At 45.9% G+C, this 128,395-nt stretch overlaps 5 protein-coding genes and 1 long non-coding RNA gene across 6 annotated transcripts in view; 4 read left to right on the forward strand and 2 right to left on the reverse strand.

Moving 5' to 3' along the window:
* Window positions 1-42,360: 42,360 nt before the first annotated feature.
* On the forward strand, window positions 42,361-44,774 carry LOC144123406 (uncharacterized). The gene is made up of 3 exons (XR_013313084.1): window positions 42,361-42,600; window positions 43,057-43,174; window positions 43,885-44,774. It is a non-coding gene; the product is annotated as an uncharacterized LOC144123406 (long non-coding RNA).
* An 8,799-nt stretch (window positions 44,775-53,573) lies between these two features.
* On the reverse strand, window positions 53,574-83,956 carry schlank (ceramide synthase schlank). Its single transcript, XM_077658489.1, has 9 exons — window positions 83,746-83,956; window positions 73,392-73,622; window positions 71,424-71,481; window positions 70,339-70,389; window positions 69,535-69,627; window positions 67,235-67,363; window positions 63,920-64,026; window positions 61,395-61,551; window positions 53,574-57,622 (listed from the first exon to the last, which is right to left on the reverse strand). Exons 1-9 carry the CDS (start codon window positions 83,928-83,930, stop codon window positions 57,509-57,511), a joined length of 1,125 nt encoding a protein of 374 aa, XP_077514615.1. The 5' UTR covers window positions 83,931-83,956; the 3' UTR covers window positions 53,574-57,508.
* Window positions 83,950-98,686, forward strand: RpL27 (ribosomal protein L27). Its single transcript, XM_077658490.1, has 5 exons — window positions 83,950-84,085; window positions 84,454-84,537; window positions 85,517-85,686; window positions 88,016-88,126; window positions 98,601-98,686. The coding sequence occupies exons 2-5, from the start codon at window positions 84,457-84,459 to the stop codon at window positions 98,647-98,649; spliced, it is 411 nt and encodes a 136-aa protein (XP_077514616.1). The 5' UTR covers window positions 83,950-84,085; window positions 84,454-84,456; the 3' UTR covers window positions 98,650-98,686.
* Window positions 98,687-98,745: 59 nt separating this feature from the next.
* On the reverse strand, window positions 98,746-113,971 carry DCTN2-p50 (dynactin subunit 2). The gene is given in 14 exon segments (XM_077658488.1): window positions 98,746-98,968; window positions 101,955-102,046; window positions 102,869-102,881; window positions 102,883-102,972; window positions 105,566-105,715; window positions 106,341-106,379; window positions 106,614-106,679; window positions 107,629-107,743; window positions 109,398-109,558; window positions 110,937-111,029; window positions 111,519-111,586; window positions 113,136-113,226; window positions 113,563-113,637; window positions 113,815-113,971. Coding segments are annotated over 14 exon segments (1,176 nt in total). The 5' UTR covers window positions 113,851-113,971; the 3' UTR covers window positions 98,746-98,881.
* A 188-nt stretch (window positions 113,972-114,159) lies between these two features.
* Window positions 114,160-121,463, forward strand: LOC144125262 (serine/threonine-protein kinase 16). The gene is made up of 7 exons (XM_077658491.1): window positions 114,160-114,561; window positions 114,636-114,870; window positions 115,163-115,305; window positions 117,236-117,356; window positions 118,171-118,266; window positions 119,439-119,563; window positions 120,860-121,463. The coding sequence occupies exons 1-7, from the start codon at window positions 114,452-114,454 to the stop codon at window positions 120,984-120,986; spliced, it is 957 nt and encodes a 318-aa protein (XP_077514617.1). The 5' UTR covers window positions 114,160-114,451; the 3' UTR covers window positions 120,987-121,463.
* Window positions 121,464-125,894: 4,431 nt separating this feature from the next.
* The window catches only part of LOC144125263 (methyltransferase-like protein 25B), a 13,083-nt gene continuing 10,582 nt past the window's right edge, over window positions 125,895-128,395 (forward strand). The window contains exons 1-5 of the mRNA XM_077658492.1: window positions 125,895-126,047; window positions 126,139-126,251; window positions 126,481-126,605; window positions 126,931-127,046; window positions 127,952-128,116. Of these exons, the coding sequence (XP_077514618.1) occupies window positions 125,937-126,047; window positions 126,139-126,251; window positions 126,481-126,605; window positions 126,931-127,046; window positions 127,952-128,116 (630 nt within the window). The 5' untranslated portion in view covers window positions 125,895-125,936. The remainder of the gene's footprint in view (window positions 126,048-126,138; window positions 126,252-126,480; window positions 126,606-126,930; window positions 127,047-127,951; window positions 128,117-128,395) is intronic.

Genomic DNA, 128,395 nt, shown 5'->3' on the forward strand with positions numbered 1-128,395 from the left:
TCTTGTTCCGTGTTGCTCACTAATGCAGTTTTGATGTGGACGCCGCTTCCTAATCTCGAAGGCGAGCTTCGTCAGATGTCAGGAACTCTCGAAAGCCCCTCCTGCTCTTTCTACAAAGTTATCAGGGATAACAGTTTTAATGCAATAAGCGAGCTCACCAGATTGTTCCATTAGGCCTTTGGCAAGATGATCGCGAATCAGGTGGCTAATGTAATTCGTTGCTGGGAACAAAAGGAAAGCGAAAAATGCTACACGCGTAAGTTACATGAATATTTAAATAAATAGCAGGAGGTTAACAAGGATTTTCGTTTTGTAACTTCGGCCGACAGGCAAACAGCTTTTTCCCTCCTTTATGTCTCAACAAAAGCTGCTTCTAATTCAACAACCTCAAATTTCAACCTGCAGATAGGAGGGTGCCATTCATTCACCCATTTCACCATCGAGAGAGCAAACGGCTCATTTTCGTGATTCATATCATAAAGAAAATTGCGTGATTCATTCATAAAGAAAAATTCAAGTAGTAGCAGGCGAGATTGTCGCCCTGCTGCAAATTATTACTCGTATACTGGTGCATTCTCGGTACGAAAGATATGACTGTTAATTACCACCATTTGTTGTTCAACCAGTGTTCATCATCAATTCTTTTCCCGAACGGTATTCATGAATTATTCATTCCAGCTTTTCACACTTAATACTTCGTAGACGCTGGGAAAACGAAAGGGGATGCAGGTTGCTCGGTAAGCCATTTAAACGGCCCCCACAGTATATGGAATGCTTGTGAGACGTGTCACTCTTCCGGGGCTTTAAAGAGTAATCTGTACGAGCAACTCTCACCGGCGAAAGGACAACGCCTCGGCCATTGCCATCGTGTGACATAGTAGCCTACCCCAGCTTTCGAGCCACTGAGAGTGTGGTGATGGGAGGCCTGCGCCAGATGTCACAAGGGGAGCGATGTGTTCGGGAGACTGTTCCATTGGTTCACATTATCCTGAACACATGCTACTTGTGGTTACGCTTTAGGTATGGGGACAACATTTATCTGCGATAGAGGCGAATTCGATAAAGTGGGCGAGAAGTAAGCAATTTTTTTAATGCTTCTATAAAACTGCTGCCTTTCTGCTAAGCGGTTTCAACAACAGAAAGGCGAGTGAGTGTGCGTCCCGGAGGAGAACTAGGAAGAATAGCATTCGCGTCTATGACGTTAACATATGTAAAAGATTTAAACAAGTGCATATAGTTTCTTCGCTTCCCACATAAATTCTCGCGCCATTTGTTCCTTTTGTGGACAAAATTTTTGAACAACTTATTATAAATAGCACTTATAAACCTTCTGACAAAGTTTATACGTTATCACCTAGGTCGTCAAATTTTTGTTGAGGTCTTTCACATACTTTTCTTGACTATCGTTCTGGGACCACGTATTAGCCTTCACCTTTTGGCTTTCGAGAAATTATTTACTATATGCAACCGAAGGTAATATCTTTGGTAAAAAGTATATATACGTTCCTCAGAAAACAACACAAAAAATATATGAAAAGCGTTATCATCAGGGAAACTTAGGAAATAAGGGACTACTCTGTTTTCTATGCCACGCGCATCCCTAGTGCAACTATATAAACAGCGTACGCAATCAAAAAAAAATAAGCTGGAATCGGTACCATCACTTTCTGTTAAGCAGCTTACTACGGTTTCGCTAACTCTGGCTACGAACTTCACGTGCTGTTAGACTATTTGCGCGAGCATAAGCTCTGCACTTTACGAGCAAATCGTTTATCTCCTTCTCTAAATAAGCTATCTGTCGTATTTAAGATAGTTTAAGCCTTCGGCTAGCAGGTCAAAAAAACAAGTTAATAATGAACGCTTTTTTTTAAGCATAGCCGTAAGTTTACTTAAAGTGCCATAGAAAATAAACCGGAAAATCGTGATCAAATAATTTCGACAATGATGAATGGGCGGTGCCCTAATTGGAAACCGGCCTTCTGCGGTAACGAATACAAATAATTTTTCGTTCTTTTGCTATATTATCCTGAAATTAAAACGATATTTTCATCATATAGTTTTATTTGTGCTTCATGCAGAAAAATATCCACAGCACGCATCGCTCCTGCACGCTAAAATTTAATTAAGATTCTGAACAATGCGTTTCGCTAAAAAATAAATCAGTAAACAAGTAAAGAAAAAGCACGAAAGTTTGCGCTTACTTGTGCACGAGAGATAATTGAAGTCAGCTGAGCCATGAAGTACAGCCGTTCAGCACAAACGTGTGTTGCTCCTAGTTTTTGCGGGCTCATTTTCGTCACATCGAGTGGTAAAAGTTTCCTTCATGGTTGCTCACTTCCTGCTCTAGAACTCACGTTTACATGACTGTCAAACTTAACTGTCAAATGCAGTCGTTTAACGAATTACGTTATTTACAATGTCTCACATTTTGCAAACAGAAATTTCACTGATTACAACAACAGATAAATCTAGTTGTTTTCTGAAGAACGTTTCAGCGAGACTTCTATTATTCAAGAATGTGATGGATTACTGCATGTTCCAATTTGGGTGATTTTATTAGTCAATTAAAGCCTCGAAAAATCTTGCCGTCAGTTTCATCGTCAAGATTGCGTAACCATGAAAGGCACTGCAATAAAGGCGTATCATATTCTAGGACGCCTCATAGATAGCAGTGACTGCACTCGGGTTAATGGCCAGGACCTCTGGCTCCTCCATGGTTCACCTGAATTTTCTCAGAATGGAAGGTAAAAGTGTTTCCTACTTAACACACGAAGGGTGTCCTTGTATTGCTAAACTATATCTGGCGTCAGCCGTTAGCGGGTTTTTGTAGATGCAAATTGGACATAATCATCTGTAAGAGTCTGGTAACTATTTAAATACTTCGCGCGGCATGGCGACAAATACTAGGTAATGTGACCTTGCTATGTGATGACGTCATTTCACGCGGATGGCAACCGCGAGATTCCAGGGGCTTCGGCATTAAATGTAATCGATGACCTTCCACGTTCTTTACAACTCTTTCCATGATCCTCCCGCAAGCATGAATTCAATAAATTGAGATGATTGGTTGCTGTTGGACCCGCCGCGGTGGCTCAGTGGTTAGGGCGCTCGACTACTGATCCGGAGTTCCCGGTTTCGAACCCGACCGCGGCGGCTGCGTTTTTATGGCGGAAAAACGCTAGGGCGCCCGTGTGCTGTGCGATATCAGTGCACGTTAAAGATCCCCAGGTGGTTGAAATTATTACGGAGCCCTCCGCTACGGCACCTCTTCTTCCTTTCTTCTTTCACTCCCTCCTTTATCCCTTCCTTGACGGCGCGGTTGAGGTGTCCAGCGATATATGAGACAGATACTGCGCCATTTCCTTTCCCCCCAAAACCTATTATTATTATTATTATTATTATTATTATTATTATTATTATTATTATTATTATTATTATTATTATTATTATTATTATTATTATTATTATTATTATTATTATTATTATTATTATTATTATTATTATTATTATTGGTTGCTGTTGGTCGATGTACGACCAGGCTACGTCAACCCATCGTATGGTGCCCGGTACAAGTTGGCTAGCACCCGTTTTTCCTTTCACAAAAACGACCGCTCTGGAAGAGCGCACATAGCCATACGCTCAAATTTATTGGAGCGCATTCGATGTCTTTCGCGTCCTCCTTGTACCCACAGCCTAAAGCGATGTCGTGACGACATGATGTCCTGATGCGAACTGCAATGGCATCAGAAAAAAAGATCAACTCGTACTTAATGAAAGAGATGCTTGAGGGTGGTAAAGGGGCCTAATAAGCTTAAAGAGCATTCCAAAAATATATTTTCAATCTTTTTCTCCGGCTGGGGCGCCGTAAACTCTGAGCATTAACCATAGCGACCTTAGTATACCCTTAATCTTTAAATCTGGGAAAGGTAAGAAGTCTTGTACTCACGTTTCCAGTCCTTTTTGTCTTTAGGGGTGCTGTAGATGCTCCGCTAACGGCTGAGAACCAAACCTCGCGGCCTGGTTGCTTCTGGCAAAAACGGCTCCGCCACCGCAAGCCCGAGGACATGTTAAAAGCACGTCTGAAGCATCACGACACCCTAGCGGTTGGCTGATCTTTGCCGCTTCCCACTCTCTTCCTTTCTTGCATGGCCATATCCAGCCGGACTGACATAGTATTGACATAGTAAAGCAAAGCAAAAAAAAACAACTTTGCTTTGCGTTTTGTTTTTTGACTATATGACATTTTTACCGCCGGCGGCGCACTCTATGATCCCATGATATGCGTTACGCTTTATGCAAAAAATTATTCACGCGCTCACGCGACCAGAGTGCTCTCAAACTACGTTGACTACACGTGCAGCAGTTTCTGAGTTGTTGCTGTAACGGCTGTCCACTTTTCAGGCGCTTTATCTCAAAAGTTCGTCGCTGTCTTTTAACTGAGCGCAGCCCGGAGCGGCCCTCATCCTCATCCTCGACCTGGCTGAGTTTAATATTTTATAGGCCAAAGTTGGCCCAGTAAAGACTTTGCTGCACGCAAAGCTGCCTTTTTTTCCGGAACTGTCGTCCCACCACTGGTGATATCTAATTTTTCTAGGCGGTGTGCAATTGCCAGATGTATACTGTTTCGCGAGGCTTACCATCCGTTCATCGTTCTCTTTCAGCCACGAGAGATTTATCCCCGTTGGCTCCATTGTTTCCCACCCTGTTAAGCAGTTCGAAGTTGTCTTTCCTGCCACAACTCATCTTCAGAAAAATGTAACTGATCACGGGGAGTGGATTTTTGAAAAGAAGTAAATATAATTGAACTGCGTTGAACACTCGTACTCTAGAAAAGAAAATTAGCAAGTAAAGCGAAAAAAACTACTTTTTTAATAATAATCAATCGCTCTTTATCGCGTCATGCACAAGTACGGCTCCATAATTTCCTCCATGAGCTTTCTTTCTAGATTTGTGGAAACGAGCACATGCCTTGAGACGTGGGCCTATTCTTCTAAATATTCCATTCCGCTTTAGCCGTTTCTGTTCAAAGACCATAAGTGCCATAGGCGACATGCTGGCGCCTGCAATATCGTTTTCATCCCAGAATGTTTAAAGAACATTCCTGACGATTTAGCGACTTAATGCACTAATGCAATCCGTGCAGCCTGGAAACATTGTAATTGGCAAAGTACGGCACGTGAGTGCCGTATACGTGTGAATGTTTGCGTCCCGGCGTTGAATGTGGGCTGTGAAGAATGCACTATAGTGCAGTGCTCTGGATTAATTGAGACTACCTGGGGTTCTTCAGCATGCACTGATATCGCACGGCGCAACAGCGCGCCTGAATTTAATTTATTCACATTAGACTCAGCAGACTACGCTTGGCGGGGAAGACCATGAACTTTCACGGGACAGCATTCATTCCCGAGAGATTATGAACGCAAAAATCAAGGAATTGTATAATTAAAAGGTTTCGACTATTCTCTTATGCGCCGCAGATCTCGCCGTAACTAAGGAAGCAAATTAGGAAAGCACTTTCGTTTTTCTTTGAAATTCGGTTGGACGTCTGTCTTTTAAACCCAATAAGATTCTTGGCCGCGAGAACATTTATTTCTATGAGCATGTCCATTCGGAACTGATATAAAATGATCGATAAGTGTAGCCAAGCTATGCTCTGCGTTTTTGCTTACAGGTGATGAAAGGGTCACTGACTTGCCAAAGACTTCCCGTACCCAGAGGAAGGCAGGTCCTAAGCAGATTGAGGCTCCCCTCTCAATCTTTGTTCACTTTGTTTTTTTATTGTCAAGAATCCCACCTTCCTGCCCACTCTCTACAATGGATACCGTAATATCCGGTACACAGCCCGCTCTGGGTGCATAGCCCGCAGGGCTCAATTTTTGCTGAAAAGAAAATTATTTACTAGATTCTCTATGCCCGGCACATTGCTCGCAAAAGAAGGGTGCACAGGCAGCGCATAAAATTGTGTGCGCATGCACAGCTCAAGTATAAAAAAAAAACTTGTGACAGAATAAATGTGGAGAATTTCATGCCATATTCGGCGATATTAGAAAAAGAATATGCTGTACTCTCATCTTATAGGTAGTCGTCCGCAAAGCGCAAAAATTCCGCTTTTAAGCATATATAGCCCGTGGAGCGTATACTGGAAAATATGGCAATTTCTGTTACGTCGTCTTGGCTGAGTGCTGGCGTACCAACTTTCCGCTTGTCAGCGGCAATCGTTTATCACACGCACAAAAAAAGAAGCGCATAACTGTGTCTAAATAAAATAAATTTCTGAAAATACAAATGACGATGCACGCTAACCGTCATCCCTTCACGTAACAGTGCAGGTCTTCAACGGCAACTGACGCATAACTTCCTGAAAACAAAACAGGATTATGGCAAAACTTGAACCAATAGTACCTGCTAACACAGATGTCTCGAGGGCTAAGTTGGTGGCAAGTTCGCCCTGTATACTTGAATCTTTCTGTTCACTCCCGCTTCGCTTTCCTTGTCTTCCAGTTCTCCGAGTTTCGTTATGACGTCGTTTGAATTCCAGAGCTCGAGGAATGTCACCAGAAGGATCGGTGGACCGTGAAAAATGTGCTTAGCGATGTTTCGGCAACGCCCGAAGCCAAAAACCTTGGGCAGCTAAAGAAAGGACTTTGCAAATACGCGGTCTCCGTCGCGTTGGCAGGATTCCGTCCCAGCTTTTGTTCAACGTTTCACGACTTTTGCTTTCCTTCCACGGGGTAAATATGGAGCCTGCCCGACGCAGACTTTAGGGAGGCGTGCCGTACTCGTGAAGCCGAAGGGAAAATATATTATACGCCGGCGCGGCCCAATGGTGCCATCCGGCGAACATCAACGCGAATGTTTTGGTCCGCTCGAAGCGGCGCATTTTTGATGAGACAAGCTGAAATCGCTCCCTTTTCGGCATTCTTTCGGATGGGGAAGTTTTCCCGCGCAGGCATTTGGGACGTGAATATCCTGCGGTTGAATAACGAAGCTTTCACTTCGGCATTGCTAGGCACAATTTGTATATTACATCAGAGCGATTCCCGGAGTTTTTTTCTTGTGTGTGTGTGTGTGTGTGGGGGGGGGGGGGGGGGGGGGGGAGGGGGAGGGGGGGTACTGTTTTGATTCTTTGATGTCTACAGCTTATAGACTGCTCTGTACCGTTTTGAATAGGGGAGAAGGAAAATTAATCAAGCAATTAATTCGGGCAATGTAGCACTGCAATTTGTTCAATCCAGTGCTTGCAGCTCTCCAGTAGCTGGCACAACGCATCCTCCAGCCTCATCCTTCCGAGAAGAAGTCCGATGGTTACGTTGTCACCCACATTATCAGCCGCAACGCCAAGCAGCCTTTCTGCACAGTGGAACGTCTGCGCTGCCTGTCTGCCTCGTATTAGTGATGGAGGACTGAAGACGTGTGTTACTCAGGACAAAGCGTTCGGCAGCCCTCAAAGTGTGCAGGCTACAGCTGCGGCGACCAGTGGCTTTCAGCGCGTTTGTCATTGTTTGTCGTGCTAGATACAGACCACATTGCTCTACTTCTTATTCTTGTACCCCCCCCCCCTCAGCCCTCTCCCTCAGTGCAGGGTAGCCAACCGGAACATTCTACTGGTTAACCTCCCTGCCTTTCCTCTGCCACTTCTCTCCCCCCTCCTCCTCTCCCCCTCTCTCTCTCTCTCTCATTCAGCGCTTTGTACCAGGGGCTCTGGAGGAGAGAGAAGTAAATTTATCGCCAATATCTTCAGCCTAGCCACGTACCTCTAGTTAACCCGGTCCTGCAACAAGTAAATTATAAAGCACATATTCAGAAACAATTACGGCATGGTATTACTTTCAACTCGTAGTGAGAACTGAAAGCCCTTAATTTATTTTTTTTCCTGGCATGTCAAAATGCATGTCGAAAGAAACGTGCTAGATGAATCGACCAAAAGTTGTAAAGGTCCAGAACGCAAAAATACCTCGTACTCAATCCAGAATTTCTAATGATCAAAAGAACCATAGGTCCTGTCCTCCTTCCAGGCACTTGTCCAAGGAGAGGACCAAGGCACCCCTTCTCCCCACCCCCCCCCCCCCTTAAATCAAGTTCAAAACCGCGCCGCCCCCTTGTTCTCTTGGCAGTGCTCAACCAGCCGCCAACCCCCCCCCCCCCTCCCCCAATCCACCAGCACAAAAATTACCTTCGGCCCCTCCCGAAAAAAATTCCTGGCTTTGTGCCTGCCTCCAGCCGAAGACGTTGAACCTTTCTGCACCTTCTTTATCGATTTCTTTATAACTGAAGGACAGATATCATTTTTCTCTACATCACCTGACCTGCAATTCCATCAAAACAATTAGAGCGATCAGAAAAATCAGCCGATGAACAAAGCATTTACCAACAAAAATTTCCGATAAATAATTTATACGGCTCTCAACGTTTCCTTAAAACGTAATTATGTCCGCTGCACGCTGTTCAGAAAGCGTCACGTTGTCGATCGGAGGTTACAGGCATGGTTGCAGAAAACACTACGCAGGTCAACCATGGGCGTTTCCTCCAGAGCAAGAACATAGGGCTCCTGCACAGAAAAAAACAAGCGAGTGTTAGAAACCTGAAAATTTTAGGTACAGGGTTTGTCAAAAGTTCCCACGCCACATGATCTGCTTTTGAGCCATATAGTCGGACAGTTACGACACCACCAAGCTCAAAAGATCTGTACAAGATAAAAGAAGTATCGTTCTAGCCTCTGAGAACCTTGATAGCTTTATTGGCATCTTAAGTGCCCGAATGTACCGTTGAAAAGCAGACCCTGTGGCCTGTTAACTTTTCACAAACCCTGTACATATGCAACTATGTGGATGTTTATTTGCTTTAGTTTTAAAGAGCGCTCTGCGCCCGCACTCTTTTCGAAAGGTGCTGAGAAACTATATACTTTTCTGAGGAGAAAAGTTGCTCAACAGAGTTGAAAACGGATAATACAGCCTTTTTTTTCTTTTTCGAGATGAAATCGCCAAAGTAAGTTATGTGGGAATGGCACTTATTATACTTTTATTTTTGTACCTAACAGCTCTACATGAATGAAAACTCCAAAACCTTAAGTGGCAGTGACTAGTCGCTCTTTAATGAAAGATCTGCAGATCAAAAAAACTGCACATTTTTAAGAATTTATCACAGCGAATATGTCAAAAGAGAAGTGCTAAATGAATCAGGAGATCGAGTCCTTTTTGTTCAGGACCCGAACATATCGCGCACTCAAGAAAGAACTCCTCCTGATAAGGAGGACAATAGACTCTGTCCTCCAAGAAACGGCCTTACACCTTCTTATGCCTTCTTTATTGATTTCTTTATCCGAGCGACATACACCCCTTCTCTCCACGTCGATTTTAAACAATTCTTTCAATAAAATTCAATGAAAAGAAGGTTCGGCTTTTCTTCTTTCACTGCCTATAAAAAAAAGGGGAACACTTCTTTTTTTTTGTCCGACTTATTTCCTTCTGCTTCCCTAAGGCACCTGATTAGGCTAAAGCCTTAGAAACATTCATAGACATATAAAGCTCTTTATAATTCAGATCGAGGTGCATCGTCTAAAGCATGAGGGTCCTCTTTGTGCGAAAAAGGAAAATAAAATTCATTCTCCAAAAACATTCTTGGTGGTCCCGGAACTTATAAAGCTTAACCCTTTAATGGCTAAATTATTAAATGTACTATGCAATAAATTAATTGCGGTTACATAAAGCAAACGAGAGATTGTCATTCGATCACTCGTCACCCCAACGCAAGAATTTTTGAGCTAGCATCAATACCAACCAAGATATAGACGATTAAAACTTACACTCCTCCTCTCCCACCTCAACTCGTACACGCGGGGCATCAGAAAAAAAAAGAAAGAAAACAGGTCTGGGACTGGGCCCCGCCTATGAACACGCCATCCGCTGACGTTGGGTTTGCAACTTCCGGTTGTCGCACCTGGCGCCCCAGCAGCAGCATCGGCAGCGTCTCCGCGGTCTCTCTTCCCCTTTCTACTAGCAACAGTAAAAATTGCGAAATCGATATGTCGCCGATTCGCAACAACTAGCATTTGGTTCTTTTTGTCCAGGCAGTCCTAGTCCTGTGAAATGCTAAATCGATAGCCTCAAACCAACTCGAATGCCCAGGATCAGCAAAAACATTTTTTTGTCCAATCAACGTCTTCCTATTTTTTCCGCGGAATTCGCCAAAAAATTGAGAGACAAGTAGTTCATGGACGCTGGCTTGACGTCGCATATTGGCGCCCCTTTTTTTCCTCACGCAATGGCACTAACATGTTGACATCACGTTCTATACGCAAGTTCCATGTAGTAATGGGTACATGACGTGCAAACCATACGTAGGGAAGTTTTTTTTTTTTTGCTTTAAGGGAAAGATTTGTTGACTTTGCCCGGACAGTGCTTCACTCAAGGGCAAACTAAAAAGCATACAGTGACGAAAAAATATTTTTCCCGTGCTTAAAAGTGTATACAGTGTTGGTTTGGCTTTGTGTTTGAGAATAACATGTTATAAGATATTAAAATCGTCTCAAGCAATCATTTATTTATAGAGCAGTGGAAAAAACATCTCCTTCGGTAGGTCATCGTGCGTAGTGTTGTTTGTTTGTTTGTTTGTTTGTTTGTTTGTTTGTTTGTTTGTTTGTTTGTTTGTTTGTTTGTTTGTTTGTTTGTTTGTTTGTTTGTTTGTTTGTTTGTTTGTTTGTTTGTTTGTTTGTTTACAGATATTGCAATCTACAAAAGAAATTTTAAAAGCATGGAAATAAAACATATCGGAACGTAAATGGGGGCAACCAGACAAAATGAAGACAAAGAACAGTGCTCCAGGTGATGGAGGTGGAAACTTTATTGCACACAGGGACAACACTGTAAGAATGACCTTCGGCTCCGAACCCTCCCCGGCTGGCGAGCAAGGAAGAAGACAATAGAGCGATTTAACATAGCGTAGACGTATACCGGTTTACAGGGCGCCGGCTGCTAAGGCGCAGTGGCCCAACCTGGCCGCACCCTTGCCACCGCGCATGCGCAAGAAGGGTCCGGTAAACGGGCATACGTCTACGCTACTACGTCTCTGGTATGCTAAATCTCTCTAATAACAGTCGACTTCTTCCTCCAGCTTGCCTTCCCGACTCCTTGGTCGGGCTTTGGGCGCCTTCTGCAAGCCACGGCCTTTCCTCCAAACGTTTCAGCAAGTACCAGGAGCCTTACTACATTCTCAAGCAAACATCACTAATAAATTATCTCATCCAACCCCTCGCGCCGTCCACTGATCACCGTTGCCAAGGGTGTGAAATCGTTCACACCGACCGCCTCACGCCCGACTATGACCCCCCCATCATCACGTCCCCGTAGGAAGGATGGCGCCTTCTCGCCCGGGAGTAGTTGTAAGACAGGCCTTCGGCTCCAGACCCTCCACGGCTGCCTAAGTTTGCCTTTACTATATGTTTATCTTACGTCCTACTTGCGGGTCACGTTCATTTTGTTGGCCAGAAGAATTCGTAAAAAAAAAAGCATTAGACATTCTCTTTCTTTCATTCTTCCCTCACATTCATGGCCACTTTTTGGACCATACACTTACCGCTGTACACATCCATCGTTCCATGACCTTTCCGCGACGCACGTTTGATTTATAGCTTGCAGGCACGTAATGGTGGGCTTCAAGGCACCTATATTGGTTCCCAGCAGACACATTCGGGTACTAAAATTTATTGCACTGCCTTAGCTTGCAAAAGACACAGTGTCGTCCGTCATCGCTAGAGTTAAAGGAATATGCAATTACTGATATCTGCCGAGTGTATGATACGCAGCGTGACTTCCATTGCGCACGGCTTTTTTATTTGTGTGTGTGTGCGTGTGTGTGGGGGGGGGGGGAGGGGGTCTACGTTACATGTTCTGCACTGCCCACTTTTCAGTGTGAAGTTTTGTGCGCGAAGCGGAGTCTGCGTGTTCACTTTATTTCGATACTATACGTTCTTTCACATGTTGTGCAGAGTTCCCAAGAAGCATTTTTTTTTAAGAAACACGAATCATCATGATGTTTTCCAATAGTTCTGACTGCTGGACGAGACAATGGCGCTTTTTTTACGTCCCTGGACCTACACCCATTGAGACCCGACCTCCGCTGATGACAAAGCATGTCCTTTTGCTTTGTGTTCATTGCTGCCGGCTCACTCTCATTCACTCCAATATAGCGAGGAACGAGGACCTGCTGAAGTAAATAGATACACGTGAAAGAAAAACTTCCATTTACATTGGCCCCAGCGTTTTCCTCTCAGCCTAATGTGAACTCTTCTCTGCCTTCTGTACTTCTGCTGTAAAATGCAGACTGAAACGTGACCGAAACCACGGTTGCAAAGCGTTCTTCGTCACATTTTTAATGAAACAAAAAAAACAAGGAAGTTATTGTCAGATAATTGTTTCGTTTTGCCCCAACAAAAGTAGGAAAGACAAAAGCCTCAGAAGAAATCTCTCCACCTCGGGGCGCTGTCGTCTTTTTGTTTTTCCTGGCTGCGGAGGTTCGCATTCCTCGTCATTCAACCTGCTCCCTCTGGAGGGAAAGGTCGGAAACTCCTGTAGGAAATAGTGCGCGGGTTTTTTTGAGCGCTCAGATCGCTTTCGATGCGTCAGGCCTTCCGCTCCAATCAAGCGCCGTCCACGACCGGCGTTCCCAGGCAGGTGGCACTGTGACACAGGCGCGCACAGAAGCTTCCCAGTCATTTGCTCTTTGAGTTTTCTCTTCCCCCCTCCCCCCTCCACGTGATGTCAACTTATGATCGCATCACTGTGGCAAGTGTCTCCATTTCCGTTGCTTTCCTAGCCCGTTATGGCCGCGCCGAGCATGGTCGCTTCGGCGATAACACATGCAGAACCCGCATGATACACGCGCATTCGCTGAACACGAAACTGCTCTACGATGTGGCGGGCCCAATTGCCTTCTGGAGTCTTTTACTGTCAACAAATCAGAAATACGACCTCTTCGAAGTTGGGACAGCTATGTTCGTATGCATAGACGGCGCTTTATCTGTTCAGAATTAGAAGCAAATTAGCATTATATTAGCATTTTTTTCTGGGAGATCCAAATTCTTAGCAACGAATAACTACTTTCACCTAACCGAATAGATAGCGCTTGGTATCCTCTTCATTTTCGTATTGGTTCGCGTTGTGTCTAGGCATTTTATTGTCAATTTTTTTTTCTTTACTGTAGAGAATAGAGTGCATTGCTACTGCTCAAATTCTCGACGTCGTGGAAAAGGCGAAAAGTTAAATTCTTCAATGGAAAATGCTTAGCGCATATCACAATCATATCACAACTTTGAGACCAGACCATTCCAGTTCGTTTGTCAAAGGTCGCCCAGGTAGGTACTCCGTAATTTCGGAATAAGCACCGAGTATACCGAGTGACAGTGACAAATACCTCGTTGTGGTGTTGGTAAATGGAATGAAGAGCAAGGCGGACATTATGTGTGTGGTACATCTCAATAATTACACCATTAATTAGCTAAAAGTAACTGAAACATTTTTTTGTTGTTTTTGACTTTAGGGTACAAGATTATATTGCGAAATTGCAGGTCGTCAACGTCGAAGATAAGACTAGTTTATATATCTTCTTAATAGGCACTGTAATTCGAAGTGTTTAAAGCTCGTTGAGTTTGCTTTCGCGCGTTGCACATTATATAAAATGGTAGCGCTGCGCGTATTGTATTCACCGACGTTACGCTAACTGCGTCTACGTTATGAAATACTAAATAGCGTCTATATTTGCTGCAGTTACTCTCGGCTCTGTGGCCAAGCTAATTTTGCCTACATCGCGCCAAAACACGCGCGCTTTCGACATGTTTGCAGGCAAAGCAACACCTCCAGTGCACGTCACACATCGAAATTGCCAAAATCTGGGGGGCCACAGCGCCTTGGGCAACTTCGTTTTCGAAACTCGAAAATCTGACACGGATATCGCTTACAGTAGGCTACCTGTGTCTCTAAATAAGTAAGGCGGCTGACAGTAACAGTGAGAAAGTTAACTACTCAATATTAATTAATCTGCCTATACTAGCTCGTACCTCTTAGCTGTATTCCAATGCGCTACACCACTGACAATGCTACGTCGAAAAGAGGGCTCAAAAAGCCTACTTTTAACTCAAGAAGCCTACATTTAAAAATTCCAGAACTACTTAGGTGAAACACCCGGTAAATTAGCGCGCTGCGATAGTCAGTGGAACAAGTGCGCTCACTTTTATAAAACTATACTTCATAATGTTATGGGACAACACAGCACTCTTCCGCTACAGCGAGGCTTCGATCGGTCTGCGATCCCTTGACCGCTTCCTGCACATGCCTGGCACTACCTCCGTTCGCAAACGAAATATTACTAGTGAAAAAAACTCACAAAAAACGGCACAACGTCATAACAGCACAGCGGAGCATGGCAACGTAATATCACATGGAAAAGCACACAGGGCGCGGTTCAGGTGTCCAACGATATATGAGACAGATACTGCGCCATTTCCTTTCCCCAAAAAACAATTATTATTATTATTATTATTATTATTATTATTATTATTATTATTATTATTATTATTATTATTATTATTATTATTATTATTACTTATTATTATTATTATTATTATTATTATTATTATTATTATTATTATTATTATTATTATTATTATTATTATTATTATTATTATTATTATTATTATTATTATTATTATTATTATTATTATTATTATTATTATTATTATTATGTAATCATACATAATCAGCATGGTTTCATAAAAGGTCGTTCTACTACAACTAACCTTGTGACTTTTATGACGTATACATCAGCTGAAGTCCTTCAGAGGAGTCAGGTAGACGCTGTGTACTGTGATTTGAGCAAAGCTTTCGACGTTGTTACTCACTCATTACTTCTTCAAAAGCTTCTGCTGCTTGAGATCGACGTTTCAATTGTAGCCCTCTTACGCAACTATCTTCTTGATCGGTCCTGCTTTGTCAGTGTAAATGGACAGACCTCATTTGTTTACACTCCAACCAGCGGAGTTCCTCAGGGCTCGGTATTAGGCCCGCTTCTGTTCTCTGTTTTTATCAATGACGTTTCCTCCGTGGTCAAAAACTCCTCGTTTCTCCTTTATGCGGACGATATAAAAATGTTCAAGGCAATACATACTCTTCATGATTGCTTGTCATTGCAATCGGACATATCCGCCTTCTCTGATTGGTGCTTGAAGAATGGGCTCACTCTCAATTCATCTAAAACCAAGGTTGTCTCATTTACGCGTAAAACGCACAGTCTTCTCTACTCTTATTCTGTGAATGGTAGGCCGCTGCCCAGGGTTGATGAAATTAATGACCTCGGCGTACTTTTCGACCGTAGCCTCAGCTTCTCCTCTCATACAAAACGCATTGCTCTACGGGCTATGCGTACACTCGGCTTCATCTGCAGGCTTTCGAGAGAGTTTCGATCCCAACTCCCTTTCTTAAAGCTCTACCTCTCCATATGCTTGCCGCTTTTGGAATATGCGTCTGTTGTTTGGAGCGGCACTTGCCAGTCGAACTATGAAAAAATCGACAGAGTTCAGATAAAGTTTTTACGCATATTTCAACATCGGTTTTCTTGCAAAACTTCTAGCTCTCATCCCAGACGGAGTAACTCACTGCAGCTTCCTTCTCTTAGCTGCCGTCGCGTGAGGGCAGATATAATTTTCTTGCATAAACTTCTTCATGGTCACATTCTATGCCCTCAGCTCCTAGCGCGTATCCTTTTGCGTGTACCGCGAAAGAGCATAAGGGATTTCAGACCATTTCAAGTTTCTGCGCTCCTGCACTCCCTCTCCCCTCTGGACAGAATGCAAAAGTTGTTTAATTCTCTTTGTCCTCACCTTGATATATTCGAAAATTCTCTCCCTTCCTTTATATTGAATGTCCGTGACGTTCCACTTTGAGCACTCTTTTTCTCATACATAACTTCCCCTTTCATGCATTTTGTCTTTACTACACTTGTGCGTTTGCACCGGTATTATATTGTTTTTTTTCTCTCCTTAATTGTACATCACGTGTACTTGTTTTCATTAATATTATTTCTTTAATACTGTGTACTCACGCCTGATTGTCTGTAACGCGTTCACTAATTACATTTCTTATTGTGTATGATTGTATTTCTAGCTTGTATTTCAGAGATCTCTTATTCGTTCATATTAGTATTGGCTTTTTTCTTGTTTGTATTTTGATATATGCTGTACTTGGCTGTTATCGGTCGTTCTTGTGTTCATTCTCTTTGTTTATTGTTTTATTAGTTATTTATATGTCTGTTGCCTGTTCTAGCTGTTTTCATTTACCGCTGTTCTCGCTGTTTCCTTGTTCTCGCTTTTTTGTTTCATGCTTGCTGTCGCGCCTAGTTTATGTGTCTTTTTTTTCTATCGCCTTGACTGCTGCATTACCTCCCCTGAGTGTCTTCCTTTGTAGTGAAATAAATGTACATTTTGTGCGTGTGAATGGTGTACCAGCACCAAGACCTTTGGGTTGTTCCTGGGCACCGAAAAAATAAAGATTGATTGATTGATTGATTGATTAAGAGCAGAACTCTGACAAAGCAGCACAGAGTAAAACGATGCAGATCTAGCTACGGGAGGAGTATACGAGCGTGTATTAGACCAGCGTAGCGAACAAAACTAACGATTAAATCTTGATAAGAAAGGAAAAAAATAGTTAGCTAGATTTAGGAACCAGTGTACACTCGTATCCCACCGCGGCGGCTCCGTTTTTATGGAGGAAAAACGCTAAGGCGCCCGTGTGCTGTTCGATGTCAGTGCACGTTAAAGATCCCCAGGTGGTCGAAATTATTCCGGAGCCCTCCACTACGGCACCTATCTCTTCTTTTCTTCTTTCACTCCCTCCTTTATCCCTTCCCTTACAGCGCGGTTCAGGTGTCCGCCGAGATGTGAGACAGATGCTGCGCCATTTCCTTTCCCCAAAAACCACTTTATTATTATTATTATTATTATTATTATTATTATTATTATTATTATTATTATTATTATTATTATTATTATTATTATTTTACACTCATAAGCGATCGTTTCGCACTGCTGCTCACTGTCTTGGGCAGTGCGCTGCGCGCCTGTCGCAAGATGACCAGAATTGCTCTCAGCTGATATTGCGTGTACAGTGGATGTCAGTCCTTGTGCGCTTTCAGAGTGATTCTGTTTCACAGAAAGTGTGAACTGCACATCGCTCCCGGCCCCGCCGCTGTGGCTCAGTGGTTATGGCGCTCGACTACTGATCCGGAGTTCCCGGGTTCGAACCCGACCGCGGCGGCTGCTTTTTTATGGAGGAAAAACGCTAAGGCGCCCGTGTGCTGTGCGATGTCAGTGCACGTTAATGATCCCCAGGTGGTCGAAATTATTCCGGAGCCCTCCACTACGGCACCTATTCTTCTTTCACTCCCTCCTTTATCCCTTCCCTTACGGCGCGGTTCAGGTGTCCAACGATATATGAGACAGATACTGCGCCATTTCCTTTCCCCAAAAAACAATTATTATTATTACTATCGCTCCCGAGAATGGTCATCAGGTGTTCTGACGCTGTTCCATTAGGGTGCGCCAAATTTTCTGCATTTTTCTCAAGGTGCCAGATCATTTGAAAAAGTTTAGTTTTGGAGTTTTTTTTTTTTCAGTACCCCGGCAGCACCGCAACCGAGGAAAATTGTAATCTTGATCCCGCCGCACTGGCTCAGTTGTTAAGGCGCTCGGCTATGAATGAATGGATGAACTTTATTGCCGTCATCATGGGAGAAAGTGACTAGGAATGCGTTAGGATCTGACAGTAAGGCAGATGTTCACAACTTTTGTAACGGGGTGGTCTCCAGTCAAGCCGCCAAATTACTAAGGGGCGCTCGGCTACTGATCCCGAATACCCGGGTTCGAACCCGACCGCGGCGGCCGCGTTTCGATGGAGCTGAAACGCAAAAGGCGCCCGTGTGCTGTGTGATCTCAGTGCGCGTTAAAGTTCCCCATGTGTTCGAAATTATTCCGGAGCCCTCCACTACGGCACCTCTTTCTTCTTTTCTTCTCTTAGACCCTCCGTTATCCCTTCCCTTACGGCGCGGTTCAGGTGTCCAACGATATGCGAGACAGATACTGCGCCATTTCCTTTCCCCAAAAACCAATTTTCATTTTCATTTTCATCCCAATAAGGCCGTACGTGAAGCAGATATCGATCAATATCTCCACTCAAACTATATTGTAACAGCACTGCAGCAATTGCTCCGCATTAACCGAACCTTGAATCATCTAAGGTTCGGGGCGTGGACTCTTCAGCGAGACAGCATTCCTTTCCCAATAGTGCAAGCTTAGAGAAAAACTTTGGGTTTCATTGCAAGACCATAAAAACTTCTTTGCATTGAATTCCTATCCTCATTTGTATCGTAAGTCTTGAATAGAAGCCAGTCGCTTCGTCATCGTGCAGTGGTGTGCATATGGAACTCATATGCCCTGAGTATACTCTCCCTTGGTGAGCTCTCGCCGTTGCCTTTGCCGAGACCGACGGAAATGCAAACGTCGGGTGCAAGAAGCGGAATTCGGCCTAAGCTATATGCTATGAGAAATCTGTAACAGTGTGTTCCAGGTTTGAAGAAATTTTTGGTGTAGAAAGACAACTGTAAATCTGAGTAAATTTACATTCACCTAGGCTATCCAAATAGGCGTTTTCTTCTGGAAGCCACACATAGGTAACAAAAAATCACGTGACATATATTTTCATGCAAACTCAAAGCTTGGCTCACAAAGCGCGCCGTAGGCAGAAACGCGCAAAAGCATCCTAAAGTACAATGCCATTTGTCTGACTTCCTGTCCTTTCTGTACAATAACGCGCGTTTACACCATTGAGCCCCGGTGCCCAACTACAAAGCCTGTTAGTTCTAACCAAACTCGAAAATCGAGCACTAGTGTCAATTGTCATCTGACAAGTTGCCATTGGTACTGGTGGAAAATATTTTTATTGGTGAGGTTAAGAGGGACCTCGCGGTCTGGAAGAGGAGCCCTTAGTCGAGGGCCCCAACGGCTGTTGAGGTCGCCGCAACCCGGGCGACTATGCAGTATGCTTATTCTTTGGGTGCATCTGCTCGATTTTAAGCCGCTAAATGATGAAAAGGTGTACGCCGCTGCTCTCACAAATTTTGCTCCACTGAACCTCCTTGTAGCTCACATTTACCCTTTTTTTCCACGTTTATTTTTTGTCTCACTCCGGTTTGTATCATTATGCGCCACAACGCTTAGAGGGAGAGAAACACAACTTTTTGATGTCAGGAAGGGAGGGAGGGGAGGCCGGCTAAAAGAACATGCTTGCAAATTCATACCGGGGAAGGAAATGCGGGTGGGCAGAAAGAGAGAGGAAGTTATGTTGTAATTATGTCATAATATTCTTTGTTCTGTGTTAGAGAGTTGAGAGTATGAGTTGTGTTACAAAATAAAATGCATGAGATGTTAGGTTAGTTCCAAGGCGCTTTGTTTTTACAGAATCGAGGGAAAAAGCTAACTGAATCGGTGAGCTATAACGTGCCGCTGTATTAAGGACATGCAAGTCATCTGCGTAACCGTGGCGTCAGTATACCGGCTTGACAAGCGGCTCATGATTACAATTACAAGCGCCACCATCGTCTAGGAGAGCAAGATGGTGAATTTACAATTGGTGTCGTAATCCCATTGCCGTGTCTGCACTTTGGGGTTCGTCCGTTCGTACACGCGCCTAAGGCCACCATTACTGCCCAAGTCCTAGCTAACCTGGAAACCAGAGGTTAACCCAGCTCCTATGAAAGCTCCTGTGAGAAGGAGGAACTGTATACGTGGGCATGGTATCACAGCATTAAATGCATTTCGGCACCAGCTATAATCCGACGTTAGCGCGGACGTTACTGATTTTTTTTTTATCACTGAGTGTCACAACTGCGACAAACAGCAAAATCATGATGTAGTTTTTTTAATCTTCGCACAACCTTCTTTTTTTACCACCCGCATTACATGGTTATTTTCTGAAGACTTGTGAGCTAGGTGTAGTATCTAGATTAGTAAGTGAGCAATACATGACTGAATCTCCTCTCCCTTCTGGCTTTTATAATGACGGCACGAATACCACAATCTACCGCGATGATGGCGGAAAAAACGCAAAGGACCTCATTGAAGGCGCTTTAAGCGAGGAACAACGTGAGCGTGGTCTGAAGACATTAATCGATCTTGTTATAAGAAACTGGAGAATGTATAAATCTGCCATTAGTGCTCCTTGTCAGGACAAAAGATATGAGTTCCTTGTATTTTCTGTCTCGCTAGAGCTCTCTTTTTTTTTTCGTCATTTTACGTTCATGTTTTTTTTTTTCTCTGCGAGTGTCGTGAGGAAGTTCTCTGGGCGGCAGGTTCTTACTTTCCATTCAAACATTCACCGCCGGACTAGGACAGGAGTAACAGTAAACTCTAGAAACGAAAATTGAACGGAGCGAACAATACGGAATCGGAGGAGCTCGTGTCCACGTACTGGAGACAATTTCCTGCTCCCATACTATCGATCCCTCAGCCCCGTTCCGATCCAGGCGGGACATATATTAGTGTCGACAGCACACGGCAAGCTGGTGGAGGATCTTATTTTTGTTTTTGTTTGTTTATTTTTTGTCTGGAAGCGAATTTTGTCTGGAAGCGCGCACGGCTGGTCGTGTCAATATTACATGGAGCTCGTGACGATCTTCCCCTCATGAATGCGTCCCCCTTCCATGTTTTCTGTCTACTTTTCTGTCCAAACAATTCATTCTTGCAGAATAATCTTGCAAGTTGTTTTGTTTTGTTTCCTGACCTATGTAAAGCAGTTCTAGAGAGACCATTTTGTATCCCACCATGTCAATAACTTTCTATTTTTACCATGTAACTCGTGATGTTGGAAAGTTGAAGGTCCATTAATAATAATAATAATAATAATAATAATAATAATAATATTAATAATAATAATTGGTTTTTTGAGGAAAGGAAATGGCACAGTATCTGTCTCATATATCGTTGGACACCTGAACCGCGCCGTAAGGGAAGGGATAAAGGAGGGAGTGAAAGAAGAAAGGAAGAGAGAGGTGCCGTAGTGGAGGGCTCCGGAATAATTTCGGCCACCTGGGGATCTTTAAAGTGCACTGACATCGCACAGCACACGGGCGCCTTAGCGTCTTTCCTCCATAAAAACGCAGCCGCCGCGGTAGGGTTCGAACCCTGGAACTCCGGATCAGTAGTCGAGCGCATTTCTCCGTTGTTCCCGTCCCAGCTTTACCGACATTTCTGCGACCCACGTTTGATTTATAGCTAGCAGACACGCAATGGTTGATTTTATGGCACCCTTTATCGATTACCAACAGGCCACAATTAGGTACTAAAATTCATTGCACTTCCTTTTTTTGCTTACAGATGGTATATTGTCGTCTGTCAACCTTAAATCTAAAAGGAAAAAAAAGAACATGCTATATTCACACTACTCTCGTGTAGGATACATAGGTGACGTGTCTTGCTTAGCACACTACATTTTTTGCCTGTATGTATCTTTGGAATTCGTTACTAGTTGTGATAAGCGGTTTGCATAAAATGTAAATATTTTGTACGAGAATACTTTGCGTTCATTTCAGTTTCCCCTTTATTTCGAGGTCGTTCAATTATTTTTACTTTTTTCTACTTTTTTTGTACAGTGGTTTGAGTTTGTAATAACAGACGAAATGTCGGCTTCAGACTAAAACGTCACAAATTAATGGGGGCAAATAACTAGATGATATCATCTTTTCCGGCGGTTCTGACCGCCGGACGACTCGCTAGCACTTCCCTTACCTCCATACCACACCGTCCTCAGGGGACCATTTCGCAAGGGACACCCGGGCTCTCTCAGAAATGATCCTCGACTATCAGCCGATTTGGCGGCTCGCTCTTCTGTCGCACATTTAAGCCCGATCTTCGCTGATGACAAAAGAACGTCATTTTGATCTGCGTTCTTTACGAGTGCTTGCACCAATACATCCACAAGACGGTTCGCTTTGGAACCGGGTCGCTTCTTCGTGGTTCGCCGCGCGCGACTGGCCGTTTCGCCGCATGACGTCAGCCGGCGTGACGTCACGCGACGAAGCGAGCCAGTTGCAAAGCGAAACAGCTCCCGCAGTCTGAAACACATCCAAAAAGAAAAACTGCCATTACTTGGGACTTGACCGCTTTCTCTAAGTCTACTGGGAATTCTTATGTGTTTTCCTTCATACTTATACGGTAAGAAGAGTAAAAAGAATGAAAAGCGAATTAAACAGACAAATCTCTGACCGCGGTCGCCTTCCTCTCCTGATTCCTGGCTGCGCCGGGTCGCACTTGTCCTCGGCCAACTTGCGCCCTCTGGAGGAGAAGACGAGGGAACTCCTACAAATAAGCACAGGAGTTTTCGCGCGCTGAGGTCGCTCTCTGTGCCCCGCGCTATCTATCCACTCGGAGACAATCAAGCCTTGTCCAAAGCCGTTTTCCCCAAGCGGCTGGCCCAGCGACGGTAGCTGCCCGCTCATCTGCTGTTTGAGCCTTTTCTTCCCTCCGACGGGATGTCGACCATAAAAAGTTTTTACGATCGCATCACCGCGGCTAGGGCCGCCAGTTCCGTTGCTTTTCTAGACGTTTATCTCAGCGCCGAGTGTTGTTGCGTCGGCGGGAACGCATGCAGGACCCGCATAACACAAGCGCATTCGCGAAGGACAAATCTGATCGACGATGGGGCGAGCACGATCACGTGCTTCTGTCCTTGAACATCAAGCAATCGTAAATACGACCTCTTTGACACTGATACCTCCATCTGTGTATGTACACTGCTCTTTATCAGTTAACATCGAAAAGCTGATTCAGGTTTACACATTTTTGTTAGAAGTTCGAATTTGTGGGAGTATATATTGTTTATATCAGATCAAGTAAGTAACCTTTTCAGACTCCTGTATTTTCGCATTGGCTCCCTTTACATTCAGCCAATTTGTGGAAAATTTCTTTTTATTCTTAACTGTTAAATCATTTAACAGAGTGTTTCAAGCAAGCCGTCTATAGACTAAAGCGAATTTTTGCTGCGTAAACTATCGGCGCCCTGTAAAGTGCTCACATTTGAGCTCTTCCAGGAAGATATGTACCCCAGCACATTGGCATTACTACATTTAGGGCAGAATTACACATTCATGAAGCTGCGCTAGTATGTAAAGCCGCAGCCCGTCTCGAGGGGAGCGCGCGCTTTTAAAGACGCGCGCGCCCCCCTCGAGACCGGCCGTGGTAAAGCGTACGTTCATTTTTTTTTTCTAATTCTACTATCTACTAACACCCACTTCCTTGCAGCCCTATGGAAGCTACAGACCTTCTCACGTCACGAATCCATTCCCGAATGCGTATGCCTCCCTCACTTCCCACTCTTTCGAACCCTTTTAGAAAACTTAGTATGCGAAAACTTACGATAACTGGACGTGCAGCGTCATCTAGGCTGCGAGTTGTAAACTACACGTACCCCTAAAATCGTTGCTGCAGCTCCGCCGTGGGAGACAGCAGACACTATTTTGCATGAACCGAAGCACTGGCAGTCATCTGCGATGCTCCAGGTTTTTACCGGTCCTTCCAAATGAAACATGTGAAATTTTGCCCTGATGATGGCTAAACACTAAGTAGAATATATATATATATATATATATATATATATATATATATATATATATATATATATATATATATATATATATATATATATATATATATATATATATATATATATATATATATATATATATATATATATTAAACGACGCAGCTTTTATTCAGTTGCTTACTGGAATATACACAAGTACAGAACTTTAATTTATGGGCACTGCTCTTCAATGAAAAACGTCTTGAAAATATGTCATATGTAATAAACCTCGTTTTCTTAGCAAGCATATAAAAGCCTACCTACGCCACAACAAATGCCACTTGCGCAATCGGTCGGGAAAGTAACTGGACCACGAGAGTGATTTTAAAGCTTTATAGCAGGGCAGCTTAACACTGCAGTCAGAAGACTGCTGGAGCGGCAGGCGTGATCTGCAGCTCTTAGCCTCTTTTATACCTGGTTTCAGAAAATGATTTTTTTTTTTTTGCCATCTCCCCGCCGCGGTGGCTCAGTGGTTAGGGCGCTCGACTACTGATCCGGAGTTCCCGGGTTCGAACCCGACCGCGGCGGCTGCGTTTTTATGGAGGAAAAACGCTAAGGCGCCCGTGTGCTGTGCGACGTCAGTGCACGTTAAAGATCCCCAGGTGGTCGAAATTATTCCGGAGCCCTCCACTACGGCACCTCTTCCTTCCTTTCTGCTTTCACTCCCTCCTTTATCCCTTCCCTTACGGCGCGGTTCAGGTGTCCAACGATATATGAGACAGATACTGCGCCATTTCCTTTCCCTCAAAAGCCAATTATTATTATTATTATTATTATTTTTGCCATCTTGCGTTGTCCATTTACTTATTCTGCCGAAAGCTCATATCGCTATTCTGTAATTAAGGAGGAGACTTTCATACTTACATTATATTCCGCAGCAGAAGAACGTCTCCTCTGCACGCTTCAAACTTTCAAATCGACGACACCAAGGGCTATTTTGATAGAGTGTAGTTGTTAGCACCTTTTTATTACTATCCTCTTCGTTTGCGCTGACTGTGAAGTAAGCTCACACAATGTTTTCCCGTTAGCTTTAGTCGTGTTATCGTGTCGTGTTAGTCGTGTTATCTCATTTTTGGCACGGGTTCTTTCCTTTTCCCAACCAGGCAGACGTTGGTCGAATGCTTTTTTTTAACACCTAATCCTGCCTACGTCCTGTGATAGCCTTCAGCACCCGATGAAATAAATGCACTGAAAAGACCTTTAGTATGAAAACAATAGTAGTATTTTCTTGTGGAAATTGATTTGTTTTTTGGGTAAAGGAAAAGGCGAAGTATCTGTCTCACATATCGGCGGAGACCTGAACCGCGCCGTAAGGGAAGAGATAAAGGAGGGACTAAGAGAAGAAAGGAAGAGGTGCTGTAGTGGAGGGCTCCGGAATAATTTCGACCACCTGGTGATCTTTAACCTGCACTGTGGTCACACAGCACACGGGCACCTTAGCGTTTTGCCTCCATCGAAACACGGTGCAAATTCCGTTTTGAGTTTTAACAGGTATTTTCTCGTGAGAACTGGTGGGTCAGTATACAAGTGCTCTAGCATAATGTAACTGCGTAAGAACTTTTTCCCGTGAAAGTTACGCCCACGATGCCGAGATGCAGCCGTGTGACCTTCCGCTTACTGAATCAGGGTGAAGCTGTTTTGTAATAAAGCAGAAAGTTGTGCAAGTCAGTGAATGTTCATCACTGATAGAACGCTACTGCGCTAAAAAGACAAAGAAACCACGAAACAACAGGACTGCGCATGTCTTGTTCTTTTCGAGGTGTCTTTCTCTTTTTCAGCGCAGCAACGTTCTTCCAGTGAAGTTGTTTTGCTTGACTATAATTGGAACTATTGCTGTTTTTCTTTATGTTTTAAAGATACGATTAATATTGGACATTATGAGTAGTAGATGCGAAGTCGGAGTGATATAAAAAAATCATGTTCTTTATGAACATAGAAATCAAACCAAAACTATCTAGACTGCTGAAGAGGAGGAGAGCAAAACATTTAGTGACCAAAGAAAAGGTGTTGACTGAGCTGACGGTTGGAGTCATCAGTCCAGGACCTCAGTGACCTTGGCCGACGAGCGTACCAAATGGACGAGCGCTCAATGGCTGTCCAAGGTGGCTCTGGTCAGTTGCACCTCCCACTGCTCGGCTGACGTGTCCGGTGTCTGTAAATGTTGCGGGTTAGCATGGCATCCTACTAAGAAGTATTGGTCCGTTGACTCATTCTGAATATTTATTTCTGTTAAAACAAATACAGCGGCCTGGTCGTTTTTATGCCTTATAATTATGCAAAACTCTTCCCAATTCCGCCGAATGCTGCGCATGCTGACATGCAGTGCAGAACAATAAAGCCATCCTCGCGTTTCATATAAGAGGGTGTCGTAAATCATGAAAATCTATACTAAACCAGCGAATCCAGATCAGAAGCTTCTATAAGGTGAATAGCAGGTTCGCCTTGTTTTTGTTGTTGTTGTTGTTTCTTTTCCAACAAAAGTTCTTCCATTTCAAACCCACAGAAACTTCACGCCTTTTTTTCTTAGCCGCCACTCGAACCGCACAGAAAAGCTCTCATTTCCCCTTAGTCAGCAAGTGAGGAATCTCGTCACCGTGGCTAATTAACGAAGTAAGTACGAGCAGTGACCCAAGTGCTACTTGGAGCGACCGGAGTAAACTTCATCATGACGGTGCGGAATCCTTACCACTCCATGGTGGTCTGTGGAATGCAGCAAGGTCACTTGGACGAAAGAAAGAAATTTGATGCCCACCGGTAAGGTTCGGTGTCACTGCCATAATATCTTCGCCTGCGTATTAGTTACGTTCATTGAACGGCTGTATTGATCAAACTGCTTTAGTTTATCTGCAGCTCCTGAATAGTCAAGGTTTGAGAACATGAAGTCCGAGAGCTGCTACTTGTGTGCTTAGTGCTGATTCCACTTCATCATTAGCAATTAACCTCCCTAAAAAACTGTCGTGTTTTTAGAAAGTGATCTGACACTTAGCTGATCGTGCTGTACAAGAATTTTCAATTCTTTTATTTGAGTCTTCAAAACAAACGGCTCATTCACCTTGGTGGTAATCAGTTGCGTCCCCTTTGTTTTTAATCGCCTCAAAGATGTCCTGCCTTTCTTTGATGGCCACAAACTGCGCAAAGAAAGAATTGGCCTCTGTTTGAGGAACAGAACCCGGATGGCATGCCCTGCACCTCCGTCTTTCCCTCTTTGGTAGCACCGCATCGGTCAAGCTATGCATTTATACCCTGTGTGGTAGCTCAACTCAGTCAATAATAAGGTCATTACCAGTAATATCTTCAAAGCAGTGTGCCCATGTTTGGTCAAACATCTCAAGCTACAACCACCCATTCGCAACACACGTCTTCACTTGGCCGTTAACTTCAACAATAGAGGGAAAAAAGATCAGAACATTTTCCTCACCCCAAGAGACAATGAAGGCGTTAGTGCTCGAGCATTGCGCGCTGCAAACGTTCCTTGAAACTTACGTCCTTTCACTAGAGTCACGACAATGAAGGCGCCTGGTGTACCCCTCTTCTTTTTGCTATGTTATTAATTATGATGCATTCTTCATTACTTACGCACAAATAATATAGCAGGTGCCGATGTTTGTACAGAGAACGGACGTAAACACCTGCTGCAGCACACGTTTTTAAACAGCACTCTTTCAAGTTCCCAAACTATCCTAACGAAAAAAGGCAATCTAGCATTAGCTTCCTTATCAGAAGTTAATCTGACTGTATCACGTCCATTCATGGCAACATGAGCTCGTTTTCTTCCGCACGTAGTTGCTCGCTGATGACAATTTGCTTTCAAGGTCTGAAATCAAATGGTATGCACTTAATAAAAATTGAATTATTCAATGGGTTTCCCCGATGCTGACACACTTAAAAATCGTATCATATCTGCGTTTCGCTAACGACGAACAGTTCGTGCACCGTACTGAAAAGTACACAAGCGGGAACAGAACTTCACTGAACTAAAAGCGCACGTAAGTGTCCTGAAAAGTGACCGAATACTGTTGCTTAGGAGGAGTGTGTAAGCGTAGAGAAAGATCTGCGGGTAGCGGCCAGAAAGAAGCAAGTCAAACAGGATCAGCCTCCCTATAGCTTCACATTTGGTCACTTACCTTGAGTGCACTCGCAACCAGGCCGCGAAAGCGCAGATAACGTAAAGAGTGGCGAGACTAGCAAGCCCAGTGCTGGCACTCTTTGCACGCGGTTACTGGAACGCACGTACTCCGTCGAAAGCAAAGTCGTGTATCCCGGCAGCAAACAACAGCATCGGGAAAGTGCTTCGCTACTCGCGGTGTCCCGCAAGACCTTATAGCGCTCATTCGCATACCCGATGCTGTTGTCTCCACGGCGCCCGTTCGTTTGACTTCCTAGAGGAGCAACAGCCGTCTCGCATTAACACGGGGATGGCTTCTCTTCTCAGGTGTTTGATTGTCGACGGTAGAGAATCCAGCTTCTGGACAGAGTTCCTGGGGATGCAGCGACCGCAGTGCGCTATGGGTGCTCCAGACATTTATGATGCGATCTTGTGCAGTTTTATATTACTTGTAGATGCAATTACAATGACCCTGAATGTTCCAAACTGAGGCCTATTAATAGCTTTAGAACCATGGTGGAAGTTACAACACAAGGTGTTTAGAAACCAATAGCATTCTGAACCAAAGAACCAAGAAGCACCTTAAGGCAGTCCACCCTAGGCAACCCGTTTACACTTTGCTGCATTATTTTTTGAAGGAATCGTAGAAAAACTAATAACCTCTTCTTTATATCAGTTCAGGTCCTCACATTCCAAAGTCACTCCCTAAGGATTTGTTAGCGTCGCTGAAATTTAAGAAATCTATACGTCGCGAATTCACGACAATAGGCATTTGGTCCACTTAGGGAAATTATGGCCCGAGTTGTGTGGAAAACCAGATCCAATGCCTTTATTCCTAACGAATGCCGTGTAAACAGTCGTTATTGCTTTCTAGAGGTGCACATTGCTTTCATAGCAACGATAATCTACCTGGCCATATAAGTGCGGTCCTATTCTTCCTGTTAGTAGGCAATGGAACGTTTAGAAGAGCGACGTTCTGATGCTACAAAATGTAGTGCCACTATGAAACGGGCATATTGGATAACGTACGTTGAAAAAAATTGCGTGATTCATGGACATAATGTACCAAACGCTATATCAAATCGAGCCTTACCGTACGCTCGCGTTAGGCACGCTATTTCCCGAATTAAATGCGCGTGTCTTTTGAGTACGCTAATAATAATAATAATAATTAGTTTTTGGGGAAGGAAATGGCGCAGTATCTGTCTCATATATCGCTGGACACCTGAACCGCGCCGTAAGGGAAGGGATAAGGGAGGGAGTTAAAGAAGAAAGGAAGAAAGGGGTGCCGTAGTGGAGGGCTCCGGAATAATTTCGGCCACCTGGGCATCTTTAACGTGCACTGACATCGCACAGCACACGGGCGCCTTAGCGTTTTGCCTCCATAAAAACGCAGCCGCCGCGGTCGGGTTCGCACCCGGGAACTCCGGATCAGTAGTCGAGCGCAGTAACAACTGAGCCACCGCGTCGGGTAGGAGTGGTTAGAAGAAAACATATTGCAGCTAAATACAGATGACTACATAAATCCTATTTAAGCCAATTAAGAAAACAGTCGAAAAAGAAATTCATTTACAACAGCTCTGCGATTAAACGAGTAAGAAAACAGAAGTTTCTGGGCGTCTGACTTTAGGAAGAACTTTAGGAACTTTAGGAAGGGCCGTCTCGCTACGGGGGAATTCGTCGTTATTACTGCGTTTTCCAATGCGCTCACTAGCCATAAATGGGGCACCGCGGGCTGTCGCTTCATCTCATCCCGCCTGTAACAAAACGCATGAGCGATACATCTGTTTTATTTTTTGACGTCTCGTTCGGAAGACATCTCAAGGAGCAAACACTGCCTGACGAAACAGTCTGAGGCGCTCGCTCTTGACGGGGGCTAATAAAAGCGACCTTGTCGGCACCAGTGCGGTTAGCTGCGGTTCTGTAATGGCTCCAACGCAAGAAAATCCTAAACGTCAACAGTTCTCGGGAAACGGGCTCGCATAGGGCAACGGCACCGATAGAACGGATGCACCACTTCTTCAAAGGTAATGGTCGGTTTGACTCATACCGCTGACCGGATTCCGGGAAACGCTTGGTGGTATCAACGGTCTTCGGGAGAAGGTGTTTGCATTTGTTTTCCTTTCTCTAGGGGAGAAAATTTGTTAACACGGTGGCAGATGTTGGGCGTGACACGTAACCAAGCGGGCTAATAATTTTGTGTTCCCTTCTCGGAATGCCGGATTTATGCGAATTTGATGTTCCTTTTGTACAATATATCTTAGGTAGAGGGTTATCAACCTTACTGCAATCAGAGGGCATGCCATGCGGTTTGCAAACCAATCATGTGGCGAATTTACCAGGATTTGGGGATGCATAACGTGAGCTGGGCTCCTTGGTCGTTCAAATCGGCCCCAGAGCCTAGAAAATTGTTCTGAGCTAGGTTTTTGAATGCAGTTAAATGCGTCAACGTGCAGTTTTCTTTGTAGAACGCTGTGTGTGCATGAAGTTTGCAGCAGAGTTATTCTGGGCCGCGATATAACCGCACTGCCTGTTTGTTCAGTGTTTCAGTTTGGCAGAGACACCGTAGTTTGTGCCGCCACTCGACAGCAAAACTGACCGGCTGCACCGCACGCAAGAACATGACTTGCAGCCTTTCACATCATCTGATTGCTGTCCCCTACTCATACGGGAAACACACAAACTTTCAACTTGCTGTAGCCCGCGAGCTGCTTAGGCTTCACCTACACTGTTTAAGCCGAAAGGCTAAGCGTCTTAGCTGCCTTATTTGCGCGACAAAATGGTCGAGCAAACACTGTCAAATGCTCGCAGCACAAATGGCAGACCCAGCGAGAATGTTTTATATTTTTGATTCATGTTTTGATTGTAGCAACGTAGCGCTACTTGGAATGCTCACAACCTGGAATCTAAGTTCGGAACAACGCGATGTGCAGCGGTTCCGCTAGAGTAACATGTCACTTTTTGTAAACAGAGGCGACAATTTAAGCTAGCTAAGCGAAAAGACACGTAGCAAATTAACCCTCCAAAAACGGCACCATGGCTGTCGGCAACCTCACGCAGGGCTCCTGGGTTCACCCGCTTGCCAAAATTCTGCACGCTTTCATTGGCTCGTACGCTTTAAGCTCTTCCTCTGTCACAAAATTCAATCCGCGCACAAGATAGGCCTCGATATCGGTTAATGCAACGCGCTGCAGCAAACCTATAGTACGTCGCACACCGTGCCGGCGCCTCGGCAGTCGTGCAGGTTCGTTGTTTTCAAGTGGAACCTTTTCAGCGTGTCCGCCCTTTTTCTGTTTCGCGCAGTTCACAGATCACAAGGAGTTAATTGCTTCGGCTGGCTGAGGCGGCCGCACACACCACCGTAAACAAAGCGAATGCCGCGCCAACACCTAGAGGCCGTTGCAGTGCATCTAGTCAATAAACAAACTGTAGTGCACCAGAAAGCGAGGACACAGAAATGCAGGCCTTCGAGGTATTCATCCCCCGTTCCTTTGTCCTCGTCTCCAGCTGCGCACCGCAGTTTGTTCATCAAGCTTCTTGAAAGGGGAAACCTGCTTGCTACCAGTCGGAGCATAATTTGCACTCTGTAAGGACGCTACCACATTGAAGTGGCGCTTTGTCTGTCGCAGACGGCGACAGTGTGACAACAGACAGACTTTACTGCGTTCGAGTGCGAGGCAACATGCGAACCGTGGCAGAAAGCCAAGCGGTCTCCAGCTTGCAGCCGAACATTCGGAAATGAGGGGCGCAGTTTGGAGCACGCATGAGCGATTGGCCCGTGGTGGAAACGCCTCAGTCGCCGCTGCAATGAAACAAAAGAAAAAAGTTTGTTTTTGTGTAAGGTGAAAGCCAACGTTTCTACACTGCAGATACAGATACAAGCAAGTCCATTTTAATGCTTTTCGCGCTCGAAGCTGCTGTCAAGAAATTAGCATCGGGAAGCCAAAATAAAACCCGACCACGGAGGCTGCGTTTTTATGGAGGAAAAACGCTAAGGCGCCCGTGTGCTGTGCGATGTCAGTGCACGTTAAAGATCCCCAGGTGGTCGAAATTATTCCGGAGCCCTCCACTACGGCACCTATTCTTCCTTTCTTTCACTCCCTCCTTTATCCCTTCCCTTACGGCGCTGTTCAGGTGTCCAAAGATATATGAGACAGATACTGCGCCATTTCCTTTCCCCAAAAAACCAATTATTATTATTATTAGCCAAAATAAAAAAAGGATAAGAGAGAGAAAGAGAGGGAGAGAGAAACTTTTGTAGTATTCGACGAGCGGTGACAAAGCATTGCCTTCGTTTATTATCACTTCCTGGGGCCGCCGTATTTCGATGGAGGAAGAATAACAACGCTGCGGCGTCCCTAATAGGAATCATAGCCCACATCAAGCTTTTGGGACGCTAACCTCTGCATATATATATATATATATATATATATATATATATATATATATATATATATATATATATATATATATATATATATATATATATATATATATATATATATATATATATATATATATATATATATATATATATATATATATATATATATATATATATATATATATATATATATATATATATATATATATATATATATATATATATATATATATATATATATATATATATATATATATATATATATATATATATATATATATAAACCAGTTTCGAAGGTAGCTCTGAAATTGATAGTAATGTTTATGCGGTCCGTTTCTTTCCACGCCAACCGGTGGCTGGGGTGGCTTGTAAATGTTCCAAAGAAAAACACATACAGAAAACATTTTGAAAACCCTCTCCCCGAGGGGGGTTCTCGGCCTTAGCGCTTGATGCTTTCCCTTTCCCTGCCGCACCCGCGCGTCGCCTCTCAAAGGATGAAGCGTTTTTTTTTTTTTAGCTAATTGGCGGGGCCACTGACCCACTGGCTCGCCGCAGGAATGTCCGCGACGCTTCGGTGCCATCGAGAATGCCGAAAAAAAGAAGAAAAAAGGGGGCCCGTCGCGGAATGCGAGGGGGGGGGGGGGGGGGGTCACGCGGGTAGGGGGAGCTCGGAGCTTCACTGACAGCTCTCCACGTAAACTGGAGGCCCGCAGTGACCGCAAGCTAAGGGAATAAAAAAAATGTACGCGTTGATGAAGCGCGGCCTTACAGTAACCTTCTGCTCGTGGTATGCAAATATAATCGTCACGCATGCATACCAAAAGCCAGTTTAGCGCCGGTGTAGCACGGCTTATTCTCGAAATGTGTTTTTGCTTGTTTGTGACCTATAGCACTCTGCATATCAGCTTTGAATTCGTTGTCCACTGTCAGCTCCACGACGCATTTTTGTTTCGTTGCTGTCGTTCGCAAGGTACGCTTCGCCTGTTTCTAAAATAGTTTAATTCATTGGCGCAAATGCGGACATTTTCAAACGCGGCTTCCCGCTTACTAACTCAAGTCAAGCGTCTACATGGTCACACCAAACTACCGCAGTGCCTGAAGAAGAAAATGTGGTTTATTACATTCGAGTCAAGGTGACATTACAAAACTGCGGCGAGAAACCACCTCGCAACCCGAAGAAGCCGACGAACACAGGGGGCAAAAGTTACACAAGTTGCGCCAAGGAATGTCGTGGTGTTGCCGTCCTTGCCGCCGCTGTAAAAAAATTAAGAAGGCAGCTTTCAAGCGCGCGTGGCAATTCTGACCCTAAAATTCACTATAAATCGCAGATAAAAGAGAGTTTCGCCAAATTTCTCACACTTCACAAAAAATAGAAAAGTGCAGGGTTAGTTAAGAGAGCAAAAATTCCCTGGGACACCTAATTACCTTCATCATCATCATAGTGACTATGCCAACTGCAGGACAAAGGCATCTACCCCATATATTTCCAATTAACCGTGTCCGGCGCCAACTGCGGCCGCCGTATCCCCGCAAACTTCTTAATCTCATCCTACTACGCTTGTGTTCTCTTGAATCCACTCCGTTACCCTTAAGGACCAGCGGTTATCTTGCCTTCGCATTACAAGCTCTGCCCGAGCCCATTTCTTCCTCTTGATTTCGACTAGGATGTCATTAACTCGCGCTTGTTCCCAGACCCACTCTGTCCTCTTCCTGTCTCTTAGCGCTACACTTATCATTTTACATCCCATAGCTCAAGCGTTTTCCCCGGTTTAAGCTGAACCCTTTTCGTTAGTCTCCACGTTTCTTCCCTATTGGCGAGTGCCGGTAAAATACATCTGCTACATACCCTTCACTCGAGGTATACTTGAAACTGCCATTCACGCCTAATTACTTTATTCGCTGGAAATGCGATGCCTTTACCGGAAATGACGTCACTTACCTCCAGCCAACGGGCGAACTTTACGACCGACAACACAACTTTTTTTTTTTCCCCGCTGAGGCTCTTAATGCTGTGTCATTAATAAATGATGCCAGCTAAATCACGGCAGCTGCAAGGCAATCAATGTAGACGGGCCGTTTTATCAAACTTGTTATTATAAAGCAACTCAATAAAGCCACATCTGCAGCGTGATGTGGAAATCATGGAGCCAACATCGCCTAATCGAGGACCGAAATAGAGTTCATCACCGGCAGTAACTAACTGTACATGTCTAACTCCGAGGACGTGTCAATCAACATGTAGGCTGAGTTCGAATAGCTTTGTGCGCTCACTTTATGACGGCCCGACACCAGATTTAGCTTCTGCAAACTTCACATTTTATGCTTTCACTGTGTACGCTTGGATGACAGAAATATCACGCCTCTGAAGCAAGAGCCAGCGAACGCCAGGCTATGACCTCCGGCTCCACACACGAGGACGTTGCTGGCAGGGGCGCTCAGATTTTCCGGTCACCCACTGACGGTGGATGTGATGGTAACATGAGGACCTTATAGTTCACGTGACGCACCACGTGGAGCTGTCACTCGACACACGGCCGACGAATGTAGGAAATTAGCCAGACGCTGCCATCAACAGAACCTGCAGAGCGGGGCTCGCACACACTATCAGCCACCTTCTCTCGGGTTGCACATGTCTAGCAGACATCAGAAGAGAGCACAGGAGAGCAGCAAAGGTGGAGCATTCAATATCCCCCTCTGCTGTGTACGCCTATAGTATAGGCAGCATTGTACTCTTTATGGGCACTCGCAGTTGAATCTTACGCTACTGAGCGTGCTTGCGGTCACAGCGCTCGAGCTGCATTCAAATTTTCACATGCTCCCCATACCCTACCCAAAAGCACCCCCCCCCCCCCCCCAAATATGTGAGCGAGCCAGCCATGCAAAACAAAATGCACTCATTCGTTTATTGCTGCCTTCTATATGGCCAAGGAAATATGGGTACTGTTGCCGCAGTACGCGATCACAGCGTCTTATCGTTTCAAAAAGTTGCGTAATTTATAAAACACGAAGCCAGACTTACGGGTAGACTGTTCAGCCTTCGGTGTGTTCACGCCGTTTCTCGCCAATCTCCTCCTCCGGTGGGTCTGGGCGCCGGACAAACGCGCCGACAGTGAAGATGGCGACCGCCGCCAGACTGTCCCCCATATCCACGGGCGGCAGTACAAGTTGCGTGGCGCACAATACTCCCGTCACGACGGAGAGCATCACAGTTATGCTGCGAAAGTGCTCCTCACCTAGCATAAAGGCGGCTGGACACGGCATGGAGCCGTGCAAGTAAGAAATCCGTGCGGCACACGGCAAACCACACAACCCGCCAACGAACAAGAGCAGGGAGAAGCAGACGAAGTAGACAAGAAGTTTCCAGAAGCGGTTGTGATGCACGTGGCTAAGGAGCTCTATTATACATTCATCCTTGTAGCAATAGGTGCGGCGGACCGGGTCTTCCATCTCGCGATCCAGCAACGCCATCGCGGGAACCCGGGTGTCTTGAGCTGCTTGTGTCCTCTCCAGCCTGCATGCGTTAGAAATGTTGGTTTCTTTAGAGCGAAAGATATGGTCTCAATGGCAGCGTGCAGAAAGGAAGACTGACAAGTCATAGATGTTACCGTCCCCCCCCCCCTTCCCGGTTACCAGTTTTTAAAGAGATCCAGCGACATCATTTGAGGTATTTTCACTTCGCAATATAATAATTTGAGGCAATGAATTTGAGCGCAACATGCATGTATGTAAAGTTATTGAGCACTCTTTTAGTTTTCCACGCATATTCGTTCATCGCGCGCCTCGACAACATTGAGCTAGAGTGAAGCACCACTTGGCCAGAGCCAACGCTTCTAGTAAAGTTGGGCAGAGATGCATTGAGACGCCACTTCGGGACGTCCAGGTGAGCGGGGCGCCCAGTTTGATTAAATTTTATTACAACTTGTAAAATATTGAGCACCCTCTGCAATGCAGCGCATACTTTCCAAATTAAGACTCTCGTTCGCAAATGGCATCTTCGCAGTCTTGTTCGCAAAGGAAAAGGGAGAACGCACCGCGGTGACACCGTGGTTAGGGCGCTCGGCTACTGATCCAGAGTACTCGGGCTCGAACCCGACCGCTGGGGCTGCGTTCCGATGGAGGCCAAACGCAAAGGCGCCAGTTGAGTTTCCTCTTCGGACTGCGCCAGTTGCAATCTTGTCTCGACTTCGCCAGTTGCAATCCCCTTCAGGTGGCGATGAGAGCAAACACCTTGTTGATAATCGTGGTTTCTTGATGACCCGGTGGTTCTAACTCACAAGCATTCACGTTACTCGAGGAAAGATGGTTAACTATTTATTTACAGCATAAATAAAACAAGTAGAAACGAGCAAGGAGAAAACTATTTACAGCATGGCTAAACCGTTGATCAGACGAATTCAACCCTGGTTCAACCCAGAGCGCTTACTTTTAAACCCTCTGTCTCCGCCCTTAGCGGGGACAGCAGCGGATAAGGTTACAAGCGACCCTCTTCACCAATAAATGGTTAGGGAAAGGAAAATGAGGTTTCCGTGAACTAATCACAGATTGGGGAAAGAATGTTAATTAAACAATTGTCGTGGAAAGGAAAGCCAAAACACTGCAATTCCCTCGGCCAGCCAAACACTTGGAAAGGAGAGGTTGCAATCAAACACACAAACAGCACAAACACGACTACCATTTCCCACGGCACCCACGGCACAAGTTACTTCATTCCTAACATTGTCATATTTTCTTTTTCGCACACTTGCATGCGAGACAAACATATACCGACGAGACGATCACACAAGTTGTTTACAGAAAAAAAAAATTGGCGGTGGTTTAGCTTTGGTGAAACCTGGTCACGTGACCGACCACGTGACGAACCACGTGATCAGCCATGGCGCCGCGTCGCCGGCAGCTGTACAGTGCTCATATTCTAGAGCACTGTAGCAGCTGCTCCGCACCACGTGACAGCGTGGCGGAGCCGTCACGCTGAAGACTCGAAATGCTACCGTTTTGTAGCTATCCCTACAAAAAAAAAGACAGTCGTCAAGGGAAGAATGCGCTTCATGGTCACTCGATCCTGCGTATCTCTTGCATTCCCTCAGGTATCCTCACGCAACTCCTGCATTCCTGAAGTCTCGGCAACCCCTTGACGCCGCACACATGTGGACTGCTGTACCTGCCTAAGCTTCTTCAAGACGGATTATGCCCGTGACACCCGCTGCATCCGCTACAACAAAGACATCCGCTGCAAGAAGGGGAAGCAAGGACGGGACGGGTCCCTTTGTTGGCGACGCGCTGATCACAATACAGCCGCCGCCGAGTCCTCGTCGGGCGTCCTTCTGAGTCTATGTGACTCCACAGGTGCTGCATTCCTCGCGATCACAAGACCTACCAGCGCCGTGGAAAAAGTTCATCGAACTTCACGGCGCCCGTGTGCTGTGCGATGTTAGCGCACGTTAAAGATCCCCAGGTGGTCGAAATTATTCCGGAGCCCTCCCCTACGGCACCTCTTTCTTACTTTCCTCTTTCACTCCGTCCTTTATCTCTTCCCTTACGGCGCGGTTCAGGTGTCCGCCGAGATGTTACGCAGATACTGTTCCATTTCCTTTCCCCAAAAACCAATTTTCATGGTCATGCCTCTTTATCTGTATGAAAGGTAAGTTGTTGAAATGACACAGTAGAAGAGTCCAGGAAGATTTCCAGTGAATCCAAAATTCCCACTGACCCTAGGGCGCCACGGTCGCATCCCCTCAGCACCACTGGTCAGTATATTAACCACAATAAATACTCGCTCTCTCCCCTTTCGTGTTCAGAGCAGGGGTGCGAACGCGAAAAGCAGGTCTATGCAGGTACATTGCTGGAAGAGAATGCATTTTGGACTACTACACTCCATCTCGAAAGCCGCTGGTAACCGCTGGGGCTCCAGGTCCACGCTGATCAATGGGCATGCCTTTCTCTCCTTTTCTAAAAATAAAATTGAGGGAGACTGATCTTCCGTCACGCTAACCGTTTCTGTTGGCAGAGCTGGCAGTGAGAGCAAAGCACGGGCTGTGAGCGACTGTTATTGGTTTCGAAAATTTTCCTGTTAGTAAACTTTCCTGCAATTCTGCAGGCTTGGCTCATGCGCAGTAAATTACTGGAAAAAAGGTCCACTGGACTCTTTCGATAGCTGCGGCCTCTGCCGTGCTCCTTGCGTAACTGTGGAATGCTTATTAGCGCAGAACAACCCTTGATTTATTAGCTCTACTGCGTATCTGACCTTGATATATGCTTCAGATCTTAATCTTAGGGTGACCTGCGAACTTTTTGCACAAAGTGCATCACGAAGAAGCGCAGGACGGCCACCAAAGTTTGCATAAGAATTGAATGAAAGTATGTGACCTCGTGCTGTCTTGGACCTTGAAATGAATTCTTGGGGCATGCTATTGGTTCTTCGGTCTATGGAGCCGGGGCCACCAGGCCGGCGTCTTTTTGTCGTGTACGGTGTGAAATCTACGCTTGCGTGAGGGTGATACTGCAAGTCCGTGAGCTGGCGCGGCAACCTCGATCCCTACCAAAGCAGCACACTAATTTCTGCTCAGTACGCTGTGTTTTCAGAAGCCGACACGAAAAAGGAGACACGACGCTGACGAAGCGCGGTCTATTAAAGCCCCTAAAAGAGGGGCTTTATATACGTGCTATCAAGTGTCAGCTACCAAGTACTCTTGTGTCGAATTATGCCAACACGGAGCACAGTGCAAAAGTAAACAACTTCCCAGTCTAGTTTGCTGCTTTATAGCGGCCATTGTGACCATATACGACCACCTTTGTGCAAAAAAAAAAAAAAACGACTGCCCCAACGTGGTAACGAGGCATCCCAAGTCCGGTCATGTGCATGCGTCGTTTGTTGAGGACTCCCACACACGACAGAATCGGCGCCTTTGCTCCGAGATTTAACCGGTGTGCTCATGCACCGCACATGCCGTAGCGAGTGCCCGGATCACCGATCTCTTCCCTGTGAATGTGCCTGAACTACATGCGGCTCTCTGGTTTCACGGAAGCGCTGCTGTCGCTAGCCGCGCTTCGATCCCAAAATCTAGGGGAACCAAATCCGCGACCAACTTTTGTTGCTGCGTTCGTTTTATCGACCGGCTCGAGCAGCGCTTACAATTGCGCCATTGCCCAAACGAAGTGACGTTCGGTTACGATGTAGTTACGTAAGGCTATAGCGCCCGGAGACCACCGGCCGAATTTCCAATGCACGCGGATTCCAAGGCCGCCAGTGGGTTTCGAAGCCGCTGCGGCGCGAACAGATCAGCTTCGCTGACCACTACACTAAAACAGTACGCCATCACCACAGCCGAACATTACCCCGCGTATCTCGTTATGCGCCTTGGACGTCGTCGTCTTTATTAACTTCCATCCGGGCGTAATGGAACTTGACACACCGCTATGGCATTGCCCTCTTAACCCTATAGCCTCGAACCGCAACCGGAGTGAAAACCAAAGTGCGACAGCACCTGATTCGCATTTGGCCTAAACACGCTAAATCAATTTAATCGGCAGAAAATGCCCGGGTGCTTACCTCGGAAGATCGGTGACGGTTGGAGCGGTTGGTCCTAGGAGATACACTAATGACTGATGAACCCCGTGGACGCGTGAACACATAAAAAAACATAAACGAAGGAATATCTATAAAATATCAGTAACAGACAGAGCAGCTAGGTGACACAGCCGGCCTTCAGTCGTGCGGGCAGGCAGTCGTAGTACCAGAAGACCTCGTGCAGAGCTATACGTCTCAGTGGCAGCGTGTCCTTTCTCTCGTAGTCCAAGGAGAGGGAACTGACAAGCGCAGGATGGGGCTGTTTTTTTTTCTTTTTCCTTGGAAGGGGACAGGTGCATTGGGTAAACATCAAAGCCACGCGCACAACACTCCCCTCCTGCCATTCTCCTTGAGGGAGAGAGACACTTTGATTCCTTTAAAAAGGGTCTGTGAGGATTGGCATGCCTTCAGAGAGCGTGATGGTTTACTCGGAAGATCTGTACGGAGCACCGCGCGGCTTTGAAAAATGGACGTGCGTGTTATCATCCGTTACTCTTCAATGGAGTAAGCCACTCGTTATTTTGAAAGCGTCTGTGGCTAATACCTGGTGAAAAAAAAATGGGATGCGAGTTCAATGTCCCTTAAGAAAACGCGTCATGTCACAGATGACACTAACAATCGCTCTCCTCTGAACCCGGCAGAGCCGGGTTGAGTCAAAGCCTCCTAGAATTTTTGTTCTGGGAGGCTTTTTTGTTCTTTTGTTCTAGAATTTTTGTTCTGGGAGAATTTTTGTTCTGGGTCGACGGGTCGGACCCAGTCAACTCCGCCGCAAGTGGTAGGTTTATAATAAACTCCGCGCGTCTCCAACATCTCATAAAAACGACGTCCGCAAAGTTCGCAAGCGAGCGCGATCCTGTAGCCGAACATTCCGGAGGCTCAGACCACAAAATCAACTTCGACGAAACCAGCATCCTCGGAACCGAAACAAATTACCAGAAAAGGCTCTCAAATCCTGGCACGTCCACACTACCCTGGACAACATCACCCCCACAAAAGGAAACCTGACTTCGCTCTGCAACTCAAAGAAGAAAAGTCGCCATTGACCGCCTCCCCACAGTGATGTCCGACAACGTGACTCACAGCCTTAACCCCCCTCCTGGCCCCTCCCCCACGCATTTCGCATCGCAACTTTCGTTCTTCTGACCTGCTCCTCCCCTCCATGCACGCTAGCTACTGATTTGATGGCCCCGCCGCGGTGGCTCAGTGGTTAGGGCGCTCGACTACTGATCCGGAGTTCCCGGGTTCGAACCCGACCACGGCGGCTGCGTTTTTTATGGAGGAAAAACGCTAAGGCGCCCGTGTGCTGTGCGATGTCAGTGCACGTTAAAGATCCCCAGGTGGTCGAAATTATTCCGGAGCCCTCCACTACGGCCCCTCTCTCTTCCTTTCTTCTTTCACTCCCTCCTTTACCCTTCCCTTACGGCGCGGTTCAGGTGTCCAACGATATATGAGACAGATACTGCGCCATTTCCTTTCCCCCCCAAAACCAATTATTATATTAATGAAAACATCTTCGACAGAAGTCCCTCTGGTTGGGTTCTTGAGACAGTTGAGAGAAAACTGACGCCAACCAATATTTTTAACTTTACCCAACATTTCGGGACCAACTCGGTCCCTTCTTCAGGGGTGACTATAAAGTGTGCCAGCAGCAGCAGCGGGTTGCTGCCTTCGCTCTCCCCTTGTTAGCACGTGGCGCAGTCTTCAAGGGGTAGGTTGAGTCACTAGGAAACTTTCCAATACACAGCTTCCAACGCTTCTTGAGGTCTTGGAAACAGTTGGAAAACGCTTCTTTTCGCAGGGCTGTCAGCTCCTTTGTCGTGGCGTCTTGAATGGCGTCCACGCTCCCCATCCAGCGACTTTTTAGGGCTCTCTTCACATGAGGAAACAGGAAAAAAATCGCATGGGGAGAGGTCAGCCGAGTATGGCGGATGGGGAAGTACAGTAATGCTGTGCTTGGCGAGAAATTTTGTCACCTGAGAGCAGTCTCCGGCCTTGCGTTACCGTGGAGAAGGCTCCATTGTTCAGATGCCCATAAGTCAGGGCGACGGCGTCGCAGTGCATCACGCATGTGGGAGCACGCGGATGTAAAACTTCTGATTCATCGTCTGCCGTTGTGGTACGAACTCGTGGTGTAAACACCGCTGGCATCGAAAAAAACTATCAGCATCGTCTTTTGTTTTGGTTTTCTGTCGCCGCACCTTTCTCGACGCCGGAGAGCTTGTGGACCGCCATTCGGCGCTCTGCCTTGTGGAAACCTGTTTCCCCCCTCCAATTCGACGCGGCCCATCTTCATCGTCGGCCGTCAGGACACCAGCACCGATTGGGCGAGGAGGAAAGTCTCCCTCACGGGGAAAGGAAATGGCGACGGGAGCGCCACCTCGTAGGTTACGCGGAATTCTGCGGGACCGGAGAGAGTGTCTTCGGGATCCGGCCAGCGTCATAAGCGGTGCAGCCGCAAGCTCTCGTCACCGTCCACGGGAAGGCCGTCTCACATGATACGATTGTTGCCGCAGCGCAGTGCGATTTCTGCCGGTGTGCGACAGAAATGCGCGTCGTTCTCGCCGCATGGCCACTGCGACAGACTTTCAACAAGTTGGTCGCTCTGTCGCAGCGACCTGACAGGAAATGACGGAAGGGAAACCGTCGAAATTTGGCGCCGGCATTATTTTGACTATCCTCTGGCTGTGTGCTTCGGAAAGGCGCGCCGCGAACTGCTAGCACTTAGAATGTCACGCATGTTTAATTTTGATCGACGAGATGGAGAAGCGACCACTTATGTGAAACGTTTCATTGAATGAATATCGCAAGACGAACCGCAGCGACCTGTGGCAAGACGTGCTAGATGTTTTGAAGAAAATTGATCAATCAGGTATGTACTTTTGCTGTTCTCGCATGCTTCGCACGTTTCGATTGGCAGGCGCTGTCACTGTTTAATTGGTGCACGGGCACCTTGCGTTTCGCCTGCATCGAAACGCGGCCGCCACGGCCAGTATCGAACCGGTGTCCTCGGGCGCAGGCCGAGCGCCCTAAAAGTGAACCGCCGCTGCAGGGCAGCAACTGTTGTACCGTTGCGCTGAAGCTTTCTAATATGCCAGCATGCATGTAAAAAAGCCGTGCACTATTAAATGAAGCCCTTGTGTTCGCATTACAGTCTGATGTTTGTAGCTCTGGCATGTTAAGGATGTTTTAATTGCGGCTATAGTTATGGTTTTCTAAACCCAAACAAAGAAAAATGCCTTCTCCTGAACTTTGTGTCGTTTCTTTACTACGCAGTAACTATAGAACTTCAAGTGCGGTGGCGCAGTTTGAAGGATTCGTTCCGCAGAAAATTACAGGAATTATAAAGACTGCACGCGGAGTGGGTCCAGCAGCTGGTCAGTGAAGACTCGGTGACCCTACATGGAACGCATGAAATCCATGCAAGACATCCTGGAACCACGTCGGTAAGCACCCACATACATGTACTGCCTAGTGAATAACGTATATAATATATAGTAGCCTTTTCTGAATCTAGCGATAATGCTACAACTTTGAACTTTAAACTTTAGGGTTCGAATAATAGCGGATAAATCACACGGGGCCAAAAACTGAATAACGATAACACGTCCTCCCGCTTTTTCACCCTCGCTGTCATCGAGGCACTCTTTCTGTCTCCCCCGCACGTGCACATGGTTTGGTTAAAGTGTACTAGTACACTTTAGTTTGGTGGTCGCCCCCCCCCCCCCCCCATCCCCCCCACTTGCGACGTGGCCGACATCTGGAGTTCGTTCGGGAAAGACCGCTCGCGGGCGTGTAGAGCAGAAGCGCCGTCCGTTGCCGACTGCGCGGCTCTCCCCAATGTCGCTACCAATTAAAGGCGCCTGCAGTTGGTGGCCTTTTGTCCGCTCTCACGTGCGGGCGTCTCCAAGGGCGGCCACGTTTCTGCTGCCGTCTGTTCCTGCTTTGTAGCATTTTCCCACAGCTTGTCGTTTCTTCCCGGGGAGCTGCTGTTTCTGCTTCTTTGTTTCTTTACAACATATTGCATGACCAAGACTACAACCCCATTAAATGAAACCCAGTTTCATAATTTCATTTGTGCAGCTTGAGTCACCTGCTGAGCTTGATCGTATGCTTTCATTTACTTATTGCCTCTGACAACCTGCTTTACTTGCAGTAGTCATGGGAACATGCAAGCAGCACACAGCTTTGATGAGGAGCAAGCGCTGGGGGATGATCCCCAATATGAAATGTGCCCAGCAGAGGAAGCCCCGCAAGAGCGAGCTTCACCGGCTGAACTGGAGCCTCTTGAGGCTATATTTGCCGCCCCCGATGTGCCCCATGTGCAAACAAGCACCCACACAGCACTTCACAAAGGCCACGTAAGCGTGCAGCTGAACTGGAGGCAGTAGATGGAGGCTCGATGCTGTTAGAACCGCCTTTGTGGCTCAGCAGTCTATGGACGATGTAAAACATTTTTTATTGTTGCTGCACCCAGCAATGTCAAGGGTGCCACAACAAATGCAAAGCCATCTCAGGATGGAATTGCTACACATAGTCTCAGACTATGCTAGAGGTGTGTATCCTACCAACCTTCTTGTTGCAGGTTCACAAATAATGGATTAAGATTAGAGAGCTTTAGAATAGGAGGACTCAACCGGTTGGAGTGGTAGGGAAATAGCGGTGAGCCAGTGTACATGTGCAGAACAATTACGGCCCTCGTGTAATTGTTCTGCGCGTGCACACTGGCGCTCAGCTGTTCCCCTACCCACCTATCCATTTGTGGCCTCCTGTTCTAGAACTCCCTATTTGCTTCAATGAAATATGTACTGTGATGGCTGTGTAGTCATATATTATTTACCATGTATTGTTTCTTCTCCTTTTATTACGTATGTATGGCATGTGTTTTTGGTACAATTGTTACTGTCTGTTTTTGTGGTTCATTTTTGCAGTATTTTTTTTGTCATGTTTTTTCATGCACGTGGCAATTCACCTGTACTTTTTTTTGTTCCTCTTTCATTGTAGTACCCTCCCTCCCACTGTAATTCCATTTAAGGTGCTGTGGGTACTGTGACAAATAAATTATTTATAAATTGAGCTAGTGTGCCATTATATGAAGCAGTAAGTTGTTTCTTTGTAACACGTGTGCTTGCCCGGTACGCCTCTGCTTATCTGCCTACCCACCCACAAGCAATGTACACTTAGGTACAGTAGGAAATATAATCGAGAAAAAAGAGAAGAGCTATAAACAATTTTATCATAAATATCAAGTACAAGGCTAATTATAGCTGTAGATCAGGGCGATCTTAACAGAAGTGTTTCCATGGTGAAACATTGATGAACACTGAAGGATTAATGTAATGCACATTTAAATGAATTATATACAGAGAACTTATACAGTCAAAAACGAGGATTATTTCACTATGCAGAAAATAACAGAGGCCAAAGAAGGGTACAAAACATAGGAACTGCCAGCAGATGTTCGCTGCCACGGCACAACACCACAAGAACTTGAAAAATATAAAGAAAACAAATCCCTGGTTTCTGCAGCTGTCCGGCTGTAGTTGTGTCCACATGGTGGCTGAAGGTCAAGCATACCCGATCCACCATCTCAACACATTTGACCATTGGCTGCATCTTGAGGTTCATCATCAGAAGTGACAGACATGTACACAACATCGTCACGAAGAAAGTTGTGAAGCGCACAACATGCCATCAAAACATAGTCGGCATTGCTTGGCAGAAGGTTGATGCTGCGTCGAAAGATGCGAAACCGTGACACCATAACCCCAAAAGTATTTTCCATGCACCTCCTCAAAAGCAAATGGTAAATGATAACTTCACACCTGACTATAAAATAGGCGCTGCATAATCGCCAAAATCACCTTGCTCTGCTGAGCCTGTAGTTGAAGATTCTTTTTTCTTCACTTTGACTCCTGCCAGAATAAGGCCAGAGAAAATCCGGCCGAAGCTGGAATGCTTCATCTCCCACAAACACATGGGGTGCTGCCGTCTGTGTGCCTGGCATGTGTTCTGATCCAGGGAGCCCAAGACCACCTCTTTCAAGACACTTGCCAAACCGTGACATGCTTAAAGTGCCCCCATCGCTTTGCCGGCCGTATGCGCCAACATCAACCATCACATACTTTAAGTTGCTACCGGCAACCGCCATCAACACAATGGAGTACGTTCCCTGTAATGAGAATGTATTGCAAACACAGTCAAGTCTCAATATGAAGCACTGCTACCAAGAACGACATACTTTGTAGTTGTAGTAGAGGCTGCCTGAGTGCAGAGGGGCCTGGATTTGTACGTGTTTACCGTCGACTGCTCCGACACAGTTTGGGAAGTTGTATTTTTCCTTGAAACCTCTGGCAACTTCCTCCCATTTTTCAGTTGTTGCCACCCGAAATGGAAGCTATTTAAATTATATACATTTCAAAATTAAAGCACCGAACTGCTTGTTGAGACTAACAGTGGAGATAAATGGTGAAATCTTCATTCCTGCATGCAGAACTCAGTCTTTAATTCCAAAAAAATCTAGTTTAGTTTACTTGTGCATAAAAATGTAGATACAATATATACCTTAAGGTACAAAAGCTGCAATGTTGTCCACAGCAGTCTGCATGTAAAATGAACTGTAGCGGATACTGTCAATATCCCAACACGGAACTCCAGGGCCACATCCTGCATGTATATGCCTGAAGCCGGGTATCTGAAAAAAAAAAAATAACAATTACGAGGCTTTCACTGAAGCTTATTTGCTAGATGTTTTTAATCATTGTGCTAATTAGGGCCTGAAAAGAATCTACATCTGGGAGAGCATACAATTAAAAGGATACTGGAGAAGAGCAGCAAACAAAAAGAATGACATTAATGCAAAATAATTTCAACGTACTGATATGTTTGTGTACGTACCTGAGCGTTATTGCCAGCCGTGCTCGCGACTGCAGTGGCTCACGCACAACATAAGCCTTTGTCACATGCTCCTCAAGGAGCGAGTGCAACTCCTCAAACTTTTCAGGCGTCATTCTTTAATATTTATTGAAGTACACGTGGTCGCCAGACATAAGCAAAGGCATCTGCACACAGAAATTCTAGTATGAGAACACAAGCAAGAGAGGAATAGCCACAGAATGAATTTTGACAGTATGAACTCGCCACTGTGTCGAACACTGACTCTTCCTTGCGGTTTTGCCATATCGGCCGCGTCCACCACCGCCTACGTACCGGAGCGCTCAAGAGAATCCTCTTCTTCTCCAGAAGGTAGTATTCTTCCAATAGCAAAAGCTGCTGCGGGCTGAAATCCGGTGGTAGAGCGCCCTCTCGGCCGTCTGCCAGAACCGAAACTTTGCTTGTGGCTGGTGTACTGCTCAACAGCTTTTTCTTTTCAAGGAGGTAGTACTCCTCGAGAAGCAAAATACTGTGCGCTACTGACAGGTCCATAGCGAGAGAAACGGAGGCTAGAACGGTCCCTCTAAGGTGTCACGGTTGAATACTCGGTCACCCGCGCGCAACACTTCACGCGAGATGCGCATAGTTGGGTATCTGGTAACAAAGGCGAAAAAAAATCTCGAAAACGTTTTATTGAACATAATACATCACAGCTCAATATTATTACTCATGATTGCGAAATCAACGCCTGTCACGATGTTTGACATTTATTGCAGCCGAAGAATTTTCGGCTACTGAAATGCCGCACCGACGCTAGCGCGCTAGTGTGCCGACGGCACTAAAGTCACTGGAACGGGAAAAGTACCGCAACCAGCCGCCATATTTGGTCCAGCGGCGCTTGCTGTGCACGCTTATCTCTGCCCATAAGAGCAAGTGCTACGTAATGCTCCGGATTATCTGTGTACCGGCGGCCGCGAGAAAGAAGCGAGCGGACCATTTATTGCGGGGAATGACCGCGTCACCGCAAAGAAAAAATCGGGAGCGCGCGCGCGCTGGCCGGCCGGCGCGGCGGCGAGAGAAAACGAATGCGGTACTTTTCCCGTTCCAGTGACTTCAGACGGCACTAGGGTGCCTCAAGTGCCTCAATGCCAGCCCCGCATTGAGGCACCCTAGACGGGATGCACAGACTGAAATCGTTGGCATGTGAAACGGCGGGTGCGATTACCTTCGCAACGACAGCGAGAACGGGCCGTAATTTTTCGTTCGCGTCGCACTATGTGAAACAGGCTTAAGTCGGAAGTCGTCCTTACGTAGCCTTCTATTTCCGAGGAATGCCTCGTTGATGTTGTGTAGCTAACTGGCCCACTCCGTATTAATTGCAAGTGTAATAAATAGCATACGAGTGTTAACGTTTGTCGTCCCCTCTAGCACGAACCCCTCCGCGGGTAGCGAGCGGGACGCTGCATCCGCGGAGTGGGAGTGCGGGGGCGGAAGGCTGCCCCCTCCCCCATATTAACACAGCCTCTTTGAGGATCGTATTGAAAACACCATGTTTCGTCTTCAACAATGATGCTGTCGACGAATGCAGCATCCTTCTCTACATCGGAGAGCAAATCAGCGCTCACTGATGCCCGCGTGTCCTTGTGGTCCTGTGTGAGGGAGTGCTGCACAAGACTGACATTCAGCTTTCGTTTCCCCAAGTTCTAACGCAAAATTTGGTGGCATGTTGTCTTCCTAGTCGAGAGCATCTGATAGCATGCGGATTGTAATGGTGCAGTCTTGCTGTAAGATTTCCCTGATCCCAGCCAGGTTTTCATTCCGTGAGGTTGAAGGGCGCGCCCCTGCCTTAATTTTTGTGTCGTCTTCCACCGACGTTCTTCCCGAAACGAACCTCTTGTGCCTCTCGGAAACTCGCGCCCGCGTTATCTCCCTCCAAGGTAGAGGGAGCCCCGAAGGAGTCTTTCGCAAAGCGTCCCGTGCCGGACGGATTGCTCGAGCTTGCTGTTCCGGCTCCGGAGGAGAGCATCCCAGGTTTCTTTCTCTGCGATTCCATCAATATGCCCGGGAGAATCGGGGCATTTCCAAACGAGGTGATCGTGATTAGCTGTTATGCTGCAGAACTTGGGAGGTTCCCCTCTCTCCCCGTATAGATAAGGTGGAAAGAATCGGTTGGTTTGTAATCTTCTCCAGTCCCTGCACTCCTTGGGCGTAAGAGACCGATCTGGAGGTGGGAGGTCTAGTATCATTTCTGTATTCAGCCATTATTTCCGTGTACGTGATGAAGGGGTCCTTCGACCCAGGTAAGGGTGATTCCACGGCCGCCCGGGTGTAGATATCTCGGGCGAGGCTGTAAGCCGCCTCATTGCCTGGAATCCCCTCGTGCGCCGGGACACATATGGATATCTACCCAATACCGATTGTCCAAGTATCTTTACCGCTTCTTTCGAAGCGATCTCCTTATTGAAGTTTCTTACTGCTATCTTGCTGTCGCAAAGTATGAATTTGGCAATTGGTTCTCCTGCAGGCTAACGCCAGAGCGGCCTCTGGCGTTTCGTAATCTCCATCGATTACTGCCATTACCACCGCCCCTTCAAGGTCGCGTCGCAGTACGCAATTTCACTGGAGTCTACGCCTCGTAGTCTCATAACTTTTGACTCTAGGTTCCCTGCGCTCCTTTTTGTGTGTCGGGTGCGTATTCTTTGGAATTGGAGCGATCTTCAGTCTCTCTCCAACCTGAAGACCCATTTCCGCTGCCACGTATGACCGCTCCTTCTGGTTCTCCCCTATGCTGACCAGGATCTGTCCTCCTGCCCGCGTGGAATTGAGTGTCCAGAGTTGCGCCTCCCTCACCGCTGTAGAGATTTCACGCCACGCAATATGTACCCCCGCTTCCAACAGCTTCTCAGAGGAGCGGGTGGGAATGCCGAGTGCTTTTTTATATGCCCTCCTAATCAGTGTCTAGTTTCTACCCTCTGACAGATCCAGGAACGGGGTTGCATACGCGATCCTGCTAAAATAATGAACGCGTGTGTTAGGCGCAAGAGGCAGTGCTCCCGCGAACCATTATCTTCGAGTGAGATTCTACAGAAGATACCAGTTACCTGAGCCACATAATGGGCTAACTTCTTTATGACTATATTTCCAAATCTCTTGGAGAAGGAAGCCTAGAACTGATTACAGACGCCATAGGTACCCCCAGAGTCACTAAATAAAAATTTGTAAAAATGTTTATTTAGTGACTCTAGGTACCCTGTTACCCCCCACTAGCACCTCCGCCGGCGGGTAGTCTTGGAAGGCGCCTTTCTTTCCTTTTCTGTTCCTTCGATGAGAGTATGAACATTTCAAACTTATGCGGAGAGCAGGACAGTCCTCTGGCAAGAACATATTCTTCTAGTCTCCGCTGCTATCTGAAGTCCATGCGAACACATGACCAAATAGAGATATCGTCAGCGTATATGCTGTGTTCGATCCCCTCTATTTGCCTTAGGAGAGGGGAGTGTTTTCTCAGTATAAAGTTAAACATGGGAGAGAACAGATCCCTGCGGCGTTCCTCTATTCCCCGTCGCCAAAGGTTCGGACTTGAGATCTAAGAATTTGATGGTGGTCTGTCTTAACGTACCTGAAGCATTTGACTCCTACGTTGTAGTCCTACGTTGCCCTGCGTTCTAGGTTCTCGAAAGCCTTCACGAGGTCCAGCCAGAGAATTACTCTTGTGCCGGTCTGTTCTCCCTTATCTAGGACATCCTGTATGCTGAGACCCGGCCTGTACCTGACAATTTCGTCTGGCCAGAGCCCTTCTCTTTCCATGCATTTAGTCTTTTCTGCACTACCTTCTCCATCAGCTTCCCCAAGCAGGAAGTGAGGCAGATGGGTCACATATTATTCAAGTCCAGAGTTTTGCCTGGTTCAGGATTAGTTGGGACTGCTTCCATTCCTTTGAAATTTCCCCCGTTTCCCAGATCTTGTTCATAATTTCTGTCAGGTACGTGATCGATTTGTCTTCTAGATTCTTAAGTGTGGTGCTGGATATTCCATCCGGACTCGGGGCTGAGCGCTTCTTTAGCTCGGTCAGGACCGCTCTTACCTCTGCCTCTTCGAAGGGTTCGTCCAGTTCCGCATTGGGTGCGCACGAGTACTCCGGGAGAAGCATGCCCACTTTTTTGTTGATGTACGTCTTTCTAATATGGTCCAGTAGTTCCTCGTTTGAGCCTTCAAAGTTGTGCTTCGCAATCTGAGTTACCCTAGTTTGTCGCTTCGAACGATTAGGATCTATTAGGTGGCGCAAGATTGCCCAGGTTCTCGAGAGACCCATATTCGACCCTAACTCGTCGCATAGGTCCATCCAGCCCTGTTCGCGTCACCTGCACCAGCACAAACCTTTTTAGACTCTGCGCCATTGATAGTAGTAATAATTGGTTTTTGGGGAAAGGAAATGGCACAGCACCTGTCTCATAGCGTTGGACACCTGAACCGCGCCATTGATAACGAGAGTACTTCTGGGTTACTATCACCATCAGCCCCTAGATTTGTGCAAGTGACCTAAACAACAATTAAAACCCACAAGTGTGTATATACTATCTTGTGGTCGTAGGCAAACATCACGGGGTGATACATGTATATTAATGTCAAACATTGAAATAAGAAAACATGCAAGTAAAGACTCGGGTGTTTAGTCCTTTTCAGTTCCCCCCAATGTTTTGCTCACAACTTACGCCACCTGAATTTGTGCAGAACGGAGCCACAGAGCCAGCTTTGGAACTTGTCATACTTACAATCAAATCAAAAGCATATTTGGTTGCGTGGTATTAGGAAAGTTGACTTATGCTATGGCTAGTCAGCTACAGATCTGCTGCTGCATCGCCATACAAACGTGGGAGACCTTTGATAAAATAATCAAGCTATACCAGCCAGTTGCTTTCACTATACATCTACAAACGAGTATCAAAGGCATGGCTTGCATCACCTGGTTTAAAAAGCTGATGTGGATTAGAGACCTGAGAGACTGGGTCGAGGGAGCTATGCGCACAAAAGAGGCTCCATTCAGTGAGGCTCCATTCAAAAGCTCCATTCAGTGACCCATGCTCAGATGAACTCCTAAGTGTTTACATGGAAAAATATAACGTGCAAATAAGTGCCTCAACATTCAGCAGGCTCCCAACTTGCATGATGCTTTAGGTCTCTTCAATGTTGGAAGCAGGCATAGTACGCATGCCGTAAGGTGCGTGCTGGTATAGAAGCATGGTATTAACCAAGAGGGCTTTCATCACCAAAGGTTACCACTGGAGACAAAGGATGCAGTATCCATCAGGTAACTATTTAAACAAGCAAGAAGAAATGAGCAGTAATGCAAGCAAAAGACTTCGCTACGCATTTCATACTTCTATGCAGTTATTTTTCTATCTTTGACATTGTTTGAAAACTTCATTTTTCTCTAAACAGTTTTTTCTAAACACCTACACGAGCACTGATAACGTTGCTGAATTTTCGAATAAAATTTTCCTATTCCAGACATATAGGGACATGCAATGAACTAAGCTAAGTAAAATCTATTCGAAAGTTTTGACATTACAGCTCTGTTTGCATAGGTGTAATCAAACAAGGTCATTTCTGCTTTTCCTTTTGTTTTCTGAAGATTACATTGTTATTACTAATTGCAATACATTTATCCTAGTTCACTGCAAAAGGCACAGATGCAGCTACAGAGCTAACATAAATACCAAGGTTTTTTTTTTATTTCAACATTTCAGAGGTTACTTATCACTGCTGATGCAACAAGCGATGCATTTCTTCCCAATAAAAAAAACAAACTGCACTGTTAACATTTTCAGCAATGTGATAAGGTAGCTAAAACGTAGCCGATCAGGCAAAATAAAATTTGTAATCCTGACTTGATTTAATGATTTTTATTTTATGTGGCCTCCCAACTTGAAGGACTAAAGACAAAATTTTTGCTTGCGTGTTTTCTTTCATACGATGTGTTAGACACTGGTATACGCAGCGTACCCCATGGCATTCGCCTCCCACCGCTAATGTATTACCACTAATTTATTTCTTGATTTGTCTTGGTTTCATCAACCGAACGATGGCTATGACAAGTCACTTGAGGCACAAAAAAACTGCAATATTACTGGCAGTAGTAGTAGTGGTTTATTAGAAATGAAAAAAAATATACATTTCATTTGTTGCAATTCTCGCTCTTGCAACAGGCTGGTTTAAGCGACTGTAGAGTTAAAACTACGTATCAAAGTTTATATTGCAGTTTTTCTGTGCCTCACTTGACCTAAAGTACAACTGCACGTCATAGCCATCGCTCGGTTGATGAAACCAAAACAGCATGAGAAGAAATTGAACTATAAGCGGCTGTAGGCGAATACCATGCACCCAAATCGGGTGTCTATAGTCCTTAATACTATATTTCAGGGTATTTGCCCCATTCAGTCAATAAATCTTGAATCAGCATTGTGTGCAACAATGTCAGACTATGAAAAGTTCCCAAAACACACATCATTCCTTTTGTATCCAAAGGGTGCAACTGTCACCTCTATTCATTTCTAAGGTGTTAATTTCCTCCGCCCCCATCTAAACTACTCCACCAAGCTTCCCAACACCAACAAATCAACAGCTGTACTGGCCACGGCATCCCCCCCTCAGAGAAACGGAGAGCTTAGTCTTCTATTTGCACCCTTCTCGCATGGACGAGATCGCGCTGCGCCTCTTGACCTTCCTTATTGCGCAACTGTTAGGAAGCAAAGCTCAGTAAACGGACACCGAGGACAAATCGACGACATTACCCCCTTCTAATTACAAAGGCCATACTAACCGAAAACAGCTTTTATATGCCAGAAAAGACCACAACACTAAAGGTGCAGCCATTACCGGCAGATTTCGCAAGTAAACTGCCGTGCATCGACAGTTTCGTGGATCCCAGAGGCTATAGGCTACTCAAATTCACTGTACAATCAAGAGTTTGAATCAAGTGGCGGGAAAATTTAATAATGAAATTTTCTAGGCAAGAATGATTCTCTTGCTGCCAGACAAAGGTCAGCATAGCTACACACATACACAATAGGTTTTTACCAAGAACACAAACTGGATAGAGTTATTCTCAGTATCCTTCTTAACAAAAGTCGCAGCAAACTTTGAGAGTGAGCCAGCAGGTCAGCCGTGAGCAGCATTAGAGAGGAGTTTCCCTGTCCGACGAGACAGTCCGTATGAAGAGAATATATTTTAAGTCAGTTTTAAAACATTGAACTAATTTGCCAAAAGGTTTGGAAGTCGTAATAAACCAGTTGCGGTCTTCCGCAAGTACGCCAGGAGCGCCGGGATCCAGTATGCTGGATTCAGGCGCCTTTTTGGCGGCATGCCATCTCAGGATTGTCAAGGCACTCCGACACGCCAGCCAGCCGCCGTTAAGGGAACGCCTTTATTCCAAGACGCCATCCACAGCTTGGGGGGCGTGCAGCAAATGGCGAACCCGCGGTACAAAACAAAATGCGTCTGACGCAGGAATGCTTGACCGGACCACACTTCTTGCTACAGCCAGCGCAGCTCCGCCTTTTGGCCACTTCAGTGACTCATTTGTTCAGCCCATTGGAACTGCACCGCCAGGTGACATGCACGCTCTTTTATCAGCGTATTCCCTCACAAGTCTTCTTAAAAAGGGATGGTCAATTTTGTGACCAGCCACGAAGCACCTGGCGGAGCTACGCCAGCGATGACACCACGCACGGAGCGCTTCGTGTAGCGCGACAACACGCTGTCGGGGTGCACCAAACTGACGACTGAGGTGCTGCTTCTGACGGTCCGCCACTACCGACCACCACTGCAAGCGGCAGGTGCACGCGCGTGCACGCACTCACACTCACTCACACACACACATACATACATACACACACAGACGAGGTGCACTTGCGACAGCTCCTCTTAAGATGCACACAGCACATTCTGTCGAACCTTTGTGGTCTGCATTGACTCGCCCAGCAGGCCTTCCCGCCACCTCTGGGCAGGGGCGTGGTGTGTATAACAGGCAGGGCAGAAAAGGAACTACACGCACGCATTCCCCCGCGGCGAAGAACACTCCAGTGCGCGCATCACGCTGCAGCCAGCCGCCGGGGCCGAGGTGCGGCGCGTGACGCAGTCCGGTACGGCTGCCGCCGCTCACAATGACAGCGGCAGTAGTACAAAGTAAGGTCAAACGATATAGTTGCAATGTCCTACAGGAGCTACATGCAACAAAACTGGCGTGGCCGCCCATCCGCCGGAAGCATTCGTATGCGAGAGAGCGCATACACACACACATCACAGCGTCTGTGCACGGTACACGATGCACCAAAGAACATGAAGGCAAGAAAGCAGGTAAGGAAGTACAATGTGTTGCAGCAGCAGAAATACAAAAATACTCTTTGGTTCCAATTCTCTACTACGCTAGACAAAGACAGAAGCATCGTTACTTAATGGTAAGAAAAAAAAGGCGGGGAGAAAAACACAGGACAACAGACGTAACTGCACAATACAGGGCACAACCATTCCTGCAAGCTGCTGCCACTATTAAGAACGACTCTCGTGACAGTACCCCGTGCCCGTAACTATTCCCCTCTAGGAACCCGCTTCAATGAGGGGCTCGAGGCCGTTGTAGGCCGCGGGCTCGTAGAACATGCCAGGGCACCTTTGATGACAGGCTCACATGACCAACCAGGTCAAGCATTACAGCTTCCACCCTCCCTTCCACCCAGGGCCACATGCAACTCTAAGGCTAAAACAAAACATACCAGATCTCGGATGGTGACAAACCCCTTGGAGTGCTTTGGCAGTGGCTGCAGAGCACTACACTGTACTCCCTGGGTTTCCGAAAATGTGTGCTGCCACAATAAGAGAAACTTAAAGAAACCTGCTGCAATAGGCACGTAGAAGCCCGTCTCGAGCATGCCGTCCCACCAACACTGACGGAGTGGGGAGCAACCATCATGCAAGCAGCATCCCACAAGATCCCATTAAAGGGTGTGGCCACCAAGCCCATCCGTTAAGTGTATCTGCTATTCCAAGCCCCTCTGTAACAGGTACATATGCAGGCACACTTCTCAGTGACCAGACATGCAGCCGCACACGTCGGTTCAAGTCCTGTGGCCTCAGCACCACAATGTGAGGATTTTATGCAACAGTAATTTAACTCATATCACTTTTCACACCAGCCAAATCAAAAAATGACAATGAATGCCAATTGATCTCCAATTCATTTCACTTTTCACACTAGTGAAATCAAAATGACGACAAGGAATGCCATTTGATCTCTGTACCAAGCTGTGATTTCCATTCAAGCCACTTGTGCCCATGCCACATCATGCAATCACGTGCCAGGGCTGGAAAAATTGCGATAAAGGTGTGACACTGCTTGCATGAGGGAAGCCCACCGCTCCGGCTACCGATGCTACGCAAGAAAACCTTCCTACCCACGATGCAGCAGCACTGAGGACAGAGAACGAAAGACAAAAGAGTCGGGACGGCCCACCTCTCCTGGCAGCAAGAGGGGCCGCCCCGCGGGCCTGCACACGGCTTGTCACACACTGCTCCCAGCTCCAGCCACACCGCACCATCCGCGGTGCCTGCCTCTAGGAAGGAAACAGCCACTACTCTGTGACCACTCTCCTTGGTAAGCTCCACACCCGGCATGTCCAGTGTGATACCATCTCTACGCCAGGCAGAAAAATGCCCTCACAAATGACGGGTTGTTCGCATGACGCCACATGTTGTGGTTGTATACACAAGCGAAGCACACTAACATTAAGAGAAGGTTGTTCGTATGGTAGTGCAAGGCATTTACCGCTAGGCACCAACCACAATGCACCAAAAGTCCGCAGACAGCTTGCTGCTTAATTAATCACGGCCACAAATCCAGCAAAGAGGTGGTCACACAGTGCGGTGCCCAGAGTGGTTTCGCGCGTACGGTGGCAGAGAGGCGAGCAGCCTTGCCTGCCGAGCAGCCCAACACAAGAGGGAACCCAGACAGGACATAGGAGAACCACGCTGCAAGAGCAAAGGGCCATCCTGACGCCCGGAAATAGGCAGCCTACCATGTGCACTGCTCACGCCTTGCAGGCATTCATTACTGCACAGTGTGATCGAAACGATCCAGGTACACAAAAAAACGAAGGACTGTCTACTCGATGAAGAGTGACTTGTAATTTGCTGTAGAGTCTATCACTGAGAGTATAGAAAATACCTATTTCTGGCATTCATGAGGTTCTCTCCTTTCTTATGGTCATCAGCATTATATAAAAGATTCACATCCTCACGTCCCCTGGCAAGCAGTGGCAGCTCCTGCAAGCTGCCCATAGTCCTCTGTATGCTGGAGGCAACATCTCACCCGAGTATCTACAGCTCAGCCTATTTACACCTACTAAACTGCTCAGCAACCTTACAAGCACAACCTGCAATTATCCAGATATGCACCAGCCAGGACATTAAAAAGTGTTCCTATAGTAGCTGGCCAGTCACACTGAATGTGGACCTCTAAACAGCCACAACCGACGCCAATTGCCACGTTTACATCCAGCATGAGCGAGCACAAGTGCAGCCTTTGGCTTTTGCAGCGTGGTTGCAACCAGGCAAAAGGAAGTTGCAGATCCCCCACACCGTGTGCAGACAAGAGAGAGACACATGCATGGTTCTAATTCTTATCCTGTGGCCCTGAGTCGGCACTCCTTTCGAGTATCACCTATAAACCTGCCCCTTCAAACTCAACTTTCTGCACCAAGGGTCTACAAAGAAGAGCATAAGTAAGATGCACTGATTGGGGAGGTCCAGCAGAAATGAGGGTGTGTGAAGGGGGGTACAGAGCTGCAAGTGTCAATGCATGCCGGCAGTTGTCACGGGGGATCGTGCATGGCCTTTTCTTGCTCCTTGGCTCGGCTCTAGTCGGCTTTACGGCTCTTGTGCCGCTTGAAGTCTCCGGCGTCATGGCTGTTCTGTGGTGCCTTTTCATCCTCCTGGCTGCTTGACTCGTCATCACTGCGCAAGTCCTTGACCTGCGCATGTCCCGCCAGCCCACCTCAGTAAATGTGCACCCCTAATAAAAATGCAAAATGGTGCAGGCTCACCATTTTGAGTGTGTCTTGCTCTGACCTACAAATGTCAGAGTGGAAAACTTAGCTGCATCGTGATACATCTCCAATAGAGCAGAACTTCAATGTTTTTTATATTAATGCAGGAAAAAGTCATATTAACCACGAAAATGAATTATTAAAAATCTATAAGATATTGAAGAATAAGACTCTACAAAGGCATTTTCTGGCTTCACTTCCAAAAAGGGCAGGTGAGTGCTGATTGGCACAAGGCCTCTATAAGTTTAGAGTTTGTAGACTATCCCATTTGCTCTGCACCTAGTGCAAAAGAACGCAACATACCCTTCCACCCTTGCTGCAAAACAGTGGACGGAAGGTTAGCTTCCATCTGGACATTTAGAAAGCTACCTGACCTCAATTACAAAAAAGATATGGCGACGAGAACCACACGAGACTGACTGTACAAAACACCAATAGAATGGCAGCCTGACTCGGGGCAAAAGTATGGCAAAAAAATTATTTCATGAAACTGGACAATTCGGACATCCCACTTGGTTAACGAGGGCCTCGGTTCTGGCAGACTTGATGTCATAGGTAACATAAGAGGGTTCTCGCTCAGCTCCCGCCTCCCCCGTTTGATCACGTCCAATGTGGCACTTGCTGTAATACAGGACGTACTACGTCCACCGCTGTTGGACAAGGGTGGCGCTGGTGAACACTCTTAAGGTAAGGTTACACACAACATAAATACAGCTCAGACCATTTATAACGCAACCACTTATAATGCGGGCCACATTATATGCGGCTTTTTGTGACGACCGCTTTGCTGTCCATAGAGTTACACGTATTGGCGTACCGCTTAATATGCAGCCGCGCATAACCGGAGACCGCGTATAGTGTGGTTTCTGGAAAGGCTGGCGGCCCGCGTACCGGCACAGGCTCGTGGGTACCGACGGGTGCGACGAGTGTGCTTCCGAGATTGCGCAAGAAGGGAGCAACAGGTGGGGCAGGGGAGCGTTGTCAGCAGTGTTCAAGGAAAGGCTGCCGGCGGGAGGAGAGCAAAATAAAATGTCGCAAAGCAGGCGTTTTTCCCCTCGCTCTCCAATGCGCCTCCGTTGGGCACACTGATTGGGCAAAACTTGAAAGCACTTGATGGCACGGCTAAACGAGCATGCTGGAGCGGAGGCGGGCTGTGCATTTCCGTGCAAGCTCGGCAACTACGCGCACGTGCGGCAGTATTTTTGTTGACACGCTGACAACATGGGCAAGTCTACCAGCCTCGGCTGTCATCAGTTCCGATGGTGTCTTCTCCGAAAGCCAGGAAACGGCAAGCTTTGTCTCTGGGAACCAAGCAGAGCATTGTGAGGGACGTCGAGAGCAGTTTAAAAAAGGTTGCGGTGGTAAAAAAGTATGGCGTCGCCGACACTACTGTGTCTGCCATTTGGAAGAATAGAGACAAGCTGCAGGAAGACTCCACTTCACTTGCGAGGAAGCGGATTCGTGCATCCAAGTACGAAGATGTTGATGCCGCTTTGTTTAAATGGTTTCGAGAGGTCCGAGCCCAGGGCGCTCCTGTGAGTGGCCCGATACTGCAAGCCAAAGCAGGTGCTTTGCAAACCTTTTGGGGCATGATTCTTTCAACCCATTGAACGGTTGGATTCAGCGCTTCAAGGACCAGCACAAGATAAGCTGTCGGGCTGCCTCCGGCGATAGTGCAGAAGTCGACGACTCTGCCACTGATGCCTGGCTCAACATTCATGTTGAGAGCATGCTTTCGAAGTACAGTGACCGTGACGTCTATAACGCTGACGAAGCTGGCGTCTTCTACAACCTGCTTCCGAATCGCACTCTCGCTTTGCAAGATGAGCGCTGCTCTGATCGAAAGGCGTCGAAGGAGCAAGTGACAGTCTAATTTTGCGCCAACATGGATGGCACAAACAAGCGACGCCTGTTCGTCGTGGGAAGACCAGCACAACCACGGTGCTTCAAGAAGCAGGATTGTCTACGTGTTTTGTACGCAGCCAACAAAAAGGCGTAGATGACCCAGGAGCTCTTTGCCAGTTGGTTGCAGAAATTTGATGACGACATGGTCGCCGAGAAATGGCAAGTCGTTTTAATTTTAGATAACTGTTCCGAAAGCTGACTGAAGTGTGCTTGAAATTTTTGCCGGCAAATACGACAGCTAAGAGCCAGCCACTAGACCAGGGCATGATCGTGACGGTAAAAGCGCACTACAAAAGACGCATTTGCGAACGTTTAGTGCTGAACATGCACCAAAAGGAAGCACTGAAGGTGGATTTGAGGGCTGCCATCGATATGATCATGGCATCATGGTGGCAGATAAAGGCATAAACGGTACAAAAGTGTTTCAAGAAAGCTGGTTTCGCGAGGAATTCCGGAGCCTCGGACAGTGCCGCTGCCAGTGATGATGTCAACGAAGAAGTCATCGCGGACGACGTGTGAATTGTGTGAATGAGAACAACACATTCGCAGACTTCGTCACCGAGGACGAAGATGACGGCGCTGAGTGCAAAGTAGCCGCAACAGATGAAGACATCGTGGCAGCGGTGCGTGGTTGCAATGAGACTATCCGAGGATGAGCCCGACGATGAAAATAGCGTAGTTTTTTCATTCTCTATGACGCCTTAAAATAAATTTCTTTGTTGCCTGTGATTGCAGTGTTGTGCATCTGATGCATTTTCAGGTGCACTTTGAAAGGCAGGCTGGCCATACTGAATAGGCAAATTAGTGCAAAAGCTTCGTTTTGGTTACAGTGCAGTACCTGCAGATTTTTCTGACTCCCGCAGTATGCGTTATAAGCTGTCTATGCTGAACCCCCAAAAGCAGATTGGACAGCCGCTGCTGTAGCTGTTGGTAGAGCACCGGACATGAAATTTGGAGATCGCGGGTCCGGATCCCACCGGCGGCATGTGGTTGTTTTTACTTTTGCTTTCTAACCATTTATCTCCCAGCAATAAAATATTTATGCAATTAATTTCCCATTGATCAACACCGTAAGTAAAAAGCAAAAAATTGAATAGAAACATTCCCCATGCTCTGGTTTCAGTGCCTGTTGGCTTCCTTCGTATGTATGTCATAACTAGCCTCTCATTTCCCTTTCGTTGTATGACTATAGCACAAGTGGCACTGGTGTCCAGGGATATGTAAAGACATGTTACTTGCCCCCTTTTATTATCAGTCAAGAAGGAACACTGGGATGCTTTGTTTTAAGCTGCACTACACCATTTTCTTTGTGTTCATTGCATGCGAGTTACTGAGCATACTGTCAGCACTTTTCATGTTACATCATGGAGATCGTGATCAGTTTACCAGGTTTTACATTATGGCATGTGTGTTTATGCAGGTGTACTTTTTTTCTGCTGGGTATGTGTGCATACAAGGGGGTGCTACAGATGCCCTGAGCATCTTAGAGGATGTGTTCATTCATCCGACAGCATTTGCGCACTGCACCATGTGGTGTAACTGCAAAAAATAGTTACTGCCACAGAAATTTCTCACACGAATCATTTAATGACAACACAATTTTAAAAAGAGTTCAGTTGATGCGGCACACTTTTCTTTTTGGTCCCCCGATAATTAGACATTCAGCAAATTCCAAAATTTTCTCCAGTTGCATGAAATGTGAATTAACGTGGTTTTAATGTAGCACAGACTAAGCTTCAGGCTGTGCTAGAGCAAACCTTTTCAAGAATGGGAAAGCAGGCGTGCCACTCACCCCATTGCTTGTAATAGCCTGCAGCGCCATTCGAGCAATCATCCAAGTCCAGACTATGTGCAGGAACTGCAGGGCGGTCAGCAGTGTGTTGAAGATGTAGTAGGCAGCAAACATCTCAATCACCTTCACTGCTTCAAACATGGTGTAGTAGATCACCCTGCACAGATCACACATCCACATGTTATGCTTCGAACTCCAACCCTGATAGTAACACTAAGTGCTTCAGGACGGGAAACCAAAAGGAATGCCTCCTTTAATCCTTTGACAGTGTGGTATTTCTCCAAGAATGACGCCCCCACAAGGAGGGAGCAGTTTCAGTGGCTTGGACAAAGCAAAAACGGCAGCTTGAGAACAAAAGATGGAAGAGAGATGGAAGAGCAACGCTAGGGCCTTGGTGTGCCACAGATAGTGGTGAGCAGGCCCCTGGAGGGGTAGTGGCGCACACCCTGTAAACTTGATGCCCCTTAGCATACACGGCATGAGAAGGGTTCAGCTTATGTTAAAGACAACGCAGCGAGCTATGGAAAGAAAAATGATAGGTGTAACGTTAAAAGACCGGAAGCAGGCGGAGTCGGTGAGGGAACAAACGCAAGTTAATAACATCCTAGTCTAAATCAAGAGGATGATGATGATGAAAACGTTTATTTAAAGCCACAATGACTTAGATTAAGGGAAGGCTGATCAGGTCCCTAGTCCGGGACACCGTTGGTAAAAGCCGCTGCCGTGCTCTGGCGACGAGGACTCGTTCCTCGAGGTCCGAGCTGGACAGGGCCGCCTCCCAGCCCTCCAACGTTGGCTGATTTATTATGTCAATACTATTATTTTCCTGAGAAGCCCATACCATATGGTATAAGTTTGCCTTCTGGCCACAAAATTTGCACTGTGCCGAAAGGGACTCGGGCTCAATGGCATGAAGCGTAGCTGGATTATTAAACGACATAGTTTGTAGCCTTCAAAGGTGACATTCTTCTGATTTACTAAGACCCTTAGCGGGCCTCGGAAGTGTCTGCCTTTCAAGGTGCAAATGCTGTAATATCTTTGAATACGTTGTTAAAGGAGAGGGGGAGCCTGAATCGGTAAGGGAGGACGTAGAAGGATTCCAGGGAAGAAAAGCTGGGGCCGAAGCATATGCCCACTCGTTTCCTTCAACTCCCTGGTGACCTGGTACCCATATTAGCTTCTTACGTGCAGCTGAAGTCCTACATTGACTCAGAATTTTGCACGCTAGTGGCGTGATTCTGCCACGCATATAGCTGCTTTAAGCCGCCTGGGAATCTGTAACTATGTATTTCGATACGTAGTGCATTGCGGCTAGGGCTATTGCTACTTCCTCCACAGCTTGTGTATCCCCGTTACGAACTGAAAGCCCATCCACGACCTGCATTTGGTGCACCACTGAGATTGTTGATATCCCCTCTACAGGACCCGCAGCGTCCACGAAGAAGGCTCCTTCTCTTGAATCAAGAGGGAGGAATGGGCCTGGGCAGGGCATGCAAAGCAAAGGCAAGATAACTGCTGGTTCTCAAGGGTAACGCAGTGGATTCCAAGAGAAGACAAGCGTAGCAGGGGGCAGCAGAAAGTTAGGCGGGCGGATGAGATGAAGAGGTTTGCGGGGATACGGTTGGCGCAGCTGGCAAAGGACAGGGTTAATTGGAGAGACACGGGAGAGGCATTTGCCCTGCTGTGGGTGTAGTCAGGCTGATAATGATGACGATGATGAAAAAGTTACAACAGATGGTAGAACCACCCTCGCAAGGTTTGAACAAAGAATTGAAAGCCTAGGGGTGCTTGCACTCGTTTCGCAAGTTCAGCATGCGGCACTAGCGCCGAGCGACCATGCCCCCAGCCCAGTTTGGAGCAGGAACCAGACTAAGAAAAAAAAGAAAAAAAAATCAATTTTTTACAGCATTTTGATAGCTAAGTACTACAACTGGTTCACAAGATTATCAATGCGAGAGGAAAAAATCCTGTATACAGTATCCAGTTGCCCCACAGTGTTTTTCTCATTCCCAACAAATTCAGTCCGACGCTTTCTGTGGTTTGCACCGTCTTCCACACTTCCTCAAAAGGAAATAATACTAGGCACTCTTTTCTACCCCTTCTCTTATCAGTTTTAACTGGCGCCATTTCCGCCACTCACTTCCTATGTTAAAAGCTCACATCATGCTACAGAAAGTTCTCAAGCCTCCATCCATCCCAAAAGTGCACTTGCATGCTACCAGGACAGCATGAGTCCTAAGAGCGCAGATTGAACACTGCCAATAATCCTGGTTCCTTGGCCCACAGGTGACTTTAGGCCTCCACAGGAGACTTCAGATTAAGGCCACTGAGAAAACATTCTCCATGTACAGCAGGAGAATGCAGGATATTTTGATACGACATACTATGCTGACAGCAACATTGTTTACCCTACTGAAGAAGTTGGCGCGGAAAAACGAGGACAAGCGAGACAAACAAACCCTAGAGGAAGTCCCCTGCACAGCTGTCACTAAAAAGGGGAGACTGTGCCCTACTAGTGTTCCAACCTGTATGGGTAGAGGCCAAGCCGGGACACCAGCCAACAGATGGTGAACACAGCAAAGGTGGCATCTGCAAGACGCTGCCGCTTCACGTACTTGGCCATTTTGGCCGCCTGCACAGAACAAGGCAGCGAGAGAAAGCATCAGGTGTCATGCACACTGGCAGCCTGTGTCTGCACCTTCAGCTGCTTCAATAAGTGCCTCTCAACCATGGCCCCCTAACCCACTCATCCAGAAATGCGACATGGCAGGCCATGCATAATGGGAGTAGACAACACATAGCAAGGCAGTGCTCCATTTTTGCTGGTCGTGAAGCTATGGAAGTTAGACGCAGAGGCTGCTGCAAAGGGCTCAGCTGTAGATGAGAGGGCAACAAAATGGCAATGGCACATATGAACTTGATGCCTGCTGCTGCATGGACAGTGTTTTGTGCATTCGCTAGTTATATGGAGTTTAATGGCGCAAAGGCAACTAATACCCCTGTAACACGGGCATTTCGAGGGCCCTCGAATCGATAGTCTATTGACTCAAAGGCAATCGAGCGCTGCTACACGGGCAGTTTCAATGGCGATCGAGTCAATAGCCTATCAAGTCAATGGAGCAGCGCGGAACTCCATCCAGATTTCGAGGGCCTTCGAGCGCTGCCCAAGGTTGCTAGCGTTGCTTCAAGCGGCGCCAAGCGCACTTTCGTTCACGACACATTCATGGTACAAAAGCATGAACAAACATTCGCCTAGACTTTAATGCAAGCAGTCTGTACAATAATTCTAAAATTGTATCAGACTGGTTTTAAGCGCATTAATTTGGCGTTGCGGTCTTTGCATTGTTTGCGTTGACAACATGGTGGTGCCCTGCCCGCCCGCTTCGCAGCGATAACAACTAGGTCGCTAATTCCTCAAAGCAATATCGTGTTCTAAGCTGTTGTATTTGCCTTCGATTTGCCCATTCTTACCCTCGCATAAAGATTTAAGAGACAAATAGCTTTTGTTTTTCAGATATCAAGGCGACTTCCCATGTGTTAAGCCTAACGAAGCAGCGCTCTGACGCGGTTGGACTGGCTTGGTTTTGACTCATCTTGTATTAGAGTGGCTACAGCAGTGTCTGCATCTGTCCGTCGCGTACGTGCAATTAAAAGGGTTTTAAACGACATGCGAGTATGCGTGTATTTAAGCATTTCGTATACATTTATCAAATATTTTTGTTATTTTGTAAAATCTAAAGTAGCGATTGTGGCGCCACACAAGCGTAGCGTGAGAAACGAGAACCATTTCAATAGCCATTGAGATTTTCCGTGTAGCAGCGACACAACTCCTTCGATTTCGATGGTGATTGAGAATCTCGAAGACCCTCAACTCGATCGGCATTGAAACTGGCCGTGTGACAGGGGTATAATGCTATGGTGCGCCAAACACAGGGTTAGAATGTCTTGTGTTAATGGAGACACCTATAGTTTGTTTAAAATACTGGCTTTGTGTGCATTTTCGAGTACCGGCAGGGTTCAGAGTTTTCAAAGCCTACTTTTGGGCAACTTCGGTGGGAGGTTTTAGAAGATAGTTTCTGTCAAGAGATTCAGAGATTATCATAGTTACCGTACGATCTTGTGTAAAGGCCGCACCCATGTATGAGCCGCAACTCCTGTTTTGGACTAGATAATTAAAAAAAAACTTTGAAGAAAGATTAAAAATCTTTTTTAATTTGTGTATTGCCGCATGCACCTTCAAAATTCACACCCGAATTAAAAAAAAAAAGTGCGGCCCTCAAATGAGTTTATACGGTACGTGTATAATCAAGTGATACACAGTGGTCAGAATTTTTCAAGGTACACTTATCCTGTTCCAACCTTCACTTAAGTCTTCTCGTGCACAAATATGCAATGCTCCTAAACAAAGCTTCTTTAAGCAACTATAGCATGATACAACTCAAGAAGGCAGCGGCGAATGTCCCCCAAAGGGGGCCTTGCAGCCAATGGCAGCAACCAGTTCTCACATCACATTTAATCCCCTAGCGTGAAATCACAGATGGCAGGTGCCTCCATGAGGTGGGATTGGTAATTGCGATGTCACGACAATCGGTCGACGTCATTTCGGAGTATTAGCTCTTCTTAGCTCATTCTTCAGTTTTGTGCCACCTGCGTTGGTGCCATCTGCAGCACAGACCTTGGCAGCACACTTAGATGCCGTGTACCAGTAACGATGACATGTGTTTTATGTTTTGACCGGAGCGCCGGCAGTGGCGGCTTGTCCAGTGAAATTTGAAATGTGCCAAGACAACGCTGCACCCAACTGCGCCAGTGCACGTGTTTATAACGCCAGAAAGGTGGAGTGGAAGGGACATGGCGCACAAAGTGATGCGTGTTACGTGCACTCGTGCATATGGAGACTGAAAGTGTGGGTTGCACACCACCGAGTTAGCCAAGCCCAACCAAGACAAAGAAAGCGTAAGCGTCTCATCGGTCCTTTTTCCGGGCGATCCGACGGCGTCAGCGGCAATGGGCAAAGTTACTCAGCAAAGGTACTGAAGGCCCCTGATCCAACAAAGTGCTGAAAGCCTCTAATCTAACTGAACAGACACATGTGTAACGTTGTGAGGTGCACAAAAGATCCTCGGAGGACTTGTGAACGCGGTGCGTCGAAAGTGATGCGTTGGACAGCGGAGCGCTGACGTGTCAGAAAACCGAGGTGTTGAGGAAGACAGCGCAGCGGATATCAGGTCATTCAAGCGTGGAGGTGGCAGCCGTCGGACGCTGGGTACGTGCTGCCGTGGACCTCCCTTGGATCACTGACGCAAGCCTCCTGCATTCTTTGCAAGTGTGGAGGTGGCAGCCGATGGACTGAGGGTCCGCGTTGCCGAAAGGCACTCTTCGATAGCTTGCTTTAAGCCTCTGGCATTTCGTGACACCATCGACAGGACCTGGCTAAGCTTTTCCTGCGGCTGCCAAGTTCTTCGGGCTGTTAACGGGAGACCAGCGGCGTCTCCCCATGTTCCTCTCCGCTCCTATTACCACCTGGCTCCTTCCGCCGCTTCCTTTGACACATCGCCAGTGACACGTCTCACTACATCGACCCACGTTTCCCCAGTCTGCAAGGCATTCCCACTTCACCTGGGACGGTCAGTACCTGGTGAACTCTTTCCTTTTATTCTGTAGTGTTATACGCCTGTTGGGTGCGTGTTTTTCTTGTTGGCCCCGTTTCCTTTATATTACAAATACGGCTTCATTTCGTTTTGTTTGATCTCTTCGTTCTCTTGTTCGAACTTGCACGCGATAGCGTTCCCCTTCGGAAAGTGGGGGACGCGCTACCAATCCGCGACAAATGTTCTCACCTCAAGTGGCACGTCGGCAAAGTCGTGTACAATGAGCACCAGGCTGCCTATGCGGTGCAGGTTGCAGGCCCATGACAGCGACAGCAGCACTATGGTCAGGATGTGGTGTACAAACATTTGCCAAAAGTCCTGCACGGGAGAAACACCAGACACTTTCTCAGTCACATTCAATACACCATGCCTACGATGAACGGTGTCATTCTGCACCAGTGGTGCACCTTAGGTGCACTGGCTGTTAAAGTCCGGATCATGCAAGAGCTAATTGTCCACAATTTATACAGCACCGCACCTCAAAGAGTGAAATTAATGCAGAGTACTTTCATGAAAAAATTGAAAATATTTAAGTTGAACAACTGAACAGTAAAAACCAGTTTAGGGTGTTGCCACAGAGCTGCTCAAAAGAATCACGGCACCTACCGCAAAAACCGGACTATAGGTCGGACCGGAATATAGGTCGTCCCCCTAACCAACCAATTCTAAAAATGAAAAAAATCTTCAATAGAAAAAGTACTGAAAGACATCGTTACCTTGAAACAAATGTGACTCAACATGTTGCACAATGGTGACAGTATTTATTTTCATTTAAATGCTGCTCGTATGTACACCCGGCCAATTTTTTAACAGTATCGCGCGCCCATCGACCCATATGTTTGTTTCTGGCACACAGAAGTACGGCACCGAAGATCAAAGCCCTTCCTCTTCATGAATCGCCGCACCCAGGATGGCGAGCCCTTGAATTGCGCCCTCGTGAGTCTAGAGGCACGCGCGATCTCTACCGCATTCACGCAGATGCATTCGGCAGTCACAGGCAGCGATCTTGCATGCAGCGCAACGTTTCCTTCCAATTCTGGATACGCTGTGGTCCGCCCACGAAACGATGTTCTCTTCTGGTTGCTGCAAATTGTAATACGCAGCTTCTGCCTCTGCCAGTACTGAACGCTCTTTTCGGATACTCCAATTTCGCGCCTTGCCGCCAGGCTGCTGTGAGCTTCCGCGTACTCAATCGCGTTTTTCTTGAAGGCGACGGTGAATTGCCGTCGGCTTCCGCTCATTTTGAAACAAAATGTGAAAAAGCAGCCTTTTAACAAAATGGCTTTGCAACGACGGAAACGCAAAATGGCGGTGCGACAACGTCGCCACGCCGCCCTGCTGCTGATGGCGATGGAGCATGTGATGGAGGCTGTTGACTTCAGCCGCCATTGCTGCAAGACTTCCGTAGTTTTTCCGCCAATGGCCAGTATATAAGACGGGGGTCGACTTTTCACCATGAGGATCCATAGTGCACAGAATACACAGGACACAACACTGTGCGTTATTCTGTGCGCTATGAATCCTCATGCTGAGTACCCACTAGCCCGAACCCTGACCTTTCTAAGTTTTCACCATGGTTTTTTGAAAAAAAGTTCGAAGTATATTCCTGTTTTTACGGTACTCTGGTCAGCTCTCATCCTCAAAATGACTACAACGCTGAATGTTTATATGGTGGGAGTGGAATGCAGATGAAGTAGAGCCCCATTGTTACGTTCCTGGCTGAGGCTTTTCCCTGTTCAATTCCGTGAGCCAGTCCCATCTAAGCTCCCATAGAAACCCATGCAATACAGCATTCCCGCATGCTATGCCAGGAATGTCGCTTCGCGAGTACTTCACCCCATGCTGGTATTTTGACAGACGGATGTTTAGCATGTGTGGAACGGCGAAGGCACATCATCCAATCGGCATTTGAACGCCACACCGTGTCCAGCGGCTCCCGGCAGGTTGCAGGCGGCGTGAATCTTGCTGCAGCTGTTGGTGCAGTTCCATCGACTGTGCGAGCAAGAAATACCGAAGCCGCAAAAACGAACTATGCCACAGCAAACATCACGCAGGAAGTGCTATATGAGGTAAAGTTACGTGGATCAACTACAAGGCATGTTTCTGTCAACAGAGTTTCCCTCATCGTCTGCAGCTTAAAAACGCAATTTCCATGCTCCAATAGACGAGGAGTGGGTAGGATTAAAGCAGCCGCCCCAAAAGCAGCACAGAAGCGCGCACGCATTCCCAAACTTTGCCTGCTCAGAGAAAAAAATTTTTCAAGCATTTCTTCAATACGCAGTGCCACCACGGTGCATGGAACAATGTTTACAGAGTACTTCGCGGCGGATTTCAGCAACGACACTTCGGAACAGCATAGAAAAAGCATACAAGTTGATGCAATAAATATAATAAAAAAACTATTTTCTGGCCACTTCTCGCGACTTCAAAGCCGCGTCCCCCCTTAAAACAAAGAACATATAAGTTTGATAAGAAAAACCGGCACTTACCTTGCGCTTGGTGTCTATAAACTGGGACATGGTGAGTGACACGTAGAAGCCCAGCTCAATCATGTAGTACCACCAGAGGTCATTGGTGACAGACTGCAGCATGAAAGAAAAAAAGGGCATAAAGGGATGTGGAAACTGACAGACACGACCGCAGCATTTCAGGAGAGCAAGGCAACAAGGGATGTGGAAATCAAATTTAATGGAGGAATGCATGGTCAACTCGCACAGCTGCATGCACACAGTATATATTTTCATAACTGCCAAAATACCCTTTCACAGAGCTCATAAACGCACTTTGTCAACTACAATATGCATAAGAGCGCAGGCAACAAGCAAGCTTAGTTATAATAACATCTTCCTTCACGATACCTCTCTCCATGTCAAGGGCATAAGGCCGTGCATGGTGCTTTGCAGCCGTGTGTTAAAAAGGCTCCCTTAATTCAAACATTGCAAATTACGAAATAAACTTTCAGTCCCCTTTGAGTTTTAATTATCAAGGGAGAGTTTGTGGCCTTCTGCCTGGCATAAAAGCTGTTTTGCCCAATAGTATGATGGTGAGCAATGTGATGAAAAGCTCACAAAGCTAATTCCCATCTCCAGTGCAAAAGGTTGCCAAGCATATGACCATGACTGAGCTTGCAGTACATAAGTAGGTTTTCGGTAAGTGGGTCACTGCACTGTTGGCACAGAAAAGTTTGCACCAGCAAAACCATTTCCATGCTGTACAGGTTGGTGCAGCAAGAACAAATGTGCGTGCACTGATGCAGTTTCCCTCCAGCAACAAAAATATCGAAATTTACTCACGTGGTGGGGAAAGTCATACCAGCAGTGCATGGTGTCATACAACCATGGTTTCTATTATGAAAGTAAAAAGAAAAAAAAGGGGGGCATGATCAACAGATGTGCGTTTCTTGTTCACAATAAATACAGTCACCACACTGGCTGCAATTGCCACAAAAAAACTCATTAGAAAAGCAGTGTGAGGCTACATATCCGTGCTGTCTGGACTTGCAGCTTTGGATGACAGCCACTGTCAGAGATGCTAACAGGTGCTTTCCACATCCAGCCCTAACACACGAGGTGTGGCAGCAAAGAATGTCATTTGAGCACTGACTGGGCACCAAGTGCAAGTCACCCTAAAAGAGACATGCATGATCACTAAGTGACTTGTGAGTATGCCTTTAACATGGAATGCACAAGCTTGGAACTTATAAGCTGGACTGATAAGAACAGACCCACCACAATTTGGGATGACGGGTTTTGCGGAAAACTCCCAAAAAAACAACGTAAAAAGGTCTGATCACAAATGCATAAATGCACACTGCATTAAGTGCCACGGCCTAACATTTCCTAGTATTTTGTTTTTTGAAAATGCACGAACCGTAAGACAAAATGAAATCATTTGAAATAGTAACGTATGGTTTAAGGGGGTTTAACGTCCCAAAGCGACTTAAGACTGAGGGACGCCGTAGTGAAGGGCTCCAGAAATATCGACCGCCCGGGGTTCTTTAACATGCATTGACATCACACAGTACACGGGCCTCTAGAATTTCGCCTCCATCAAATTTCGACCGACGCGGCCGGGATCGAAACCACGTCTTTCGGGTCAGCAGCCGAGCACCATAACCACTGAGCTTCAGCAGCGGCTAAATAGTAACCTATATTTTTGAATGAGAACTGACAAAACACTGCTTCGAGTACGGATGCCTACGGCAATGAATGTATGTAAAAGGCGTAAACTCAGGCAGCATTAATGACATTTCTGCAAGATCCACCCAACACACTCTGTAAGCAGAGGCCTTAAAACAATCAAGCATACAACCAGTAGTTGGCCTATGCCATTCAGATTTCATCGACATGCTGAATGCACCAATGAAGTTGCCACTTACATCTGAAAGTGTGTACAAGCCATAGCAAAATATGCTGAAGTAAAATGTGAACCTCCACCTGTAATAGAGAAAGGGCAGAAAAGCTTTGTGAGGAATAGTCACTGTTCAGAAAAAGCTTTTTAATTTGTTCCTTTATAAAAAAAAAAAAGTCCCTACTTCAACAACTTCACGAATATCTCTACGACCTTGGAACAGTGTAAACACTGTTGTGTGGCTGATGAAACAACACCCCGTGCAAGAAAAAAAAGAAAGAAATGGTAGTACAAAAAAAAAAGTCAAAGAAATGTAATGCTGCATATGCATGCAAGAGACATTTGATAGGTTGGTTAAATTTATCTCGCTCCGCCTAACTATCAGTGAAATGCTACATTTTTCACATCCTGGATAAAGCAAGTCAGCCCTCTTGAAATGAAAATGGAGATTGAAGAGTTAAAAAAACTGCTAGTTAAAGATAAGTGGATGGCTGTGCAGATCAAAGGAAAGTTGGGCAAAGTTCATACAAACCACACACTAGAGCTGGAAATGGTTTACTCTCGGATGAACAAATTTGAACACGAGTGGGCATCGAACCCGCATCTTTCGGGTCAGCAGTTAAGCGCTATAACCACTGAGCCACCGTGGCAGCCATTGTGAGCAAAATCTATGGGATCATGGGACAGAGCAGACATCTCAAATCAAAGACTACACAAAATCCTGCATGAATTGCAGATGAATAATTTGTGTGCGTAAAGGGTGTTGCGATTGTTGGGAGTTAACACATCCAAAAGGTAATTTCCATGAAGCGCTTAGAGACGCTTAATCGCAATGCCTAGCAATTTTTGCATCTATTCATGGCCATAGACAAAACACTGATCCAGCACTGCACTCCTGAGTTGAAGCCGTAGTCAAAATAGAGGACATCTGGTGAAAGCACTACAAAAAAGCAAGGACCGTTTTGTTGGCCGGGAAGCTAACAACTAAGAAATCACCCTTACTGATAATTACAGAAGGACAAGCCAATGGCAGGAGTGTAGTATACACTGTTATTGGACTGCTTGAAAGAAGAGCTGACGAAAAAAAAAAAAAAAAATTCCCCGACTGCCACACAAAAAAGTATTCCTTCACCAAGACACTGTGCCATGCGACAATCGACTGTCACACTGGCATTCCCCTCCTACCCACTCTTTGGCCTTGGCGCCAGCCAATTATTTCTTTGCTAACTTTAAAACCTCACTCAATGGCATGGTATTCTCAACCAATAAAAATGCTACCGCCATTATCAATGCATATTCCACTGCCTCTAACAATGCCTAACTTTCTGGCCAGACAAGAAAACCGGAAGCATGGCAGACTTAGTATACAGCCCTCAATTCAAACTGAGGAAATAACACGATTTTTTTTCCAAAAACTGGTGTTTAACTTGCTTTTTCTAACACTCATAAAACCACCTTCATATTTATCATTCTCCATCATATTGGAAAACATTTCCAGAAAGACATCAGTGCATTACATGGGCGATGTGTGTTACCTTGCCTTTACACATAATTTAGCAGTTCCATCCGAATACAGTAGCAAGGCTGAAAGCGAGCAGGCAAGCACGATTTCAAACACAAACTGCGAAACTATGCCCAAATCCAGCAGAAAGCAGATGAATGCAATTTCAGTGTTCCTCTAAGCATACACAATTGCACAAGTCTGGCTTGGCAGTACTCGTCCTGAGGAAACAAATTCATATTTCGATAGCTCACAAAGCATCATAGAAAGAGTTCTAGCCTTTGCACAGCGAACCCCAAAATCAACAGACCCAAAGACACCGCAGCGGCCAAATGTGCTGGCTACTCCAAAGTAATGCTACAAATACTAAGTAGGCCTCAAATTTTGCCAATGGAGGTGCCAGGAGCAAAGAACAACAACTAGGCAATGATGTTGCTCAGCAAGAGGCATGCATCCCGCCCTGAGCCCATGCAGGCACATGCTTAGCAAACATACGTGCTCTCGGTGAACTTGTCCAGAGTGCAGGGCTTCTCCTGAAGTACGCGCTGTCGGATCCAGCGTTGAACACGGCGCTCGGTCCACTCGAGCTGCCGAGCAAGCCCCTGCACCTGCTGGGACCCCATCTTGCCATTGGTGAGGTACGCCTTCTCCAGCACATGGTTGTCGGGGGCCTTGCGAACCCGTTGCTTCAGGCCCAAGCGCACGCCCAACGGAGTGAATACCAGCCTGCAGACAGACGGGAGGCACATGCATCAGGAAGAACCCAGCGCTTAAGAATGTGGGCTGTAGACAGAGTTTTTAATCTGCCGGAAGGGAGGGGGGGAATTAGTACCCTCTACATCTTCAACACTCTAGCGCACGCTCCTTGGCAAGAGATACCAAGGCAGAAAGACTACATATGTGAACATCAGTTTTATTTGTCTAGTAAAGAGAATATGCTAAAAAGAATGACCCCATCATTCTTAAGATACTAAATAAATATAGACCAGCCCACAGAACAGTTCCCAGCATCTGGCACTCCACCATTCGTTCAAAATGGGCTTAATGCTGTGGCATTTATTATTATAAAGCTCCACAAACATTTTATTCGTTTTTGCAAAGATGATGCGTAGTCTCTGGTAAGGATGTTGTTGATGTCGACTGCTCTATTCACACAGGCACTAGCGGCTCTGAACACAACAAAATTCAATGATAAAATTATTTTTCTGGGCATGAATAACCTTTCTACGCAACAAGGTAACAAGTGGGTGCATCAAAGGAGTGACTGAGTTCAGAGCCAACACAGAACTGAGCCAGTCAGTAAGCACTGACTGACTTTCTGTATTTACGTAGGGCGATACGGTTAGCAGTTGTTAGCAACCTAAGAAGTTCGGCTGAGAAAATAGATGCATTTGGGCATATTTGATCGATCACAAGGTCTCTCCTATGGCAGCGCAGCTAACATGATCAGGGCTTTTTGATCCCTCAGTAAAGAAACTTGTAATCCTTATATAATGCCGTAAGGTCCATGAAATCTTGTTGGATAACATTTGCAGCGACAACCTTCTTATACTTTGTCAAGGTCAGGTTGTAAGGTATGTCTGCCTCATCCTGAGGAACAAGCCTTTGCCGAGCTTCAAAAATGGGGGAAAAGATAGGAAAACTAGTGTTGTGAGCAGCTCATCACGTGAAGAGAGAAAGGCAGAGTTACAGACTGCTTATTTTGAAAGGTCCATTCACAGTTGATATTTTGGGTCAAGGCATGATTTGGGTGTTTGGGGAGGGTTTCAAGTCTTAGAAAAGACTGTCAACCAAAGAAAAAACTGCGCTTATCAAGTGGTCGTTCATTTGATTCTGCACAGACACCACAGACACTTAGAATAAGATATGTTTGGAAAGCTCCCATTGCCAGTCGGATCTGTTGATAGTGAACTGGATCTAAAACTCTTAGTGTTGTCATATTTTGTTGGCGGGAGACAAATCTACGTACCTGCGGCAGTTTAAGACTGTGTTTAAAGCCATGCTGTTCTTCCAGCTGATAGGCAAATGCGGTTATTTAGTCTATTTGTTCATTCAAAACCGTGCAAAAAGACAAGCTGCCCCCTGACACCACTGCTCAATCTTCGGGGGTGGGGGGGGGGACACGAACCAAATAGCTCAGGCATGACCTACATAATGCTGTCCAACTCATAAAACAGCTTTCTATAACGCTGTCCAACTCATAAAACAGCTTTCTGACACAAACAAATGGTACTGTTATGATAGTCTGTCACAACAACCCGATGCATCTGTAGCGATGCAAGCTTTCATTTTTCCTTTAAAACTGTACAAAAACTTATGGCTTATGTACCAGATGCTTAAAATCTGGGAGGCCGTACACTGATTAGACAACATAATAAAGACCAAAATGTTTTCCTATTTGCTGCAGCATTAGGCACGTATGTCATGACAGCCTGCTTTGATTGTGTGTTCTACCATCACTTTACCATTAAACTTTTAAATTTTCAATTCAGCAGAACAAAAGCATGCCTGCCTGTCATATCTTAGAATTGTCAATGTGCATGTTACCCATTCATGCCATTTGCAAAAATGTTTTTTCCCACTTTGTTGTGCAAATACATAACTAGGCCTATTATCGCATCCTTTTTTATGCAATAAGTATATGTATTGTGTCTGATGTATGTAGTCCCCCCCTCCCATGGAATAGCCTTCTTCAAGGACCTTTAGGGATATGTTGAATAAAGAAATAAAAACTACCAATTGACAGTCACAATGACATATAGGTGAGTGAGGTTGATTCTCTACAACTTATGTATCATACAATTAATAAACAAAAAGCTATGCTTATAGGACCTATACTGTTACTGTCTCATGCTTTAAGAATACTTAATCACACATGTGTCCACCAAGGTGACAGCTACCATGACACTACTATGTAACATTTGACGTGCGTGGTTTTCCACGACTAAAAGTCACACCTTCAAATAATACAGCAAAAGGTTTGCACAAATGGTGCCCAGAAATACTACAACTGCCCTGCCAAAAACATTTTTTTTTTGGCATCCAGGGTAGATTGCTTTGTTTTTGTTTTATGGGTGTTTAACGTCCCAAAGCGACTCAGGCTATGAGAGACACCGTAGTGAAGGGCTCCGGAAATTTCGACCACCTAGGGTTCTTTAACGTGCACTGAAATCGCACAGCACACGGGCCTCTAAAATTTCGCCTCAATCGAAATTCGACCACCGCGGCCGGGATCGAACCCGCATCTTTAGGGCCAGCAGCCAAGCGCCATAACCACTCAGCCACCGCGAAGGCTCCAGGGTAGATTGCTAAAGATTTAATGATGCACTGTGTAATTTGCACACTCAGGATTAGACTTAAATCTTGCTTTGTTTGCTGTGTTTTACACACTTCTGACTGCGTGAGGAAATAGTACGGGTCCATTCATGCTAACTGATGAAAGCACTAAAGGGAGTGAAAATGCAATTTCACTGCAACAGAGTCACATTATGTACCATGCAACATGTCATGCTAGCACTCAACTAGCACACTGGAACTCTGTCCAAATAGAACCAGACAACACAACACCAAAAACCTTGTCTATTTGAAACCTTGGCTTCTGTCTATCCAGTGTCCAACCAAACGTACATCGGTTTTCTCCAAAAGCCTACTCCCTTACGTTTTTATATTACATGCATTTGCTTCTTACATTTCCTACATGTCATTACTTAAAACTGGATGTTTGGTGCTCTCATTGCATAGCTACAAAATTTATTATTGGTGAGAAGTTTAAAACGTGTGTCATTTTACCAACACTTGCCTATGTTGTCCTGGGCCAACATATTGGATTGGAAAACATTTATCCGCCAATCCAATATGTTGGCCCAGGACAACGTAGGCAATTGTAGGTAAAATGACAGACAAGTTTTAAACTTCGCACCAATAATAAATTTTGTAGCTATGCAATGAGAGCACCAAACATCCAGTTTTAAATAATGACATGTAGGATATGTAAGAAGCAAATGCATGTAACACTTTCTACACATGGAAAATATTGTACCCACTGACATTCACCAACAATAGTGGGGCAGATACAACAGTGAGACCCACCAGAATTAAGGAATCACAACCATAGTTCTGTATAGATGGATACTGACTTAAATGTGTGAAAAATGTTGGCTCAACAGGAAGACACAAAGGCTTTCGCCTTGATGCATACCATACAGTCCAAATTTAGCTCGCACACTTCTATTTTTCACAAAGATGCAAGACAGACTGTGTACTGTGACTGGAGAACGCCTTCAAAGCAACAATGCTATCACGAGCGCCGTAGTGGGTCAAGCCTCGGTATCGACCTGCTGGCACAGCATGGCGGCCCTTGCTCATCGCTGTCAAAAAACAGCCAATGACAAACTGCATCGAAAAACAATGCTCCATTTCTCAATGTGCTATTAACGAGAGCTGTCTGCTCTTTGTATCTGTCGTAATTTCCAAGATACTATACAGAAGTCAAACTTAGAGAAAACCTCAAATATGACAGGATGCGACCTCCATAGTGACGTGCAGATCCAAACAGGCGAGTTTGAACAGGAGTGAAATTGTACAGAAATTAGTTTTCTACAAGAACAATTTGAAGTGAAAAATGAAACGACCCTCTCACATGCGATGGACTGACACCTGACATCCAGAGCATGTCAAAAGCTTAGGCAGTGTCAGAAGTGCACTAGAAATTAAAAAAAAGCAAAGGAAAACACATGGGCAAACTGACAGGATGAGAAATCAAGGACTCCCAACAGAAACAAAGAAAATATCACAAAATGGTCAAATTGACCAAAGTATTAACAAATAATCAATAAAGCACAAGTCACATAAGGGCCAGCTTCATTCTGGTGCAGATGCCACACCTGCAGAGTAAACACTCCAACTTTAAAACAGTGGGTCCTGGCTAGAAAACCGTCCGACAGGCTACCCACATTTTCCAGTTTGTCAGCATGCAATGAAATAAAATGCCAATATGGGCCTTTCACGCCAGTTTACAGAAGAGACAATTTGGCACGATACGAGATTCTTTCTCCCGTAGCCTGGCATAACCTTTCATCCAAGCCAGCCTTTTCTGACCTATCAGCTCGAAGAATGTGCTCTGATGTCCAACCATTTTTATAACAGAATGAATGGGCATCAGCAACCTACGCAAACTTTGTCCGAAGATAGCATATGAAAATGCTTGCGATACACTCAGAGCAACATAATTAAAAACAAAATGCAATGAGCCATTCCACATGTTGCAAATTTAGGGAGGAAATTTAGCAGAACGGAAAGAGTAAAAAAAAAAAGGCATGCCAGGCATAATAGCCCCAATGCACCGAATTAAAAGAAGTGAAACATAACCATGTTAACGCTGGCCTTATCTATCCTCCAGGCCAACATATTTCACCACTGCAACTATAAACTCGGCTGTACTCTGTAGCATCATAGTGAGCAGCTGGCAGATACCCTACTTCACCCGTTTCTCACTCTGCAGTGCAAAAAAAAAAAATTTTTTTGGCTATAAATGCATGCTCACCCTCACCAGCACACCAACTGGGGTTAAAGTCTCTTGACACCTTTCAGGGACAGCAGGCAGAGGATTGCAGCACTAGATGTGAATAAGCTGGAGTTATTCTCATTTGAAAAAATGGGCATGCTTAACTGAAAGCAGTCGCCTCATAGCTACATGAATGCTACCAAGCAGTGCACATTGATCCTAGCACATGAGTGAAAATATGTGGGAAGCATCGCGGCATGAGGCCAAGTCGCATCAGCACGTGGTCATACATGGTTTTGGGGCACTGCTTGAAAGCAATGAAAGTGAGTGGAAATCGCACTAGCCATGGTCGGCGCAGCCCTTAAACAGAAACAGAGGACAGCTCCACCCTACTATCGTTCTCAGTAAAAATTGGCTCTCTGGCCCTTGCTGGCTATGTCTATGTTTGTCTGGCAGCACAAGATGCATTTATCGCAGAGAAAATTGGATATTTTTAAAACTCTTCCCACTAACCGATTCAAAATGACATTACCGAAAAGGACAGGTTGCCACCACTTTCAATTGAACGGCTGTGTAGCATATCCTCTTCTAGATCCACGCCTAAAAGTCAGTGTCTAAACACTCATTTTCCCTGCAAAATTTGCTGACGACGACACATGTTTTTCCTTTCAGAGTGCAGCTCTTAGGTGCCCGTTCATGGATTCCACGTTGTAGTTGTCGGCGTAAGGTAGTAGCACAGCGAAATGCCATCTACCACGGCGAGAGCAGAGAAATGGACAATCGGAAGGTGGCTGCCACAGGAAGATCCCAGAGGGTGGCTAGCAGCGTAAACACACCACCTGCCAGCGGAGGGTGGCGCGTGAAGAGCTGCACTCAAATTCCGTGTTACTGACTACCGTAATCGTCTGTCAATTTTCTTTTCTAGCTTATAAATGATCAGTTTTCGGTGAGAGAGGTCTCAGATTAAAATGCGGTACCCATCGATGCAGACCAAACTTCAATTTTTGCCCTCAATATCCCCTAAATCCTCAAATTCACATGCTGCAAATATTACTCATACAGCAGCTTGTGACCTCAAAATGACGAAGCATTAGATAACATTGTCCTCCTCCCAGATGTGATAAAACCTTGGCCCAAATCTCCACTAGGGCTTACTGCAGGGTACAACTTGTGTAATCAGCAGAACAATGGGCTTTGCTGATAATCATATTCCAGCAAGTCAGAATGGGCAGATGAGGCATAAAGCACACTAGCCGCTGATAAAGTAAACAGGGTGAGCACTGCGCAATGAAAAATCAGTGCTTTTTCCTTGCCTCCAATTATGTACACTGTGCCCAAGTTAACATGCTGAAAGACAGCTGTGAACAGGCACAAAGAAGTCAGAAGAGCTCACCATGCACAAATCAAAACAGGTCTGCAGATTTTTATCAACGACGCAAGGCCTGCGCATATTACGGTGTTATGGGGTACACAAAGGTAGCCCATCTGAACAAGTATGCACTCCCCTCTTTCAATCTTTTCGTCTCCCTTACACTAATGTAGGATAGCAGACTAGACAAGTCTGGTTAACCTTCCTAAACTTCTTTTCTCTATGTAGTTAATGGATACACGGGTAAGGAAGCCAGAAGACACACCGAATACAACCAATACTGCAGAAGTATAAATCACAGAACCACCACCTCACTTTGCCAAGTTCATGCAAGACATTGTAGCAATGACACCAACTGCTGCATTTTATCATTTATTTAAACAAAAGTTAGAATTCTCCAGGAAAAAATTATTTTTGCATACTTTAGACTTTCCAACAAGTAAGTGCAAACCAACAAAGTTAGGGTGAAAGTTCTTAGCCCCTGCAATCAGCTACCTTGTTACAGTCATAAGAATGAACACCACACAATAATTAATTTGCTGATATATGCCATGTTCTTCCATTTTCTACACAACCATTGCATATGGTAAAAAACTATGTCTATATATAGACAACTTGAATAGCTGGCTAACAAACTTGTTTTTGCCCATGTAAATACACTGGGACCAAAACATGCAAGTATGGTCCCCTCCTGATGCAAATACACGAACAGAAAGAGCTCCTCAAAATTTGACACCAAATAATGGAAAGAGCCAAACCTTGTATGTACTGTTGACCATGCATAAACGCTACAGCCTAGCAACATTCAAGCAAAACTGTGCTTTCAGTTCTGGTGCCACTCCACCAAAATCAAAACCATGCTGGTGCTGCCAATGCTAACTAGTTTTGCCTTTCACCATGTTGATAAGCATGCAACTACAAAGGGGAACCGTGCCAAACTTGCAAGAAGGGAAACAGATTATATACTCATGAACACAAGGCTGCAACCTTCTTAGGGCCACGAAGTCAATACAACAAGGCTGAGCCTCAAGACTGGCACAAAAGCAAGCTAGACATCAGTTTGAGGAAGCTGCTGGCCTGTAACTGTTTATTGCCCTCGCCGATATTTACGACAAAACAAATTCTTGTGGACACTGCACCACCATCTGGACATGTGTTATTGTAATGAGAACTACACACCAAGCATGTGCGCTAACCAAATACAACCAAAGATGCCAACAAGCAAGAACAGCATTCCTATTTCAGCGATCTCAAGTTCAAGTTGACAGGCATGGGTAGTGCTCGGCACCAAGCAGAGTGTCGGGATGAAAGCTTTGTAGGTGCTTTAAAAACCTTTGAAATGCAGGCTAGCAGGCAGGATGAAGGCTGTTAGTGAGCTCAAGTTATTGAGCAGTGGAGTGGAGAATAAAATTATTAGAAATAGAAGGTTTTAGCATAGAATATACCGCTTAGTGCCATCGGCAGCCACCATTGTGTACGCACATTAGGTGCCGACAAGACAAGCGCAGGCCGGCTGCGGGTGGACCTAGTGCATATGCACATAGGTGGCTAGCAGTATATAACTGTATGCTATGCATTAAAAACTGTAGAAACTAACTTCAGCGGGTTTGAATTTGCCTGCTGGCAACCATGGACATAGCAAACAAGCACACTGCACTGAATGTGTACATGGATATTGTGATGAAAACTATCTGTTCATTAGAGATAAGCTCTCTGCTAGAGTGCTCGAGGCATGGTTAGCTCTACGATGAGGCTCATACGTTTTTTTGTTTGATAAAAAAAAAGCAGCGAGTCTAGGCCAAACCAGCGTCGTGCAGTAACTGCCTATCCTGTTCGGAATGAAAAACAGCTAACTGCACCAGCTGCTGATGGAAAAGCAACTATACTGCACATGCAGCATGCCTGACATGTTGGCTAGTCTGCATCCGTTAAAGATGCAAAGGAAAAAAGAGGAGCATAATGAACACATTGTGCCTGTAGTTTGTGGCCACAGCTAGGATGCCAACACATGCCACAAGACGCACTCTGACCTCTTGGCTCATATTTTGCCAGGGTGCTGCAGAAGAGATACCATAAGCAGCCCAACCAATATAGAGATTAGCTCCACGCCCCGAGGCGGGTCGCTAAACTGTTGCTCGGACCCTTTATCTATTCTGCTTTCAGCAAATCACTCCGCCTCGCACTAGATGCGTTCAGCAGTGAACCGATCTGATTACGGCGCGATAGGGCGGTCGGGGCACAGTTCGGCCGCCGTCCACGCGCCACAGCCGGTCTCGCCACCGCTTGCCCACGAAAGTAACCCGATTTCCGCAAACAGGCAGGGCTTAGGCGGAAGGCCGTGTCAACGACGAGACACCAAGGACACGCCTGCGGCCGAGCAGACGCACCGGCGGGCCATTAATTCCTTGTGCAGCATCAAAGCAACGCTCACGACATCGTCTACCGTGAAGTAAATGCAGCGAGCCGTCTAAAATACAACCGCCACCGTCGTCGTGATGCATTTGAAGCGCTGCTCGAAACGAGCCGTGATGCGCCTGACGCCGGCTTCAGGCGGAAGCCGGCGCAGCCATAAGGATGTTAAGCGTGGGGTTTCCTTTTTCTTTTCTTCTCTCATTCTCCGGAGCAGCAATTCAACGACAATTTGGCTCTGCTGCTTGCGCGCGGAGTTGCCGCATCCACTGAAACACGCGTGACGTTTTCTTAAAAGCGCACCTCTTCCGACAAGCCGCACAGCACACCATTTTTTTCTCGAGGACGCAATGGAAACATCGAAATGTCCTCGTCCCCAAATGGAAATGCCGAGCACGCCGTGAGAGGACACGCACAGACACACATTCCCGTGATACACGACAAAACTTAAAGATTCACCTCTAAAGAAAAAAAAAAGGCGGAAGGTCATAACTCACGAAACATTTCTTAGTCACGTGAAATTGAGCTGCCTTCCGCCCATATCAGCCGCTGCGGCTGCAACTCAAGAAATCCGAGTCACAAAAGCAGCTTTTTACGTTCCACCCCGACATCGGGCGCCAGACCACAGGTTGTACTACTACCACGTTTGACACATGGCGAATATTAACCAATTACGGCGCCTGCCTAGAACATTGGAGTAACTCGAGAAGCAAAAAGGGCAGGCGAAGGTAGCTAAAGTAACTTCCGGACTCGAGTAACAGGGCGTCGCACAGTTCACTATGAAGGGGCCAGTATGAAAAGCACCACGAAACGAAATTCGTACTGTGTACGGACTGCAAGCACACATTTGTGCGGGTTTCGCGTTTGAGTGGTCCTGAATGGCTCAAGGACCCCGCTCTAGGCTCATCAATCCATCCTCGTTTATTCCGATCCCGTTATACCGCTGACGAGAGAAGGCCCATTCCGGGCACTACCTGTTGAGAATCGGTCAGGACGGCCTCTGAACTAGGACTCTCAGTAAGAAGACAAGCACAGGCAAACGGGCGGACAAATGGGCGGTAGCCGCGCCAATCACGACACGCCCCAGCGACGGTGGCGAACACGGTAACACACATCACGATCCGTGTCCGCTTATCACCGGGAGCCGTCTTGCTCATCGATAATCCCGGAATGAATGAGTCAAGCACCGCCTATGGTCTGACGCGAGCTGGAAACTCACGTGCCTTAGTAACTTTGGCAATCTAAGCTCGGGCGGATGCACCTAATGCGAACGACACGCTACGGCAAGGTCCGATAGAGCGGGCCGCCCGCACACGGACAGAACATTGCCCCACGCAACCGGCGAAACGTGGGTTCACACACCCCAGATGAGAGCGAACACAGAATCGAAGATGTCCATCCGCGCTACTCTCTATGCGTTCACCTCTGACCGTACGAGGCCCCGATCACTTTCGCCAGTGAAAAGTGCCAAGCAAAATCGAAACGGAAGCAATACACCGCGGAACACAGAGTTGGGCGACAGCGAGCAAAAAAACGCCGATTAGGAGACAGCCGAGCTTAGGCCTTACCTTTCAAGTGTATAGCGTATTACAAGAAGTACTAGGGCCACCAGGAATCCGTAGTAGAGGTCGTCAAACTGCGCGTACTTAATTTTATCCGTCTTCTTAATGTCAGCCCATGTGAAGTTCGGCGGCAACCAAACGTCTTCATTCCAAAACCACTTCCCGAACCGCTGCACAACACCCCCCGCCATTTCCAACTGTAAAATGAAGGCTGCGTTAGCTCTCGACTCGTGCGAGACGATGCGAGATTTTGAGCGAGACTGACGAGACCAGAACGTGATTTCCGCGAGAGGTCGCCACTGTCTTTTCGTCCCGCGATCTCCGCGAGGAGGCTTGCAAAAAATCCGTGAGTGTTTTTTAAATCTACATTAATCTAATAATTTGCGCATCCTATTTCTCTGTAAGTGCCAAAATACTGACCACGATTGAATGCACATTTCTGTGTGCAATTTCTTTTCACGCATTGCTCTTAGGAAACGGAATACTGTGCGGTTTACGATTTGGGGATCTCCATCACATGCGTCAGTAAACTGCCAAGTGTCCAAGTGTCCTTTGAATCCGTTGCGTTTTTGCACATATGTAGTGGTTGCGCTGCTCACTGTCTACATTTGGTTCTGTTTGTTGACGTTGTTGTGGGAGGAAATTGTGGATCCCGAGTCATCTGCGTGAGCCATCGAGTCAGCCGTTTAATTAAGCGCTCTGTTGTGATCGCAGAAAATGGGGAAGATTATGCGACCAAACAAGGTGGTGCTGATCCTGAGCGGCAAGTATGCCGGCAGGAAGGCTGTCATCGTTAAGGTAAGCTTCATTCTGGTTTTTAAGCCATTGGCAGGGCGCCAATGCTGCCGATGGATGATGCTGCTGTGCCATGAATACGACTGTTTCAAGGGATGCTTTGTGGCGTGTTTATGAATGTGCAGGCTGTTATGCAGCGTTTAATACGATTGCTGTATCGGTGGCTAAATTGTAGACTGTGCTGTTTTTGCATTGGTCAATGCTAGGTTATGCAGTTTTCCGATGGCTCCTCTTCAGAACGTGCTGTTGAATTTATCGTAGGCCTTGCTGAGTTCCAGCTTTTTGTGAGTTGGGTGGTAAACAATGGACCAAATAAGAGGCAGCATGTGTCCTTAGCTATGCAACTGGTATAACTGAAGTGGCACTTAAAGCGAAGAGATACAGCACTTGAGAGACGGTGTGCCCTGTCTCTTTGTTGTAGCTGATGCAGTAGTAATTTTATAAATGGGCTTCATTATTTGATATTCGTAACTATAAGTAGTCAAGCTAAATTACAGAAAAATGAAACACCATAGATAGAAACGAGGAAAATGCCTCGATTGATTTCTTAAAGCAGCTGAGTTGCGAATAGTCGGAAAGGCTATTCAGGCATGTTATAAACGCTTGGAACGTTGATCATATATGAGTGTGAGGTACAGTATAGTTTTGAGAGAGGAAAAGTTGTTGGGTTTTGGCTCTTAAGGCATTTTGTGCAGCAAGCACAAGAGTGTGACCGTTCTTTGTGAACTTGAATGTGAAAGGGATAGCAAATACTTGATTTTTATGCCAGTTATAGTTGCTGGCAATCCAATGCATGGCAGAGTTCAAAATGAATTAGAACAAGTTGATTAGGTATGCTCGTGCGGTGATCAAATGGACGGTGTGAATTCAAGTTGCATTGGTAGATGTTGCTGACTATTGAATTGCTTAGCACCCTGCATGTGGGTCTCTGAACTGGCGTCTGGCATGATACTTATTGGTGTTAATGTCTTGCTCCTTGCAGAACAACGATGATGGCACACCAGACAAGCAGTACGGCCATGCCCTGGTGGCAGGCATTGACCGCTACCCGCGCAAAGTGACCAGGAAAATGGGCAAGAAGAAGCTGACCAAGTATAGCAAGATCAAGCCCTTCCTCAAAGTGTACAACTACAACCACCTGATGCCCACTCGGTAAGTACCAAGCCTAATGTGCCTTCCCATCATTACAAATGGAGCCTTGATATTCACTCGTTAATGAAGATTGAAATCCTGCTTCACGAAGGTGGCATGCTTGGGCAACAGGCTGCGACAGGCTGCCGTGCTTATGTTCACTGTTTTCTAAACCCTTCTCATCCTTGTGATATTTCTGTGCTGAACTTTTTTTTGAAGGACTTGCACCAATTCAGTGGCACTGATAATGGGCTTAGTGAGGACGACATACATGTTCTCCTTAAGATGGCACAGGGGTCTATCTCGTGGGAGCTAAAAGTGGGAAGAAAGACTACAGAGCATGCTCGCTAGGAACGAGACCATGCTGTTCAGCCTTCAAGGGCGACTGACAAATTCCTTTCACCAAGAATTTGTTCGAACTCCCTTTGGTGTACTTGGGATAACAACCCCATTACATAAAGGAAGCTCTGGGCAGCAGTATGACAGGCATACAAAGATCATGCTGTACTTAAGAGGTTAAACAAATGTTGGTGGTGGCCTGTAAAATGTGGTGGTTTCACCTGTGTAAACAAGTAAGTGCCAGTTGTGAACGTGCCTGAAGGTGAAGCACTTGCGTTTGCTTGTGATGGTTACATTATGTGGCTATTTACACGGCACACCAACAGAAAATGGAAAGACCTGTTGCGTACTGAGGCATTATTTGTGTTCTTTGCTTGTCTACCAAGCAGAATTTTTTTTTTTTTTTGTCTGTGGTGTTGCAAGGCACGCTCTAGCAAATCACAAGTGGCAGTTTACCAGCATCGCTGAAGAGAAAACTATAGAACACCTGTATGCTACCAGTACTCACCAATGGGGCAAAAACGTGGAGGCTAACAAAAAATGGAGAACTTACATTGAAGAGAACGCAGCAAGGTGTGAAAAGGAAAATGATTGGTGTTATATTATGAGGCAAGAATAGAGCAGAGTGGGGCGGGAACAAGTGCAAGTTAATGACATCCTAATCAAAAACAAGAAGCGGGCATGAGCAGGGCATGTAATGCGAAGGCAAGGTACCTTATTTACACAATTGTAAGTCGACCTATTTTTCAGAATTTGAAAATCTGAAGGGGGGGGGGGGGGGGGGGGGGTCGACTGAAAATCGAAAACAAAGCATCGCACCATAAATAAAGGCGAGACAAATGAGATATCAGGCACGCTACAGCATGGTTGCATTTTTGCTGCATGGTTCCGTCGCATCGCTCTTGGTGCTGGCCTTGAGCAACTGCTATGTCAACGCGCAGAACCGATATCCCCACCCCGTGCACGGTGGCCGATGGTGGCTGTCGATAAGCAGCAAACCAGTACCAGCCCACTCCCCACACATGGCCGCAGATTGCGGCTGCTGATAAGCGGCAGTGGCCTGATAACACATTTGCATTCTACTCTTAACAGGCGTCGCCCAAGTTTTTATTTGCTTGTTTGCTTGCTTGCTTGTTTTCAACCGCGCGCTCAAGAGAGCGTCGATAGCTGTTACTGGGTGTTCATCTCGTGATGCTAGCGCTGCCATGTTGAATTTTCTTCTGGTGAAAAGCTTTTATGGCATGTTTTCTGGCTGTGGACTGGTTTTCTCTTGCTCATTGGGAGGTGTTGTAAAAAAAGTAAATGGATTTGGAGGGAGTCTGACGCCACGGTGGCCACCCAAAACCATCAGCGGCCCTCTAAAATGTCCACAGAGCTGGTATTAGATGAAAGGAATGCTACATTTTGTGACACTGCTGCCATATGTGCTGCTATGAACCAGCATCATTGAAACCGGCAAGGTTATGCACTCTGCAAGACCAGCATCCGTTGTAGAGCCCCAGTCTTTTTGGGAATGGCGAGATGCGTGGTTTTGTCACGCAGATTAGAAAGCAGAGTAAGGATGGCAGCCTGCATTGTTGTGGGCACTGTCCGTAGCGGTATGGAAGAACCCTTCGAAACAAAGGGTCCATCGTTCTGATGTGACATACACCCCGGGGCTTACACCATGCCCCAGACGTTCCCAAAAGTTTGCCTTCATGCTCTCTGCCTCTTGTCCAGGAGAGCTACCAGCATCTCTAGCGAGCCAAGTAAAAGTTCCGAAAATTCCATTTTTATTACATTAGACTTATACACTACAAAGTTTTGGTGAGCTTATTGTTCTCCTCACTGCAAAATATTACGAGTCTCCGAATCAGTACTGATAAGTGTGGAGTGGCACGCCTTCTCTTGGCACATTTGCACTGTTGGCTACCGGCACCAACCTTATGCACAAATTTAAATTAATTGTTGCCATGTTGCCAACCATGTTGCTGTGGTGGCCATGGCCTTAAACTCAAGCTTATATGTCCAGGTACACTGTGGAGATCCCCTTTGACAAGTCAGTCGTCAACAAGGAGACGTGGAAGGATCCTGCCAAGAGGCGCAAGTCAAGGCGTGAGGTCAAGGCCAAGTTTGAGGAGAGGTGGGTGTTTTGTCTTTTGCAAAGCACTCTTGCATGTGTGCACTCCACCTTTCTGCATTGATATCATGTGAATCTTATTCAACAGCTAAGTGTTACGGGGTTTAACAGGACAAAGGGTAGAGTTGAACCCATTATTCTGAAGTGGTTTGTAGTGTAGTACAGCTGCAGGTTGTTGTCTTGGCAAGAAACACCGTCATTTTACTGTACTTACTTTTTCGTTGTATGCAGATGATTTAGTTTATTTACCAGTTGGAAAACTGTTCTGTACTAAGAATGCAATGTTGATGCTATGATGCATAAATCACAAAACTCACCTACAGCTGTTTAGCAACCCACTGCACACATACCGTAAAAACCGGACTATAGGTCGGACCGGAATATAGGTCGACCCCCTAACTAACCAAATCTAAAAATGAAAAAGATCTTTTTCAATGGGAAAAGTACCAAAAGACATCCTTACTTTGAAACAAATACGACTCGAGAGGTTGCACAATGGTGACAGTATTTAATTTCATTTAAATGCTGCTTGTATGTACACCCGGCAAATTTTTTAACAATATCGCGCACCAATCGGCCCGCGTGTTTGTTTCTGGCACAGGCAAGTACGGCGCCGCAGAGCAAAGCCCTCCTCTTCATGAATCGCCGCAACCAGGATGGCGAGCCTTTGAATTGCGCCCTCGTGAGTCTAGAGGCACGCGCGATCTCTGCCGCTTTCACGCGGATGCATTCGGCAGTCACAGGCAGCGATCTTGCTTGCAGCGCAACGTTTCCTTCCTATTCTCGACACACTACGGTCTGCCCACGAAATGATGTTTTCTTCTGGTTGCTGCAAGTTGTAATACGCAGCTTCTGCCTCCGCCAGTACTGAATGCTCTTTTCGGATACTCCAAATTTGCACTGTGCCGCCAGGTTCCCGTGAGCTTCCTCGTACTCAATCGTGTTTTTCTTGAAGGCGACGGTAAATTGCCGTTAGCTTCCGCTTTGCATCTACTGAAACGCAAAATGGCGGCGCTGCTGCTGATGGCGATGGTGATGGAGGCTGCTGACTTCATCCACCCATTGTTGCAAGACTTCCGTATTTTTTCTGCCAATGACCGGTATATAAGACGGGGGTGAACTTTTCACCATGGTTTTTTGAAAAAAAGTACGACCTATATTCCGGTTTTTACGGTACATCAGGAGGTGGGATTCTATAGGCTCATGTTTTGTGTGATGTCAATGCACATTAAAGAACGCCAGGTGGTCGAAATTTCCGGAGTCCCTCACAGCCTGAGTAGCTTTGGGACCTTCAGGGGGGACACGGCTCTTTCCGGCCGAAAATGAGTGAAAATCGGATTTTTAATCTTTTCATCTTAGCGATCCGGAGGTTATTGCGTAGGTACCTACGAATTTTCATTGAAAAATACCGCCTAATTCATGCGTTACAGCATTCCAAAGACATGAAACCGCGCGCGTGGCCCTTTAAGTTGAAGTCTAATCACATTGAACTTTGATCGCCGGCATTTCGAGAAATACGCGCTCTGCCGGCGCCATTTTGGTTTTGTTTGAAAGGTCGCGATTCAGGCTATTCCCATATTCCAGTTGGCAACCATGAGCAAGCCCTGGAAGCTGTAAACAAAGAAACAAAATCGGGCAAAACGCGCACTGCTATTGGTTGGGCTGCCTCTCAGCTTGAAAAATCCCTTAGTGCCCGAAAAAAACAAACAAACAGAACATGAAAACTTGAAAGCATTTAAATAGGGCAAAATAGCTTGCACTTTTCACTTCTTTGCTGAAACAAACCCGTAATCGGTGAGTTTCGACTGCTTCGCGGCAATCTTGCTGACATCGTTCTGGAGGGCATCCAAATGTTGGACATGTCCGAGTGAAAGGTTTTTTGCAAAAATGAAGTCCCGCAGGGACTCACTCTATCATTCTTGAGGCCTCTTGATGAGAGACAACTTGTACAGGCTCCGGTTCATCTTCGTCATCGCTGCTGTCATCGTCTTCCGCGCCAGTGACTGCTGCAACGATCGCCTCGTCAGTCAATTCTTCGTTTGTGGTGACTGCATCGTCGGCGTGCAAGAATTCTTCAAGCCCTTCCGCGTCGCCGTCATCACCGCGCACCGTAGACCAAAGTTCTGTAATTGCTCCATCGGCAGGAGCTTCGCGACGCTCCGCGTCACTGATATCCCTGGCGAAGCCCACTTTTCGGAAGCAATTCATGACGGTGGAGGAGCTGACTTCTGCCCATGCCCCAAAAATGAATTGAACAGCCATCAGGAGCGAAATCTTAGTCTGGAGCGGGTCGGCATTCACGCACAGCAATGTCCAGGTTAAGAGCATGCCTGCTCAACACACACGCGATACAATGCCTTGAAGCACACAATCACGCCTGCGTCCATGTGCTGCAAGCCTGCAGTCGTGTTCGGTAGTAGGAAGAAAATTTTCACATGCAACAGCTTCTAGGCAGTCTGGTGTGCAGTACAGTTATCAAGGACCAACGCCACCTTCCTGCCTTCATGCTGCATCCGCTGATCGAACTCGCACAGCCACTTGCGGAAAAGTTCACGCGTCATCCACGCTTTATTATGACGGTAACGAACTGGAATCCTCGCAGCACCATGGAAACAGCGGGGATTCCTAGATTTTCCAGTTACGAAGGCGGGGCACTTGTCGCTGCCGTCCATATTTGCACAGAGGAAAACGGTCGCCCGCAATTTGCTCTGCTTGCCGCCCTTACAGGCATGCGTCTTCGACGGAAGCATTTGGAAGAATAGCCCGGTCTCGTCACCATTGCACAAGTCCCGGTCTGCATATGCTTCGCGGATGTACGGCAGTGTCTCTTCCAACCACTTCCGTCTAGCGTCGACATCGAGCGACCCTGCCTCGCCCACGACTGCCTTGTAGACGATTCCGTGCCTCTCCTTGAAGCGCTGAATCCAGCCTCCACCAGGCTGGAAATCGGTGTTTTGAAGGAGATACGCAAAGTGCTTCGCCTTCTCCGCTAAAATCAGGCCACTAATTGGCAAGTTCATAGCACGTGCGCTAAGGAACCACTGATACAGTGCCTCCTCCACGTCTTTGTAGGCACAATGCCGAATCCTCTTCCGGCCGTCCTCCATAGCATGGCCAGCACTAGCATGGCATTCGTTTTCAGTCATCTTAAGCGCATTGCGGGTAATGATTGAAACCGTCGGCTGTGACAGGCCGTACTTGCGTACTAAGTTGCACACTTTCTCACCACCTTGGTGCTACCTCAAAATGTTCCGCTTCGTTTCCAAAGATATTGCCGCTCGCTTTCTCTTCTGCGGCAGTTGATCCGGTAGAGCCACGCTGGCCGCGCTTCCTGAATGAGAATCGTCCATTGTTGAACTCTGTGGAGGAATCCGATGGGCTTGCAGAACCAGCAGGACCGAGGCCGGTGATGGCAGATGATAAAAACCACGCTGGCAACGCACGTGCTTTGACGCTGTACACTGCCCTCGGAACATGTGCAGCTCGTGAAGCAGGAGCCAAAGAAAGTGGGAAAGATGGGGCAGCCCACGCTGAAATGCCATGACGTGTTTTCAACGGGCGGCGCACCCTCAGAATGGACTGCTCCCCGCGTGGATACAAAAGCAACAAAAGGAAGCGCCTCCCTACACCCTCCACCTCTGCCCAGAGGAAAGTGCTCGTCTTTTCTCCTCCTCCGAGTCTACAAGCTTCTCCAGCTCACCCCATGCGCCTCGCCTGCCTCGTATGCGTCGTCACGTGATCTTTTCGCAGCTGCTGTGGCCGCTGTGCGGGCGGCTCCGCATACGCACGCGCGTTTTTTTGCGCCGTAAGCGTAGTTTGGCTGGCGTGGTAGCTGCGTTTGCGAGTATTTTTTTTTTTTTGAGGGTTGGCTCCAAATGACTACATTTAATTGTTATAACCGACAATCTAGTATGATAGCATTGTTATAAGTGGTTTATTTTACCATATAACACATTGCAAAGGTGACGGTGCCGCGGCTGTCCATTGCTATATCCGATATATTGTTAAAAGCGGTATTGTTATAAGTGGGTTTGACTGTATATCATTTAGTACAGCACGCTGATTTCCGGTTGCTTGCATGGCACGCGTGGCAAGAATGTTCACACCGAACGGATTCTTTTTTTGACCACCGATCACACGCGGCGAACTCCATCCGTAAGAAACTTCGCCACAATTTACGCATGAAAGCGTCACTTTCACAGCAAGGCCATACTCATCACATTTGCCGATGTTCACATTACCGCAGCACACTTTGCACTTCACACACGCTAGTAGCGCATTCACAGACTCCAAGCTAACAATCGTGAATGTTGCGTCAGTCGCGTCGTCGAGCGGTTCGGCAGTGGTAGTCGCGGCGTCTGCTGTTGCACCGAAGAAAGCAGCTTTGCGCTCCATTGCAGGAGTCGATGCCATCTGCTGCAGTTACCCATGCGCTTTCCTCGTAATTGCTGCTATCTCGGAAGGTTGCAGCATTAGGGGTCTCGCCGAACACGACCGCTGTCCGATGTTCCAATGTCCGCGGTCGCCGTTAGGCCTAGGCCTAACACGGTCCCCACATCGCACTGCGATTCAGATGTGATGCTTGCGGTTTCCGCAGAGCTCTTCTGCTTAAGTGGTCAGTCAGCGTGTTCTTCCTCTTTTTTCCGAACTTGTGCGCCGTGCGGAACTTAGGTGCTGACATTGCTGCAAAGCGCTCTTAGAACAATACACAACAAAGTGGCTCCCGCTTGAACTTACGGCCGGCCACGGACGCGCCAAGCAGACGACGGGAAGCTTGTCAGCTAATCGGATGACACGTTTCAGTCACGTGCGCCGACTAGCGAATAGCAGCGCACGTTGCAACTTTTTTTTTTTTACACCTTTCTTTCCCTCAACTATTAAGCGTAAAAGCACAGCAATGGCGCGAAATTGAACACGAAAAGCTGCTTTTTCAAATGAGACCAAGATGGCGGTGATCACTGCCGGAGAATGACGGCTGCGTGTCGCGGAAAGACTGGTTTTCGCGTCAAAATCTGTCCCAAGTGTGCGCGGATCTGCGTTTTTTAATCGTATTACAGTCGAAATATCGACTCTGGAGTTCTGGAATTTCACAGACTAGTAGGAAAACAGCTGCAGATTTCAAAAATTCTGTTCCTGAAGAATAGATTTTTTTGCGATTTTTTTCGCCCCAGAAGCCGTCTCCCCCCTTAACCTTGGTACCAATAAAATATGCCAAAAACTTTTTTCCCCCATTTCTCAAAACTGCATTTTTGGCACATTCAGAATTTTGGAGGAGCGTTATCTGCAGTTATATATCGGCTATTACTACAATTCTTTTGTGCCAGAAAGATAAGTGCACAGGTTGTGCAATAATGCTAACTTTAAACCACTGCTTCCTTGGGAAAAATTTCCAAAAATCCTTTGTCTCAGTCATCAAAATTAGCTTTTTCTTTGTCAAGTTTGACCAGCTGTAACTTTCATCCAAGTCATCCTGGAATGCTCATTTATGCCTTATTGCACTCCTTGGTGACTCTAGATCATTTATAAATAGAAATCTTCTCCACAAGGTCTTATGTTCCACAAGCTCCCTCCAAATAAGACATATTTCCATGATAAATCTAAAGCTATCTGCTGCAGGAGCAAACCGTTTGCAGTTTTGGAATCAGCACATGGAAATGTACAAACAGTGAAAATTTGCTTGGAATCTGACCATAAATAAAGAAAAATTCGAGGCCGCTTAAGCTTCGCCTTTAAGAGTGGAATGCGACAGCGTGTTGCAGCACTGCCAGGGAATCCATGGAACGCCATCGCCCGTTCGGTGCAACGCCTTGCCCGTTAGACAAATCGCTCTGCTACGTACGGTGAAACGGACGTGCGGAGCAGCAAACCGCGTAGAAGCGCTGCCAGGCGCCTTGCCGAAACGCGCGGGACTCAAGTTGCAGTCATAGTTCGTCGGCACATCGTTCTCGACAAACCCGATGCCACGAATGCCAGCATAGCTTCCGCGCCGAATGAACGAGCAGCAAGCCGCAAGCTTAGTGGTGAACGGGCTTTGGATGTGCGCTTCGTTGTTCGCCGCTCACCGCGATTCCTGCGTGCCCGCACAGCCCCACTGCGCCCGAACGAGACGAGCGGGAGACGCTGCCGTCACGCGCTATCTGTTGGGGCAGTGGTGTACATTGCGAGGAGGAGGGAGAGGAGAGATTTTTCGCCCACAGCCAACGACACCGGCTTTTCTGCAACATGAGGCCCTTAACACTGTCATGTTAAAATAGTTCTAAGAGGGGTGTCTCCCCTTGAGCAATGAAGGGCACCACCAGTGCAGAGATCAGCGAATCAGGCCTATTACAACAATATATCCACTGCTCCTTGTTGTGCATCTTTGCCTCGAGAGATTGAAATCTTGCATGAAGTGAATGCCGGACTGTTCTTAGAGAGGGGCTCTTATAAAGCTCCAGTATGGCTGGGATGTTAAAGCACGCCTCTTCACGAATACTGTCCAGCAAGAAATTTTCTAGTGCACTTTGTAGAAGCTGAGTTATCTGTAGCCAAAATTCGAATCTCCGCGTCTTCGCGCTTTTCCCTCTCCTCTCGTCAATTTTTGCACGCTGTAGGGTCTGCGCTCCTCCGCCGGCCCCTCCTTCGGGGGAGAGCTCCTGACCCGCCAGAGCTACACGGCTTATTGGCCGCGGCCTTGGTAGCTGCCTGACGTCTGAAAGAATCTAACCAGTAGCCACCTCTCAACATGTACAGTCGAACCCGGATATATCGAATTCGACGGGGATTGGAAAATAGTTCGATATAGCGAAAATTCGATATACAGATATAGGCCAAAAAGCACTCGCGATCATAAAAAATTGTGGCTTACCAATTGGAACAGCCGCGAATCACATAGCATGTGCACACAATATGAAAGCGCTTTATTTCATGGAAAAAAAATCACTAATTTTGGGCTGCTTTTTCCTCTGGGAAAAACACTAGTTTCAATCTTCTCGAGACTGTCTAGGTGCGAGAGCCCAGTGCCTTCCATTTCGCCGCAACAGCGCCGAATCAGGCTGAACGCTGACGCCAGTTCAGTGGCTGTGCACGGACGCGTTTCTTCGAAAACACAGTTGCCCTCGTTGTCGCTGGAATCACTATCTTGAACGCCAGCTATTCCGGCCACAATGTCATCAGCGAGGTCGGCTACCGCTTGAACTTCGCTGTCAGCGTTAATGAAGTCATCAACAGTAACTTCGGGCGGGACGGTGCCGGAAAAATTGGACAAGTCGCGGAACGCGTCCTCCAAGCACTAATCGTCATCTAAAGCTTCCGGACATTCATCTCTGGCCTGCTTCACGTCGCCCCAAGCACCGGTAATCATCTGGATCGCGCCAAGCAGGTCAATCTTGAGATCGGTTCCCATGCGGAGGTTTATGAGGAGCCGTTGAATAAGTCGCTTCCGATAGCCTACCTTAAATGCCTTTATGATACCCTGGTCGAGGGGCTGCAGTCTCGCTGTGGTGTTTGGCGGGAGAAACTTCAATTCGATGTGCTGCAGCTTGCAAGTTGTTTGATGGGCCGAACAGTTGTCTACCAGAAGGCAAACTCGGCGGCCCGACTTGCCCAACTCAGCGTCCCAAGCCTGCAGCCATTCAACAAAAAGTTGACGTGTCATCCAGGCCTTCCTATTACAGCCGTAGCGGATGGGAAGCTGTTTACAGTTCTTGAAGCAGCGCGGTGACTTGCTCTTCCCGATCACGAATGGCCGTAGCTTGCACGAGCCGTCCATGTTGGCTGCAAGCAGCGCCGACACACGCACTTTGCTCATTTTACCACCGTGGCATGTGGTTCCACGAAGAGCGAGTGTCTTATTCGGCAACATTTGCCAAAAGAGACCAGTTTCGTCTGCATTGAAGATTTCTGCAGGCGAAAACTTCTCAGTGATCTTTGGCCACTCCTCAGAAAGCCACTGCTGCATCTCCTGGCTGCTGACAGCCCCACTTTCGCCTGAAATGGCCTTTCCTACAATGCCGTGGCGGTTTTTAAACCGTTGCAGCCATCCAGTGCCACCGCAAAAGTTCTCTTCGCAAAGAGCCGTAGCAAACCATTTGGCCTTTTCGATTAAGGTCGGGCCATCCACAGGAATATTTTTCGCTCGGATTTCAAGAAACCACGTGTAGAGTGCCTTCTCCACTTTGTCAAAAGCAGCAGGGCGCGCACGACACGCTCCCGAGCGACTTTCCTCACCTGCTTTAAGGGGGAATGAGGGGATCGGAGGAAACTTTTTATTTTTATTTGGAGTGATGAAATTTGGCAGACTGGCTTGAAATAGCATCAAACAGACTGCTACAAAGTTTCACAATGATACCTTCAGTCGTTTCTATTTTATCATTGTTTATATGTTGGTCACATGTTGCTTGCTCGTTGAAAGCCTAGCGCAACAGCAAAATAGGTTATGAGTCTGTAAATGTTTTTAATGGTTACTATGAAGTATGGTCTAAAAGATTCCCTTAATTTCTTTTTAAATATATTTACTCTTTTTCTAAACAACATAGCATGCACCTTCTCTTTATGTATAGAATGTATCATGCTCCAATTATTGTGTAATAAAAAGTGGTGAGCCTAAACGGTAAATCTGAGACTGTCTTGACGTAAGGCACACTTCAGCAATTACAACAAAACAAACAGGATTAAAATCCGTGCTCCCATAGCCGTGCTATGCTTTCCACGAGCAAGGTGATAAGCTCAAAACAAACTTTCGAGAAAACACTGGAACCAACAGAAGAGGATGTGAAGGCCCGTCGTGTGACTGATCACACCGTTAGAGTTTCCGAAAAACAAGCTCAGCCAGAGAAATGTACCTCTCGCTACGTATATCCTGGCATAGTCGAGCTAAGCCACTGCCATTTTTTTTTTGTGTGAAATGTTTCAGTACAACACAATGTTGTAGATACCAAAAAGTGTGCTTTTCAAAAATCGACTTTTTTCGCTATTTTTGCAATCTGATCCCCACATCCCCCCTGAAAGCAGGGCAGAATTGTCAAACGCATGCAATCGATCTTCATCAAAAGTAAAGGATGACCAAGTAATGCCACTCGTTGGTTTAGCAGTTTGTGACTGTGGAGGAGAGGTATCAAGCTGCATGCAGCCACCCTGATGCTCTCCAACTGGCACAACCTCTGTGATTTCTAAGTTCACAAGCCCAGTGGAGATCAAAAGTAAGAAAGCTGCACTCCATTCTGCCTTCCACACTCGCGTACAACTTGACGGACTAGTGTCAAACCGAAGCGGTCCTATGGTTTCGGATTCTGGCACTATGCAGGCCTTGGGAGGTTGTCGGAAGTTTGTCCTTTCGCTGCTTACCACTCCTTAGAGGAAGCAATCGCTAGCGCAAGAGAATAGGGTAAAAGGCATGCAATTCAAATTTTCTGTAGCGGAACTGATTTGCATATAAATTAACGACATTTTGGCGCTTGACGCCCCGTACGTTTTGCCGAGAACGGGCCCTAGCACGGGGCACGTACTACCCGTTCCTCGTCCAAAACTACGTTAAACTTCACACATAGGTCAGCCCCGCAGATACACAGATTTGTCAAAAGTTTTCACTCCGGCAACATTACGAACGCTTCCCGTTTGATCACTTCCCGTTCAGCCCCAGAACACTTCCGGTTTGAACAAAAGCTGGCGTGTCACCTTACCAGCGCCTTATGAAACGCTGCATGGAATGCTTCGCTTTCAGCGCTGCCTTATAAAAACCAGCGAGGCATGAGTCATCTGCATTAGCACAAACCTTTTCAAACACTTAGTCCTTGATGCCAGAACCGCTGTAGGGCTGGTATCATCAGCACCCATGTTTGTTCACAAACATCAAAATCGTGTATAGATTGACACCTTACTTCAATTTTGGATTTTTTTTTTTTTTTTTGGAGAACAGACTTCCAAGTAAAGGCACTTAAAGTAATATCGGCCAGCATTGTGCATAGCCAACACATAGTGTGCACAGAGCAAGAGTGATAGTGACACGGGACTAGCGCGGGCACGCTTTTCGTGGTCTGCAGCCATGGATTGGTTTTCGTGCTGGTAGTACAGGGGCTTGGGCGCTCCACATATCAAGCATCGATATTGCTCTGCAGCGCTGCTGGCTCATGGCTCCCTGGGACCGGTGCTTCACAGGTTTGGGGCGAAATCTGGATTGGGCATTCCCGTATAGGGAGTGGATCTTATTAACCGGACTGGTGCCAACCAGTGCTTCATTTATTTAGTCAGATTTGCATTATAAATTACAGGACGGTAGAAATTCTTCTAATTATAGATGTTTTACAGTATGTTTGTTGGCTTGCGTGCTCTAAAAAGTGTAGAATGACACCCATTGCATCCTTTGGCCAAGAGGTTTACGATCCATGCATGATTTGTTCTCAGTGGAGTTGGGAACTATGGTTGTGAAAAATCTATGCTGTGGAAAACTGCTTGTCTGAGTTGCTGATGCTGGTTGTAATTGTGTGTTTTGCCTTTACAGGTACAAGTCTAAGAAGAACCCGTGGTTCTTCCAGAAGCTGCGCTTCTAAACTGTGTGCAAGGAATAAAGCTGTACATTTCTCCCCAGTGTTGTATTTTGGCATTTCGTGTTGTGCATCAGCATGCCATTCACTTACATGGACAGCTACAGAGTATGATGGCATGCTTTAATAATTATTGTGCTCTTGTCCACAGAGACCATCACAGTACATGGTTGTGTCAATACATGTTTCACTGTTCGCATCACGGGAAACAAGCAAGTCATTGATGCTGAAGTTCGAGTCACTTTTTGAGTGCAGCCATCTTTGCTTCGAGTAAAGCCAAGTTCTTCATAATAGTTTCTGTGTTTTCTTCAAAATTCTTCTGCACCTGCAAGACAAATAGCCTAAGTAAGAAACATTTACAGGCAAATCGGTCTTACATCATTCACACGGTGGCTGTCACGCCCCATGCTAACCACGGATGTAGCAGGTCCCATTAAACAGGACACTATTGCTTTGTTTTCAACATAAATACTGACCGGGGCAACACATTGCAGTCCTCCATTGGCTGTATTTGGGGGCTGGCCTTTTCGGTTTGAACTGATAAACATACACCAAATTCAGTTTTTGAAATATTATTATAACCAAAAACAGTCAGTATTTCTGGTATGCATGTCGCAGCTAACTGGCTACTCTGTACCTGTCACAGCAGAAAACGAAGTGCTGGAACCAGGAAAGTGGTGACGAACTGATCTGCAAACTCGCATGCTGTTGTAGACAGGAGAGCTCGATCACTCAGCTAAGCGCTACTGGCTAGCGCAGAGACGTCTGCTCAGACTTGTCACAGACTTCGGGCCGTTGCTTTTTGAAACCACTGCATGTAATGATACTGAAAACTTGGAACAGTAACAAGCAACCGTCAATACGAAACCATGCATAAACGGCACGAACTCGTGTTCTGGCTCCCGCGATGGTTAGGCAGCAGTTCCACCGCTGCCTCAACACGGGGAGCATAGGGTGCGCGGTCCTCTCGTTTAGCCCAGAGTGCAACCAGGATGTGACAAGTATTTTGGAACTAAACTTCCATGTACGTTTTGGCTCACGGCCCAATCATTTAACTTCGGCAGCTTTGCTCTTTGTTACGGCTGTAAAACTCTTCAGCAAAGGCAGCTTTTAAGACTGCCATTCATGTGATACGTACTGCTCCATGATCTGCGGGTTCAAAAAAAGGGGGGGTTAAAGTAAACTATGTCACTTTCGACCCCACAATAGCAACATATATTTCACCGAAGAAAAACGAAAATGGTGTTCTGAAATAAACACCGAAAGAAGTTCACCAAATTTAAAAAAAAAAAAACTAAGTCCAACCCCTAGCTATATTGCAACCTTTTGAACAGCAGAGACATTCAGTTTGACGTCAGACTTGGAAGAGGGAAAGGAACCCTGTTCAAGCCTCGGTACCAAATTCTTGTATATTTGCTAAATGCTGCAGGACATACAATAAATATTTGTTAATTTAAGGGGGGAGCCTGGTCTTGAAAACAAAACTTTATTAATGTAGTAATAATTATGAAATCTTCAGGGAACATGTATTTTTGTGTTCTGATTCTAAATATGTAATTTAATTTCATGTAAAACAACTTTTTGAGCACATGTAATTTTTATGCAATTGTATTGCGAAAAGCTTGGAAGAAAATTTGCTGTAGGAAAATCGCTGAAAACGCATGCCATTGCGTTGTCTTCATACCAAGGAATGCAATAAGGGTAAAATTATCATCCTGGCTATCATAGAATTTGAGTTATAGGGTATTGAAGCTGCCACTTCAGAAACAAGAATACACACTTTTATTCGCATTTCTGAAGCGACAGCTTTAAAACCCTATAACTTAAGTTCTATGATGGGCAGAAAGACAGTTTTACCCTTATTGCATTCCTTAGTATCAAGAGAACAAAATGACATACATATCAGCAAGTTTTCTGCAGCAAATTTTTTTCAAAACTCTACACAAGATGCATGCATAAAAATTACATATGTGCTCAAAAAATTTTACATGAAATTAAATGACATATTTAGAATCGGCACACAAAAATACATTTCCCTGAAGGTTTCTTAACTGTGACTTCATTAATAAAATTTTTTTTGTCAAGACCAAGCTCCTCCCTTAACTTCGGGGAATAAATTACAAAGTTTGAAATAAACCTTTACTACTTCCCATTACCAGTATTCATGCTTGGAAGGAAGCACTTCTTGCAATGCAAAGCCTTGTCAGAATCATTTTAGTGCACAAAAAAACTAGTCAAAAAAAGCAACCACCATCTCAGTCGCTGTTGGTCATAAGTAGTTTGTGAATGTTACCATTATCACTGCAGCATCGTGGAAGGAACTCTCTTCAGTCAATCGAGAGTTCTTGGAATACGCAGAACAGTACAGAATTCCTTGGAACCCACACACTATCAAGGCCAGTTGCAATGAGATGATGCCCCCCCCCCCCCCCCCCCCCAAATCTCTCGAAGGTCAAGGTCAAATTGAAGCGAAAGCTTCACTACACCAGGTTTTCAAAGGGGTAGTGTAGTTCCGTTTATGACCTTGAAAAGCTTTAGAGATCAAACCAAAATGGTGGGCCACTCCCCAAATCTCTTGAAGGTCAAAGGTTGAAGAGCTGGGACAACTTGCAATGCTATATGACGGTGCCGTCATATAAAGGAATTTGAGTAAACAAGCAAATCAATCGCGGAGATACTCTGCTTGACAACGGGAGCGGAGCCGCCGTCTGTGACGTCAATGGAGAGCTGTGTACATATACCAACGGCGAGCCGATGGGAGTAGAAACCGGTTTTTAAATGGAGGAGGAAGAACATCCTGCCGTGATAGCGCGCCGAAAAGCGAAGTTTAAATGTTTTAATGAGGCTAGGAAGAAATGTCGTGCTGAAGAGACAGAAGAAGTACGTGCAACATGCGTCGAGAAACGACGGAAGTATGCTACTGCGAAGAAACAGCAGAAAGTACTTCAGGCGGTACATATAACCAGCGATGCAGAGTCGGAGGTTTCTTTTGCTTCTCACCAGATTTAACCAAAGCCAAAACGTAGCTCATTTTATTTTATTTGTGCATACCTGTTGGCCCCCATCGACAGCTGCCCGAACTCAAACATGCCCTTTTTACCTATGCAAGTTCACTGCTTCAGTCTACCACTGATTATTCGAACTTACGAGGGGATGGAAAATTAGTTTGAGTTGGAGGGAGCCTTCTTAATACACAATGTTAATGGAACCAAAGCATCTGTTCAAACAGATGTTTGAATCAGCTAAGACTAATGAAGGCTTGCTGTATTTTGAGTGGTTTCTGTCATACTTGGAAGAGTTCAGGTACCCACCTCGGTCAGGTTCTTCTCATTGCTCTTGAGTGCCAGTGACAGATGCTGCTGCACGAGGTCCAGCTGAGAGACTGCTTTGGAAAACTGCAGGGCTGCGAAGTGCCACACAGACATGTAACTTGCTAACAACAACCGAGGGAACCATGGTTGTGCCAGTGCCAGAGCATGAAATGTAACAACCGGCCCTAGATTCTAATTTCAGTTCCATCACGACCAGTACATGGCAGTGCATAACAACAGCTCAAGAAGATAAAGTATACACACTAAGATTCATGCAAAAGCCTACAGTACAACTTATCCTGCTTCTAACGCAATGTGCAATGAAAGAACAGCATATGTGGAAAAACTACAGCTGCCAAGTGTAGGTCCGTAGGACAGGATGATGAAAAGGCGCCATAAGGGCGCCCAAGTATGCACCCTCATGCCGTAACGCTGCCATCCATGATAAGTTCGGATCTCTGCAACAGTGACACAATTGCAAATGGCAAAATAATTGGAAGCAAAAACATGCAACATCCAAGACTGGCACTACCATTACACCACATTCACCAGTGCACTAACCGTGAGAGCTGATGGAACAAATACAGCTACGCTTAGCTGTAAACGCCCAAGAACGTGTCTCAGTTTCTAGAGATGTGTTCCCAAGCACTAACAAAACATACCAAGCCAGGTAGAGGCAGCTACTGCTGAAGTGGTTACACCATCACCAATACACAGTACTAATTACTCTCTATAAAAAGTCTGAAGGACCACCAAATGAGCAGCAGCTTTCCAACCATGGTGGGCAGTTAACAGAGTCACACACGTTTCCTCTGTTATTCTCGCTATTCACTGCCCAGCTAGGGAGCACATTGGTTACAACTGGAGGGGTCCAGTCCAGTATAAAGAATGTCACTCAACACGTTGCCACTCACCATGCTCGTGCACAGCCTTGAAGGCAAACCAGCCGCTCTACAACCTGGTTGAGTGAGTTTCCCATGGCATCGGCCTTCTTCAGCAGCTCGTACAGTTCATTGACCTGCAAATGAGATCTTGCAGAATTGGCTTTTGTGTGACACAATTACAAGGGTGTGCTTCCTCCTCAATAAATCAATAAAACATGCTGAAATAGCTCGCACTCCAGCACGCGTTGCAGTACGAAAACTACAACGTCGATAAGCAGTTGATCACAATAACTGTTGTTGTGCCCATACCAAGACAGCACAGCTGAAGCACGTTTAGAATTCGATGCGATTCAAGGGACTGAATGTGTGAAACTTGCAGGTAAAGCATGCGAAGCCTTTTCGTGCTAGCATCTGAAATGATGATGTAATCGACAAATAAAACCGCAATGGCTTTCAGGCTTCCCTACAGTGCACAGCGCGTGGTTGGGGGTGCACGATGACGTCATCTACAGTGGTTGTCCACTTCCAGACAAACGCTTGCTTTGGACAAAGAAAACCAAAGCCACAGAGGGCACAGAGCGCTGTCTGGCGGCATCCCGCGATGCACAGCAGGGTGTGGGCAAAGGCAGCGAAAATTTGAAACCTCAGCTGTCTATGACGTCACCGAGCTTCTCTGAACTCCTCTGATGCTGCGACGAGAAGCCCGAGATTTAACAGTAGATTATGTCACCATTTTAAATGCAGGTGCGAAAAAAACTTGGCATGCTTTACCTATAGGCTTCATATAGATTTGAATCCTTGAATATTGTGGAATTCTAAAAAACTGGTTCAGCTTCCATTTAATTCTGCATGAATAAACAATGCAAACTGGCAATGCAGTAAGGACTATGGACTATGCGGATGGTTGTCCTTATTGTCAACAATTGAATATGGGTTGCAACATGCTGAAGCAGACAAACCGGTGGTTCATAATATTAATAGTAAATGCAGAGTTCACTCCTGCTAGCTCAACAAGCCTGCAATATAGCAGTAGTGCACTTAATTCCTTTTGGTGCATTCCAACTGTCTAGTTTTAAGGGAGACAGTTGCTACCCCCTTCCTTCTTCAGAAACTACTCGTCCTCCATGTTAATCTTTCAAAATTCCATTTGGCATGTCAAAAAGCATGAACCAAAGCATCTGTGCAGCTCTGCTTTCTACAAGGAAAACTGCCTCCTTTCCTTCTATTGTGCGCAATAAATGTCGGTCAAAATGGACAGTAAGCTCTACTGACTAATTAAGGCTTATGCTTTCAGACAGTTCAGCACAATAAGGCATAACTGACTTGCATGTACACAATGCCTCAGAATTTACTAACGATCACTGCCTTGTCAGGAATACTCTCAGTGCATCAGAGTCGATCGTGGAGTAATTTATTAATGAATGAAAGGATCAGTATACCCTATAATAGCCATTTATCGTGAAAATGAAGGCAGCATTCGGTGCTGAACTAATAAAGCTCTTCGCGTTCTAAGTGATTAACTGAACTTTGTCCTGAATGGAAAATTTCTCCCACAAAGTCTTCAAAACAGATCATGTCAGCAAATTTCTCTCAATAATTGGAACACGGGAGGAACATGATGACACAGATATAAAATGTGTTCTTCTCGTGTGTTTTGTTCCATCCGGGCTGTGTACCCTACTAGTACGTTACACCACCAATTAGACCAAACTGCTAACGCAGCATATTTTTACTGATCTCCACAGGCACCCAGTGCTTGACCTTGTTTGCAGTAGTATATGCAGCATCAGAAAGTACTGGATCACAGCACCCGTACGGCAAATGACTACATCCAGCAGTCAAAAGGAATGCAAAGATTCATCGTCTTCATTTCTTTTTCACATCTGCCTGCCCATCCATTTTCGTTGCACCTAAGATGTACAGTACTCACGGATTGAAATAGGACATTCGGAGCGCTAGCCTTGCAGTGCCACGCAGGCATGTGGTAAACCACAGGCCGGCTGATTGGCTACTGGAAGGAACAATTCTGCTTTGTAGATGTTCTCCCTCTCACGCCATACCACAATGCACCACCTTGGTTCCATGAGCGTCTACGGGCGGCGCTCCATGAAGCGACGGCCACGCGCTCCGAATGTCCTATTTCAATCCGTGAGTACTGTACAGCCCTCTTGGATGTGTAAGGACGAGTGTGTATGCACTTTCGAGCACCATCAATGCACAGGCCTTTGGAAAAGTCATAGCACTTGCTTTACTGTAAATCGGGAGGGCATATAGAAAATCCCGCTGGCTGGAAATAACTCACTGCAAGGAAAAGTCGGAGTAGGACAATGAACTTTGATTGTCACGTTCACTGTGCTACTATACCGTGAGCACTGTTATTGCAGGATATTGTGAACCTGCTGTAGGGGCTGCTGCATCTGCAACAGATGCCACTCACATACAGTCAAATCTCGTTTACAGCAAACAGGTTGAGAATTGTAAAATATTTTGATGTTCCCAAAATTCACAACATAAGATTTCATCAAATACACCCATAAGAGCAGAGCAGTTCAGTTCATATAGCAACCATAATTGAAGAGACATTTACTGGGAAGCAGGACAATGATTCCTTTTCCGAATTTTTTTTACATTCTAGAGCCATTCTGGAAGTGCTAGCCTAGTCATGAAAGCACCAAATGCCAGTTAGACTACATTCTTGTCCTTTCCCTCCTCCCGTTTCTCCCTTACCTTGCCCGTTTTGTCGAGTTCCTCCAGAGCAGACTTTTTTTCTGCACACTGTTGCATTTTCTGCAAAAGCAGCGACAGTCGGGCCTCCACCTGGTCCAGGTGTGACGACTCAAGCAGGTGCAGCCGTGAGGACAGCAGCTGGGCCACATCCTATGCAGAAGACACCACCGAGGCTCACAATTAATCTCCCAGAAGGCAGTGTGGAAGCATTGATTGTTGCGCAGCCAGTAAAACGACAGCGAGAACAGCAAGGGTAAAATGAGATCTACTGAGACAGACAGTACACACTGCTTTTGCAGAACACGATGCACAACTATACATGTTGTGAATAAGACAAAGATAAAAAAAAACATTTTTTAGCGTGATTCTATGGTACCTCTACTGCCCCAAATGTGGTGTCCACATCACATGCCGTGCACAGGCTATGTCTATCTGTTTTTAATTTTAACAATAACTAAACTTAGCTTTAAGTCCCACAAAATCAAGCTCCGCACCCTCTTTCTCCTCCCAGTGCATTCTAGCTCTTCTTTCCATAACAGTTACCATTAGGTAATTAACCTGGCATCCAAACAGAAACTCCTGCTACAACGCAAAACACATGCACTGCACTGATGCAAGCTGGCACTTGAGTAAGAACTGACAAAGATTCATGCAATAACAGTGACAAATGACGTAACCCTGCACACAGCAGAACAACATGCCCACACAGGCTGAAGGAAGGCAAAACAAACAGCTTCACTCAGAGCTTGGTGGGCATCCAATATGCATCACTCACCGTGAGGCAGGTGCCACTGGTATGACTTGTCAGCATCGACTGGAAAGAAGACGACAGGATGGAGACGCATCAGCCAAACACATTGGAATGCCAACGGTCTCACTAGAGCATGCAACCTCAACCGATGCCCACAAGAATAAATGAATGCACAACTGCACAATGCAACAGGTAGTCTTCCAGGTGGTTTGTGCCTGGACTATGCGCAAGCCCAGCTCTAAGCCAGAAGCAGCAGTTGCCACGAAGAGGTTAGCAAGAGAGACGGAAAGCAGTTACCAGCTTCTGGGGGTCACTTCCAACCAAGTTCTCTAGCTTCTTGATCCGTTCCTCCAAGCTTGCGACCTGCATAAGAAAGAATGCCCCATCACATTTACATTACTACTAAGATAATGCGCAAGCCCTTCGAACCTGCTGCAGCTAATGCATCATGTGCAAATGCCAATGGATGAGAGGTGTATGCATTAGCTGGATGGCGTTTGCCATCACAGCAGCCTCAAGAAGAGATATGTTTATTTCTGTGTGCCTCTTTAAAAGGCCCCGTACCATGTTTTGACAGATGAGTGCAGTACATGGATTCAATGGTTGTGGCTGTCTTTGCAAAATACAGTTAGTAATATCTTTCAAAAAATTTTCTGCAGTGCATTCCTTGGACAGAGCCTCACAAAACCAAACTTCTAACTAGGAAGAGCTTTTGGACCTCTTCAACATCACTTCCAACATCTATTTTCAGGTGCTCTGCCTCTGTAATAAACCCCGAAACTTGGTAATAAAGAACGGAGGATAAGATGCAAGCTTTATATAAGCTTCTTTTTTCAAAAAACGATCTCAAATATAAGGCAAACTCATCTGTTCTTAGCTTATGACACGTCTACAACAGTTAGAAGAGAAGGCTTGTTTGCCCAGTTCCTCCTTCAAGTAAATAACGAGTGCTTAACACTGAAAATACCTTCACAGTCGCCAGTTTAGATTTCTATTGGGGCACAGCATCGTGAGAAAAAATAATGTGCATGCAAGTCAGTCCATGCTATGTCGAAGCTATAGGAGTATCAGCACAAACACAAATACGGGGGCATTATAAAGTGAAGTGAAGCAAAGCAAAACACATCGCACTGGCACGTATGCCACATGAACAATACCGCAGCCATTGCCAGTTGCAGCCTACAGCTTTCCAAGGTACATCTAAGTTTAGCTCGGAAGGAACCAGGGGCACCTGACACAGTTGTGTTACAATACATGTCTTCACGGCACCTGTTCCGAATGCCAGTGATCTGGTCAACTGTCGCTACCCTACCTTGATGGTGGTCTGCACACTGTCTTGAGCAGGCTCGGCCGGTGGCTTCTTTTGGACATGAGCAGTGGCCGGAGGTGGACCAGCCCGCAGCCGTTCCAGCTGGTCGACCAGGGTCCTGAATTCAAGTTATGTTGAGATCAGCGCAAGTGCACTCAGCCACAACGGCCCATGTCTGTGCTATGCTTGCCACAGGAATCATCAAAGCGTGCAATGTGGTCTTAGCATTGTAAGGTTCGACAGAATCCTGTCTGGCAAGGCGGAAGCATAACGGTTGAAGAGAACACACACTCGCCAAAAAGGAAAAAGGCTTTAAAACATGGTGTTTCAGGGCCCCTATGGGTCTCTTGTTTACAGTGAGGGTAGACGGAATGTGCACTTAACTGTTGTGCAACTGTTGCGTTACGACCGCGCAGTTTCAGTGCACTGGAAAAACAAAACTGCACGGATGAAAGTGAAGGAAACGCTCAGCAGTGCCGAAGCGGCGACAAGTAAAAGGGGGGGAGGGGACACCATCGATGCATCGATCAGCGTCCGAAACGCTGGTTGGCAGGTTAATGCTGGTTGGTTGAGCCGCTAGTGCAAAGCTCGGAAAAGTGAAACCGAAACTAAGCGGTTCAGGAGAGCGTGCTGCTGGTCTAGTTGGTGCTGCAAGATGTGAAGAAGTTAGCGTGAAAGCGAGATGAGGCATAGAAGAGAAGACACATAAGTCATTCACCAGCGCTGGAGTGAAGGTGAAACAGGAAGCATATAAAAGCACGTAAAACCAAGCGGTCGGACTGTTCTCAGAGATGGGGCCCTCCGTTCATAGTCATGGCTGCCATTGCACGCAGTTTTCAGAGGTGCGCGAGCCGCAAATGACTCTGCAGCATAGAATTTAGGTTATGATTGGGGCTGTTTGAATGATCTCTCACCACATCGGTCATAACTAGATGTGGTCACCCATCAGGAGCCTGTTTGAACCGGTGGGAGACTCATAGCGTCTGAATTAGGGTACAACGCAGTAGACTTATATGGGTGTTGGCCAGGATCGAGCCAGCAGTTCAAATTATCCAGATCTGCGATTTAGCAGGGGTCGCAATAACGAGCTTTCAGCTTTCCAATGAAAGTTGCCACTTGTACACATAAGCTTAACTTTGACAGCAGCCAGATAAGTGCAAATTTTAGCAGTTACTGCGCTAATTACACGCTTAAAAACAAACTAAAGGGAGGTAGCAAACCAAGCAAGACGCTACGCAAGACAGATAGCTCATTCCTCGTGCACACTAACGCTTTCTCTGCATGGAAAGGTGGCTGTGTTGCTAAGAAAATTGCAAATGAAATCCCCAATATCCTCTCTCATCTGGCTTGCGCTCCTTTAATTATGGGATTCCTTGCATTTTTGGTTTCAGTCGCAGCGCTCCTTTCTTCATATTGCGACATTACTTGCCCATTGACAACAAAATAGTATTACTTGGTAAAGCGATGAACCAACTGTGGCCTGTGAAATATTCACGTCAGCAGGCTCGGGTGCAGGCATCCACGAGGGGTGTTGCGAAATGTACTTTACATTTACGCAATTTTTTGAAGTACCAAAGCTATGTTTTCAGTAAAAATTACATATCAGCTGTCACATAACAGTAGCCTATCAGCCTAGCCCGACTTAGTGTCCCTTCACCTGACTGCAGTGCCAGAGCATACTGAATATACAGGTTACCAAAACAGGGTGGCAATCCAGTTCTGTTCTCACGGCAAGGCCAGCAGGGGGTGCTTCCTTCCGGTCAGTTGTGTACCTGTGAAGGGCTGCCTGCGGATCGCTGAGTGCCTGCAGGGTTGGTGCCCCCAGCACACGCTCCAAGTCCAGGTCCAGGAGCATTTTCTGCACAAGCTCTGCCTGCTGCAGCAGGTAAGCTGGCTCCGCCAGGCTGCCTTGGTCCCCTTCCTGTGCACTCTCCTGCATGGGCATACTCCAAAATCACTGTCACCTTCAGCAGACATTCACACTGCAATTGACAATGCAGCCACAAGCACACCACCCACTTTAGAGGTTATGCCAAGCTTGCACAAATGGCACAAACACACTTTGCCACCCACTGAATTTTACAGTTGCCCAAGTTTTATGGTTTCCACACATTCCTCATATCTGCTTTCAATCCAACTAAAAGAGGAATCCTGCTGCTGCCACTCAGCATGAAGCATATGTGTATGTTCACTTGACTTTGAACGAGAGACAGGAGAAATGAAAGGCAGGGAACAAAGGTACTATAATGCCCAGTTGGATTTTGAATAAAGAATAACCATTCGCTGCAGTGTTAAATTATGGACAGCCTGTGGTTCGCAAATTTTGTGCAGAATGGCTCAGAAGTTCTATGGACACATATATCTATAAATGCACACTGCATAAAACAAACTGGTCCTCAAAATTTGGCAGCTACCATGTACCAGCAGTCTGGAGATGTTACCACTCCAAATACTGTAGGCATGTGTTTAAATGGAAATCACACTGTTATAGCTTATCTTTTAGTATATCCAAACACAATAAACTATCTAAATAATGGTGGTTAACAAGCCTGCTGTACTGGCAGCATTATATGCACCAAAGAAGACCAATGGTATGTGAAAAAACTCGGACATTTATGGGGGGAGGTGGGTCTTGAAAAAAAAATTTATTAATGTAGCCACAGTTAAGAAATCCTCAGGGAACATGTATTTTTGTGTGCAGATTCTAAATATGTCATTTAATTTCATGTAAAACAATTCCTTAAGCCCTTATGTAAGTGTGATGCAATTTTTTTGTGAAGAGCTTTTAAGAAAATTTGCTGCAAAAAACTTACTGAAATATATGTTATGGGTTCTCTTGGCATAAAAGAATGCAATAAAGGTAAAATTCCCTTTGTACGATAAAACAACAGAAATAGTAATAGTACCAGTCTCATCCCCGTGTATGCTTCACTAATACTAAAAAAAAAAAGACGGTGCCACATCTCTTGAGCTCATCAATGTGTGTAATTTGTACACACTGCAGCAAACTACACACATAAATTACACATATAAGCTGGTGCGGTACTAACGCGGCCTGGCGATGGCTATTTTTCTTACAGTCCTTACTGCTTGCTGTAACAAAGATAGCACACTACGGCTGCACTGACCTGTTCCACTATTCTGACATTTCAGCCTGACCTTCAGCTGCACCTTAAAGTAGCAAATCTTTTAAGGCTCAGAAGCAAAGGAGGTAGATGCCATTATACAGGAAAAAAGCATCCAGAAGACTTTATAGCTCGAATCAATGCCAGTTTCGCATCAGACAATTACTGAACAAATAAAGGACTCACCTTGATGGACTGCACTTCATTTAGCAGCTCACGAACTTCGAACTGGAGCCTCTGGTACTTTTGGTGCAGGTTTTCTGGCTCCTTATCCCCAGCCTGCGATGGACAAGAAGCATTACGGTATTGTACAGATGACCTACAGCACAAAAATTGAGTCACAGAAGCTGAATTTACAATCATGTTACACTGGCTTTACCAGACATTTAAAAGGCAGCCAGCTCATCCTTACTGGATCATCGAATGTACTCAAAAGAATGCTCCACTGTGAGATCATTTTCTGCTTGATTGATTTAAAGATAATAGAAAAAACTAAATGCTTTAACAACATTCAAAACAACTACAACTTTTCATTGGTTCATGATAACAAATGAGGTGTTGATGGATGTGCAAGTTCTGTGCGATTGATAAAACTATTGAAATTGTGTCTGCCCCTGCACAACATTGCAGCACAGAAGGTGTGATGAAGCTTATCATAAGTTTCAACATGGATCTCCACCTCAGTACAGCTTACGACATTGATTCACAAAACGTACATGCACACTTAATATATAAAAACAATCACTTATGCACAGACATTTCACTTACCATCTCCCATTCACCAGAGGTGACATGGTAGCCCTTTTTTGGTTGCCTTGAGATTCCTTCCGTGAAATCTACAAAAGTTTAAAAGCATTAAAGAGTACTTAAATTCCCTTGTTAGCGACCGATAATTGTTGACTTTTGTGCGTAGCACTTCCAGCCGCAATCACGGATTTCACCGACGTTTGTCCGAGACCGCTCTTTCTCTCTTCATGAACTTGAAGCGCAAAAGAGAAGGTGGCGACGCGAGCGTCATGCGGCGCAACAAGGAGGCGATGCGGCCACACAGCTGCAGCCAATGAGAGATTGGTGCATATCGCAGGTGCGGCCGTCTCCGGACAGTGTTGTACAAGCATGTGTTACTCCGGACTGTCACTCACGCGCCCTCAGCTTCCGCCTCTCTTCCCTCGCGTCATTCACCCCTCAGACTTCACGGATAGGAGACGCGTACGCACGGTGCTCCCTAGACCTCAGCTCCGCGCCACTCGCTGCATGGTGCGCATGAGAACCTTTAATACCAAAGCATAACATTTTTAAAAATACACACAAAAGTACAGCAGGGGTAAGAAGTGCTAGTGCACCTACTTCGCATTTGATTAACTATGCAAATCGGCTGTAATTTTTTTCTTGTTGCCCACCCAAGCTTCAACAAAACATTACTAATAGACAATAGTTAAGTAATACTCTTCTGACCATTTGGAACAATTAAAAACATGCTTAGCTTCACACACAAAGTAACACCTGGAATGTGAGAGTCCAACCATTTACAGGCTTCATATTTACTCAGGCCAGAGTAAGCATTCATTATATTTCAATAAGAACTGCATTAGCGTATGCATTACAGCATTACGCTTACATTGCTGACTCAACCCTGTAATCAGTGCTATCCTATTATATCAGGACAAAGAGGTACGTATGTATAAAAATTGTTATTGTCTGCACACCCTTAACAAAATATAACTTAAAATATTAATATTTTGACATAAACTGACTTGAAGAAGAAGATACACAACATTTTCCTTGATGAAGTGGAAGTGAAACAGGTCCCTATTTTAATACAGGAGTGCAGACAACCTGAATGCAACATGCTTCATGCCATGCCACTGTTTTTTACCACCATTCATGATCATGTTATATCAGCTGATGAATAGCTGTGCCTAAGCATGCAAGAGCGAAGAGCGCCTGAAGGCCCATCCATAATTTCTGTACAGTTGATGAAGCAATGACAAAGTGAAACTTCAGGTTTCTTCAGAACATTTTCAATATTTGGAAAGATAAGCACAAGTTAAAAGAATATGCATTCGGTCAATGGAGAAAAAATATGAAAATTCAAGCCTTAACAAAGAAAAATATACGTTAGTAGAACCTACAGCTGCAGAATAAAAGTTGCATGATACACAGAGGCAACTAAAATTAAAGTATAAATCTCAAAAATCAGCTTCGTTCAATGTCTATCATTGACAACTTGATGTATACACACCAATTTTTCTAACTGGTTCACAACCTTAGAAGAAGCCTTAAAGAAAGGGTGAGAGCACCTGGCAGCTAAAAAAAAAAATTATGTGGCAAGGCAGATACAAACAAAAAATTCGCACTGATGCGAGAAGAAAGACACAAACTCACCAACAGTCGAGGCATCTACCGAGCAGCCCTTGAACTTGTCGTAAGCGTCTGTCACGGAAACCGAGAGCGTGTTAACGCTCTCAGACTGATCCTGTAAAGAGAAAGGTAAGAAAATAAAGGAGACGCCAGCGTTGAAATAAAAGTTACAACGTCTCTTAACGGTTCGGCAGCACACAGCTTGCAGCCACTGGAAGAAGCGCATTGAAGAAATCGTTGCGCCTAAGAACAGCCGCTACGTTCGATCATAAATACAAAAGCTTACGCACGAAGACGCGCTTTGCAGTCATACGTGGATTAATGAAATCCGCGATCGGCTTTCTAAACTAAGCAAAACGATTACCACCATGCTGTACTTATTCTGTGATGGTCGATAACAGACTGCAAACCTGACCACAACAACTGATTTGCATCTCCACGGTTCACTCACCACACCCACGTCTGAGACCACCTGGTCCGACTCTGGCAAATCTTCTGTCTCGTAAACATCGGGCTGCTCGTACGCCTGCGGACAAGAAACGCAGTGATCAGCACGCTTAGTTTCTTTAGAGACGCGTCATTCTCCAGGGGAGGAATTTTACAGTACACAGAATCAATCGCTCTAAGCAGCATCTGTCATTGGGCTCACTGGCGTTAACGAATACAACAAAAACAACGCACGTCAGCTTGCTTGCTTACTTACAATTCCGGGGAGGTCGGCGTATTTAGGATTTGCCATTTCGGATGTGCCAATGCAGTAGTAAGATGGGCGTAGCGAATGTTATATCCCTTGCTTAGAATTTACGTGAAACTACACACACCAAACGCATTGACTTTGGTTTGGCTTGGATTCATTTCACTACGCATGAGAGAACGATGGAAGTGAGGAACGCGTTCTGACCATTTATTTTTAAACAACTGTAGGTTTTACTGAATTATTATTGCTGCATAAAATTGCAGTCTGAGTAAAAATTAGCCAACATAACTAAAAATGCCACTGAAGTTGAAGCAAGGCGAAACCGGCGAAACTGTCACGCTGGCTTATTCCTCTTTACGGAGTCGTGTTGTCATGTCGTCGGCTCGGGCGCTCAGCTGGCTCGCCGCACAGAGCAGCTGACGACACACCGGCGCCGGTGTGGAGTTGCTGTGTTGGCTGCAAGATGGGTGTCGGCGCAGAGAAGCGAGAGCAACTTCAAAGGCCCTGCGCCTGACACGAGAAACGTTGTGGCCGTCCCCAGAACGGTCGATCAGATATTCTGCTTAGTACGCCGACGCGATCCGCGCCCAAATTGTTGACCATGCACCAGGGCGTGTGCAGTACGTGCCGCTGAAAGCGTGTCATGAATAGTTTGGGCCTCGGCATCCTCTTTAATATGGGCTGCACGTGTACCAAAGAAAGCGTCTCCATCAATGGCAAACGATATGTGGTCAAGAGCAGGCTGGGAGAAGGGTATGTATTATCATTCAGATCGGCCTGTTTCGCAAGTGCTTCCGGATAACGCTTTGACTCCGGCTCGCGCGCAGGGGCTTTAGCGTGGTCGACCTGGTGTACGATGCGAATATCCAACGCATGTACGCGCTCAAGCGCATACCATGTCACACGCGGGAATCCGAGCGGGACGCCATGCGTGAGGCCGAGCTGTACAAGAGCTTCGACCACCCGAACTTGGTGCGCTGTGTGGACGCCGCCTTGGTTCCCTGCCACGATCTGTCCAAGCCGTTCTCGAGCGAGGTTCTCATTCTGCTGCCCTACTTTCGAGTAAGCCAGCCCCGCTGCCCAAGCAGCCGTGTTTACAAAACATTGCCGTGTTTACAAAACAAAATACACGTTGGAGCGCAGCGTCCTCTGGTCTTATCTGTGGCTGCGATGTTTACATTAGGCTTTCTCGCGAATTTATATGTTAAACAACTTTTTCGCTTTCCTCAGCAAGAGTCGAAGCCAGTGGTGGAAATGCCGTGAAAATTACCTGCACAGCTGTTGCAGTTCGCTTTGGAGAGTGTGCGCAGTACGTGTACCAACGTACTACTCACTTTCTGCGATATGTGTGCAGAGGGGGACACTCCAGGACGAGCTGACGATGCGCGCGCGGTCGCGAGACCACATGCCGGAGGCGCGGCTCCTGGAGATCTTCACGGGCATGTGCCAAGGCGTGCAGGCCATCCACAGTGCCACACCCGTCGCCCTAGCGCACAGGTGCTTGACTTTACCATCTCTGAGGGCGCGGAGTAGTTGCCGAAAGTTTGAAAATATATCTAGCTGATTTCATCGATCCTTCTTGCATGTAGCAATTTAAGTCAGGAACCGATAACTCCAATTTAGTGTAAACAAGGATAAACTTTTTTTTAAGTTTAGACATTTGCTCCTTTTGCAGATGAGCCGTTGCCTACAAACTATGTTGCTAGGCGTGTAACTTTTGCATTTCTGTTCCATCAGTTTTTTGCACTTGTTTGTGACTGTTTATTCATCATTGGTCATTCTTTTGCGTTGCTACAAATACTGCACCTGCATTATCATAGATATATACATGATTTTTACTCATGTAGCGTTGGAACTGTAGATGTTTTGTCAAAATTATATTGTGGGCTCTTGAATTTTTCTCTAAGTTAATATATCCTGACATCTGCACACCTCCTGCCAATTTCTCGCAAAATTGCTCAGTTATGTCTTTTGCATGGACAAATTCATCCTTGTCGTTCATGTAAGAGTCGATAAAAAGTTTACTAATTTCTATGTACATCAGACAGTGCATGGACTTGCTGCATTGGCTTCCCATGTCTGTGCCAGTGGTTGGAACCTTCAGCTAGTTTTGGTTTGAAATACTTCAGCACACCCTGGTGACTGAAGGAGAACTGATGGCTAAAAATGAATAATTCCTGTGCATGCAAGCAGTGCCATAGACAGCAGAGGTGGCCGAATTGTATGAGTTGCTCTCTTTCACAGGCAGTGGTTTAATTCCTGCATGGGCGTGCAGTTTTTTTCTGCTAAATACCGTTGCCATGACAATTATCCTCCGGCCGCTATGGGAAGAATTAGTGCTGACGTCTGGATTAGTTGGACTATGGTGTCTATGGAAGTTTCCTACCCCTGGCAGTGCTGCCAGGGCAGATCACAGAAGGCCACTGACCAGAAATGTGCTGTACCTGTTTTCAAAGCTTTTAACTTCCAAGTTACTACTGTTTGAGTGATTCCTGCACAGATGGAAAAGCGTGTGTGCAAAAATATGAATACAAAAATGGCAAAGTATGTGCTTAAAACAATAGGTAGGTATGTGCTTAAAAGAAGCATGGTAGGAGGTGTGCACTTTGGTACTCCATTAGATATTCAGATCATGACTGTGAATTGTTTAAAGGGACCAACAACAGGCCAAAACGGATTTATAATTTTAATTTGGTATGAAAACCTCGTAGAACAAACTGGAGTGCCGTCTTGTGGTGAAACCTAATCGTTACCTGTGTATCTCACCACGTGATCACATCTTTGTAAAATATTACTGATTTGTTCTTAAGTACACGCTTTTTCTTTCAGGAGTGTTCATTATGTCTTATTATAGTCTATGCTCTCTCTCCAGTGAGCCCTTCACAGAAAAGCAACACTCCGTCCACATTGTCGATGAAGTGCTTTTTGTCACAAAATGGTGCCATAGTGTTTTGCATTTCTTGTATGAAATGATGACCACGTTCCGCTAAAGTTTTCTTCGACGGGGCATACATCACTGTGCCATAACAGCTTTGGGTGTGGAAACTAAAATAGACGCTACTCTATACTAAGCTTGTATAATGACTGTTTGGCAGGTGAGATCTATATGACTTTTCGGTACTTCACATTTGCCGACGTGCTGTTGCCATTGTGCTCACTGATCATCATTTCCGGCATCGGGATGCATAAAAATGGGTGCATCCACTGATCGAATAATTCTTGATATTCTTGACAGTATTTCTGACAAAACTGTTCTGAAATCAAGCAGCTTAGAACATTAAGTTTTCTATAGAGCCAAAAAAAAATTTGGTGCTTAAAATTCAGTTGTCGGTCCCTTAATGGCTCCCGGGGCCAAATGTGGAACTTGCATGTAACTGCTGTCCTCTTGGGTGCCCACAAGCTGCAATGAATGGCTGTATCGCTCCAGGGACCTGAAGCCTGCTAATGTACTACTTGCGGACGATGATGTGCCTGTCTGGATGGATTTTGGCAGCATGGGTAGAGCACGACTCGACATTGGCCGTACCAGTGAAGCCATGGCACTGCAGGTGGGATTTCTCTCTAAGCCATTAATGCACAGTTACTTTGTTTTATATCACTGGAGCAATGATATCTTTTCAAGCTCTTTCCTAACTTTTTCTCTGAAGACTGGATATTGTTCCAAGCCGTTCAGCTGCAATTAGGTTGTTTTATAAAGGAATGTATTGTGATCAAATGTTTCCAACTGTAGAAGTTTTAACGTGTGCCTAAGGTATTCCCTCCTTCTGCTTTATACTTAGCTGACTTTGCTCTGCTCCGCATTAGTGTTTCAGGGTGATGTTTTGGTTGACACATCGTCACAGGTTAAAAGGGAATCCTGGCTATCCAAGTGTAGCATTACCATGCGCCACACGCATACCCTTCTGTATTTTTCTTTCATGTTGCCATTACCACGGTGATGTTTTTTTGCGTACATGGCACCCTGTGTGGCTCTGTTTATGTGCTAACATCTGTAAGCACTAATAAGCCACAGATATGGTGCAGATAAGTAGCTTAATTACTGTTGCCGCCATAGTAAGCAGAGCATGTCTGTTACTTTGTCCAAAATTGGGGTGGAGGGAACATGTCAAAAGGGAAACATTCTGTGGCTATAGTAGTGGTTCTAAGACATACATTTTCTTTAGACAGCCACGGAACTTGCATTGCCGGCTTCATGATGCTCAAAATAATGAGCAAAGGGATTGTTCTAAGACATTGTTACTGAATTTGTGTCCTAAAATGTAGTATAAGAACTGGTCAGTGGTGCATGTGCCTCCCAGCAGGTGTGGTAGATGTTGTGGCTGTCAGCTGCAGCTTTATGTTTTGTTCCGGGTTTTCGCCCAGGACCTGGCCACTGAAAAATGCAGCATGTCCTACCGAGCCCCAGAATTATTCAACGTGGAGAGCCGCACATCCATAGATGAGCGTGTTGACATATGGGTATGTGCCTCCTGCTGTGCTGAGTGGTACAAACAAACCCAACATCATTTCGCTAAAATTGAGCAGACTCCCATTTGTTCCAGACATATATAAACATAAAACAGCAGAAGTGTTGGCTGTGGCCTCTAACACTAAAGCTGGCTATGACCAGCTCTATGACCTGTTGTCACACTTTACACTTGTCTAGCACTGCTTACATTCCTTTTTACAGTCGTGCTCTGCTAGGGCTAGTCTACTAACCATTACCAGTACAAGGCAGCAAAGTGGTTTAACAGACTGTCATTGGAGGTTGGCTGCAAGCTTTACTGTTCTTTGTGGAGAGGCTTTGTTCTGCCTCTATTAAGCCCGAATATGTTTGCCATATCACCGCACTGCTGTGAATACAAATCCCAGATTAACAAGAAATTGCATATGCAGGAGCAGTGAAACATTAGGGCATGTACAAGATGGTATAAAAAAAGAATGGTCTCAGCCAGAGTTTGCTGCTATAGAGGTTGTCCTACGTCGTCGCACACTTGTATATCATTGGTTCACATGTGGACAGACTTTGAGAATTCTGTAGCAATCATTATTTCATTAAATTTTGTTTCAAATGAGATTAGTGAATACAGGTTCTTTGTATGTAACTTGATCATTTGTTGTTTCGCTGCCGCATGTGGGAAATAAAGATATTAAGTTGCCCATTGTGGTGACAACGGAGAAGTTTATGAGCAACTGTACTGATTTTGCAAAACAAGAGCGAAATGTATAGGTGCACGTAAACTGCAATGGACCGTCACTCAAGGAGAGGACGTTAAAGAAAGGGGGCATAGCACTGTCCTCCCTCTGTCACTACCATCCCATTCTTGAGCTTTAGTTCTTTGCCGTGCTTAACCTGTTATAGCCGGCCGTAGTGATGTGGATGAGGAGCTAGTGCGAAAGAACAGTGCTGAAAATATTTGCCCTGTCAGCATGACAGAAGGTGCTTGGATACACCTCAATTGAAATGCGCTGAATAATTGAGCGCTTCAGTTTATACCAAACACAGGGGTTGCATTGTTTACTTATATTGGCACATTGTTCCCAGTTCAAGCTGCGTATTCTTGCAGTGCAAGCATGGTTTCATGCTTGATTTGTTTATGTGGCCTTTACTTGTGTATGTCACAATAACAATATGTTTGGTGTCCTTGCAGTCCCTGGGCTGCTGCTTGTATGCCATGTGCTTCTTCCGGTCCCCATTCGATTCGGCCCATGAACGGGGCGACAGTGTGGCGCTGGCTGTGCTCAGTGGACACGTTGACATTCCTTCAGACAGCCCGTAAGTCAGGCTACCTGCTGCCTCATACTCCTAGTCAGTTTAGCTGCTAGCCGTGGACACTAATGAAAATTCTGGTGCACTTGAAATGAAGTGCCTGAAATGCAAAGGAACACAAGATGGTGGCTCTGTGAATTCAAGTGATGGCTGATGCCAGACACTGCTTAGGATTGAGCGCTCAAACAGTGCCCTTACTCCAAAAAATGTCTGTCACCTTTTCTTTAGTGGCCGGGAAAAGGTTTCAGTAAAATTTATACCGCAGCATGTTTCAACATTAAACTTGCTATTTGAAAATTTCATCATGCCATCATCATCATCATCATTTATTGGCCCTTAAAGACCCCTGGGAGGGGAATTACATAGGGGGGAAAGAAGGGGGGGGGGGGGGGGGGGGGAATCGAACACAACAACGTAGGTCACTGTCAAACATTGTCACAATCAGTGATCAGCAGGATATATACAAAACCTTTAAATAGCGTTAACAAAGTATGAAAAAAAAAACACTAAACAGAGGCAAACAGAAGCAGGCAAGAATTTCTTCACATCATGTTTTCAAATAGGATGTCGGCAGCTGCTGGAACTTATATGGATCGTGTTCTATTACAATATGGTCTGGTAATGAATTCCATTCTTCAATTGCAAGAGGCAGGAATGACTTGTTAAATGCCTTTGAAGAGCCGTGCAGACGTAGAATGCTCATGGAGTTGAAGAGAGGTGCAGAAGTAAATCGCAATTGCCATAATTGGCTTTTTTTTTTTGTAGGGTCTTCTTTGTAATCTGCACCCGGTGTAATCTCATGTGATGTGCTTGCACTCGGCTCCTATGCACCAGAACATGTACTTTCTTTAGGCTTAGATCTTCAGTGAATATTACCGAGCCATTTGGCTGATTTCATCCCTCATGCTTAATGCGAGCTTTACTCTTTTGCATTGAAAAAGTGAGCTACGAACATAGTCACTCCAATAGCAGGATGTGGTTAACGCTGGTTGCTTCTAGACTGCTCAATTGATGTTCTCCCATCATTTACTGTTAGCCACAAAAATGCACTTGTTTTGGGATCAGTGTCATGAGCTTTGATGATGAGTGTGAAGTGCGAGTTCAAGACAGGAGTGAATGAGTCGCTCTTCACCATGACAGAGATTGCACCTTCACACTTGACACAAAATGGGGAGGTAGCTGTTCAGATTAACTAGTATTAACAAGGACCAATACTAAAGGTGTTTATTTCTGTGTACATTTGGAGAGGTGAAGTTTCAGCTTCTAGAGTAATTTGTTACATGCTTTCAATGCTTATTTCAGGTACTCTGGGGGGCTTCACGGACTTATCCGTACAATGCTGGAGGTGGACTGCCTGCAGAGGCCATTCATTGAGAGCGTGTTGGAGCAGGTCACAGCTCTCGCTGCCTCTGCAAACCACAAAGTGTGATCTTTGTGGAGCATGCCACTGGAAAGATGCTTTGTGCATCAAGGGCACCAGCTTGCTGCCCTTCCTACAAGCGCTGTGGCGAAATTACTGACTGCATCGTCACCCCACCGAGCTGGACATGTGGAAGATACCTTGTGTGCAATGAATGGTGCAATGAATGTCGTCAGGTGATCCATGGAATAAAGAGGTGACGAGCGGGAAGGACAACGGCAACCGCACAAGCAGCAGAGCAAGTGCACTCAGAGTGCTTTTGGTGTTTTTTGGCAGCAGCAACTTTTCCCCTGTGTTGAGATGCGAGTTTGCCTGTACCTAGTTCTGTGTTGTTTTTTGTTTTGTATGGTGGTGCCACGGCTGTGTTTCATTTTGTTTTTACTTTGCTGAGCATTGCTGCCCAGTCCTCTGCTGCAATGCTATGCCTCCCGGTATGCAGAGTTCCCTTTAGAGCCATGCAAATAAAGGGAGCCTTGTTGTTTTGCACTTCTTGGGTCTGCAGCCTCCTTCAAGGGCCACTCAGGGAAAGATGTAAATGCTTCATTTGCAAATATGGCTTGGCGCTGAAGTAGCGAAAATTTGCTTTCCGTGTGAATATAGCCTCCTGCACATGCACACAGAAATAGGGCCAGCTTGGTTTTCCAAGAGCAAATTTTGCCATTATAGGAAAAAAAATTCTTTGTCACGAATAAATTTTTCCTGACAAAAAAAAAACTTTGAACCAGCTGCTATGCACATGGTTGTGCACTTGACAAGCTCCCCACTTCAGGACAGTGTACGCTTGTATTTATTATAGTTGTGCAAATATCTCTTAGGTTACGAAGCAAATAAGAATAATAAATATTGGTTGTGAATCGAATCCAATAGTCTCGATTGTTAAAGGGACCATGAAATATTATTTACTGAGGTTAGGAAAAGCGCCGCACAAACTATCGATATTCCATCACTCGTCACTTCACCGCAAATTTTTTTGAGCTAGCTTCAATAATACCGGTGATATTGGTAATTAAAAATGACGCTCCGCCTCTTCTCCTTCAATGCATACACGCTGACACGCCATAAAAAAATGTAAAGAAAACGGGCTGGTACTGCACCACGCTGCACCCCGTCCACGTCGCTTTGGGACGACCTATAAGAAGGCTAGCCCAGATTACCCACTTCACGAAAGAAAGGGAGGGCGGCTAAGAATGTGCAGTGTGGTGCCACGCTAATCGCGTGCGAGCAGCAATTTCTAAAAATTATTTGTTAGTTGTAGGGCCTACGCAAAGGTTTTAAATTTGCCTCGAATACTCGCGAAGACCACCTCTACATGTCTGTTGCAATGGACTGTGGGCATTAAAATTATTTCAAGTTCCCTACAGCTAGGCCACTTTCAAATAGTTGCAAATACCAGTGCAGGTTTAACTAAGAACAAACATTTTTTGAAAAGTACAGCCAGGAAAGCAAACTTATTGCAAATTTTGTTTTCATCAATTCTGACATATACGTGTAATGCGTACCAGACATTAATCAAGGCAGAATTCTTATAGTAGTAGCAGTATAGTAAGCTTGTATTAGTGAAGCTAATACTTTGTTTGCAATCCTCTAAACAACACAGTTTTGTTCGGTGAAGTCTAAAATTGCCATTTTATTTCATATGCTTAAGTGACAAAGGAGCTTATTGTATGCTATCCTGAAGCGCAGTAAGAAATGTTGACCCAGTGCTACGAGACTATGACACAAAGAAAACACATACCACAGGGCGGGCGCTATGGACCAACTAGCCCAGACTAGAATCCTCATTCAACGCAAGCACAGTAAGGTTGCCAGATATGTCCTTACTGGTGAGGCGATGCCAGCGATCGATGTTTAGAAGGGTAAGGATCAGGACAATCCTGGCGAAGTGCAACAAGACAGCTCGCGAAACGTACACAAACGCAGCAACCTGAGCTACAACGAGAGAGGGACCATCCCTTTCAAGCTCTCTCGCGCGCTTGAATGCAAGCGCCGGCTGTGTAACGCCGCTCCAAACGCTCGACTGCACGTAGCTCTCGCGTGACGGTAGCGCCCATGGTTGCGCCGGACTGCAAGTCCCTGTGATGATCACGCACATGTCCGTGAACAGAGGACGCAAAAACAAGCCGCGCCAAACACGCCGCGTGGTTAGCATAGTTTCGTTTTTCCTTGCGCACTGGCCGTGCTATACGCGATGTGCCTGCGCGGGCTGGCTTCGAGGCTGATGCTTATTTCATGAGCTTTATTCTTGCCCTCTGCAGTGTGGCCAGAGATACAGTCTCTAAATTCCAGTACATAAAACAGTGAGCGATAAAAGCGGTCACCAGGAAACAACCGCAGCGCACGCGGAACACAGCTGTGTCTGTTCCGCTATCATCCGCAAGCCCCGCTTCCTGTGCGCCGCGTATCCTATCGCATCGAAAACGAGAGTATTGCTGGCGATGCAGTCGTTGACTACGTCGTGGTTCGTCTCAGTTACGAGCTGCGTGATGCTGCACTTCGTTTCTCGATCCGCGAGCGCACAGTGGCCGTTGCACAACGGCTCTGGATGGCCTTCAGGCATTGGTTTAACATTACCGCGCGCGCGCTTTTGCCGCGTGCTGGCTGTTGATTCTATGAGAAAAGAACAGCTAGGTTAACTGATATGACAAGCGCGAGTTGCTGTAACGTAGCGATCAAGCGCCGTTTGAATTCGCGAGCAATTGTTTGCCAGGGAGTTTAGTTGAACAAGAATTTCGTAATTTCTGAGTCTTTGAAAGGTCCGCACGCTTCAAATAGTAAAATCGCAGAGAGAATTGAATAGCAAATACTATTAATTAGCAAACTATATAAATATTCGCATACTGTATATAGTATTATTTTCTAGTAACGACATCTTGTGAAATGTGCAAACAATTTTAAACGTTAGAAATAATTTTGAAATTGTGCTCAGTGACATATCGCATATACACATTGACGACGCCGAAAGGGGGGTAGGTCGCCACCGCAAAAATTTGCTGAGTTCTTCTTTCAGACTATGACCAGATATAAATGGGACATCAGGCACCATGCCTATCCGAAAATTTGTACCGCCACAGTGGCACAGTGGGTATTGTGCTCGGCTGCTGAACCGAACGACGCGGGTTCGATCCCGAGGTCGCGGCGGTCGCATTTCGATGGAGGCGAAATGCTAGAGGCCCGTCTATACTGTGCGATATGCTAGTGCACATTGAAGAACCCCAGGTGGTCGAAATTATCCGGGACTCTCCTCTACGACGTCCCTCATAGCCTGAGTCGCTTTGGGACGTTAAAACCCATAACCTAATCCTAAACCAAAACTATCCAAAAATTTGCTTGTCTCCCCCTCTCCGCGCTATCGTACTACGACCGTCCTGGCGCCTCCCATGCATAACTGTTTTTCTTGTCACAGCGTCCGCTAGTGGGCAGGCAGGGAGATAGATTAGGCTTCAAGTATAGTAAGGAAAAATCTGCAGTCATGATATTTAATGAAGAGGGCGGCGAGCATAGAATACAGGAGTTCGTGCTAAAAGTAGTGAATGAGTACAAGTATCTTGGGGTGTGGATAAATAACAGTGTTGAGTATCTGACAGAGCATGAAAAATATGTAATGAATAAAGCTAGTAGGAATGCAGCTGTCATGAAAAATAGGGCACTGTGGAATTACAATAGGTATGAGGTGGTAAGAGGGATCTGGAAAGGGGTGATGGTCCCTAGCCTGACCTTCGGGAATGCGGTCCTGTGTATGAGGCCAGATGTTCAAGCAAGGCTGGAAATTAGGCAACGGGGAGTAGGGAGGTTAGCTTTGGGAGCACATGGCAATACACCAAATCAGGGGGTACAGGGGGATATGGGATGGGCGTCTTTCGAGAGCAGAGAGGCTAGCAGTAAGATAGCATTTGAGGAACGATTGAGAAGGATGGAGGAAAAGCGGTGGGCTAGGAAAGTTTTCAGATACCTGTATATAAAGAATGTTGACACGAAATGAAGAAAGCGAACTAGAAAATTGACAAGCAAATATCTGGACAGCAGTAAGGGGGCAAATCAGCATTTATCGGTTAAGAAAAAGGTTAAAGGAACAGAGAGAGCGTTGTGGAAAACAGGGATGCTGACGAAATCGGCACTGGAAACATACCGGACCTTTAAACAGGAAATTGTCAAAGAAAATATCTATGATAATTGTAGGGGAAGTTCTTTGCTGTTTGAGGCCAGGACTGGAGTTTTTCGGACTATGACGTATAGAGTCAGGTACCAGGAGATAGACACTTTGTGCATTGCGTGCGGAGAGGAGGAGGAAACGGCTGAACACTTGATACTTTTCTGTAAAGGGCTTCACCCTACAGTGGAAGGCAGCGGGGCTGACTTACCCAAGGCATTGGGGTTTAGGGATAGTGAAGGGAAAGTGGATTTTAAGAGGTTAGAAGTAACCAAGCGAAGGTTATCTGATTGGTGGCTAAAAGCAAGACAGGAGTAAAATTTCACAAGACATGGCTAGGTGGCTTGAGCCACCGCCCGATGTAAAGGGTTCAGCCGTATCCATCCATCCATCCATCCATCCATCCATCCATCCATCCATCCAATCGTTTTTGGACCGGCTTTATAAAAGGAAACATGTCTGAGCACATTTAAAGACATCATTGAGTAAAAATGAGTCATAACACATAAGATGCAGTTGCATGGGTGTAGCCGATTAGAATATGAACACATGCTATGCAAAAAGACAGAAGCATAAATCAAAGTACCCGCCCGCAACACCGGTGGAAACAGCAAAACCGCGTAGTTTCTTACAGAAACATCCCTTGAAAGCAAAGTAAATTAGGACCACAAAACTGTCAAGAAATTTTGTATTTTTATTTTCTTTATACATTATTTGTTTATTTACTTTTGCACTGACTTATTGTTTCGTGACCATTTGCAACTGTGGCTACGGCTGTATCAGCATTACTTGGTTTCTGTTTTCATTTAACCATGCGTCCGCTCGTCTGCGATGCGTGGCATGCGGAGGATGTCAAGAGATATGCTTCTCTTTTGGGCACTTTTCTTTCTCAGTACTCCTGGCTGAACGACGCTTACGTGCTCGTAAGTACGGCGCCCTACAGGGTAGCAAATGTGACTTGTTTTGCGCGGCGTTGGTGTAGAAGGTGTGCTACATACCGTGATCCCCTCGCAGGATTACTTCGTTGAACAGCAGTGGCTGAAGCTGCCTGCTTCGTGGCAGGCGGTGCTTTCGGCGGTTGAATTAGGAGACCTTTCCACATGGCTGGAGACTGGGGTGCCTGTTCAGTGAGTATCTCGAACCGACGCAGCTGTGCAGCTCAACTTTTTTATGGGAACAACCGCGCCAACAGTTTTAAATTCCATTTCGCCGTTCGACTGTGCACCTCGTGTGCCGCATGTGCTTAGTTCAACACGATCGTTAACTGGACGAGTTAGAGTTGCATGATAAATTATCACATTTTATTTCACCTTTGAGGACCGCTTAGTTCAACGGTCATATTTTCTCTTATCACAGGGGGCGATTTGTTTGGCCGTTGTCCCTCATGTGCCTCGCTCCAGCTGCAAAGCTGCTCGCGCTGAGCCGCTCTCCCGTTGCGTCGCCCGCCGGCATCCCTCTGCTGTCACCTAAAAACAGCACCGGTAAGGAAAGCATTTTATGTGCGTATTTTAATTGTAAATACGACACGGATATGTCGGTTTTGAAGAGGGTCTTCATGCAAAACACTTCACTGTCACAGAAAACAGCACCTGTCAAACTACCGAAGAGGATGGATTTTATTTGCAGGAAGTCGGGAACCGACTGGATTTCTTTGAAAATTGCAATGAGAGATTCTAACAAACAAAGTTGTGGTATTTCAGGAAATTTGCAGCCCAGTTAGGCTATAGGAAAGCATGCTCATTGTAACTTATATGGAACGAACTCTCTGTAGCTGAGATTTAATTAAGTTTTCGTTGTGCTCTGCAGGTACTAAGAATCTAGAGTGGCCAGCTTTTGACCTTCATGGCAATAGAAACTTGACCCATCCCTTCAGGAAGCACGTCAAACTAAAGAAGCAGCACGAGATTACAAGGTTGGCAATGGTATGTGAGCTTGCTCCTGAACCCCCTTTTCTCCACATAATGAAAATTGCACATATGTTAATGATCACTGAGACAGGAATGTGTTTATTGAAGGGATTGGTTGCCCATAATGTAAGCATATGAGAATTTTTCATTGTGGTATGTTTGGCTATATTTCAAACAAACCAAGGGTACTTTACCAGCTTCTTACAATTAAACCACCAACACCATCACTGCTTTCTTTAGACCTAAGTTTTGAAATGATGCCTGTGAAACACAGCTGCGCCTGATGATTGATGCAATATGTTGCCTCAATGGCTATGCTAAGCCCAATGTCAGAGATTGAGTATGAGCACAGTGCCCACATTTCAATTGACACGATACACGGAACTACTGATGTGCTGTCGGACATTAGTGCACAATAAAGAACCCGGGGTGGTCGAAATTAATTCGGAGCCCCCACATCGATGCTCCTCATAGCCTATATGCAGCTTCAGTGCATTGAACCGCACGTACCACCACAGTGTTATGTAATAAGTCAGTTATCAAGCTATGTACTCCTATGAATGGCAGGGGTGGATTTAAAAGAATTTAATACATTTTTTTTATCTAGGAAAATTATGCTGAACCCCATTTTTCAGTGGAAAAATCTGGGACATACATGGTTTGAATGGGATCACCTCTCCAACCCCTCCCCCCCTCCCCCACAGTTCTAGGCCTGACCCATAAACCTGCCCCTGGTGGGCACCTGTTGAGGATAAGAATGACATATACAGGAAGCCAAATGAATGTCAAAGAACGTGCCAGCAGCTTGAATTGAATGTCCCAGCATTATACATCTGTGTGGCCTTATGAGGTGGTGCTAGCATGGAGCGTTTAAAAGAGTAGTAGCACCACTATAATTTGCTGTTGTGTTTGCATTGCAGGTGGTTGAGTTACTGGCCCAGAAGTGTGGCTGCCTGCACGTGTTGGACGTTGGGTCGGGACAGGGCCACTTGGCTCGCTTGCTGGCACTTGATAAGCGGCTGCGCGTTGCTACTGTGGACCTTGTTGGCAGCCACCTGGCATCGGCGCAGCATTTTGACCGCCAGGTGTGTGCCACTGGCTGCATTTACTTGTTCAGAATTTCTAACACAAGCATGGGGAGTTGCCTTTGCATGGAGAGAAAAAGGGAATCCGTGCATCTCAAGTTTAAACTAAAAGAATTAACAAAATTAGTATACAAATTGTTTTTTACACGAGTAGCAGATAAAATGAATGGTAGGCTTTGCCTGTGGTTGTCCGTAATTAATTGACATAATTCAGTAGAGCACGAAGTGGTTGTGTGTAATAAGTCTTTTTCTCAAAGATTTCCTTCACTCTGCACTTGT

This window comes from Amblyomma americanum, chromosome 3 (genome assembly GCF_052857255.1).
Source record: "Amblyomma americanum isolate KBUSLIRL-KWMA chromosome 3, ASM5285725v1, whole genome shotgun sequence".
Lineage (NCBI taxonomy): Eukaryota > Metazoa > Arthropoda > Arachnida > Ixodida > Ixodidae > Amblyomma > Amblyomma americanum.

Bases quoted from the DNA above. Each gene is read 5' to 3' on its own strand.
- schlank (XM_077658489.1), bottom strand. From the start codon at position 83,930: ATGGCGGGGGGTGTTGTGCAGCGGTTCGGGAAGTGGTTTTGGAATGAA. The intron at 69,628-70,338 runs GTGAGTAAATTT...TTCATGCTGCAG, and splicing joins GGTATGACTTTCCCCACCAC to TCTGTCACCAATGACCTCTG. The intron at 67,364-69,534 runs GTAAGTGCCGGT...TCTCCCGTGCAG, and splicing joins TTATAGACACCAAGCGCAAG to GACTTTTGGCAAATGTTTGT.
- RpL27 (XM_077658490.1), top strand. From the start codon at position 84,457: ATGGGGAAGATTATGCGACCAAACAAGGTGGTGCTGATCCTGAGCGGC. The intron at 85,687-88,015 runs GTAAGTACCAAG...TTATATGTCCAG, and splicing joins AACCACCTGATGCCCACTCG to GTACACTGTGGAGATCCCCT. The intron at 88,127-98,600 runs GTGGGTGTTTTG...TTGCCTTTACAG, and splicing joins AAGGCCAAGTTTGAGGAGAG to GTACAAGTCTAAGAAGAACC.
- LOC144125262 (XM_077658491.1), top strand. From the start codon at position 114,452: ATGAATAGTTTGGGCCTCGGCATCCTCTTTAATATGGGCTGCACGTGT. The intron at 114,562-114,635 runs GTATGTATTATC...GCTCGCGCGCAG, and splicing joins AAGAGCAGGCTGGGAGAAGG to GGGCTTTAGCGTGGTCGACC. The intron at 114,871-115,162 runs GTAAGCCAGCCC...ATATGTGTGCAG, and splicing joins TTCTGCTGCCCTACTTTCGA to AGGGGGACACTCCAGGACGA.